Genomic DNA, 139,358 nt, shown 5'->3' with positions numbered 1-139,358 from the left:
TGCTCAGCAAAAAGTAAATAAGGATTAGTTCAATAACAGTTTTACATGTTTGAAATAACTCAAACATAAACAAATTTAATCACTGTGCAGTTAAAAAGATGGTAGGGGCTACTCTAACACTTTACATGGGACTGTCTGGCTAGTCCAAAGTGCTGTTAGGAACACTCACTAGTGAGACAACGCTGCCAGGTGGTTATCATTAGGCTTCTGGGGCCAGTTCTAAGTGCTGTTTTTAACCTTTAAAGTCCTACATGGCACAGCCCCAAGTTATTTCATGCAATACTTTGCTAGAATCTGATGGTAGAGAAGGCAAGGCTTTTCATTCTTGGAAATGTTAATCTCCCCCTGACTGATTTTGAGCTGGGGGGGCAGCTCTAGAGTTCAGGTCCATCACTATAATTATGGATCTGACCCTAACAATTGGGAGAACATACATAGTGGGTGTCATATCAACCGCAACCCTTGGGTAAGGAAGAGAGGCAATTGCCATCTGGAAGACTGTTGTGGTTTTCTGATAATCTGATGTAAAGACTAGGTTCTGAGATTGCTACTGTTGATCATCTTCTTTTTCCTTCTTCCTTTCCCCGTGCTGTTTATTGCCTTTTCCAGAGAGCTAGGTCTTTGTATAATGTACCTGAAATAGAATAATTTGAGCCTAATCATTTGTGCCTTAAATGAGAACTCTGGATTGATTTGTTTTATTGGCTGTCCATAGGATTCTCAGGAATTTTCCAATACCAAAGTTCAAAGCGTCAGTACTCTTTCTATCTTGCTCCTTCAAAGACCATTTGGGTAGACTTTATGGACTTCACTTCTATAGAGTGTCATAGGAAATACCATTCCTGGCACTGTTCTAATCTTTGTAGTCATAGTCACATCACGGCATCTGAATATCTTTTCCAAGGCCTTCATGGCTGCTTTATGAAGGGCCAGTCTGTGGCATATTTCTTGATTGCTTGTTCCCTTATTGATGATGTTTGATCCTAAAAGGCAGAAGCTTTTTCAGTATCTTAGTTGTTAATTTTAAGGCTGATTGTACCTGTTGCCATTAGTTTGTCTATATAGTATTTAATTTTAGTTCCATTTTTTTCAAGCATTCCTTGATTTTTATTACAAGAGTCCCAAAGGTGTTTTTTCATGAGGCAATTACCTCGTAAAAAAGCACCTTTGGAATAACTATGACCTGATTGAGAAACTCCATAGACATTTATTACAAGGGCTTGCAGGCATTTTATGATTTTGACTATCAGAGTAATATCATCAGCATAGCTCAGGTTCCTTCAGTTTTAAAACCATGTTCATTTGGACATGGACATCTCTGTGCACTTGGATCTTAGAGGGCCTTTTGGTTTTCAGAGGAACTTTGAGAGATGAAACAGCAGAAGAGTTTCATAGAGTGGTGTTGTAGAAAGACAAATAGCAAATCCATGACAATCAAACCCACAAAATGCAATTATTGCATTTACAGATTGCCGTCCAGCAGCCTTGTTTAAAGTTCAGATCTCTGACTCCAAGAAGTTTATCTGATCTTCTGGTTCCTCTTAGAGTCAGAAAACCATTTACAGGGTGACTAGAAGGACAATTTGAGGCACTTATCAAATATATTTGCTTGTTGGGGAAGGTCCTTGTGTCAGAATCCTGTGTTCTGCAGTGGATACTGGACCGCTGGATATGTTGACCACCTATTCAGGCTCTGGTGCTTCTGATTCTGAGGTTGAGTTGTTGTTTTTTTAATTCCCATTTATATCCCGCCCTTCTCCGAAGACTCAGGGCGGCTTACAATTTAAAGCACAAATCAATGTGCTTAGCAATAGCCTTCATTCTATGTATATGCCTGCTTATTAGGGCTTTCCCCACCCCCCCAAGCGGCATTGTTACAAAGTCAGCTTAATTGCCCCCAACAATCTGGGTCCTCATTTTACCTACCTCGGAAGGATGGAAGGCTGAGTCAACCTTGAGCCTGGTGGGATGCGAACCTGCACTAATTGCAGGCAGCTGGTGTTAGTTAAGGAGGCATTAGCCCACTGCTCCACCAAGGAGTTTGGTTTGCAGTTTAGTTTTTAGTTTAGTTTTTCTTTTTCCACAATGTCTCTGGGAAGTACTCATGATGGTAGGGGCTAGTCTCTCCATGTTCTCTGGTATGATGGTCTGTTCCAGCTGTTCCTTGAGATTTGCTATGTGTGCAGATATTTGTTTAATCTGAGGTATGATCATGAGCTTTATCATTTTTCATCCACTTTCTTGGGCTATTTTCCATTCAGCTATGCAGTTGATGGGAGGCTTGTATCTGACATGCTGTTGTAGAGCATGCTGTTGTAGACATTCATGCAGGAAGAAAACTTGTTGCTTGGTGGAAGTGTGCCTGCAGGCAATTATTTCTCATTTGCGTGTTTTCTGAAGCATTTCGTGCCCAAATGTGGTACCTACAAAGGAGAATATTTGCAACTCAAGGTTGAAATGAAGGGCCCTTGGGGCTCTCTGAGCTAGGATGTTTTCTTGCAGATGTTTCATTATCCGAACTTGGTAACATCATCAGTGCTACCGTAGTGCTAGTGATAAATTTGTTTGGATTTGCTTTGACTAAATTCCTGTTACACAGGTCCCTTTCAATTGGCTGAGTTAGTCTAGTGTGATTATTTGGGGACAGTTTGAGCCTGTTATTCCTAAGAAAGTGGTTATATGCTTCAATACAAGGTTTGTGCAAATGGTGTGATTTCACCCTTGAATGAAGTGTGAGGCAGTGATTTATCCTTTCAGAAAGTGGTCATTGATGAACCTACCATGTTGGAAAACCTGCGTCCAGTTTTTCATTTCTAGGGAAGTTTATTGTAAAAGTCATTGGGTTGCAGCTTTAGAGACCATGTAGGAAATTGATTATTTGGATGCCTTCTTGTTGGTTATACTATTTATTTATTTATTATTGGGACTTATATGCCGCCCTATCTCCCGAAGGACTCAGGGCGGCTAACAACAATAACATACAATAAATACAGAAGTTAAGATAAAATTAAAATTAAAGGCCTCTGTACAATAAATTAAAATTAAAATAAATTAAAAATTAGAGTTAAAAAATTAAAAACATAATTAAAATCCCTGTCAGTCCAGGTCAGCCAGGTGGAAAAGGAGTGTTTTGAGGCCTATACTAGTGAGAGAACTAGTGGAAAATCTCTGGCAGGACCAGAAAGGGGTAATATATTTATCTGTTCTTCCTTGATCTTTAAATGACCTTCAATACCACAGGGAGAGAGAAAGGTATTTATACAAAGTGAGAACAAATATTAAACAAAGAAAACAAACAACTGAAAAGCCCACTGGAACTCTTGGATGGACTGTACTGAAATTATAGTACAGAAACACTACTCCCAAGCCTGGTCAATCTAACTAGTTAAAAACATAAAAGGTATAAAAAGACTGCTATTACTTTGTTCAGATCAACTTGCAACAATTAACTTCTTGAGAGCACAAGAATTCAACATTTCATTTCACCCTGAAGAATTTGATAGATTTTCAGAACATTTGCCACATCCATTACAAACTTTTATTGGAATTTTGAAGGTAAATAATTTTTGCTTCATATGATTTTTGGTAACCATCCTTTGTTCTAAAGAACCAAATGTTCATGCAAATCTTTAAAACATTAATTCAAATTTTCCAATAAAGGTTTTATCTGCATAAATCCAGACATTCCAAAAGCTGTAAAACACATGAACAAGCTTTTAGTGTGAGAAGGAGCCAGGGTTTTTTTTTCCTTTTTCTTTTAAATAATCTGTACTCTATTCATCATTTTCTTTGGGATTGTGTATTCTATTGACAGCTGGTCTATGACTTTAAAGGAACCAATACCAGCAAATTATCTTGTTTTCTCTGCTTTCTTAGATTAGGACCCATAAGATACCACTGGCTAGTAATTTAGACAAAGAAATTGTCTGCTACCATTAGGAAATAGAACAGTGAAAAGGTATCTTTGGGTTTCATATGTCTTTTTAAAGGGGAGAAGTAATAGAAAACAACTTGTACTCTGACTTTCTATGAAATTATATTGCATTGCTTATATTCATCAGAAGCAGAAATATGCTGCTTTAATAAAAACCAGTATTATCATAATTGTCATAATACATGAAGAGTAGATTGACAATGTATACAGGTCATAGCTAAAGAGACCCATGGTGTTATGGTTACAGTGAGTTCTGGTTTCCCTCAGGCATGAAATCTGGCTGGGTGACTTTGAGTCAGTCCCACTCTCTCGGCTCAACCCACCTCACAAGATGTCTGCTATGGGGAAAATAAGAGGAGGGAGCATTATGTATGCCACCTTGAACTGTAAGAAATAATGGTAGGATATAAATCAAACACATAGATTCAATAATAACTACACTATAGGAATACACGAGTTGTCTCTGAAATATAAATACTTTACAATGATTTAGAAGAAAAGTAAGAAATGAGTCTTAAACTTTTTTATACCATTCTTAACCATGATATTAAGCTAGGTATCAAAGCAGGGTAATCAGCAAATAAGGAAACAACCTTCAGGAACACCAACATAGAAATTATCACAAGAGTGAATAAGTTAAATCAGAAATATTATAATAAATATTAAAATGTCTGGATGAAAATATTTTTGCTGGCGTAGAAATGAAAGTGTGGCCTATTTCTTTTGGGAAGCAAGAAAGCCCTTTAGATGGCTTGTGAAACAAGTGGAGAAAATCTTTGACAATATTTCTAAGGAATAACTAGAAAATAAAAAATGCTTTTAGATGTTTGAAGGCAAGTTGTAGTTGCTTTAAAAATAAAAATCAGATCTGTTTAATTTCTAAAAAAAACCTGACAGCTGAATTTCTTGCCACTTGGTGATTGAAATATAGGAAAACAGTAAGCTCTTAAATAGGCATATTGGATTAAAAAACAAAATTCCCAAATTCCTTTGTCTCTATGTATGTTACAGTTCTACTAATAGCTACTAATATCAGCCTTTTCAAACAGGTTAGCTTGGCCCCTGTCCACAAATAGGTTGCTCTTTACTGATTTAATTGATTATAGCACCTCATGCTACCACTTGAGCCTCTTACAGTCATGATAGATCTAGAAATAGCACCAAGCTTTGAACCTGCTCTGTGAGAGAATATGCAAAATTGCCAGAAGAGGTTTAACATGATACTATTTCCATAGGAAAAAAAATCTACCTATTTCTCAGCAGAGCAGCTCCATTTTGCCAAGGCTCAAATTTATTCGGTCTTCTCAATCAAGTGTTGCTCTTTTTCATCTGATTCTGTCAGAACATTCCACCCAAAAAATTTCATGGCATTTTTTATGAGAATGCAGAAAGCAGAAATAACATGCTGTCACTCCTATTGTGAGCTCATTTCCTCAGAAAACCTTCCAAAGTTACAGCACTGGTCTTTCCAGACAGAATTATGTAAGTATATCTTGATTTAGAAATTTCTAGAGCACATAACTGCTTGGTGAAAGCTGAAATGATCCACGAGAGAGCAATCATAAAGGTACATGCCTGGATTAAATATAGGGGCACATTTGTGTGTTTCAAACTGGTCCCCTGCTGCATCCTAAAAACTGTTTTTTAAGAGTATTTTTGTACAACATACTGAAGAAATGTAAATGCAGACTTTTCCAACTTTGTCATAACATAACTTTTAGTTTTGTTTTCAGATGCCTATCAAAATCCAGCAACTTCTGATACCGTAAGAACTAAGTAAAATAGATAAGAAATTGAAAAACAAATCACTGTACCCTGGTAGATTGCAAACAAAGAATAATAGCCAAAGAGAAGAAATGAAAATAGTGTTAACAACTATACAATAAATGCAGAAAGTATTCCCAGCTTAATGAACTTTTTACAGTAATTCATGTATAAGAATTTTTAAATTTACAAATAAATTGTTAAAAGCAAAATTATGTGATTTCATATACTGAAATGCCTTAGGAATTATTAGATTTTCTGTAGTAAGCAAGATGAAAATGTGCAATTTTTTTTAAAAAGATTTTTTTTTTGTTTATCTGTTTGTTTGTTTGGCTGCCCGTCTTACCACAGGGTAACTCTGGGTGGCTTACAATATTAATACTTCATAAATAAATAACAATTGTAATATGCTATTAAACTAAGTAATTACAACTAAAGGGAGTGCCAGAAAACGTTCTGCATTTACATAAAATACGTAATAAAAGTTAGAATTACAGTGTGTATTTGTCACCAGTTCCTATACTACCAAATTATTCAGTGTATTCAGTAACAAAATGGGAGTAGCCAAAATTCCAAATGCATAAATAGACAGGAAATAGATCATTATCTTGAAAACATTGAAGCAATTTTGCATAGGGACTTAATATACATGCCTGTGTGCATGAGTGCACATACATATTCACACACATGCTAATTTTTCATGCAGACAAAAAATGCTGGGGAATGTGATTATGTAATATATAAATTTGAAAAATAAGTTAAAAATAAAATTAAATTTGAAACACTGTGTATAACTCTGGCCACTGCACTTCCAACTGTTCATTATAAAACCAAAATAGGTGCCCAAGGGGAGAGTTGAGAAACTGACAACCTAATGGGATAAGGCTGAAGTATATAAAATTATGCATTGTGTGGGTAAAGTAAATAGAAAGCTTTGCCCTATTTGCTATACTAGAACTCAATAGTTAAATTATGGAATGTATTACAGTATCATTAAATGTGATGGTTGCCAATATCCCCGCAATTTTGTAGAGCTTCATTGGATAGCAACTGAAGGACTGTTGACTATATGTTCTTTTTTTGAATTTCCATAATCATCTGGAATGTTCAAGTGTACTTACTTAATTTTTGTTGGGCAGATATTTTTAAAAATCATGTAACATATGGAATGCTGTATATGGATTTCCATTCAGGATATCATGTAACATTGTGCTAGAAATGTTAAAAAAGAAAAACATACTGAGTAATAGTCCCACTTTTGAGTACGAACAATGGAGGCAAAGGTGTATATAAGATTGTACATTTTAGGATAAATGTAGTATTTGTAATGCAAGAATACAAGTATTAAGTTAGATTTATTATAAAAATCATGATCTCAGTATACCCTGACCAAATATGTTGCACTAATATTCTCCTGTGTTTACTTATTTTCCACTCAATATGTTATATGTTATGTCTAGCCATATAACAATATTCTTTTCTTTTTTTCTTTTTTTTTCTTTCTTTTTTCTTTTTGCATTTTTTACCACCCTGTGTAACCCTCTTACTCTCCTTAAGAATCCTGGGCATGCAAGGAATGTAAAAATTAGATATTGTGTACTTTTGATTAACTCTCTTGCAGATAACAACTTTTATTCTTTGGCTCAAATGTAGATGAAATAAATGACTGATAGTCTGCTATTCATTCTGATTTAAATCCTGAAACAAAAAGACCACCTGAGGAAGAAGTGAATGATCTCAACAGTGCAAGGTCGACTCAAAACATAGATATCGAGGTCAGCCATAGTTGCATACTCAGAATTCCAAACAGCTATGGGCCAAGAACAACAGACAGATCACATGTTCTTTCAATTATGGACTTTGTGGGGTGTCAATGCTAAAAAAAAGAAATAACATTTTCAGTTCAGAAATGGCATGTGTGCATATAATATGTTTAATTGAGTGATATGTTCCTCTTAATTTACCGTGCACAGAAATTTGGTTTCCTAGTTAAGAATTAACTACAATACAATACCTCCTAATATACATTGGACTTGTCATTCTTGTTGAAGTTATACTACTTGAGAAAATGTATATATTAAAAACTAAATAAATCAGTTTAATTTTGTTTGCCTCATTATGTTGTACAAATAGGAACAACAGTAAAATATAGGCATGTTGGTCTGTAATGATGCATAAGAGAGCACCACTTCTTGTGCATCTTGGTCCTATGTTACATGAAAGATACAGTACTTTCTCAAGGATTTCCCAGAAAGTCATGAGTTGCTGCCTATTATTCAATCCTCTCTGAAAATTGTTATATTACTTTCTCCTAATGTAAGACAGATTCTTTACTTTCAGTTCTGCAAATACTGTTTAGTGATACATTTAGGGTACTCAAAATTACTTCATTCTGTAATTCCTGAATGAAGTGAATTGCATATACCACCATGTGCTCACTGAAGGACTGATGGGATAATACAAAAATAAAAAAAAATGCTCATTGTTTTCTCATGGTAATTATTGTGACTATTTAATGTTTTGGATACAAAAATTCAAAAGGAAATTTCCACAGTATTAGGATTCCAATAGCATATAAATCTTTCACATACTTAGACGTTGCTATAACTAAAGTATTAATAAGATCTTACAAATAATTGTGTACTAACTTGGAAGAAAATAAAAACAGAAATGAAGAAACGGCTTCAAAACATTTCAATGTTTGAGGGTGCGTTGCTGTAGTTAAAATGAACCTTTTTCATGGCTTAACTTTTTATTTCAATACTTCTCAGTGGTAATTTCAGATCAGGCTTTAACACATTGGCAAAGGAAAATAGAAAGCTTCTGTTTCCATGCACAAAAATGGACAATATATGAAAGGATTTTATACAGACTACAGAAACAGGAAACTAGGGCACACCCAATTGGTTAATATATTATCAAGCAGCACAGTCAGGGTATATGATTCCATTTATTATGGAAGAGTCTTTTAAAGAAAGAATTCATGTTTAAACTATGTCAGAATCAGATGGTGTTATTATTATTAATCCGATTCTGGCATAGTTTAAACATGAATCCTTTGTTTAGAAGACTCTTCCATAATAAATGGAATCATATACCCTAACTGTGCTGCTTGATAATATATTAACCAATTGGACAAGTTTATAAATATTTTTTTCACCCAAAATATTTTTTCTAGAATACAACCTATTGAAAATATTTTTACCAGAGCAACAAGTCAAATTGACCTAATACTGATAGTCCTCAACTTAAAATAGTTCATTTGGTGATCATTCAAAGTTACAACATTGAAAAAAAAGTGACTTATGACCGTTTTTCACACTTACGACCATTGCAGCATCCCCATGGTCATGTGATCAAGGTTCAGAAGCTTGGCAACTGACTCAAGATGGTTGCAGTGTCTCAGGATCATGTGATCACCTTTTGCAACCTTGTGACAAAGTCAATGTGGAAGCCAAATCTACTTAACAACTGTGTTACTAACTTAACATCTACAGTGATTTACTTAACAACTGTGGCAAGAAAGATTGTAAAATGGGGCAAAACTCACTTAACAAATGTCTCATTTAGCAACCAAAATTTTGGGCTGAATTGTCATAAATCGAGGACTACCTATAACATATATTAGGATGGTTATTATGGTTTGGCTAAAATAAAATCTTTTTAGGTTTATTACTTTTATAGACTAAAATATTTTTATAGTAATAGGGAACTTTTCAATAAAAATCAGATTGAGCAATAAATTGGTGATAAGTTACCTTGACTCTCTTGGTGTCAACTTAAATATCTTTTGGGCAATAAAAATATTAGAGATTCAGCAACCTGACCCGATATCAATTTCAATAATTTAATACTTCATTATTTAAAACAATCAAAAAGCAATTTCAAAAATTTGTAGGTTATTCCTGAAATCACAAATAGGGGATCCACCATGTGGTTTAAGAGAAGCTTGGATAACTGATCTTGATAAACTCATACAGGAGACAAATTGGCAGAAGTTATGGAAACTGGGTGGATTTACTTCAGCTTCAGTACAAGTACAAGAAATACAGTGGAAAATTACATATTGTTGATATTTGATTCCTATTAGGGAAAATTGTTCTTCCCAGTGTTGGAGAAATTGTAAAAAAAAACCCTTATTTTTTCATTTGTCGTGGTTACATGATAAAGTTACACACTTTTGGCTTAAAATTTTTGGAAAAATAAGTACCATCTCTAATAAAAGAATTGAATACTCCCCAATCTAGGCTTACTGCATTTATTTACAGGACTAAATTGTAAGCTTAAAAATAAGGAACTTATTTATTTTTATTTTAGCTGTCAAAATACTAATTCTACAAGATTGGAAAACTAGATAACACAGCAACTTAGCTGTGGAATAATAAGGCCTCTTCAATTGCTACATTAGAAAAAATTTCAAAGTTAAATTAATGAAACATCAGAGGCAGAACCGCAATTTTATCAAAATTGTGGGTGGATTTATAGTCTATCTCAATGTTAATGGCTATAATCTGTAATTTATAAATATATAATTTTCATATATATGGTACCTGTCTCTATTACTTTTCAATAGATTTCTTTGATACTTTCCATATTTTTTCTGTTTGCTTTCTCTTTGATATATCTTTGATTTATATAAATGTAATTATCTAATTGGTTTGGTTAAAACTAATTTAAAAAATCAAAAATGATTGTGTCTGTTAATGTGAAAAACTATTTATCCTAGATGGTATACTCCGAACAGAAAGGGGGGGAAAGTATGTAAACCTTTATGTATCAGGTTCATCTGCTGCCAATTAATACATAAAAGTCCCTGCCTTGTTAAGAGCAAAATGAGTATAAAGAGAAATTCAGCTAAGTAGCTTAGACCATATTTAAAAGGTACATAGAAAGCAAGTGGAACCACTCATAATGGATGTGTGAGTGTGTTAGCAGTTTGAATGCTCTATGGAATTGAGATGAATTTACCACACTTCATCTTGCAGCAGAACCAAACTCTTCCTGCATATAAACAACACACTTTAATCTCACTATAATTGTACAACTGCAGTGAATTAAATTTGTGTGTGATGAAATAACAAAGTCAAAGGGAGGGAACTCTCTTTTATTAAACTGAAAATAACCGCTTTTTCAATTTGGGGGAGGGGAAGAGGCATTCAGCAGAAATTGGGAAAGGAATGGGGAAGTGGGAATAAGGGCAGCCCTGAGGATCTTGCAAGGGCAAAGAGACAATGCTCCTCAGTTTGCTTTAATAGCAGGGGGATTATTTCATTTTGACATTCATAGATAAATAGACTAGGCAAGATCCTTCTGCAGTAGTTCACTGAAGCAGCCTGTTTAATTGCAAAGAGGTAATTTGATTTCTGAAGTGGGTTTAATCAGATGTATGTGGCAAGCCATTTGCAATTTTGTGAAATAGGCTCTTGACGATCTGCTTCACTGATCATAACAGCAGCAATGAGAAAAGAAGCAGCACCAGCAGCAATATTATCAAATATGGAAAATATCAAGTCAGAATGATAACTGCCAGTCAAATGTCACTGACCTCCCAGAAAACAACAAGAAGGCAAGCACGCACGCACATCCCACACACAGATACACAGACGGATACAAACTGAGGGAAGCTGCCTTCGGTCCATTAGTCCCACTAGCCTCAACTCTCAGCATGTCCATCCCCTTTTTGGGAACTGAAAATTGCCCACTTAAGGTAGCACTCCTGACAGAAGTTGATGTCCAAAAGCAGTGAGATGCCCTGTTGTCAGAATTGCTTTTAGCTGATAAATACTTATATGTCAGCATTCACTCTATACATGTGTGTGGAATTAAGGCCCATGAGTTGTTCTTGCAGAAAAACAGGTTTCCCTTTGACCTTAGTTTTCCCATCAGTCGACACACATGAATAAGTATATGTTCAACAAAACTGCACTGAACTGGAAAACGGTAAGCCAAAATTCTTTAGAAAGATCTGTGCTAAAACTCGCATTTCCACTTTCAGAAGATTGGCCAGTAGTGGTAACAAATCTCGCAGGGACTGAAAAATGGAATGAGTGACACAGGATCAACTTCAACTTTCCTGTTTGAAATATAGTTCAGAACCCTTTCAAAAACTGTCTAAACACATAGTTACAAATTTTGAGACTGAACTAGAAGTGCACATGGGCACGTGCATACACACACAAACACACAGAGAGAATAATATGTTTATATTATATGTTTCATTTTTCTACCTGTTAATGTTTAATATATAATTTACTTTTAGTTCTGGGGTTATTTATATATCCTTGACTGGAATTAACAGAAGCAATACTCCAGGAAAGATATTTCTATCAAATATTAGCTTACCTTGTTTAATTCAAATGAGTGGGAATATGATCTTGTCTAGTTCCAACCTATTTTAATTAGACTTTGGTAAAGAAAGCTAAAGTAGAAAATTCAAGGAAGCTTCAATACAATCTTCCCCATCCAAAATGTACTACAGTTGATGTAGTACACAGGGAAAACATGCCACTACTAAGATTTGAGCAACAGAGGGCAGAATAATAATTTCACCTTGTCAAGGGTATCAATCATCTACATCTTCAAGCATCTTTTTCTATAAACCTCCCTTGTGCTTTTCCTTGCATTTCCTTTCCCATCAAAGCCTTTTAAACTGATTTGCAGCAGCTTCCTGGTTGAGACAGTAAGCATCTCCACCCAGTCCCAATTGCAGGGAAAGGAGAGGCCAGGAGAGGAGGGCAGGACTAATGGGAAGTGGCTGCAAGAAGTCAGATCTTAATCTCTTCATTGTGAATACAGAAAACATACTCAATAGATCTGTTCTTTGATGGTTATTCCCTTGCTACTGTGAACTGACCTTGTGAATGCTGAGGCTGTCAGTCATTTCATTAGCAGCAAAATGTTCCGCAACTCATTTACAATTTCATTAAAGGAACAGCTGATGACCACTTTCAGCAGTGTAATTTTGTTGATCTATCACCCAACATTGTGCTTCAGCTCTAAGTCATAATTCTTATCTGAAGGCTCATCACCAATTTGTCAGGACAAGGGCTCAATTGCTCATATTTCACAGCCATCTTGTTCTGATGCTCCTAAACATGCTCAGCTACAGCACTGGGACCTACACATTGATAAAATCACAGTGGGTAAATAAACTGTTTCATTCAAATACCTATGGGGGAACATCTTCTTGCGCATTAAGATGGGGGTCAGCAATCCTTTCAGGCAATTGGTGTTTGTTTTTTTTAAAGTATCAAAACTGCTCAGTTTATCTGGTGAGCATCTTCACTCTCAGTCTCTTGTGAGGACATCATCATTATCATCATTTTAGTCATTGTCCACTGCAGATGAAGGCAGTTTCCAACAAATATGGTCCTGAGCTTTCTTTTGCCAATTGAGCCTATAATACTTGCTGGTGTCGCTCTATCTTGTTTTAGGTCTCGGGTTTTCATAATAATGACAATCTAGCTAGATATTATTTTTTAAAAAAAGCATTGGGTTAATTGTGAGGTTCTGCCATTATGGAGTATCTTTTGTGATTATAATATGGGTTAAAAGTGTACCACATTACCAACTACTATTCTCTGGAAACAGTCTGCATTGCCTCAGCTATCCATTGCTCGTAAATTTAGCACAGTAAGAAAATCTTTAAGAAAATGGTTACATAAATAGTTGCACAGGGAGAAAGCAGGCACTTCTGACTTAAGAAACTACAGTTACTGTGGGGGATTTCCCCTTGCCTTTTCCTTCCCTCTGAAGAGAGGAAGCAAATCAAGAGCAAGGAAAGCCTTTAGCTGGAAAGAGACTCTTGCTTCTGGCTGGGCTGTTTCTTTCATCTTCTGGCAGCTTCTCTTCCTTCAATAAACAGCGGAAAGCTGCAGCAGGGGAAGGGGGGAAAATAGCCCAGTCAGCAGCAAAACAATGCCATGTCTCCGTTTTTTCTGAAACAAGGACCTTTTATTTCTCCTCTCGGTTTCCTGGAACAGCAGAACAAGGTGGGGGCTTCGGTCCCTACTTGGCCCCTTGACCCTTCCCTGCTCCTGGGATAGATGTGGGAAAGAGACCTTGGGAATTCTAAGGAACGAAGCTTGGCCTTCCTCCCCCCCTCCCCCCCCGCTTCAGCCAAGGGCACAAAAGGTAGCCCACTTCCTCATTCTAAAGCTCAAGAGCATTCTTGAGAAAAGCTGCAAGAAGGTCTTGTTGTAGGCCCTGCACGAGAGTATGATGAGAAAGCAGCACAAAGAAGGACTCCCATAGACTGTTATATTAGAGATTAAGGTTTGTGATAGCTAAGAGAATTAGAGTGCAGTTAGAGTGATCAAGGAAAGTAGGATTTTACACATAGGCAGGAAAAACCAAATACACAGGTATAGAACAGGTGGCTCAATAGCAGTAACTGTAAGACGGATCTAGGAGTTCTAGTGGACAACCCCTTAAGTATGAGCTCACAGTGTGCTGCAGCTGCCAAAAAAGCCGATGCAGCCCTAGGTTCCATCAACAATAATATCGTGATTATGTAAAGTATTAGTACCCCTATATTCTGCATTGGTAGGGCCACATTTGGAATACTGCATCCAGTTCTCTTCAACTGGATACAAAAAAGATGTTTTCCCCATCACCTGCTGCAGCTTTCCAGTGTTTATTGAAGGAAGAGAAGAAAGAGTGCAGAGAAAAGCAACAAAAATTATTAGGGGGCTGGAGGCTAAAACATGATGAATGGTTGCAGAAACTGGATACATAGAGTCTAACAAAGAGAAGGACTAGGGGTGATATTATAGCAGACTTCAAATATTTGAGAAGTTATCACAAAGAAGGGGACAACATATTCTCCAAAGTACATGAGGGCAAGACAAGAAGTAACGGATGGAAACTAATCAAAGAGAGAAGCAACCTAGAAATTAGGAGAAATTTCCTGACACCGAGAACAAGTGGAACAGCTTGTCTTCAGAAGTTGTGGGTGCTCCAACACTTGAGATTTTTAGGAAGAGACTGCACAGCCACTTGTCTGAAATGGTATAGGTCTCCTGCTTAAACAGGGTTGAATGAAGACCTTCAAGGTCTCTTCCAACAGTTATTCTGTATTTTGGGGTCATTTAGGATACTGTGGTTCTTACCCTCTATGTGCAAAAAATCTATGGAAGGAGGATCTACCCTTAATGAAAAATGCACCTAAAGATAAATTAATAAATAAGTGGCAGAAAATAGTTAAAAAGAAAAAAATTCTTTAATCACGGAAGTCAGCACAATAGTGTTGGTACCTATTAATCAGCCTAATTAAAATGCAATGAGAAAATTGAACCTAATAACAATACTTTTCTTTCTAAAGCCACTTGCAAGAATTTTTATCATCTTTTTATTGTCTTCAGTTGCACTTCAATGAGATCAAACTCTTAATCCAAGTCTGTTCAGGGCTTTTCTTAGTAGTTGCCACCACAAGGGTAGGGTAGATGGCCCACATAATCTCTCAACAACAGACATGGCCTAGAAGGGCTGTTGTAATATTTTACTAGGCTGTAATCTTGGCTCTCCATGTTAATCTAGGCAAAAACAAATGAACACCTAATCCCAACTCTAGATAACTACAACAAAGCAATCAAGTTATCCTTCTGCCAGTAACATGTAATAATGAGAATGATAAATGAGCTCAGGTGAAATCCATGTATTATATTGCATTCAGCCATGAAGTTTATTGTGGCAAGTCATTCTCTTTAAATAGTATTCCAGTTATAATCCTTTTTGTTATACAGATTTTTTTTAAAAAAGAAAAATTTAACAAGCAGGTGCAAACTGATACATTTTTAAATTCTTTAGTTTGGGTGTAATTATGTCCCTGAAGTTATAGATATTGCAGTCGTTTTTTTTTCAAGGCACATCAAATAGTCCAACATGACACTGATTTCACGGTTCCTACGCTTTCTACATGTTAGATTAGCAGCACCTCATCTATTGTCCAAACCTTAGGAAGAGAGACCTGCAGACATTCTGGTTCCACCTCTTTTTCAACTGCGGCTTTAGTTGCAGCTTGCAACGAGCATGTGATGGTAGACTTAGTTCAGATCATGCCTATACAACTTCTTTGTGTTCTTGGATCCTGGAGGCCCCTTGGTTTTTGGAACAGCTCATGGAAATGAAGCAATGCAAGAGATGTTTAGAACATTTGTTGGAGGAAGACAAAGAGCGAGTTCAACTGAGCACCAGAAAAAGCCTGCATTAAAGACTACCTTTTGGCGATAAAGGATTGCAAAACATGCTTATTATAAACATGCCTTTATTGCAGATAACTATCCAGAAACCATGTTCTTGGTGACTTGGCCCCCTTCTTGGAGAACTTCGCGGGGCTGTTGGGAGGATTGTGCAAAGTGTTTTATAAAACTAGTTGGATCTGCTGAGTTAGACTCCGGCTGTGCTAGTCCTGTGGAGATGAGCTGGGATGGGTCATCCTGAACTCGCAGCTCCTACTCAAAGCTATAGATATCTTAGAATACTAGTTCCACCCACAGTCTGTTTGATTTTCTATTCAATGAATAAATAATGTCTAACATGGATATATTTCTATTAATACATCCAGTGTATTCTAGATATAATAGGCATCTAGGCTTACAAAAACCAATAGGGCTTTTTTGTTAACTGATTTTACAGCTTTCAGCAAAAGCTCTAAATTTGTAAGTGCGATCAAAAACAAAAGCAACTGAAGAACTCACAAGAATCTGCAAATAAAAAATGAGGCAAATGGATACATGGGGTGGGCGGGAGGGGTGGGGGTGGACACAGGATTCAGTTTATGTGTTTTAAACTATTATTATGAATGATGGGTGCCAGGATGGAGGCAATATAAATTAATATCAGTCTGTGAATTTGGCTCCTAGTCATTTGCCTTTTTCGGATTTGATTCCAAAGCACACAGTGATGCGATCATGGCAGTTGTCTACAATCCTTTAACTTACCCTTGCACTTCTAGGAAAATATGTGATTGTTTTAAAGAGTTGCTACCTCATGCTCCAAAACACTTTTTCATACTACTGAATCATTGCATATCTCTAATGTGTACCCTTGACTTGTATTTCAGAGATCCAAGGGAGTAATCCACAATGAATTTCATAACTCTGGAAAATGTTCTTCGAACCGTAATCATTTTTGTTTCTACTTAAGCTGATTTTTAAAGCTTCAGTCATTCTAACCCAATATGGATATATTGCAGATCAGTGGTTCCTATAGTTAATATATATGTGTTTATATAAAGTCACTATGAAGTTACATCGACAATAAGTAAATCCGTTTATAAACATGAGGAATTAACATTACCTGATTCAGGCTTCTTGATAGCAATGCAGTCGCTAACATATCACTGAACAGGAGGGCACAAAGAGCTGCAAATTTACATGTAACAGTTGCACGTGCTAATGTATACAGCGTTGCACAAATTTAGAAATAATTACTATAATTACCGCAATTACAAATACAATAATCTCCTAATCATGGGGAAAACTACCATAAGATGACCTGTACAACTGTTCTGTCTGTCCTCTGGATGTTAACTGTTCAGGAGCAGCCTCAGTGTCTCCAATCGGTCCTTAGATTTGTTCTTCTTTAATTAGACTATTTCAAACACAGAGCTGTCTGCAGGTGGCCCTTCAAGTGGAAGACTGTCTTTTGTAAAATACTGTATGTTTCCTCTCTTGTTAGTAACTAGTAAATTTATTAAATACAGTAAGCCATTTCCAGTTTCCCAGCAAGATTTAATGCGTGCCTGTGGTGGGATTTTTCCTATCTATTGAAGAGGGAAGGGAGCTGAGTTGGTTTAACATTAATGTACCTGAAGAAAATACCAATGGGACAATATATATTTTAAACAGCGACTCAGCTGCCACTCTTCTCACCCTTTCTAGATTTAGAAGTTTATATTTGCAATCAAATAAAAACAAGTACACAATTATGTAAGTCAAAGCATTAACTCAAAAATCAAATCAGGGCAAAAAAATGGATGTGGGTGTGAAGCAGGGGCAGGGGAATCACATTCACAAGAAGTCAGGGCTCTTGGCCCTTTTGTGTTAATGCAGCAGATGGCATTTTAGCCAGTGGAAGGAGTTTGTCCAGCGGGCTCTATCAGTTGGCTGTTCTTCTTCTGTTAAGAAAAATGAGACTGCCATCTTTTGCACCGTGCCATCCTAATTCTGGCAACCGTATTGTAAAAGGTAAAGGTAAAGGTAAAGGTTCCCCCGCATATGCGTGCTAGTCGTTTCCAACTCTAGGGGCCGGTGCTCATCTCCGTTTCAAAGCCAAAGAGCCAGCGCTTGTCCGAGGACGTCTCCGTGGTCATGTGGCCGGCATGACTAGACGCCAAAGGCGCACGGAATGCTGTTACCTTCCCACCGTAGTGGTCCCTATTTTTCTACTTGCATTTTTACGTGCTTTCGAATTGCTAGGTTGGCAGAAGCTGGGACGAGTAACAGGCGCTCACTCTGTTATGCGGCACTCAGGATTCGACCCGCCAAACTGCCGACCTTCTGATCAACAAGCTCAGCGTCCTAACCCACTGAGCCACCATATTGTACCATCCCTAATTTGCATTAGTTATCCCAGTCAAGTTTCTTGTTGCAGTTCTGACTGAATCTCTTTAATTTATTTCCCCAAAGCTATTTTGATAAATGCATGTCAACCCAGGCAAGAAAATCAGAAATGCCAGCCGTCAGTGAAGGTCTCACTGAGCTCCAGTGTGCCCCTGACACATGACACTATATTACAAGTCTCACACAGAGCCAAGTTAAATAATATTGAGCCAGACCTATTTATAACTCCTGGCTTTCACCAGATCCACATGAGACTCTGGCATAGAAAATACTGCTTTGCATTTGGTTTTAACCTCCGTTTGCACTGCTCTTCTCCTGTCTCATTTCCCTAAGATTCACAAAGCACAAAAACAGAAGAGAGGAAGAAACAGGTAAATATGCCTTTTTAAAAAATAATAATCAAATGATCAGGAGGCAGCTCAGGATTCACGGATGGCTGTGAAGCTGAACATTGAGTTGGGTGACTGTGTAATATTGTTATATAAGTTGGGAGTAGGAGGCTTTAGGCCTTAGGAATACTTAGAGATAAGATTTTGCATCATTTTCAGGAATAAGACTGCTGTTGGCTTGCAGTGTGCCTTTCCATATGGGATTCTTAGCACAAAATTATTTCATTGTACATAAATGCACATTAGCATTGCCTATAGTGTCCAGTTGCCTATAATCTGTGCCTCTATGAGGCTGAAGAAATATTAAACTAAGGAGAACTTGTTCCCTATAGAAAAATGTTTCAAACAAAGTAGCAAGTTGGAAGGTTAGGAAATGGGCATTACTTTCACAAGTTATGCTCTGAGAAAAAAAATCAGTCATGACCATGAAGTTATGACTATAATTGGAACCATAACCCTGCAATGTAAAGATTACAATGTAAATGTGACATAGCATTAATTGCTAAATTGCTGAGAGTATAGATTGTATGAAGATTATTTAATACTGCTAAAACGATTAGAGTAACATACAAAATGGGCACCACAAAGAACCACAAAATGGGTTTCTTTTTTCCCAAGATTAGTTTCAGCTGGTATTGATTGGGGTGGGATGATTATTTCCCGCCCCCTGTTTTGTGAGGTGATATAGGATTATATTCTTTCCCCCCTCCTTTTCAGCGTTTGTATGAATTGGGTAAGGTCATCAGCCAGTTTGGGTTAAGATTGGGGTTAGGGTATCATTGGTACCTTAATAATGCTCTTTATGAGTTCAACCCTGGATCATTTCAAGGTTTTATGTCAGTGCCTAGAGGTTTTGTGGATTTGGATAGAAAAAAACTGTCTTCAATTCAGTCCTCCCATGAATACAGAATAACAGAGTTGGAAGGGACCTTAGAGGTCTTCTGCTCCAACCCACTGCTCAAGCAGGAGACCCTACTATACCATTCTGGGCAAATAGCTGTCCAATCTCTTCTTTAAAACCTCCACTGATGGTGCACCCACAACTTCTGGAGACAAGCCATTCCACTGATGAATTATCCTCACTGACAGGAAATTCTAGGTTGGATCTCTCTTTGATAAACTTCTACCAAGTGGTTGTGAGTGTTTGGGCCATCCAGAACTGGGGATGTTTTGTCTAACCTTGGATGGGGTAGCACTTCCCCATTTAAGAGTGGTGTACAATTTAGAGGTCTTCCTGCACTCATAGCTCTTGCTTGATGAATAAATGGCAACTGTGATCAGGAAGCTTTTGTCCAGCACTATCTGGTATATCAATTGTGCCCCTTCCTCAATTGGGAGGGCTTTCAGAAAGTCATTCATGCTCTAACCATTTCACAGCTCGGCCTTGCAATGCTCTGTACATGGAGCTGCGCTTGAAGATCACCTAGAAGCTTCAACTGGTCCAGAATGTAGCTGTGTGGACAGTGATGGGCATGCTTTGGTATGCCCATGTAACACGTTGCTTTGTGAGTTTTATGGATTGTCAGTTTGCTTCCGGGGTGATTCTAAATGTTGGTTACCTATAAAGCCCTACATGGCATAGGGTCTGATTACAGGTAGTACTTGACTTACAACCACAATTGAGCCCAAGATTTCTCCCCAAATCTGGGTGGCCCCTGCCCTGCTGGTATTTGAAAGGCCTTGCCCAAAACTGAAATCCTTTTTAGATGATGTGGGTTTCTTTTTGCTCATATCTGGCTTCTTTTCTTTTATTCCTTGTTCTTATTTATTATTATATTGTTTTATTCATTTTAATTTTATTCTACTTGTGAACCGCTCAGTGATGGAGGTCCTGTAGTATACAAATCTCCATCTTTGAGAGAGATGGGCAGTTCATAAATGTGAAAAATAAGAATGAATGAATAAATAAATAAATACTGTAACAGTACACATTGTCAGAAATCAACGATAAAAGAATAACATTTAATACAATAATGAGTTGAAGGCAGTGTATTTCAGAAGTCACTGACTAATTTTTCCAGTATTTCATAGTAGTACTGGAAAAAATAGTCAGTGGGTTCTGAAACACACCTTCACCATTGCCAAAACGTACACAGGTAATTCGCAACTTACTACTACAACTGAACCCAAGACAATTAGAGAAGCAAGACAGTTATTAAGTTTTGCCCCATTTTATGACCTTTCTTGCCACAATTTGTAAGAGAAAGTGTAGGAGATGACAAGGCTGAGCCTGAGGAAGGGGTCAACCCACCATCAATCCTTAAGTAACACCAGCTGCCTGCAATTAGTGCAGGTTCACATCCCACCAGGCTCAAGGTTGACTCAGCCTTCCATCCTTCCGAGGTAAGTAAAATGAGGACCCAGATTGTTGGGGGCAATTAAGCTGACTTTGTAATAATGCCGCTTGTGGGGTGCGTGAAAGCCCTAATAAGCAGGCATATACATAGCATGCTACAACTTTCTTTCTCCTATAAGGAGTGGAACTGAAAATCAAACATCATACTGGTTTATTTACCGAAGATAGTGTATTTTCTGATATTTCCCATGAAGGCTTATCAGAAAATGCCAACACCCATCAGGTTTTTTCCCCATTTATGGTATAACATATATCAATTCTCCAAAGAGTGGTAATCATTGCGTTATCAGTTATGTGAAATTGGATATGTGATTCAAGAGCAGTTGTATATTTTTTGAAGCTTTTCCTTATTTTAAGAAAAATTACTTCTGAGAACCATCAACATTTTCAAAAAAAAATCTATTTCAAAATATTGGTAACATTATTTTTAATATGTCAAATACTTGCTAACATAATATCAATCAAGCTAAAGAAGGGCAGTGTAAAGCTTTTATGATTGGCAAACCATTTAGCAGACCTACGTACTTTGTAAACCCAGATTCTTTGAGGTAAAGGTCCCTCGTGGGCAGCTCAACTGGTGATCACATTAATGCACTTTCTAGGCATGCTTTGTCATTGTCTTTTCCAGTTACTGATTTGCTGCATCCTGAGGCCCCATTTTGGACTTGTTGCCATTACAGATTTGAGCTGTAGCATCTACGTAGTGAATTTCTCTGCTTTTAGATGTCTGATTGCCCCTTTCTATTGGCACGTGGTTTTACTGAGCTTTTCACTTGGCTTGTTTGTTTTCACTTCCAAATATTTTGACAGATGATTAGACTGCCAGAATTGTGACCCAACATCTTTATAGGTTCATGAAAAAAAAGATCAACTGAATGGATTAACCTTTTTTTTAATTGGGACAGCAGCACCAGAAAAAGAGCAGTAAAAATCTATACCTGTCCTTTGGACTTTGATCCCTGTCAATAAATTTACTTTGGTGTGTCAGATCTTTGATTTCAATGAAAACCAGATCATCAAGTCTTCAAAAAGACTTAACATTTCACAACTAATCAGCTGTGCTATGATTAAATTAAAAGAGTAAAACCTTAAGGAGTTTAATCATGTTTTAATGCTATGACATTGGAAATCTGTTGTGTTTGGGTTTACTCCCAAGTAAATGTAGAAAGTAATGTGGTAAAAGTAGGGAAAGGTGATCCAAAGCACAGATGAACAGGTAAGGGTCATTCATAATTTATCTATACTGGGAGGCTGGACTTCTCAGAAAGTGATTTAACTGACAAAACTGGTAAACATAATTTACCAGAAAGCAAATAATCACTCAGAAAACTTTCTATTTGTGGGGCCTAAATATATTGCTGCCTAGGATGCTGAGAGCTAGTACTTTCCTATGCAACAGAGAAAGCTCGGCATTATTTTTTAATCAAAAATGTATTTTTGTATTTCTGAGATGATCAGCCAGGGAAAGGTTATGGGTATTTACATAAAAATGCCTCCTTATATCTATCTATCCACCTATAGTCCACACTGTAGCTACATTACAGCCAGTGTTAAAGCAGAACAAGATACTTTTCAATGGCCCAGGTCTTTCTTTTCAAGAAAGAGAGGGTACAAAGATACAGTTTAAATTAGAATGCCTCGTTGCCAAGAAAGAAAGATTTATGCTTTCCAGTGTACTTTATTCATTGAAGAATTACTAGGTTTAATGTAGAGAGAGGGGGAGAGCTGATAAGATAAAATACTGTTATTTTTACTATGATAAGATAACCAAAGTGTCATTATAATTAAGAACAATGATCCCTAGGATTTATAGGTTCCAGATATACATGAGAAAAACTCTATTATTTCTCTCCTCAACCCTTCTTTACAATATTTATCACAGTAACCTAACTAACTACAAAGAACCGAAGGTGAGTTTGTAGTAAGAGATAATGATATTTAGAAGGGAGGGAGTCTGTGTGGCCAATATATAATAGCCGCATCCCATTATGCTTGGTTTCTCTTCCAGTTGATGGTTTCATCCTGGCTGCACTCACCTTAGAGATTTCTAAAAAAATGACTAGAGAGCTCAACAGTGTGTCTCTGACCGGACAATTGGAAACCTTTAATTGAAGATCACAGTTCCCTGATAGGCAGCAAGTAAATTTAATAAAAAGGGTGCTTGATGCAGTATGCATGTCTTCTGCATGCAAAGCATGCCATCTACCATGCAGTAACCATAATGATGCTTCCCTTAAACCCAGAAGGAATACAAATTCAGAATAGCAATACGGTAAATATTTTAGGGTTTGGCCGCTGCAAAACTTTATAATTATTCTAAATAATATTTAAGTACCTTCCTGATTTTAAAGAAAATATAGGATAATAAATATTTTTTCAGTACTGTTCCAGTTTCTCATCTCCATAATTCTATGCCATTCAAGTTATTCTTGATTAACAACCACGTACTCAGCAACTGTTTGAAGTTACAAGGGCTCTGAATGAGCAGGGATTACAACCAGTTCTTGAAGTTCCAGCTATTCCAGCAGCTTGTGGTCATATTTTATATCCCGCCTTTATTATATTATTTTTGATCTGGAGATTTGGCAATCAGCTCATGCTTATGATATTTGCAACATCCCCTGGTCACATGACCGTGATTTATGATCTACCCTGTCAGCTTCTCACAAATAAAGTCAATGGGGAAGCCAGCAGGGAATTTCTCAAGTTCCTCAGATAAGTCTCCCCCACCCATGCACCTTTCCCCAGCTCCTTTGCCTTGCACCTTGCCAGCTACCCACACACTCTTGCACACCCTCTCACAATTTGCTCCATGCCTCTCCAGCCACTTGCATACCTCATGCTCATACCACACCTTTCCAGCCACACAAGCACTCTTGGGCACCCATCCTAAGCCCTGCTACACTCACAAGGCACCTCCCTAGCCACTTGTGCACTCTCTCCCCTATGGCAGCAGCCACCCCAAGCTCAAAGCTTATTTGTGCTCACGTCTTCATGACCACCCATGTGTCCCCTCACTCCTTCTTTCATCCGGTAGCAGCCACTTCTGTGACTGCCAGCCTGCTTGCAAGCCGCCTGAGTTTTGCAACATGTGATTCCCACTGACTTTGAATATTGGAAGCTAGGAGGAAGTTTCAAGAAGGTGCTTGCTTAACAACCCATGGTCCTTGTTTAATGACAACAAGGGGGACTACAAATGCTTCCAGTTCCCCATTGCTGTTGCAACTCAACTTATGTAGGATAGTATTATGTAGGATTAGAAATGCAGAGTGATTTTTTTTTCCTTTCTACAGTGAAGCAAAAAAAAAAGAGAACAGCATCTTTTATAATTATATATTAGTGTGTTCCATAACAATAGCGCTTTTCCAGAGCCATACAACAAGACTGATATAATCTGACAAAGGAAAAATATTGCTGTTTGATGGATGAACTTTTTATGATTAAGGGGAAAGTATTGGTTTTACTCCAAATTCCTCTTCTTTGTTTTCATTTAATCACAGACAGTTCTATGCTCTGTTGTTTCTCTTTCACCACAATGTCAATAAATGCAGAGTGGGATGATCTAAAGCCAACACACGTGTGATTGCACAGGATTCCCTACAGACCAATATGCATCCAGCTGTTAGGAGATGTGTGGGTGGTTCATAATGACATCATAGGATCCCTGGTAATTCTATAAATCGTTCATTAACTACAGCTATCAATGCGCCTGAGGCAAAACCTCCAGAGACCTGAGAAAAAGTTCAAAATTAAATTATGCTGATGTACTTTAAAAAGAGGGATGATGCCCTAAGAAAATAAACTGAGGATGGAAGACAACCCATCTTTTTCCTCCCAACAGCCAAGAGGAAGAAGCAAGCAAGATGTGCAAATGGCAGGAATTAGTCCTGGGAATGAGTAGGAACAAAAGGCAGAATCTAACTGTCATCTTGCAAAAATAAAAAAAACTGTGATGTTGTGGTTTCTTCTAGAAAACTGATGTTGATGTGTGGGAATGTAAACAGCCTGTGTAAATGTGTAAATAAACCTCATATCACAAAACTGCAATGTTGGTAATGACCTACAAAGACCTACATGGCATGGGTCCGGAATACCTTAGGCAGCACCTGCGGCCGGCATCAACTTCCCTCCACCCAGTTCGCTCCCACAGAGAGGGCCTCCTCAGGGTGCCACCGGTCAGAGAATGTTGACTGGTGGCCCCCAGGGGGAGGGCGTTCTCTGTGGGCACGCCGGATTTATGGAACCATCTTCCGGTTGAGCTCCGGATGGCACCCGACCTCCACTCCTTCCGGCGCGATCTAAAGACTTACCTCTTCGAACAAGCTGGCCTGGCCTGATGGGATGGGGTTGGGTTTTATTAATGTGTTTTAACTTATTTTAATGTGTTTTAACTTATTGTAAGAATTGTGGGCATTTTGTTTAATCTCTTTTTATTTTTGTATTTTGTCTTTTAACATATACTGCCCTGTTCACCACCCTGAGTCCTTCGGGAGAAGGGCGGTATACAAATAAAATTAATAATAATAATAATAATAATAATAATAATAATAATAATAATAATAATAATAATAATAATAATAATAATAATAATAATCTCTTATACAGGGAGAAGTACTAGAATCTGTGAATTTCTCATATGGAAATGAACTGCTTGAATATCTTATACAGGTAGTTCTCGACTTAGAACAGATCACTTAGTGACTGTTCAAGGTTATAATGGCACTGAAAAAAAAGTGACATGACCCTTTTCACACTTACGACCGTTGCAGCATCCCCTTGATCACGTGATTTAAACACATCTCAGTACATCGCAGAATCAAAAACAAATTTCTTGGTTAGTGTTCTCGAACCCCAGATGTACTTCTGTCATCATAGTCACTGACTTAAAAGAGCTTGCTTAGTGAGTGTTCTAAGTTACAACATCACTGAAAAGAGTATTTCACACTTATGACTGTTGCAGCATCCCCATGGTCCTGTGGCTTACATTTGGATGCTTGACAACCGGTTCGTGTTTAGGATGGTTGCAGTGTCCCGGGGTCACGTGATCACCTTTTGAAACTTTTCTTTACTCAGGAATTAAAGTGTTGAGTAAATGAGGGTAAGTCTGTTAAATACTGCAATGTATGGCAGTGAAAGTTGGACCATAAGAAAGGCTGAGCGCCAAAGAATTGAGGCCTTTGAACTCTGGTGCTGGAGAAGACTCCTGCGAGCCCCTTGGACTGCAAGGCGATCAAACCGGTCAGTCCTAGAGGAGATCAACCCTGACTGCTCTTTAGAAGGCCAGATCCTGAAGGTGAAACTCAAATCCTTTGGCCACCTAATGAGAAGGAAGGACTCACTGGAGAAGAGCCTAATGCTGAGAAAGGTTGAGGGCAATAGAAGAAGGGGACGACAGAGAATGAGGTGGCTGGATGGAGTCACTGAAGCAGTAGGTGTGAGCTTAAATGGACTCCAGAAGATGGTAGAGGACAGGAAGGCCTGGAGGAATGTTGTCCATAGGGTCGCGATGGGTCGGACACGACTTCGCAGCTAACAACAACAACTGTTAAATAGGCCCATACGGAATTGTAATTATAAACAATTATTTTTGTATTTCTCCACATGGTTTGAGTATTTCCTAACATTTAGGCACAACAGATATACTGGATGCTCTTAGTGCACAATTGCTAGAATTTTGTTAAAGAATATGAAAACATGCTGTGTTAACTACACCAATAATTACTAAATTTAAGCCAGAATTACTGAAGGGAAACAAAATTAACATTGTCAAGATTTAAAAAAGGCAACCAACAGATGCAATGAAAAGAAGCTTGTAGTCTGTACTTTTTTCCTGTGTATTCAGAGTTTAATGCTATTTCTATTATTTACAGAAACCTACTACAGATTTAATAGGCTATTTAAAATTTAGCAATTAGAGAAATTATAGAATTGGAGCAGAACTGCAGGTTAAATACAACTGACACAGCTTCATAATCTATTGTTAATTTTATTAAATATTTCATTAGACGGAGAGAAGGATTTTTATTATGCATTCTGGCACTGTACTATATTCACATGTGAATAAATTATTAATTTATCAAAGAAAATCCAAAACAAATTTAGAAGAAATGTATACAGCTAGTCTGCACAAAGCCAAGTGTCCTTTTCTGTCCTTTGTTTATTACAATTGTGAAGAAATAAGACATCTGGGTTAATGCTAGCACAATTTGGATTATTATAAAGAGAAGCCTAAGAACGTGTATTTTAAAATAAAGCTTCTGCTCACAGACACACATTGCTAATACACAAAGTACATACAGAAACAGAGCATACAATATGCCATCAAGACTTGGAAAGGATTTGAAGGTAGGGCATCAGATGTAAATACTAGGTCAGCCTTTCAGAACCAAACAGCCTCTTGAAGAAAATAGCAATAGCACTTAGACTTATATACCGATTCAGTGTTTTACAGCCCTCTCTAAGTGGTTTACAGAGTCAGCATATTGCCCCCAATAATCTGGGTCCTCCTTTTACTGACCTCGGAAAGATGGAGTCAACCTTGAGCCGGTGAGAATCGAACTGCTGGCAGTTGGCAGAATTAGCCTGCAATACTGCTTTTTAAAACTACTGAAGTTTATACCGAATCTCAGCCACTAATGCAGTCACTCACTCCACAAGGAAGAACAGCCAATAAAACTGAAACTGTGGTGGGAAGGGTATGAAATCTTAGTAGAAAAGGATATGGATAGAAGCAATTCAAGACAGACCCCTCAAAAATGTGGGCAAGACTAAGGAAGCAAGAATTCCCCAGATTTCAGTTCAGGTATTCTTAATGCTAAATTCAGAATTTGGGAAAGGGCAATAGGAATTTCCCACTCTTTTTTATACTAAGTTAACGAAGGCAGAGCTTCTTTACTATAATATGCTTTCCCCAGATTTCTGCCTACCTAGGCTGAATTGCCATTTATAAGATTACTGACTTACCCACTGCTACATTTGCCATTCCTTTCTCAATCTTCCACAACTTCTCCCATTAAGAAACAATCCTTTCACAACCAAAGTATGCTCCAAAGAAAAAAAACACCCTACCACGTAATGATTCTATCACACATCTGTTTCCATGTCCATAGAAGGTGCCAACATGCAGTAAAATGTTGCAAAGAATGTTTTTATTGTATATATGCATATGGTGGGAGTTGGTGTGCTTTTCAAGACCTTTTGTTTGACATTGTACTGAAAGTAAGGATTAGAACTCCTCTGAATTTGGCAATAGTTTCTATCTTTCCTTGCAACAGCTATGTTGTAGCCTCTCAAGAGGAAGGCTTTTGCAAACCACCAAAGACTTGTAGACGAACATCTGGTTAATCTGTTTGGGTGGGTGGGGGATAATGTTTAAAACTTTTAAACTTATTTTTTACAAATGGAAGAGGAAAGGCTACTCATTATTTCAGGAGCTCAATGAATTTAAGCGATTGGGAAGTTTAAAGTGAATGAGGATTGATTTATTCTGCTATTGGGTATCCTGGACTGAGCAAAGGTGGATTGAAAGTGCTGGCTATAAAAAAGAAGTGGATATTATAAGCTTTTGCTTGCAAGATTCAGATTTAAAAGCTCATGTGTTCTTCTGTTCCTTGTGTCAGTGGTCTGCAAGGATGAGAAACACCCTTGAACTTAAAGTGGATTGGAAATTATCTTGTGACTCATCAACCACACCATTCTTACAAAAAAATAGATTAGCCCAAACTTATTGTGCTATTAATAGAAGAAGCATAGAAATAAAAAATGAAATTAAGACACTCATTAGAAGTCAGTGGCTGGCGGATTTCTGGTTTTGCGTCGTGGCGAGATGGGACGCAGGAAGGCAGAGCTCTGCCTTCCATGCCTGATTTCGCCCTGCTAGAGGTCCTGAAAAGAACCTAAATTCACCCCGAAGAGGCGATGAAGAAGAAGTGGTGCCTTGTCGATCACAGAGAGATGGAGGTCTCTCCATTCAATTCAAGGAAAGCCCTCTAAATCAGCAGGGGAAAGACAGCTGGCCATTAGCTGCTGACAACCGAAGAACAAATGCATTAATTAGCACACCATAAATAGCATGTTTGGACTGGGTGAGGATATTGATCCTTTCTTTACTATTTTACAACTGAATTTCCTTGGAAAGGCTCCCAAGAAGCTTAAAAACTCCAGATGTGAATGGAAGCGGTGTTTTAATTTTTTTATGGGGAACAGAAATGTACAATACTGAAATGAAAGTAATACAAAACTACAATTTTGATAAATCTGAGTACTGAGATAAATTGTTAAGACTTTCTCTTTGGAAAAAAATTATTGAGGTGAAATATAAGAAATATAAGAAATCAACCCTTTGTTTTAAGAGTGGAAAATAGACTTTGAATAACATCTAGTGGTGGTTTTGAGTGCAGCACTATAACTAGATCCTTGGCTGCTTGGTGAATTTCAGCTTAAGGGAGAACAGCTGGCAATAAAGAAAAATATTTTGGCATATATACGTTCTTGGACTATAAATACCTACTGAGCCTGGACTTTTAATCTCAAGAGCTAGTGGAGAGAAAGAAAAAATTGACTTTTGAGTATGTCTGGCTGCAGGGAGGTTGAACATTTTGAACACTTGGAACATTGTGGATTACAACCTTGCCTGACTGACAATTTTCAGGATACTTGAGAAAAAAAAATTACTATAAAATAATGCTATTAGGACTGGATTATAAAGGCTATACATAAAGACCAAAAAACAAGAGGAAATTTTGTTCCATTCTTACTGAGACTGGTGATATAGAGGATTTCTAGGAATGATGCCTCAAGAAAAAACAAATACCTTTCAGAAGGAAATACTCTCTATGCTACAGCAAATTCAGCAAAAATTATTGCACACAGAGGACATAAAAAAGAAAGAATAATGAGGCTAAAGCAGGGCTTTTCAACCAGTGGCACAGGTACCACCTGTGGTACATTGGTACCTGGCAGGTGGTACGCGACCATCCTAGAAAAGTGGTAGCGGCAGAGGGGAATGAGCTGAACTGGTGGCAGCACTGCACAAGCCTGAATGAGAGATGGCTGGAGCTGCAGGATCAGCTCTTCTTCGGGGCTGTCAGGGCTCAATGGAAGCACCAGGTTCAGCGACAGACTCCAGCTGGAGCTTGGCGCTGATCCTGGTGCTTCTGCTAAACCCAGAAGAAGCGCCAATCAGCTGGAATGTTGCAGTATCCCCAGGGTCATGTGATTTACATTCAGATGCTTGGCAACTGATTCATATTTATGACAGTCACTGTGTCCCAGGGTCATGTGAAGTGACCAAAACCTGCTGCAACCACCCAGCAGAGGGGGGGAAAATAAAAACCAACCCCCCCACCCTCGCTGCCAATCCTCAACAGAAATCCTCACAATAATGAAAACCTCGGACAGGAGACAGAGCACCGCCGGGCGGGCAGGCAGGCAGGTGTCTTGCTTGGCTCTGCCTTGGGGGGCACTTTTTTCAGTGCCATTGTAACTTCGAACAGCCACTAAGCAAACTGTTGTAAGTCAAGGACTACCTGTACTTCATCACTTTTTTTCCTTTTTTTTTTTGGTCATCAAGTTTTTGACACCTTGCTAGGCGACTGGTGGTACTCGGATGTCGCCATATCCTAAAAGTGGTAAAATTGAAAAGATTGAAAAGCCCTGATATAAAGGACCAAATCACCAAATTGAGGCTACAACTCCCAGAAAATGACTTCAAAGTATGAACAAATAAACTAGAAATCAGAGGGTGAAGCAGAAGAAATAGATCTAGAGATGGAGGATATAGGAGAAGGGAAATATGGACTGCCATACACAAATAAAATACTCCAACTTCCTTTCTTTTCTTTTTCTCTTCCTTTCTTTTCTTTTTCTTTTTTTATATATTTAATAGTAATAGTGTTTGTAGTTATCCTATATGAGCTAGAGAGTGATAGATTTTAGAGTTTGTGGTTGTTAGCATTTGGATGTTTATGATTGTTTTTTTTTGTTTTTATACCCTGTACTTAGCTCTGGGAAGTCGGGGGGGGGGGAGGGGGGAGGGGTAGGGAGGGATGGGTATGGGAGGGGGAGGGGGATTGTTAAAGATAAAATGTATGTTAAAACTTTTCAATAAAAAAAAATACTCCAAGACCTACCTATAACAATGAAAATACAACTCTTTCTCCAAAATACACCTGATGACAAGGAAGAAGATTCTAGAAAATGGAACAAAGAACGGGCAGGGGAAATGTCTAGGGAATGTGGATGGGTGGAGTTTCCCCCCCCCCCCAAAATACTCTACCTAAATTGTCTTTCTCATGCCAAGCAGCTTGCACAAAAATAGAAAGAAAATTCTTCGGCAATTTATTATTATTATTATTATTATTATTATTATTATTATTATTATTATTATTATTATTATTATTATTATTATTTATTGAACTTATATACCGCCCTTCTCCCGTGGGACCTGGCCTGGAAAGCTGCTTGGCAAAGGAAGAAACCGAGTTTTACTTAAAAAACAGAGAACTTGATCTGATATCAACTGGGAGACAAATTCTGTAGCAAGTGGAAGATCTAACAGATTCCTGACAAACCTAGCAGACAACTTTCTCTCCCAAAAAGTACAGAAGGGAACTAGGGGATTAGCCATATTGGATTTAATTCTCACTAACAGAGATGAAATGATAGAAAGTGTCAAAGCCACAGGAACCTTGGGGGGAAGTGATCATGCAATATTGGAATTCAACATTATGGAAGCACAAGCAATAGAATACAGCCAAACTAGAGTCTTGGACTTTAAAAGAGCTAATTTCAATAAACTTAGAGAGACCTTGGGAAGAATTCCATGGATGAGAATCCTAAAGGGGAAAACAACTCAAGAAGCTTGGGAAATTTTAAAAAGTGAGATAATAAAGGCCCAGTCTAGCACAATACCAACAAAGAAGAAAAATAACAGTTTTCAAAAGAAACCAGCATGGCTGCATAAAGAACTCTCTGATAAACTGAAAGATAAAAAGGACAAGTATAAGAATTGGAAAAAGGGGCACATAACTAAGGCAGAATATCAGCAAACAGCCCGTGCCTGCAAAGATGAAGTGAGAGAAGCTAAGGCTCAAAATGAACTAAGGCTTGCAACCAAAGTCAAAAATAACAAAAAAAAACCTTCTTTCAACATATAAGAAACAAGAAAAAAGTTAAGGAAATGATTGGTCCATTAGTGGGAGAAAGTGGCAAGAAGGTGACAAGCAACAGGGAGAAAGCAGAACTAGTTAACTCGTTTTTTGCATCTGTCTTTACACAAAGGGAAAAAACAGTCCAACCTACCCAAACCAGTGCCATAAAAAACAGAATAGAAACGCAAGTTAAGATAGGCAAGAAAATGGTGAGCACCTGTCCAGCCTAGACGAGTTCAAATCACCAGGACCAGATGGATTACACCCCAAGGTTCTCAAGGAACTGGCAGACGTGATCTCAGAACCACTGAACTATATTTTTCAAAGACCCTGGAGCACTGGGGAACTACCAGAGGACTGGAAGAGAGCTGATGTAGTTCCCATATTCAAAAAAGGGGGAAAAATAGATCCAGGAAACTACAGACCTATCAGCCTGACCTCAATACCTCGGAAGATTCTGGAAAAGATAATCAAACAACAAATCAGCGAACACCTTGATGCGAACAAAGTTATCACTAAAAGCCAACATGGGTTTGTCAAAAACAGATCATGCCAGACAAATCTTATTGCATTCTTTGACCAAGTGACAAAACTAGTGGACCAGAGGAATGCTGTAGATATAATTTACTTGGATTTCAGTAAGGCATTTGATAAAGTAGATCACAACATACTACTTGATAAGTAGTGGGTTAGATAGCATCACCACCAGATGGATTCGTAGCTGGCTGACAGGCCATACTCAGCGTACTCAATGGAACTGCATCTACATGGAAGGAAGTGTGTAGTGGGGTGCCCCAGGGCTCTGTTCTGGGCCCAGTGCTCTTCAACATCTTCATCAGTGATTTGGATGAGGGGATAGATGGGGAACTCATCAAATTTGCAGACGACACCAAGCTGGCAGGAATAGCCAATACTCCAGAAGATAGCCTTAAGATACAGGAGGATCTGGACAGACTCGAACACTGGGCACTATCTAACAAAATGAAATTCAATTGTGAAAAAAGTAAGGTTCTACATTTAGGCAGGAAAAATCAAATGCACAGGTATAGTATAGGTGGTACCTTGCTCAATAGTAGCAACTGTGAGAGAGATCTCGGAGTCCTAGTGGACAATCACTTAAATATGAGCCAGCAGTGTGCTGCAGCTGCCAAAAAAGCCAACACAGTGCTAGGCTGCATTAACAGAGGGATAGAATCAAGATTTGCATGAAGTACTAATACCACTTTACAATGCCTTGGTAAGGCCACACTTGGAATACTGCATCCAGTTTTGGTCACCATGATGTAAAAAAGATGTCAAGACTCTAGAAAGAGTACAGAGAAGAGCAACAAAGATGATTGGGGGACTGGAGGCTAAAACATGTAGGGAACAGTTGCTGGAATTGGGTATGTGTAGTTTAACGAAGAGAAGGGTGAGGGGTGACATGATAGCAGTGTTCCAATATCTCAGGGGCTGCCACAAAGAAGAGAGAGTCAAGCTATTCTCCAAAGCACCTGAAAGCAGGACAAGAAGCAACGGATGGAAACTAGTCAAGGAGAGAAGCAACCTAGAACTAAGGAGAAACTTCCTGACAGTTAGAACAATTAATCAGTGGAACAACCTGCCTCCAGAAGTGGTGAATGCTCCAACACTGGAAGTTTTAAAGAAGAGATTGGCCAGCCACTTGTCTGAAATGGTATAGGGTTTCCTGCCTGAGCAGTGGGTTGGACTAGATGACCTCCAAGGTCCCTTCCAACTTATTATTATTATTATTATTATTATTATTATTATTATTATTATTATTATTATTATTATTATTATTATTATTATTATTATTATTATTATCTATCAGAGGGGGCACTATCTGTTTAATATACTTGTTTGGATATGGTTAAAAAAACGGATGACCCTTAGATATAACTATATTTTTATAATGGAAGATATGATTTAAAATTAAAATAGCATTTTTTTTCTTTTTTTGATATGGGAAATTTGAAAATAAGAGGATTGGTATGAATATTTTTTTTACCTGTATAGATGTAATTAACATTGAGAAAATCATAACTGACAAAGATACTTTAAATATTGATGGGAACAAACTTTAATAAGAGCACAAAAAACAGAATATTGACTTAGGAATTGATATTATTGTTACTTCTATAATATTAGTAAAATATGATGAAGATGTCTATATCTAACTTTGTATACATCAATAGTATTAAACATTGTAATTGTTTAATGAGGGGAAAAGGGGAAAAATATGGGGAAGAAAGGAAGATCAAGGAAAAAATACTGGATTGTGCAGTACTGAACAGATTTATATTGAAGAAGTTAATGTTAAATATGTGCACCCAGACAACATGTTCTTTACTAGCTTTAAAGATTGTAATTTTAAAAAATTAATAAAACTTATAAAAAATCAGTGGCTTGCTTCCTTATCAATTTAAATTTAACAGAAAGTTGTTTTATCATTTTTTTCAAATAGAAATTCCTTTCATTTATGCAAGTCATCTACTAATGGACTTGAGATATATTGATAGCACGGGTAAAATAGATAATAATGCAGTAAATAAACATAACAATGACAATAATTCCATAGTGAATCCCCAAATGCTTTCCAGAAAAGTAGGGTTGTTGTTTTTTTCTGCAGAGAAGGCTATTCCATAGGAGAAGCCCCCAGACATGATGCCTGCAGTTATATCCACTCCTATTATACCTCTTAATAATTTGGAACTCTAAGCAGTCTCCGCTGCTGTCTGACCATGAAAAAATGAATGGCTGCTGTAATGTATTGGCCTTAATTGCTGTAATCAGTTGAATGATTGCTTAACGACTGAGTTGTTTGAAACCCAGACTGCTTGTCTCCAGGACTGGGAATTGCCTGGGAATTAATGCTTTAATTCTATTGGTTGCCGCCTAGTGGCACCCACTGAGCAGAACCGGCAAACGGCTTCGTTTTCCAGCCCGGCAGAACCTGCTCCCCAAATGGACTTTGGCTTGGGTCTACTGGTACAGGCCAGCCAAAGGGACTTGGGTCGACCCGAAGCAAGCGGGTCTCAAAGTCCTGGTTTACCCAGCCTGACAGGCGAGCTGGTAGACCGGGAACCTCCAGCAGCTTTGAGACATTCCCAATGGATGCGAAGGCCGCCTAAGTATTTACAGGACTATGTCAAGCATTTGAGATTATGAACTATCTAGGGGGAAGGGGTGTAATGTATTGGCCTTAATTGCTGTATTCAGTTGAGTGATTGCTTAACGGCTGCATTGTTTGAAACCCAGACTGCTTGTCTCCAGGACTGTTAACTGTGTTTTTGTGCGGGAATTAATGCTTTAATTCTATTGGTTGCCGCCTAGTGGCAATCCGTATAAATTGTAGTTTAGCAGCAGTTAGTGCTGCTTCTGTTGTTACTGAATAAACATGTTGCTGTTTCACCACTCTGCCTCATTCAATGTCTCACCGAACCGAAAACTTAACAGCTGCAAATATTGTATCTCTACAAACCAATCTATAATTCAAGAAAATGAAAAGATAACTATCTGGAACTCAAATATTCTTTCTATATTGAAATTGTCTATCTTAATTAAAGGTAATTCACTTTCCAAAGTTAAAGACAGCTATTTCTAATAAACTTAGCATTTCAAAAAAGACAAATGGTAACTAATATTTCCAATGGTATTCCCAGATGGGTATTATTAGAAAGAATATTCACAGACAGATTTGAAAATTGAATGACAGCTATGCAAAATAGATGATTAAAAGTAGAAACATAAACAGAAATATAAGATGATAAATTTCTTTTGAAAATAAAACAATGAAATTTCCTAATAATTCAGTTTCATTTGTTTAAATCAAATAATTCATAAAAACAATGTACTTACAATATTGTAAAAAAAAACCTTGCATATACTAAGCCTACACGTTTCCAGTTATTGCTGGTTAGATGATGTTACAGAATAAGCCTCTTTATAGTCCTAACTTTGTAATACTGTTCATCAATATCAGATATGAGATTTTAATTCTGATATGATATTAGTCATGGATTTCACCCATTTTACCAAATCACAAAAGCAAATGTCCCCCTTTTTTTAGAACTGTACTACTGTTCTGTCCATAGAACTACTGTCTTTGTAAATTAATCTATCCTATAAATAGAATATCACATCAAATCTTAGAGTTGCAGTATTTCAAAACAGTCATCTATACTTTAGTGATATTATTATTAGACTACCTGAATTGCATTCCTCACACAGTGATCCCTGAAGACAGTGCAGAAGCTTCATCTGTTATAAAAATGCAGCAAAGAGGCTGCTACACACTGCATAATCCGGGGATCATATTCTCTTTGTGCTACACTGTTTTAAACTTTTAAATCTCATCTTAGCTTCAAAGCCGATTACCCAAAACGGCCTATCTCAACTTTAACCTCCCCAGGCTTCAAGATCAACAAGAAAGGCCCACTTAAACCTTTTCAAAGGCCTATTTGTTGCCAGCACAAGTGAAGGGCTCCAAGCCGTGGAACAGGCTCCTTTGAGAACGGCTCTTAGCTCTCCCTCTTCCCACTGTCAGGGAAGTAATTAAGACTTTCCTCTTCTGCTAGGCCTTTGATTATATGTTTGTTAAAATCGTAACAACAAGAACCAATCCACTGGAGAGCCAGTTTGGTGTAGTGGTGAAGGTGCTGACCTAGATATCAGGAGCTGGTAAGACTTCTTTTAGGCAGCTGGATGACTTTGGGCCGATTCCTCTCTCTCTCATCCCAACCCACCTCACAGGGTTGTTGTCGTGGGGTAAAAAGAAGGCAGGAGGATTAGCCTTGAGTTATATAAAAATATAGAATTAAAATGTAGTATAATCATCATCTCACCCAGCCATCGAATCATTTTCTTGAGCCTGCCCTTTTTGCTTGCTGATTGGTGATCAGAGAGGGAAAGCTAAGAGGAAATTTGTGGGTCCCTCACTGGCAGGACGACAGCCTCGCTGAAGACATTTCCCCCAAGGATTGTGAGTACAGGAAGCAATGGAGTCATGTATCCATCCTTTTAAGATGGCAGCAATAGCTGTCTCTCAATATATGCCAAAGTTGTAATGAAAAAGCCTTTAACATGGGTGGCGCTCCGCTTTAACAAATAATCTGTGTCTTAAAATTTGTGGCCAGCATGCCTAATGAGACTGGAATTTCAGAACAGATTAACTGGAGGCTAGCTTTATGGTGTGACCTTGTAAAACATCCAGCGTTGTGGCAGAAGAAAGATCTGTCTCTAATGTTTAGACCGGGTCATTGAAGTGAATAGATCACTAAACCACTCCAAGTGATATATGCTCAAGGCAGGGTGCAAGTTGCCAGGAGTATTTTAGGATGAGGCGCAGAAGGAATATTGCAATCTTACTGTTCTTAACACTGTACAAGCCTGCCTTTCTGCAGGAAGTTGAGCTCACATCTTTGCAAGTGTTTGGTCTCCCATGGCAACCTATATGTCCAGGAATAAAATAGTATGTTTTACTTATCCCCAATTCAGCCTTTCTGATAAACTATTAGGATCTAACAAGGAGAGATGGTGTTCTTTCCTGCCCCCACTTTGTGTTCCCTGTGAACTGTTAGAGTCGCATCTCTACCTAGGAAGCTCCGTCAAACCAGGTTGTCTGCTGCTTTTGTTCTTAGCGTTTATCCCACTTGGTTGCAGTATCTGCTTGTTTTTGCATTGTGCTTACCTCGTCCTCACCGCAAAGCTATCGATGCATGATGCAATGAGGGTTTTTGTTTTCCCGCTGGCTTGTTGCAGATGGAGTGCACAGTGAGCTTTCATGCAAAAGGGAAGACTAGAAGTCAGGCTTTCCTGCTCTTAGTTCGGCATCTAAACCCATATGCCATGCTGGCTTCTTCAGATCAGAATATCTATAGTAATTCAAAATGTTATTAACAATGTTATCTCAGTGGGAGTCTTCTATGCATCAAGAGTTGTTTGAGAATCATCATATCCAGGCTTTGATGAGGGGGAATGGAATCTAGTAATGCTCCTCTTTTAATGTTGAAAACATTGTTAACTAGAGGAAATATGTTCTTGTGAAAAGCTTAATGTGGGATTTTAACAGATGGATTCCTCAGATAACAGCATTGGTGTTCATCTATGTGTACAGCATAGAATTGGTGATTGGATTCTCAAAAGATTCTTATTGGACTGTTTAAAGAAAGTTACAACATCATTTAATTACATTGGATTGTATGTAAGAATTTTGGTGGATAAAGATTGCAAAGTTTCTTTTATTAACCTTTTAATATTATTTAAACATTACAATGTATTCAACATTGTATGAATTATTAGCATATATATAAAATGGATATTGTGTATGTCATTGTAGATATTATAGTACCATTAGAAATTAGGCAGAAATATTAAAAATAAACCTGCTGCAGTATCAAAATATTCTTTGGTATTAAGCTTTGTAGTGGAAAATACACTATATTCTTCATAATTATTGTTCAGTTGGAAAATAAAGTCATTCATTCATTCCACAGCTTTTGTAACCCATTCCAAGCCACAAACACTGGGTGGCATATAATAGAATAAAAATGTTAAATTAAAAAACAAAGGAAGACAATACAGTTAATTTAAAAATGGTAGCTATTATATACTGTGTTCGTCGCTTGATTGACAAGACGAGGCAAGTGAGTTCAGCAAGAATCATTCTTTATTTGCTTACAGGAACTGAATTGAGAAACAGGGCTGTGAATGCAGCTATTTATACCTTGGCCTATAGGTGGAGGCCAATATGTTTAAAGCAACCTATTGCCGCCCTAGAAGCAGCCAATGGCAGCACTGGAGACGGGTTGTCTGAGGAGCTGGGAGCCATTAGCCAGCTTCCCTGCTTAAACAACCTTCCAGCAATTAACCCCACGTGATGCTCTTTAGTAAGATAAAAACCCAATACATTACAGTAGCCATTAATGGTAGGCATTAAACATTCATTCTGATTAAAAACATGGTAGGGCACTGTTGTTTGGATGGCTTCCCAAATTGCCAAGAAGGAATGAGGTTCATAAATCTGTGGGAGCACCGAATTTGGTATACAAAGTCCCAAACAACCTAATTCCATGTCTCTGGGGCAGTGTTCCAACCACTGGGTGGATTTTCTGTTATAGTATAACTACATTAGTATATATTTCTGATGCATTTGCTCAAAACATTTACTTCCTGTAGACCACAACTGTTTTTCTTTCTCCTTTCTAGGAATAAAATGATGAAGGAATTTCATTCCGACAGCTCTCAGATGTACAAATAGCTATTTTAAAACTCCAATAAGCACCAGAAAATACTTTAAAATATATTCCACCATGGATTTCAAGGCTGGAGGTAAAAGGAAGCAGCAGCATAGTTTGAATTTACTAGATCAAATAAAATATATGAAAGATTTAACTGAAATGATTGATGTGGTGTTAGTGGCTGAAGAAAAAAAATTCCCTTGCCACAAATTGATCCTGGCTGCTTTTAGCCCCTATTTCAAAGCAATGTTTACTTGTGGGTTGATGGAATGCACACAGAGAGAAGTTGTGCTACATGACATAGCAGCTGAAAGTATATCTGTCCTTCTGCACTACATGTACACTTCTGAATTGCATCTCACAAATTGTAATGTACAAAATGTGGCCATTGCTGCCTTTTTTATGCAGATGGAAGATGTGTTTACTCAATGTCAAACCTACATGATGGATCACATTGAAGCTTCCAACTCTGTAGGGATCTATTATTTTGCAAAGCAAATTGGGGCAGAAGAACTATCTGAACGAGCCAGGAAATATTTGTATCAGCACTTTACTGAGGTGAGCCAGCATGAAGAAATACTAGAGATAGAAGCTCAGCAACTGCTAAGCCTGATCAGATCCGATGATCTGAATGTATCCAGAGAAGAAAGCATCTTGGACTTAGTCCTTAGATGGGTTAACCACAGTCAGAAGTTGCGTGCAGATCATCTCATTGAGCTCCTGAAGCAAGTAAGGCTGGTACTTGTAAGTCCTTCGTTCCTAGTGGAAGCTCGGAAAAGGAACACAGTGCTTCTAAGTAATTCCCAGTGTATAGATATGATTGACGGAGCCTTAGAAACCATGAAAAAATCCAATCAACTTTCCCTCAGCCTTCGGTATGGCATGGAGACCACTACACTTCTCCTTTGCATTGGCAATAACTCAGGGGGAATCCGATCAAGGAAAGGTAATTATGCGGAGGCCAGCTTCTGTTACGCACCTCTAACGGGAAAGACCTACTTCATTTCCTCTCCAAAATATGCAGAAGGCCTTGGCAGTATATACACCGGTGTGGTTACTGAGGTCAACAGTATTGTTGTTGCAGGGGAGGCGAGTGCTGCCAAGATGTCTAGACAAAAGACCAGGAAGATTGAAATATATAGGTTTGTATCTGGGGCGGGGGGGGGGGAGGCACTAAGACAAAAATATTCCTATATCATTTCCGCTCCACAACACTTAAAATTACAAAGAGTCATATAGAAGGAAAGATTCAAGCGGTATGTGTGATTTAAAGTTTTTCCTCTAAGCCTATGATAGAACTTCTAACATCAAAGTGGAATTTCTAACATCAAAGTTAACCAATGAATAATCTTCCTTTGGGTTCTTTTCTAGATCAGTTGTAATGATGGAAGACAATCTTAACTAAATGCAAAAATGTTTTGGACAATTCTAAGTCATCAAAGCTAAAAACCATCGTGAAGGGATTAAGTTCTTGTGGAATATTTTTAAGGGTTGGATGGAATCCTCCACTGTTGTTTTATAAACATTCCATTGGCTTCTAAATTGACTGAATACAGCATATACTATATTGATATCTATATATATTTAAAACAGGTCTGTCAAGCAGAGTTATTTCAAGTTGTGAATGAAATAATTAGGTGTTTGCTCATTTATTAATGACACAATGGCAAGGTCTATAGTGCCCTCTAGGTGCCAGATATAATGCTATAAGCAACTTCTTTCTGGAGTTATTTTGCCCTTATTCAGTCATGGGGACAATAAAAATGTATATCTGTAGTACTTTCATTCTGTGCTGCCTTGTTAATATTGAAGGAAAATGAAAAGTATAGTCCTTGCCATACATTCTGCTAAAATTCAGGAAAACTGCTTTAAATACATTTGGTTAGGATTGAGCTTCTAAGGCTATACATATGCATTGCCAAGTCAGATTTTGCCTTTTAATGAAAAAAATAGCAAGAAAAGGGAATAATCACCTTGAATTGCAAAATGGGCAGCAGATAAATTTAATAATAATAATATTAAAAAATAATAATAGAGGGATTTTCTAGGAGGAAATTTTCTTTCCCGATTTCATCTGATTTCTTAATGATGGGTATACCCCTAGTTATGCCCCAAGGTTCAACACTCTTTTTTTTTTGCAGATTTGTAGCACAACTCAGCTCTTAATGTAGTGACATAAGATCTTGCTGGGTTAACCATATGCTACCCTGACTGTTGCTGCTCTGGTTAACTAGCATATTTATTATCTATATGGAAGAGCATAGGAAGCAAAGAGAATATTTTGAGAATGCTGATTGGGTGATGAATAGCCAGTAGTGAAAGACATTTCCCACTATATTCCTAATATTCAGGCACCTCTCCGACATAATGACTGATCAAGGCTAAAATAATTGGGGCAAGGGGGCAGTTATGTCCCCAACTGTGTGGGTGGGTAGAGAAGGAAACGGGATAATAGTCAGAAAAATTACCTCTATAAAATCATAGACTTGCCAATTTATGCCATTGGACTTTTGTCAAAATTCAAATTCTTTTTTAACCCCATGTTGAGCCTACTTAAGAATAAAAGCTGTACTTGAGGAGAGAAGGTTAGGTACAAATACACAGGTAAACTATTATAATGAAAATTCTAATATGAGGATTCGTTACAGGTATGAGGGTCATGGAAATCGATTTTGGGAAAGCCTGTGCACAGCGCAGTTTCGTGAACTGTATGCTTTAGGCACTATCCATCATGATTTATACATCATAGGAGGTCAAATGAAACTGAAAAACCAATATCAAATTACCAATATTGTGGAGAAGTACTCCATGGAGCAGGAGAACTGGAGAACTTTGGCCCCGCTCCCAGTGCCGCTGGCTTGCCATGCAGTCGTTGCTGTGAAAAACAGGCTGTATGTCATCGGAGGATGGACCCCACAGGTAAGGAACGTTGCTAAGCATTTCAGGACATGGAGTGCTCTCTGAAGCCATTGTCTGTGCTTGTTAAAGCAGCCTTCGCAGTTGGAATGTAACTGCAATCATTGCCATTCAGAAAAATTACAAAAGCTACTGCTGATGGATGTGCTTGCTTTCAGGCAGCTGGGCAATATCTCTTTTCTCTTGCAGTTTTTTTAAAAAAAATCCTTTTGGCTTTTGGGTCTTAGTGCATATGCTGGATCAGTCTGTGCATTCAGTCAATCCAGTTACTGTCTGCTGTAATTGGTAAAGACTCTTCAGCCTCTCTCTAGATGATGTTTGCCGCTGGCTGCCTCTGAGGCTGAAGAATTCTGACTTACTCAAGATCAAGCAGTTATTATTTAGGAGGGAAATAAGATTTTAACTGGACTTTCCAGTTCATTCTCTTGACTAATGCAACACATCAATTCCAACTTTAGAAGATGAAAATTACTTTGGTTTGGAAGTCACTGAGGGGGAAGGAAACTTTGTCTATGTGGCACACATTATACCAGAAATATTATTTGCCGGCACTTGACGTGATCTTATTGATGGACAGAGAAAGATAATCTGCCTTTAAAGGCAGACTTTGAGATTCATTACAGAGAAAGCAGGAGAGCCAAGCTGGTATAGTGGTTAAGGCATTGACTAGAAATCAGGAGACCATGAGTTCTAGTCCCATCTTGGGCCACTCACTTTCTCTCGGACCTAGGAAGGAGGTAATGGGAAACCTGAAAAAGAGAGTGGAGGAACCTGTCCATGCAGTCTCCATGATTTGGACACAATTGAATGGATGAAAAAACCCCACAATGCAAATTAACAATTACTCTGGCTTCTTCTAGAGAGGTGATTTCTAATGCTGTTCACTGATTGCTCTTCTGTGGTAAATTAGAAGTTGGTTTTAAATACATTTTGCACATTATTGAGAATACTGCTATTTTTATATGAGGCTTGCCAGACTGCCAAGCTATCTATTTCTTGTTTGTCATTAATATTGAAATAAATTTTGAATACTTCTGAGTCATTTGTATCTTTTCAGATATATGTTGATATTCCTAACAACATAATCATGAGCATGTGTATATTTTTATTTGTCCAAAATTATCAGAAAACATCAAACACTCTTTCACTGCAGTTATGCAGTGTGAAGTAATAAACATCTGTTCATCTTGCCACAAAAATTGAGTAACTTACTAGCCATCTCCTCTCTGCTCATAATACAAGTATTTTATTAATGCACATTTAGCCACTAATTTTCAAAGGAAAAGCCTTCTGAGAGACTGCTCTGTGAAAAGTGAGGGTTAGGGAAGATTGATTATTAAAAAATTAAATTAATGTCCTTGGTCACAGAAACTCTATAACCATGGTGACATAGCAGGAGAACTATGTTCTTGGGGGACTGCAGTGACGGTTGTGGCAACGCAGCCAAAGAAAACCCTACAACCTTGATACGAAAGCCATTATAAATGTCCACATGCTTGGTATTATGTTATTGTAATGTATTGGAATTTACTTGAATTGTTTCACGTGTCTGTTTGAATGCTGCTTAAGGCTGCTCAATTGGTGTGTCTGTGTAATGGTCATTGACTAGCCAGACTTCTTGACTAAAAGAGGTTCATTGGATGATTTGTGGTTGGAATGGGTTCCTTTTAAACCTATTGGCCACCACCTAGTGGCCGACCATATAAGTAGCTGCGCAGAAACCTCTGTTTCAGTTCTGTTCCTGTTTGCCTCAATAAAGCAATGTTCCTGTTTGCAACCTCTCATCTCGCTTATTGCCAGCAAAGAACTCACTACACAACAGTTATATCCTAGCATTTTCCCACAAATCCAGGGCCTGCTTTTTTTTTCATTGATTGTGACAGGAATAGACTGACTGGCTTGTCCCCAAGCTGACATTGTGGGCCAAGACAGACTGACTGGTCCAAAGTCACCCAGCTCTTTTTCATGTCTAAGATGAGACTAGAACTCACAGTCTCCTGATTTCTAGTCTGGTGCTTTAACCACTAGACCAAATTGGCTCTTATGTCACAGAGCAGTACTGAAGTCTTTCTGAGTGGTAGCAGTGAGGGAGTTAAGGAAGAGCAATTTGCTGGAACACCTGCTGCTCATATTAAAATGTTGTCTTTCAAAAAGGATGAAGGTATAAGTAATAACAGCATCTACAGTATTTTCTTCTGAAAAATACTCAGGCTTCTCTACGGTTTATATTTTCCACAGGGAAAATCTAAAATGTAATTAGTGGATGGTGAAGTGATATTAGATGCCCTCTGAAAAGTGAGTGCAGCTTGTGCTACTTCACTGAACATTGGACAGAAGTATTATTTCTCTGTTGTACTTTTAGAGCTGGAAGTGAGTTGTTTGTATTTTCTACCTTAGATATGAAAATGTGTTGTGCATTTTTTTGAATATGGCACTGCTATACATATGGAAGATCAGCAGGAAGCACTTTATTTAAACTTGTGAAAAAGTACTATGTGATAGAATTGCAGGATAGGGTTGCAATTTGAGACTGGGTATTCTGCTATGAGGGACACGGTGGCTCAGTGGGTTAGGACGCTGAGCTTGTCGATCAGAAGGTCGGCAGTTTGGCGGGTCGAATCCCGAGTGCCGTGTAGCAGAGTGAGCGCCTGTTACTTGTCCCAGCTTCTGCCAACCTAGCAGTTTGAAAGCACGTAAAAATGCAAGTAGAAAAATAGGGACCACTACGGTGGGAAGGTAACAGCGTTCCGTGCGCCTTTGGCGTTTAGTCATGCCGGCCACATGACCACGGAGATGTCCTCGGACAAGCGCTGGCTCTTCGGCTTTGAAACGGAGATGAGCACCGGCCCCTAGAGTTGGAAACGACTAGCACGCATGTGCGGGGGAACCTTTACCTTTACCTTTTTATTCTGCTATGACGCATACTGATGTTTCTAAAGAGTTCAAAAAATCCAAAAGATTCAATTCAAATAATTATATTTTCTTATATTTATTGTGGCATTAGCCTCTGTTATAAGAAAAGAAAAATCATAAAGAAAAGTTAGGTCTATATAAAACTAGTTTAATTCAGGAAAATAAAGCCTGGAGACTGTGGGGTTCTTTAGGTTACATTTAGCTATTTGTGAACCTGACTTGGACTAATTCCATTTAATAAGATTTATTTATGATTAGGTAGGATTGGATTGCAGATGGGGCAATGAATTACAGTACTGACAGCTAAATAACTTTCAGAGAGCTTAAAGGTTTGCTGACATATCAGTACAAAAGTGCTACATTGAGAAATTTTTCTGAGGTCTGCAAATATTTCCTTTTTGAGAAAGGTTAATGTAAGAAGCATAGTTCTGTGTAGTCTTTCTGGAAAAATTTAGAGCTTAAAATGGATTAGAAAGTTGATGTTAGCCACTGTATTAACTTAATAGTATATTGTGAAAACCTGAGACAGAATAGGCAAGTGTCAGCCCTTTCTTTGGGCAGAATGAGTCAGTTGTCTCAGATAGTAGATGCTGAAGAAGGGACAAAATATTAGAGAGAGTGTGTCACACCCAGTCTGTGCTGCACTTTCCAATCTAGGATTTGTCATTTTTGTTATCTGCCTCATGAGGCAAACATATTAATCTAACCGAGTTCATATTCCTTTGTCTATGTTAAGGAAATTGTAGCCAAAAATGGCAGGACTATTTGGAACCACACATCTGCCTAAGGTTATGAAGGAAGGATAAAAACTAGAAACTGAAAAAGAGCAAGGTTGCTACATGGGCAACCGTCCCAGGCTAAATTGCAAGATTACATTGGGGGGGGGGGATTGGAACCATCACATAAGGAATTTGGGAATGGAAAAAACCTGAGCCAAAGTGATGAGCTTTGCAGAAGGATTTGATGGGCTTCTGTATGGAACAGGATGCATCTGGTTGAATGATCAATCTCACAGAGATCTTATCATGTTTTTATGTAGGAATGCACATGTCTTCTTAATACCAATTGCAACTTCTCTCACAAAATAACAGGTGACAACCCATTTAAAATGAACCTTTCAGTCTAATGGATAAAGGTTTTGCCCCACAGAGCCTATTAGGTAAATAATAAAGGAAATGAAAAGCATGAAGGCAATATGTACTATACCAAATATAAATTTCTATATAATTTGCTATAACAGACCTGCAGATATCTGGAGATGTAGTTAATATACACAAATATTGCTCCAGTTCCTATTCTTTATTGTTTTATATATGTCCTTAATAACTTTAAAAATACAAATCCCAGGCATATTTGTGTAATATTTGTATAAAATCCTCGAACTCTGGGATAATAGTAAAACAGCTGTTTATTGTTTAAAAGCAGTAAAACAATAAAATCAACCATTTATAAAACCTAAAAATCGACTGACTTTGCTGTTTTATATATTTAAACACAAATAATTTTGGAAAACACAGGAAAGGTATTTGGGCATTATATTAGTCTTGCCATTGAAATCCCTAACTATACAAAGTACCTAAAACTTTAAAAAAATGCTGCATCAAATTTAGAAATAAGATCTAAAAGATACAATAGAAAATGAAAAGAGAATGAGGGGGTGGAGAAGAAATTGAATAAATCAGTGTGCCAGTCTTAAGGATTACATCATCTCAGTGACATTTTCTGAGCTGGGGATGAGATCCATCCTGCTTTTCAGTATACCATCTTTATGATTTAGACTACAATATGCAGTATATATTTAGGGGACGCGGTGGCTCAGTGGGTTAAGACGCTGAGCTTGTCGATCAGAAGGTCGGCAGTTTGGCGGGTCGGATCCTGAGTGCCGCGTAACAGAGTGAGCACCTGTTACTCGTCCCAGCTTCTGCCAACCTAGCAGTTCGAAAGCACATAAAAATGCAAGTAGAAAAATAGGGACCACTACGGTGGGAAGGTAACAGCGTTCCGTGCGCCTTTGGCGTCTGGTCATGCCGGCCACATGACCACGGAGACATCCTTGGACAAGTGCTGGCTCTTCGGCTTTGAAACAGAAATGAACACCGGCCTAGCACACATGTGCGGGGGAACCTTTACCTTTACCTTTATGCGGTATATTATATTTGTTTGTTTCTCTACATGAAAAACTACATATAAAGTTCACCTGAGCAAATCCTACAAGGAATTTTGTAGGTGTTTAATTCTTACATGATGTGATGGTTTCTATAAAATACCAGTTCCTTAACCTCATAATTCCACAAATTATATTTATTTATTATTTATTTATTTATTTGATTTGTATACCGCCCTTCTCCCTAAGGACTCAGGGCGGTGAACAGTGAACATAAATAACAGAATGCACAAATAGTTATCTTAAAACAATAATTAAAACAGAACCCATCAGACCAGACCGGATTGCTTAAACAGATGTGTTTTTAGGTCAATTTATCTCAATCTTTTACGGAAAAGTTCCTTTGGAGGGGAGAATTTGTCAGAAGAATGATAGTATCAGGCTTACTTACATATGTATAGGCTGAGCAAATAGAAACAAACCCACAAGCAGTGTCACTTTCCCAACAATAACACTCCAAATCCCAAACTTCTTCTTCAGGCACTTTGTACAGGATTTTAATTTCTGCCTTCCACTATTCAGCCTACAAGGGAGAACCTCTGTATATTCTGCAATATTCCATATATTTGTAGTACAGTAACATTTATAAGCATCGACTACCTACCTACCTAAAAGCCTAGTTAGAGTATTTTAATTGTAATTTTAATTAACTTTTACTGTAATTGGGCTATTTTATTTAATTTTTATCTTAACTTTTGTATATTGTATTTTTATTGCATTTTATTGCCCTGAGTCCTTCGGGAGAAGGGCGGTATAGAAATTAAATTAATAATAATAATAACAATAACAATAATAACAATAATAACAATAATAACAATAATAACAATAACAATAATAATAATAATAATAATAATAATAATAATAATAATAATAATAATAATAATAATAATAATAATATTGCAGGCTAATTCTGCCAACTGCCAGGAGTTTGATCCCGACCAGCTCAAGGTTGACTCAGACTTTCATCTTTCTAAGGTCATGAAAGAGGATCCAGATTGTTGGGGGCAATATGCTGACTCTGTAAACCATTTAGAGAGGGCCATAAAATTCTATCATGGTATATAAGTGATATATAAGTCTAAGTGCTATTGATACTTACCAGAGTCACTTAGGTGAGAGATGCAGTACAGAAATTTAATCAATAAATGTTGAATGCATCATGTAAAATCATGTTAGTCTACACATGATTTTACCATAAACATTCAACATTAAATGTGTTAATCTGCACATTAAAAGGCTGCAGCTTTCATGAGGCTGTCTTGTAATAATATTTGTTAATTGGAAAAGGTGCTACTAGACTCCTGATTTTTTGATAAGCTTAGGTTGAAAACTCCCTCCATTCTGAATGAGACATGGTTCCAAAAACATCCTTAAAATGAGAATGAAAATCCTTATTATATTTTTTTCTTTAAAATTTGAATGCCATAAATATTTCATATGGATATGCATCTCCAGATTATTTGTTAATCTGATGCCTTCCATTTAAGAGCTCAAAGTGGCATTCATAATAACCCTTCCTCCCATTTTCCCTGCAATAACAGCCCTATTAGGTAGGTTGGGTTGAAAGAGACTAATTAGTCCCAGCTTGCCTTGCGGACTTCTATGGCTAGAAGTGGACTTGAATCTGGGCCTCCTCCTGAAACATCTTTACCACACTGGCTATTGTGATCACACACTTATTACTGTAATGTGGCAAAAAGCAGCTCACAACCTGTGCGAATCCAATTAAATTCAGTGTCAAAGAATAATTTATTTATTTTTTTAAAGTCTCTTGTGGTGATCCAGAATTAAAAGGAAAGAATGAGGAACTGGTAGTCCACCAGCTAACTTGTTTCCCCGAAAATAAGACTGGGTCTTATATTAATTTTTGCTCCAAAAGGGCTTATTTTCTGGTTAGTGCTTATATTCGGGGAAATACGGTACTAAATGCATCTGTCTGGCTGACAATCTTAACTGGGGCTTATTTTGGGGGTGGGGCTTATATTACAAGCATCCTGAAAAAATCATGCTAGGACTTATTTTCTGGTTGGGTCTTTTTTTTTTATTGAAAAGTTTTAACATACAATTTTCCTTTAAAACCCCCCCTCCCCCTCCCTTCTCCCTCCCCCCTACCTCTCCCCCCACCCCCCTCCCCCCCCGACTTCCCAGAGCTAAATACAAGGTATATAAAAAAAAACAATCATAAACAACCATATACTAACAACTATAAACTCTAAAATCCATCACTCTCTAGCTTATATAGGATAAAACAAACCTTAGTAATATTGAATATATATAAAAAAAACTAAAAGAAAAAAAGAAAAAAAGAAAGAAGACTCATTCAAATGCTACATAAAACTTCTTAACCCTATACTTGTTCTGGATAAACTCAATCCATTTTCTCCATTCCATAATATAGCGTTCTTGCGAGTGATCTTTCAAATAGGCCGAAATCTTCGCCATTTCTGCCAGGTCGGAAACCTTTAAAGTCCACTCTTCTATGGTCGGCAGTTCCTCTTTTTCCAATACTGACCTATCAAAAGTCTTGCTGCCGTAATAAAATTCAACATCAACTTAGTGTCCACAACTATAGCATCTGTAATTATTCCCAACAAAAAAAGTTGCGGACAAAACTTTATCCTCTGTTTAAAAATCTTCTGCATGTTCCACCAGACTTTTATCCAAAAAGCCTTAACCTTTTTACAAGTCCACCATATGTGAAAATATGTTGCGTCTTCATCACCGCACCTCCAACATTTAGGCTGACAATTCGGATACATACTTGCAAGCTTTTTAGGATCTAGATGCCATCTATAAAACATTTTGTAAAAGTTCTCTCTTAGACTTTGAGCTTGTGTGAATTTTACGTTCCTCACCCAAATCTTTTCCCACGTGTCCATTGTGATAACTTCCTGGATGTTTTGGGCCCATTTTATCATACAATCCTTAACAAGTTCTGTTTCCGAATCAATCTCTATCAGCGCAAGATATATCCGTTTAATATGTGCGGGTCCCTGATTTCTAATTTGCTTTATCAAATTTTCATCAGTCATTGTAAAACCATTTTTCTGGTCTTCTTTCCACCTGGCCCGTAACTGAGTATATTGAAACCAGTTTTGAACAACCTTCTCTTCTCGCAAGAGGCTATATGATTTCAAACACCAGACATTTCTTTCCAAGCTTAGGATCTCCTTGTACGTAGTCACATCATGTTTGAAGCCAGCATGTATATTTTCTATTGCGTGTTTTGGAATTGCCCATAGTGGTATCTTGCAATCTAACTTATGTCTATACTTCTTCCAGACTCTCAACAATGCCTGTCTTAAAATATGCACTCTAAACACATTGTCTACCTTCTTATCATACAACAAATATGCATGCCAGCCAAACAACAAGTCATGGCCCTCAAGATTTAATAATCTCTCTTGTGTCAAATTAATCCAATCACTTATTCCCACTAATGCAGCAGCTTCATAATATAATTTAAAATTGGGCATTTTAAGCCCACCTCTCTCATGAGTATCCTGCATAATCTTAAGTTTAACTCGTGGCTTTTTCCCTGCCCACACAAATTTATTGATACCTCGCTGCCATTCCTCCAAATTAGAATCTTTCTTAAGAATCGGTATCATTTGAAATAAAAATAAAAATTTAGGCAGGACATTCATTTTCACTGCTGCAATCCGTCCCAACAAAGACAATTGCAATTTTCCCCAACTCTCCATTTCTTTTTGAATTTTACCCCATAGTTTTTCATAGTTATTTTTATATAACTTTGTATTAGAGGGTGACAAAAACACCCCCAAATATTTGACCCTTTTAGCAATCTCAAATCCAGTTAATCCTTCTAAAAGAGCCTTTTGCGATACTGTCATATTTCTGGCCAAAATTTTGGTTTTCTGTGTATTAACTTTAAATCCAGAAACCTTCCCATATTGTGTTATTATCTCCATCAGGTCCACAACAGAGTTCTCTGGCTGAGTCACTGTAACAACCAGATCATCTGCGAATGCTCTCAATCTATAATCCTGATCTCTAATTTGTATCCCCTTAATTTTTTCCGAATTCCGTATTTTAGTCAATAATATCTCTAATGTTAACACAAATAACAAGGGCGATAACGGACACCCTTGCCTTGTGCCCTTCTCAATATTACATGCTTCTGTCAAACTATTATTAACTATAATTCGGGCAGTTTGTTTTTGATATAATGCCCTAATCGGTTGCACAAAATTTTCCCCAAAATCCATTTTATCTAAAACTTTCAACAAAAATTGCCAATTCAATTGATCAAAAGCTTTTTCAGCATCTAAAAAAATTAGCGCCGCAGAGATCTGGTTGTTCCTTTCCAAAAACTCTAACACATCAACTATATGCCTCACATTATTTTTCATTTGCCTACCACTAATAAATCCTGTTTGGTCCCCATGAATCACCTGTTGCAGAACCCTCATCAGTCTATTAGCCAAAACCTTAGCAAATATCTTGTAATCTGTATTTAAAAGCGATATCGGTCTGTAATTTTTAACTTGAGTAGCATCTTGGTCTTCCTTCGGAATCAAGGAAATAAAAGCTGTTCTCCAAGACGGTGGCACCTTTCCCCCCCTCTGGATTGTCTGGAACAGTTCCTTTAACGGTTTTATCATCTCTAATTGTAAATTTTTGTAATAGGCCGCAGTCAAACCATCCGTACCTGGTGCTTTATCCACCTTCAGTTCCTTAATTGCTGTAAAAATTTCTTCTTCTGTAATCAATTGATTAATCCCCTCTTTTTGTACTTGCGTAAGAACCGGGATGCTAGCATTCTCCAAATATATATCAATGTCTTTTTCATTAATTTTCTCCTTAGCATATAGTTTAGAATAAAAATCCACAAAAGCGTCCTTGATAAGATCCTGTTGAAACACAACCCTTCCTTTATGCTCAATCTTATCTATATTAGAAGCCCTTTGTTTTTTCCTCAATCTATAAGCTAACCATCTACCTGGTTTATTGGCGTTACAAAAAGTATTATGCCTGGCAAACCGCAGATTGGTTGCCACTTGGTCAGCCATTAATTTATCAAATTGTCCTCTTAACAGTTTAATAGCCTCCTTAGTCTTCACATCCTCTGAGTTCAAAATCAAAGCCTTTTCTTTTTCCTTTATTTCATTCTCCAGTTCTTTCCTCCTAGCTTCCACAGCACGTCTATGTTTATTATTCATATATATCAACACCCCTCTCATGTAGGCCTTGCTAGCATCCCAGACCATATCCATAGAGGTACCCTTGTTCATATTAATTTCAAAAAAATCCTTCATCCGCTGTTTGCATTCCTCCACATTTCTCTGATTTCTAAACAAATTCTCATTGACGCGCCACGAGCGCCTATCCCTTTTCTCCTTATCAATCTCTAACCAAACTGGACTATGATCAGAGATAGTTCTTGCGCAAATCTTCACCTTTTTAGTCCTCAAAAAAAAATCCTTAGTCAACAAAATAAAATCAATCCTCGAAAAAGATTGATGTCTATCAGAATAAAAAGTGTAATCCTTTTCCTGCAAGTGTCTCTCATGCCAAATATCTCGCAATTCCAAGTCATCCTTCATTTCAAAAAAAGATTTAGGCAGTCTAGCATGACTTGGAATGCGCTTAAAAGCTCCAGCCTTGTCCATCTGTACATCCAAAACACCATTCCAATCCCCCATAAAAATAAAAGATTTATAATCCAACTGGGTAAGCTTTGTGTGAAGCAAAGTAAAAAAGTCAGCTTGTTGTTGATTAGGTGCATATAGTCCAACTAAAAGCGTCTTTTTACCTTCTAACAGCAGCTCTATCATAACGTATCTTCCAAGCTTATCTGCTTCAATTAAGTCTGCTGTTAAGGCACTTTTAACATAAACAACCACTCCATTTTTCTTATTCATTGCAGAAGCGACAAATTGCGTACCCAACCTTGAATTCGATAAATACTTTTGATCCAAAACTCTAATATGCGTTTCTTGCAAACATATAACATCTATCTTGAATTGTTTTAAATATTGAAAAACTTTCTTCCTTTTCTGTGGTGAATTTAGTCCATTAACGTTCCAAGTTAAAAATTTAGTTGCCATGCATATCCGGTGGCTCCGCGGCGACGGAGACAGCCTTCCCGGGCTGCCCGCGGCTCAGCTGAGTGTTTTTTCGCCCGAAACAGCGCCGATCAGCTGTTCGGGTGAATTTGAAGCCCCCTCCTTGGGAGAAGAGGAGGGGGTGAGGCCCCAGGTAGGGGTTGAGTTCTCCGGGGCCGCCTGAGCTTGGAGCTTGGGCGGCTGAAGGATTGAACTCCCCCGAAGCCTGGGTTGCTCCCAGCTGGCCAGCGTCTCTGCTCCGGATTTCTTGGAGCAGAGCCAGGCGTCTGCGACCACCCCTGCCTGAAGAAAGGACTATGGATTAAAAGGAGCAGGCAGAGCGGTACAAGAGGAAAAGGTGAAGAGGATTATTTTATTTTACTCTCGAGCTTGATGGACTTTTTAAACTTTAAGTGAAAGTGCGTCACAATTGAAAGTTAAAGATGGCGACTAAACCTCCCCCTAAAACTCTTCGGAGTGGTGGATCTTCTCCGGTGCAACAATCATCGTTACAGGCGTTGCATCCTCCTGATGTATTGACACCGAAGGATTTACGAGATGCTCTGGATAAACATGCCCAGGTACTTTTGGAATCAATTAACCAATCAATGGGTGATAAATTTGCGCAGATGGAGGAGAAATTGGAGAAACTGGAGGAGAGAATAGAAGAGAGGATGGAACAGAAGTGCAGCGTGATGAAGGTAGACATTTTGTCCAAAGTGCATAAAGTGGCGGAATGTGTGGAAGATTTGGATGAAAAAGTGGATGATTTGATTCAAAAGAATGCCATATTAGAAGCAAAAGTACGGGAGAATGAAGATTTAAGAGATAAAATGGAAAGGGAATTAAGTCTTGCTCAATATCACCAGATGCAGTTTGCTGTTAGAATTAGAGGCTTAAAAGAGAATACTAAGGAAGATTTAAAGCAGCTGGTTTCTGAGGCTCTTGAAGTGGTACTGAATCAGCCAGCATCTGAAATAAGAGAAGGTATGGATAAAGTGTTTCGTGTGAACTCATGGATTGCTAGACAGAGAAAGTTGCCTAGAGATGTGGTGGTTTACTTTGCTAAAAGAGAAATTAGAGATGAAGTTATACAAGCTGCCTATGATGCTAAAGTTGTGATTGCTGATCAAGAAGTCTTGGTTTTAAAAGAAATTCCTCCAAAGATTTTAAGGAGAAGGAAGGACTTTACATTTCTTGTGCAAGAGCTCAAGCAACGAGATATAAGGTTCAGATGGGAGATTCCAGAGGGGCTGATGGTGATGCATGAAGGTAAAAGGTATCGGCTGATTACTGTGAAGCAAGCGCGTGACTTCTACAATAACGTTTTAAAAGCAACCCCATTAACACTTCTGGAAGCTGCAGGGGGATCTGGAGAAGGAGAACATCAGGAGGTTGAAATAGAGGAGAACGGTGCTGGAGGAGATCAAGCTATAACTTCTTTGGATGATCCTAGAGAGCAAAGGGTAACGCGTGCTGCTTTAAAACGAGCAAAGAAAATAAAAGAACAAGACCAGCAAAAGTTTTTGGAACTTTCACAACGTACTTACAGCCAAGCAGTGGGAGGAGCACGGCCTAAAGAAGATAGTCCTGTCAAAGCAGTGCTCCAAGAGCTTTGGTTGGGTCTTATTTTCAGGGAAACAGAGTTATTTTTGAACTACAGTCCCCATCAACTCCTACTTTTGGCAATGCTGAATAGAATTGAGTGGCTGCCCAGAATGCACCCTGTTTAAAGGTCACACAGTACCTATCCTCTGTTGCTTAACTTACCATAGCTGACTGCAAAGAATGACCACCTTGTATAGTAATCATAGCAGTAACTCTGTAGGGAAACATTTCAGGATATGCTAGAGACTTAAAATGGAGACTTTCTAGTAGGCTTTGTTCATCTGTTTTAGTTTTCTGGAGACTCATGATTTTGCACAACATATGGCTCCATGAATACAACTCCACTTGCCCATCCAATCTTGTTAATGTTTTTACTGAAGAATCCAGACAAGTTAATTTTCTATATGTATGTAGTTTATGAATTATATTTCCACTGGCATCATCCTGGCAAAGAATCTATTTATTTCAAAGAAGGCGGCAGAACCAGAGGTTTGAAGGCTGCCAAGAATGAGAAGGGGGGAAAAAACACAGATGGTTGCAAAGGGATCAAATTCTCATTGTCTCTGTTCTTCCTCTGCTGATTAAAGGTAATTGTTCACATGAAGCTGCAGATATATGCATACATAATTGCTGGTCATAGCTAGTTAGCTAATTTGTGAGAGTAAGAGATTTGTGGTAAGAGATTGCCGGCGGACAACACCCAGGGATAGCGCCTTCTCAGTGGGTGCACCTGCCCTTTGGAACCAGCTGCCAGTGGAGCTTAGGACTGCCCCCGACCTCCGTTCATTCCGCCAGGACCTGAAGACCTGGCTCTTTGAGCTCTCTGGCCCAGGCTGAGAATTTTAATTTTAATTTTAACTGGGGTTTTATTTGTTCAGGGACGGATATAATTTTTTTAACTGTTTTTAACTTTTGTATTTTTTTGTTTTAATCACCCTGTAAACCGCCCTGAGTCCTTCGGGAAAGGGCGGTATATAAATATAATAAAATAAATAAAATAAATAAATTCAACGGTCCTTGGAAGGTCATGTTTCTTTTCTTGAAAGTATTCTTTTTTCTTAGCTTTTGTTGGTCTTACCACACTACAGCCTGTTTGGGATGCAAATTTTGTTTGGGAACAAAATTTGTCAAACTGATCATCTCTGTTACTGGTGGTCCTAGACTTACAACCATTTGTTTAGTGACTGTTTTAAATTACAGTAGCACTAAAAATAGTGACTTACAGTTCTTGCACAGCATTCCTAGGGTCACATGATCAGAATTAGGGCACATGGCAAACTGGCTGTATTTATGACAATTGTGGTGTCCTGAGATCAGAATAACAGAGTTGGAAGGGACCTTGGAGGACTTCTAGTCCAACCACTGCTCAAGCAGGAGACCCTATACCATTTCAGACAAATGGCTCTTTTTAAAAGCCTTCAGTGTTGGAACACCTACAGCTTCTGGAGGCGAGTTGTTTCATTGATTAATTGTTCTAACTGTCAGGAAATTTCTCCTTAATTCTACTGTAGGTTGGTTCTCTCCTTGATTAGTTTCCATCCATTACTTCTTGTCCTGCCTTCAGGTGCTTTGAAGAATAGCTTGACTCCCTCATCTTTGTGGCAACCCCTGAGATATTGGAATACTACTGTCATGTCACCCCTAGTCCTTCTCTTCATTAAACTAGACATCCAATTCCAGCAGCTGTTCTTTATATGCTTTAGCCTCCAGTGCTTTAATCATCTTTGTTGCTCTTCTCTGCACTCTTTCTAGAGTCTCAACATCTTCTTTTCATCGTGGCAACTAAAACTGGATGCAGTACCCCAGGTGTGGTCTTACCAAGGCATTGTAAAGTGGTACTAACACTTCACGTGATCTTGATTCCATCCCTCTGTTAATGCAGCCTATGACTGTGTTGGCTTTTTGGGTTCATATTTAAGTGACTGTCCACTAGGACTCCAAGATCGCTCTCACAATTACTACTATTGAGCCAGGTACCACCTATACTATACCTGTGCATTTGTGGTTGCCACAAATGCCAGGTACCACCTTCCAGCTTCTGACAAGCAAAATCAAAGGGGGAAGCTGGATTCATTTAGCAAGAACGTGATTCACTTTACAACTTCAGTGATTTACCTAACAACCATTGCAAAAAAAAAGGGTGGAAAATTGCAACTCACTTAACAACTGCCTGGTTTAGCAACAGAAATTCTTTTTTTAAAACAATTTTTATTAGTTTTTCAATTTACAACCTATATATCTAGAAAGCATCATGGTACCTGGGTAGTCATCAATTGAATAACAGAGTTTTCAATACATAATTTGGGTTACATTATCATAGCATCCTTCTCTATTTCCCTCAACATTCAACACAACATATTTAAAATAACAGATTTATAAGAATAGCACGGTCAGTTAAAAAAGATTTTGTCTGTCCAATTTCAATGAAGTATATCTATGTCCTGTTATTAAATTTTATCTAATTTAAACGTTAATTGTAGTATCCAAGTTTAACCTTTGACATCCCAAATAGTATTCAGAACCCAAAATTCCCTTATTTTATTACACCAAAGATTGTATCATCTAACATACACCCAATAGTTAAATAGCTAATTTCTCCCTTATAAACACTGTTTGTTTCATATCCTGATATATCACAAGTTACCAATCAGAAAGCCTATATTTATCAATCTACTTCTACTTATACATAACCAAAATTTTAACATCAAAGGTAGGATCCATAAGTCAATTTTCCATTATGTCAATATATAAATTTATAATATTTGGAATAAGCCTAATAAGTACTTAAACACATTTTAATTCTATCTCATGAATATTTTCTATTTCAGATCCTAATAAGTCACTAATTACTAACAAAATGACCTATAAATAAAATAAATGCAATAAAATAAATAATAGTTCTCTAGGAATTCATTTTTTAAATCTAACTCTAGGTTTCTTTTTTTGCCAGTTGGGTTTCTAGACCAAGGGCTTTAAATTGCCAAGTAGGTCTTCCTTTGCTCGCATGCATATTATTTGCACCAGAGGAGGCCATCCAACCATCAGCGATGTACAAAGGTTGAAACATTTATAGTCATTATATTGTTGCCATGTTAATTCCACTCTCTTTATTTGCTCTGACATCTCTGTCTGCAATTCTGTCTGGATTCTTCTTTCATCTGGGTTGATCTGTTTTAAGGAGAAAATCTTATCCAGTATTATAGTTAGTAGTAGTCCAGGCTTTCCATAGGTTGTCTTAGTTGGTCCTTAGTGTCCTCTGTGTTGACATCACTATCTTGCCTGTAGTGTATTTCTGAAGTTATAGGCTCTTTAGAAAGGGTCAAAAGTTGAGTATTAGGTTTTTCCCTAGTTTGTTGTTGATCTTTAGGATTGTCTGTCATAGTAGTAGTTCCTTGTACTTTAATAATTGTAGGTTCTTTGAATAAAGTCAGGTTTTGGATAATAGTTTTTCAGTACTTTGTTGTTGTTGCTTATATTCCTCTGTCTCAACAGTAGTATCTTCCAAGTTTGTTATATTCTGAAATGTAAATTCTTTAGTTGCAGTCTGGGTTTCAGTTTGTAAATTAAAGTTGGCATGTAAATTATTTAATCTGGAGATAGACATCTCAGTGACTCTATAGATTGTTTCAAATATAAGATTATAGTCAAGCGAGGTTTGTGGCTGATCGTTCTCCATTTTGTAGTAATTATAAATACTCTTTAGTGGAAGCTATTTTTCAAACAAAAATCAGTAAGTGTCCACCTCCACAAGTCTAAACCAAATTCAAATTCATTTTCAGGTTGTTATCTTAATACCAAGGTCAGTCCAAAATGTAAGCAAGCTTGTTTGCCAATGGTATTCACTTGCTGTAACAGACTTGGCCATTAGATGTCCTCAGAGTACTTCAAATCCTTTTCCAATGGAGACTTTTTATTTATTTCTTTTTTCCTTTTTTGTCTCCTTTTTTAGATTGATAGGTAGAATAGTCCATTTCTATTAATATAGGAACTTTGAGCCAAAGGTACAAAGGCAGTAAGTCCAATTAATCAGTATCATGTAGTTCAAGGCTTTTTCTTTTCTCTCCCAATGTAGACAAGGCCGCTATTAAGGAGGGTGGGGAAAAAAATCCCTTCCCTCTCTCCTCGCAAGGGGAAGCAAATTCGGACAGCTTTGACAGGAAGAGTAGACAATTAGGAAAACAAGAAAGCAATTCTCACCCAGTTTTCAAGTGCTTTCAAGTGCTTTGTTATGATTTTGGCTTCAGCAGGAGACAGCTAAACGATGGGCCATGGGTTAGGGTTAGGGTTAGGGTTAGGGGCCAACCTCACCTCTGGGGGCAAAATATTCCATAGGGTGGGGACAACAACAAAGAAGGCTCTTTTCCTAGACCCTGCCAATCAAAATTCTTTAACCAACAAGGTGTATAACGCACTCTCCCTGCCTCACTGGGTGAGATGGGTTGATATAATTGGAATAAACTGATTCCATTCCATGAATGGCTTTAAAGGTGATAACCAACACCTTTGACTGAATCCAGAAGCAAACTGTCACCCAATGTAGGGTGCACACAGCAGAGGTGTTATATGCACAACCCTAGGAGTGCTCTAGACTGCTCATATGGCTGCATTCTGCACCATGTGCAACTACCAAGATACACAGGCAGCCCCATGTAAGCCTTGTGTGCCAAAAGCCAACAATTCACTGTTGAAGAAGAAGAAGCCATTTTGGAATTTATTTTTCAAACTGACAGTAAATTGTGCCTTTCATTTTTTAATCATTTTTAAGGGCTATTAATTTCTATTAAGCTAAAACAGGGTCTTTTTAGCCACAGCCTGTTACTCCTTTTTGAAGATCTGCTCTATTTGGGGGATTTCTTCAGTGTTAAACAACAAGGAAGAAGGATGCTAAGACAAGCTAAAATAAGGAAGCGTGGAGTATCTTTTTTTTAAAATGTTGACTGAGAAATATAAGGGCAGAAAGTTATGGTTTTAGTTTATTATTTTTAGTCATTTGGTCTGCTTTGCTGTGAGTGGCTAAAACTTTCTAATTTTCATGTTTCCTCATTGGCCAGCAATTCTTAACTGATTTACCAAAAAGATACTCTGACTAAAGAGAGAGTTAAGAAGAGAAGCTTATAATTACTTAACAAACATTCCAGAGAAGGAAAAGACTTTATTCTATGAAGACAAGTTGAAAGGAGTGATGTAAACTTAATGAGTCAATTGGAATTAGGATGCATTTTTATCAGTTCGATATTTGTAATGGAAAGAAAATCTTAATCTAAACTTTGAAAATGTATTTTTTCTTTATATGTAATACTTAAGTAATTCCCAAAGTTTATAAAATATTATTGAAAGTGTATTTGAGAGTATCTGTGTTAAGAGAAAGTTAAAGAAAAAGATGTTTAGTTTAAAGAAAAGTTTAGAGTTTTAAAAAGGATGTATAGAAGAAGAAAAATTTATTCTGTGAGGGTAATTTGGAAGGAGTGATTTAAATTTAATAATGAACTTTAAAGTATGCATGTTAAGAGGAAATTTTAAAAAAAGTATTAGAAAGTGTTGTTCAGAAATGTTTTTAAAGAAAAATTTAGTGTTTTAAAATTGATTATTAAGTGCAAATAATAAATATTTCCACAGCAAGGAAGATAAAGCAGAAATGGTTATATTGATTGTTTTATTCAAAGAGGAGAATATATTTAATTATGTTTTTTATTTGGATATCACTTCTGGATTTTGTGCTTGTAATGAAAAAAATGAAGTTTTGACTTTGGTTTTGCTGATTAGATAGATTTGTTATTATAGAAATGGCTAGTTATATATTAATGTGTAAAAGTTAAGAGTTGAGGCTAAAATGTTGTTATCTTGTACTGTGCTAAAAAGAGTCAGAAGTCAACGCTTTTTTTTTCTTTCCTTGAACATTGACATTCCCTAAATTCTGCTGAAGATGTTACCTAGTCTGATAATGAAATGTTCAGAAACCAACCTAATCTCTGTTTTAGCTCCATACACAACTGCAATGACCATCCCTAAACTTTTATTAAAGATGAGTTCAAAATCCACTCAAAAACAAAAGAAGTGCAGACTTTAGGGTTTTTTTGTTGTTGTTGTTAGTTGCGAAGTCGTGTCCGATCCATCACGACCCCATGGACAACGTTCCTCCAGGCCTTCCTGTCCTCTACCATCTTCTGGAGTCCATTTAAGCTCACGCCTACTGCTTCAGTGACTCCATCCAGCCACCTCATTCTCATTCTTTAGTTTTTACTGTTATGTAATCTTATTTCGCCTAAAGCATTAGTAGATAAATCTTCAAACTCCCTCTGGGATGTTGTGCCCTAATCAAATAAGAAGCTAAATCAAAATTTGATCTCAAGGGGGAAATAAGTGGTTTTTTACTTTCTTCTTGAGACTTCACGGCATCCTTGTAGAAAAGAACTATGTGCTGTCACAGACGAGTCTATAGATGGTTTATTATTACCCAGATCCTCAGCTTCCTTGTTGCACAATATATATGTGTTGTTATTCCTGTGTCTTCTTCAGTGTACTTCTCAGCCACATGTCATAGGTTGCACTAGTCGGTATGAATCACTTTGCAGCTATAAGTGATGTGTTTGTATTATTTATCTGCTCCACTGTCCTCCATGATTAATAGCATGCAGGCGTGTATAGAAGGCTCCAAATGTTGTATTATTATATGGCTGTCATATTTCACACAGATGGATCTTCCCAATGATGAGCCTGATCGATTAAGCAACCGAACGTTGCAGTATAACCCAAGCCAAGACAAATGGGCGGAGTGTGCGCCGATGAAGTATTCGAAATACCGCTTCAGCACAGCTGTAGTCAACCATGAGATTTATGTCCTGGGTAAGAGCAAACAGATTTTTAAGAGATAGAGGGGCCACTTTTTATTTTCTCCTAGCAATTTGATTCTACGAAATGAAAGATTTCATTCTCTCACCACTCTCTTTCTTGTAAGTTAGAGAAAGAAAATAGGATAAAATAACCGGCAAAGAACAATTATCTCCGTTTTATGCACTTACTCTATTAAATTTTGCCTTGATTCATTTCCTGCATCACTTTGGAAACTGCATTCTTCCTTACCTATCAGAGGACATAATTTGGTTCTGTTATTTTTTTATTTGAACAGAACAACAGTGTATTTATTTATTTATTTATTTATTTATTTATTTATTTATTTATTTATTTAATTTCTATACCGCCCTTCTCCCGAAGGACTCAGGGCGGTGTACAGGGCAATAAATACAATAAAAATACAATATACAAAAATTAAGATAAACATTAAATAAAAAGCCCAATTACAATAAAAATTAATTAAAATTACTATTAAAATACCCCAAACCCATCAGACCAGGCCGGCTTGTTCAAATAAGTAAGTTTTCAGGTCACGGCGGAAGGAGCGAAGGTCAGGAGCCATCCGGAGCTCAACCGGTAAATGATTCCAAAGGTCTGGCGTGCCCACAGAGAATGCTCTCCCCCTGGGGGTCGCCAGCTGACACTCTCTGACCGACGGCACCCTGAGGAGGCCCTCTCTGTGGGAGCGCACTGGACGAAGGGAAGTTGATGCCGGCAGCAGGTGCTCCCGTAAGTAATCCGGACCCATGCCATTTAGGACTTTATAGGTCATTACCAGCACCTTGAATCTCACCCGGAGGGCAACTGGAAGCCAATGCAGCTCGCGGAGTAGAGGTGTTACATGGGAGTATCGGGAGACCCCCAACACAACTCGCACGGCTGCATTCTGCAGTCAGTGCAGTCTCTGTTTTTGATTAGTAAGCTGATTGGAAATTTCTGGGAATTGCAGAACTACCTGGAGGGTGAAGGTGCCATGTTGGAAATAGTCTGCAATAGTACATTACAAATCACTCTGGAGATAAAATTGTTATGACTAAATGGGATGTCACCATAGGTATGTCATTCCAGGCCAATTTGCACACATAAAAATACTAGGTAAAATATTGATCTAAATCTCAGGCTCCACAGGAATCCAGTACAAAGTGTAAATATAGAAACATAGAAGAAATGTATTTTGCAACATCCCAGCGTGAATCCATGCCTTTGATATTGATGTCCCAAATTGAACACAAGTGTATGAGTTGGATAGTTTATATTATAACAACATAACATGTTTTGTCATTTTTCCCCAGTCTCTATGGCAGGAAAATACTGCAGAAATTTATTCTTATCTTCATATGTTGGCAGAATGGCCACAAGAAAATTAATTAACTTTATTAATGTATGCGGAATCATTAAATTATCTCTCTGCTCTCTGTGGCATTTTCAGCATCTTAGTTTCAATGCTTCAGACTTTCCAATTCAGTATGATTACTCTAATGGTCTCATGAGAATGAAGCTGAGGCTACTCGAGTACATGAAAACATTATTATCTAGGACCTATGTTGTATATTTGCTCAGCTTTTCTATTTTGATCATTGTCCCTCCTGAATCTTTCTGAAGCTAGCAAACAACTTCCCTCATACAAAAGTTCCTACAGTTTGTCCTCCTTAAAGGTACAGGAGAAGCCTTCAGAAATAATCTCTGCATATAAAAAAGCAACAGAGGATAAACTGGGGAGGGGAAATCAATGAAATACTGTAATTGACAGTGTAATGTATTGGGCTTTGTCTTGCTAAGGAATATCACGTGGGTTTAATTGCTGGAAGGTTGCTCAAGCAGGGAAGCTGGCTAACGGTTCCCAGCTTCTCAGACAACCTGTCTCCAGCGCTGCCGTTGGCTGCCCCTAGGGCGGCAATAGGTTGCTTTAAACCTATTGGCCAGGGTATAAATTGCTGGGCTCACAGCCCTGTTTCTCAGTTCAGTTCCTGCAACCAAATAAACAATGATCTTTGCTGAACTCACTTGCCTCGTCTCGTCAATCAAGCAACAAACCCAGTATCTAACAGACAGCTCTGCTCAATGAATTATTATTTAATCCATTGATCAGTCATGAACTCAGAATGACAGTAAAGGCCTATGCCAGAACTTTCAATTGGACAGATATATGGAATCTGACATAAATTAACTACTGTATTTGAGGTATTTTTCTATTTGCTTGGATTCCAGTAAGAAAACATTTTTTTTATATTTGGAAAAACATTCAAGAGGTGTTGTGGTGAAGGGTAAAAAAGGGGGGTAGGACCTAGGGTAGTTACAGCCACCAGGCTTACATTTTTTTACAAACACATCCATAATACATACCATGGACACTCCTGGGGTGTTCTAGCAAAAGGGAAAAAGAATGGGTTTTCTATCATTTTCTATGATTTGAAGTTGAGGGACATAGACTAAAGGAATTTAACTATGGAGGGTAAACACCGGCTATTGGTGGCTTTTTAATTCTAAACTAAATTATCAAGAGAGCTAGGAGACAGTTTATGACCCAAAAAGAGAAATGCAGGGAATTGGAAGAGAATCTGTTTTCAAAGCCCTTATTTTTCATGTTGATGTATGTGTTTGTGTACATACAAGTGAAGATTTATTAAATGTGTTCAACCTAGGACCTAGGAAGAGATATTTCAGCCTATTTCTGACAAGAGAAGAATAGTAGGTTTCCAAGCCAAAAAACCTAGAATTTCTATCTTGAAGAAAGGCCTGGGATAACAACAATGACTGCAGAATAAAGTCTGCCTAACCTAATCTAACATACAAGAGTAAGACCTCTGAAGAGAAAGTAAAATATATTTAATGAATAACTTCAATAGGCCCTGCACAGTTGAAAGCTAGTTGGAAGAACTCCAACAGAGGCCTTGTAGCGCCATTTTGGTCCTCATTAAAGCAGCTTAACTTTTTTCAGGCTTTTTGCAAAAATGCCTTTTGGGGGGGGGGAATGAGCCATTTGTAGAATTTTAAAGCAGGAACACCTTTTTCCCCAAACTCACACAGAAGTCTGAAAGAAATCATGTTGCTTTAAGGAAGAACATAGAGGTGTCGCATTCACAGCACCTCTAATGCAATTCTTTCTGACCATTTTCAAAGGGTGCATAGCCCTAATTTACACTATCCTTGCTTCACTTCAAGTTCTATATACACTCTTCCTCTTATCTTTTCACTCTGCTTTACTTTTGGACCCATCTCCCTCTACGAAGAAATGATAGTGTATTCAGTACCCTTACCTGCCAGTATCTTCAGTCTATTTTTGTCTCTATTTAAGACATAAGCATAGGGGAAGCCCTCAAATAATGTCCCATAGAACTGAGAATAAACCATTGTTCATTGCCCAGAAAACACTTCAAGAGAAAACATAGACAAGATTTAGACAGTGCAAAGTCGCGTGGTTGAACGGAGAGGCGGACACTTGAGCTGGGTAGTATTTCTTTATTGAGGCAGAAATGAAGCTGGAGCAAAGGGGTTACCTGGCGTCTCCTTATACCTGCCCAGGTGAATGGTGACCAATAGATTTAAACCTGGGCTTCCCGCCAGTGCAGGTGGCCAATGGATTTAAACCCTGACTTCCCGCCAGAGCTGACCATGCCCTGGGGCTGTCAACGACTCACTCTACTCAGGCTTTCCCGCCAAAGCGGTTATAGCCTGGAGCTGTCCAGCCCCCTGCTGTGCTGACATTTCCGTGTATGCTTTAAGAGCATACACTACAGACAACAAGGTTTCTCTAGTGTTTTACAAACTTGGCAAGTTGGAGATGTGTGGATTTCAACTCCCAGAATTCCCAGGCAGCATGGAAAACACTGATCTAGGTGCATTTGACTTCATTTCCCCCCCATTTTCTATCACGAGACATGTTAACTGAGACAGTTGTAAGTTGAAGATCAAAACATCTCTCGGCTTCAAGGCATCTCTCTTTGTGATGTTTTATGTGGAAGAGAAGGGGGCAGGCATCTGCAGGGGATCTGAACTTAATTTCCCTCCATGTATCTTGTATAATAGCATCAGGACGGATTTATTTATTAGCTTTACATCCCACCTTTCATTCACAAACTAAGATGGCATTCATAGCATTATATTTCAGCTATGGCCCTCAACAACCCTAGAAAGAGGTTGGGCAGAGAAAAGTGAGGTCACTCCATGTGTTTCCATGGCCGAGGGTAACAGGAACTGGGGCCTCCTCTTTCCCTATACTTAATTGCTATACTATACTATATAAGATGCTATTTTCAGTTATGTTGTAAGGAACAGGGCTATAGTCATAAAGTGTAAACAAAGGTGGGTTGGTTACAGAACCAAAAGTCTTGGGAGAAGAATGATGTCCTTCCACTGTATGTATTAGTTTCACTCTGGGCCAGATCTTAGGACATATTGGTAGGGGGGAAATGGTGGGTCAGCTGTAAGTTGCATATCTACCATATCATGTAGTTTAGACTTTGTGCAATTGCAAAGAAAGAGGATGGGAAGAAAAGTGGAATTAGTTGTTTTTCCCAATAATTGCCCACTCTTTTTTTCTTCCCAAGAGGCACCACATCATGATTTGATGCCCTAGTTAAAACTTCTTGAGACATCCTTGCTACTTAAATGATAAATAATCTTTTGAAGAACAGGAACATTTCCTGAGGATCTAAATTCTTTATTCTACTCACAGTATTTGACTGATCTTAGCTGTTTCTCTCCATATTTTCCCAGGAACATAACTATATTTGTTCAGAAGCCCAAGAAAGAGTGGTATTGTGTTCCTAATGACAGAGCCAATTGAATTCATCTACTTTTGGAAGAAAACCAGAAGGGGAAGGCACCATTTGAGGTCATGCATTTTAATCTCTTGCATTAAAAAGAAAAGGCAAAAAACCTTCACAGCTGAATTTCTGGAAATTCATTACTAACAACTGGCAAATTAGAAGAGGCTTTGCCAAGGGCACCAGCTCAAACTCTTCCAGAAGAATAGTACTCTGTGAAATATAAGTCATCAGCAAGGGAAATAGCCTGACTAAGAAGGGTGTTCCTGCAACATTGTTTGTCTGTTATGTAATCCCTGATTTTTATAAATAAGAACATACAGGCAGCATTAAAGGAGAAATCCTATTATAAAAGATTTGGAATATCAAAGAATCTCTATTTATCTTCCTCACTCTGGAATTCCATCTCATTAAAATCTTGTTTTCCTCACAGCTCTGGCTGAGAGCTTTTTACAAAGTTTTAAGCAGTTAAGTGAGGTTCAATTAAATTCTGAAAATCGCCTTCATAAAATACTTATTGAAAGGGTACCAACAGAGTTCTCTGAAAAGAAACATTAGAATAGGAAAGACACAGAAAGAGACTTTTTAAAGGCACAGCATTTTAGCCTGAAGAGTTATTTTGAATTAATTATACAATTTCTAAAATAAACTATTTCTAGATTTTTCAGGGTTCTTAATGAATGAAAAGCAATGTAATGTACCTTCAAATAGAAGGTACATTACATCATGTTGTAGCTTAGTCTTCTGTCCCCTGTATCCTCATATGTTTTAGAACTCTAACTCCTAGCATTCCTAATTACCACAACTTAGTTAAGAACTCTAAGAACTGATGTGGACCACATCTTTAAAAACTACTTGTGTTATATTAGGCAAATTATTAGGCATATAATTGTGATTATGATGTGATATATCACTAACATTTAAAAAAAAAGAAAGATGGAAGAAAAAGACAGAATAAGTAAACTACTGAAAATTTGATCAAATTATTTGAAAAGTTTCTTCCTTGATCCTTCCTCCCTTTTCATTGGCCATTTCCCTTGTACAAAATATACATAATTTTTGATATTTTTGTTCCAAATACTGATGTTGTAGTCCAAAAGAACTTATGTATCTTTGAAAAAACAGTATTCTTCTAAAGTTGTGTTAACCATATTTATGATAGCAATAGTAGTATAAACTCATGTGTTTTAACATTCTAACTCCTGAATTTTATTGCAAACTGTAAAGTGATTGCAAACACCTCTTACCAAATATGTTTTGCTGGACATGACATTGGAAGTTCTTAACATGACACGACATTGTAGTTCTTAACAATCATTCATTTAAGAACAGTTTAAAGTTAGATTCTAATACAGATGCAGGTAGAAATCAGCAACTATCAAAATATAAATAACCAATTTCACACAATTCCAATCTCTGCCAGTTTCCATATGACAATACTATAAAACATGACCCGGTGATATTATTCAATTAATATAAAATAGCAATAATCCACTTTCATGGGGCATTAAATAACACTTTTAGACTATTTTTAAAGGTTTGTTAACAGATGCTAACTGAAGGTCAAATATATCTGTTTCCACAAAACTTGCATCTTTGTTGGAGGTTGCCTCCCACATGTCCTTCACTGAAAAGGGAAGATGTGAAGATCCAAAATCCTGCTTTACAATCCCAGTATTTTAATAGCAATAACCTTTCCATTTTTATGCATTTTACAAACACAGCTGTGTTAAATTTTAAAAGCCATTAAATTCATTACTTACATGCAAAAACATTTTTGATTGCAGAGCTGCTGAACTGTGTTGTGGAAAGCTTTGAGGAATGAAGTCATGCAAATGTTTCTTTGCTGGCTTGCTACAGTTGCTCTTACAGAATTACAGAATCCAGAGTTGGAAGGGACCATAGAGGTCTTCTAGTGCAACCCCCTGCTCAAGCCAGACACCTTATACCCTTCCAGACAAATGGCTGTCCAACCTCTTTTTAAAAATGCTCAGTAATGGAGTACTCATAACTTTTGAATATAGCTCTGAAGCTATCAGCTCACCAAACTGGTACCTGTGGCTTGAAGTTCTTCATAAAACAAATAAGCAAGTCTTTTCTATAGCTTTTTGGAAGATAAATGTGCTACTCTCGATATTAAAGAATACTATCATTAAAATAAACATCATATTACCCATAATTTGATTTCATAATTATGTAATTGTCACTCATCTCATTTTAATAATTTTGCAAACTCTTAGAATTCATTGCATTATTAGAGTTTGGAGAAAGCTATTAAAAATCAGAAAACATTGCATTGAAGAGGCAGCTCCAGCACAAATCAACACAATTAAAAAGCAAAGATGCATAAGAAAACAGTTACTTTGCCTATTATATAAGCTTCTCAGGAGGATGGTTAGAATATGGATATATAAATGGGAATAATAATAATAATAATAATAATAATAATAATAATAATAATAATAATAATAATAATAATAATATAAAGTTGGAAGGGACCTTGGAGGTCATCTAGTCCAACCCCCTGCTCAGGCAGGAAACCCTATTCCATTTCAGGCAAATGGCTGTCCAGTCTCTTCTTAAAAACCTCCAGTTTTGGAGCATTCACCACCTCTGGAGGCAAGTTGTTCCACTGGTTAATTGTTCTAACTGTCAGGAAGTTTCTCCTTAGTTCTAGGTTGCTTCTCTCCTTGACTAGTTTCCATCCGTTGCTTCTTGTCCTGCTTTCAGGTGCTTTGGAGAATAGCTTGACTCCCTCTTCTTTGTGGTAGCCCCTGAGATATTGGAACACTGCTATCATGTCACCCCTCACCCTTCTCTTCATTAAACTACACATACCCAATTCCAGCAACCGTTCCCTATATGTTTTAGCCTCCAGACCTCTAATCATCTTTGTTGCTCTTCTCTGTACCCTTTCTAGAGTCTCGACATCTTTTTTACATCGTGGTGACCAAAACTGGATGCAGTATTCCAGGTGTGGCCTTACCAAAGCATTGTAAAGTGGTATTAGTACTTCACTTGATCTTGATTCTATCCCTCTGTTAATGCAGCCTAGCACTGTGTTGGCTTTTTTGGCAGCTGCAGCACACTGCTGGCTCATATTGAAGTGATTGTCTACTAAGACTCCGAGATCCCTCTCACAGTTACTACTATTGAGCAAGGTACCACCTATACTATACCTATGCATTTGATTTTTCCTGCCTAAATGTAGAACCTTACTTTTTTCACCATTGAATTTCATTTTGTTAGATAGTGCCCAGTGTTCAAGTCTGTCCAGATCCTTCTGTATCTTAAGCCTATCTTCTGGAGTATTGGCTATTCCTGCCAGCTTGGTGTCATCTGCAAATTTGATGAGTTCCCCATCTATCCCCTCATCCAAATCATTAATGAAGATATTGAAGAGCACTGGGCCCAGAACAGAGCCCTGGGGCACCCCACTACACACTTCCTTCCATGTAGATGCAGTTCCATTGAGGACCACACGCTGAGTACGGCCTGTCAGCCAGCTACGAATCCATCTGGTGGTAATGCTATCTAACCCACATTTTTCTATCTTATCAAGTAGTAGGTTGTGATCTACTTTATCAAATGCCTTACTGAAGTCCAAGTAAATTATATCTACAGCGTTCCTCTGGTCCACTAATTTTGTGACTTGGTCAAAGAATGCAATAAGATTTGTCTGGCATGATCTGTTTTTGACAAACCCATGTTGACTTTTAGTGATGACTTTGTTTGCATCAAGGTGTTCGCTGATTTGTTGTTTGATTATCTTTTCCAGAATCTTCCCAGGTATTGAGGTCAGGCTGATAGGTCTGTAGTTTCCTGGATCTATTTTTTTCCCTTTTTTGAAGATGGGAACTACATCAGCTCTCTTCCAGTCCTCTGGTAGTTCCCCAGTGCTCCAAGATCTTTGAAAAATATAGTTCAGTGGTTCTGAGATCACGTCTGCCAGTTCCTTGAGAACCTTGGGGTGTAATCCATCTGGTCCTGGTGATTTGAACTCGTCTAGGCTGGACAGGTGCTCACTTACCATTTTCTTGCCTATCTTAACTTGCGTTTCTATTCTGTTTTTTATGGCACTGGTTTGGGTAGGTTGGACTGTTTTTTCCCTTTGTGTAAAGACAGATGCAAAAAACGAATTAAATCGTTCTGCTTTCTCCCTATTGCTTGTCACCTTCTTGCCACTTTCCCCCACTAATGGACCAATCATTTCCTTAACTTTTTTCTTGTTTTTTATATGTTGAAAGAAGCTTTTTTTTGTTATTTTTGACTTTGGTCGCAAGCCTTAGTTCATTTTGAGCCTTAGCTTTCCTCACTTCATCTTTGCAGGCACGGGCTATTTGCTGATATTCTGACTTAGTTATGTGCCCCTCTTTCCAATTCTTATACTTGTCCTTTTTATCTTTCAATTTATCAGAGAGTTTTTTATGCAGCCATGCTGGTTTCTTTTGAGAGCTGTTATTTTTCTTCTTTGTTGGTATTGTACTAGACTGGGCCTTTATTATCTCACTTTTCAAAATTTCCCAAGCTTCTTGAGTTGTTTTCCCCTTTAGGATTCTCATCCATGGAATTCTTCCCATGGTCTCTCTAAATTTATTGAAATTAGCTCTTTTAAAGTCCAAGACTCTAGTTTGGCTGTGTTCTATTGCTTGTGCCTCCAGAATGTTGAATTCCAATATTGCATGATCACTTCCCCCCAAGGTTCCTGTGGCTTCAACACCTTCTATCATTTCATCTCTGTTAGTGAGAATTAAATCCAATATGGCTAATCCCCTAGTTCCCTTCTCTACTTTTTGGGAGAGAAAGTTGTCTGCTAGGTTTGATAGGAATCTGTTTGATCTTCCACTTGGTGCAGAGTTTAGACCACCATATGCTGTTGAACTTAATTAAAGAATTCCTATTTTTAATTGTAAATGTACAACAGTTCTTACTGAGAAAAAATAAGATAGTACTATACACAGTTCTTTGTTTTATTGATTCTGAAAAGTGAGTCTGCATTTTCTCTGAATTTACAGTGTGCACACTATTTATTTGCTAGGCCTCTTTCGGCTTGTAATATTTACAGACAATGATGAATAAGCTTCTGCTTTGTTTTCACCCAAAATGTGTGATCGGTTAAACAGAAACACATTTGACGACCTGTTGATTATCTGGCCTTGCTGAAGCCAACTGAGAAGATGTCTGTCAATTAACATTTAAAGCTGACCACTGATCATTATCAGCTCCCACCTTCGTAGCCACTATTATGTTTCGGGATCGGTGAGGCATTGACGAGGAAAATGGTGAAAACAGCAACACGTTTATTAGGTTAACACAGAAGTGGCGTGAACTGCCACTAAGCTTCTATTTATACGGACCACTGCTAGGCGGCAGCCAATGGGATTAAAGCAGTCTTTCCCACTCAAAACACAAGTAACAACTCTGGATACAAGCAGTCTGGAGTTTAAACAGACACAGTAGTTAACTAACAATAACAGTTTCCAAGTATTTTACACCAGTACATTACACTTTGTGTAATCTTTTTCTAGTAATATAGATGCAAGAGCTTCTGGGTAATATACAGCATGATTTAAAGATTACAAATTGTCTGCATAATTCATAGAGAAAAAAGTGGCAGATTTCTACAATCTGATACCAAACGTGTTGTGAAATTAGACTTAATATTCTAGGCCCAGGGATACTTTTGACTTTTTTAAAAGTGTTATGAAAATTATCCCACCTCATATAAACATGGCACCTCATGAAAGTACATGCATTATTCAAATTGCCTCATAAGCCTGAAAACAATGCAGATGATTTAAGAGTTCCATTAACTTAGTATGTATAACCCTAATAGGCATGATGGCCTATGAGAAAATTATCCACAGCATTCCTCTGATCCACTAATTTTGTCACTTAGTCAAAGAATGCAATAAGATTTGTCTGGCATGATCTGTTTTTGACAAACCCATGTTGGCTTTTAGTAATGACTTTGTTTGCCTCTAGGTGTTTGCTGATTCGTTGTTTGATTATCTTTTCCAGAATCTTCCCAGGTATTGAGGTCAGGCTGATAGGTCTGTAATTTTCTGGATCCATTTTTTTTCCCTTTTTTTAAAGATGGGAACTACATTAGCTCTTTTCCAGTCCTCTGGTATTTGCCCAGTGCTCCAGGATCTTTGAAAAATATAGTTCAGTGGTTCTGAGATCACATCTGCCAGTTCCTTGAGAACCTTGGGGTGTAATCCATCTGGTCCTGGTGATTTGAACTCGTCTAGGCTGGACAGGTGCTCACTTACCAATTTCTTGCCTATCTTAACTTGTGTTTCTATTCTGTTTTTATGGCACTATTTTTGATAGGTTGGTCTGGTTTTTCCCCCTTGTGTAAAGACAGATGCAAAAAATGAGTTAAATAGTTCTGCTTTTTCCCTGATGCTTGTCACCTTCTTGCCACTTTCCCCCCACTAATAGACCAATCATTTCCTTATCTTTTTTCTTGTTTTTTTACATGTTGAAAGAAGCTTTTTTTGTTATTTTTGACTTTGGTCACAAGCCTTAGTTCATTTTAAGCCTTAGCTTTTCTCACTTCATCTTTGCAGGCTTGGGCTATTTGCTGATATTCTGACTTAATTATGTGCCCCTCTTTCCACTGGATCACTAAAGCTTTGGAAGGGAAAAGCTTTATAGCTAATTCTGTTCTGGGGAAATTTGTAGGTACCTATGAGAATCTGGATGACCTATGAGACATTCTACTCTAAACAAGGCACAACGTGAGTTTAACTAAGATACCCCTGGAATGCTAAACCAATCAATGTCAAGACACACAAGCTAAGGTTTCTCAGTTCATTTATAATTGGTAGAGTTTCCTTTTGTCAAGAGAATTATAATGAGGATGCCAATTAGCATTCACTGAACTGCTGAAACAATTCAGAAATATTGTTATGTCAGATTTAGTATGGAGTTGTCAAATGGCATAATTTTCATTATCTCAGGTCATGCACAGAGAATCCAGAAACATACATTCCAAAGCATGGTTAAATTGCTTGTATTAGTAGGGGAAAGGCTGTAGGTCAATAGTACGGCTATGCATATAAATGCTTAGCATAGAACTGTGTACCCATTTATAAAGGTCACTTTCTTCTCTCTCTCTCTCTCTCTCTCTCTCTCTCTCTCTCTCTCTCTCTCTCTCTCTCTCTCTCTCTCTCTCTCTCTCTCTCTCTCTCTCTCTCTCACACACACACACACACACACACACACACAAGATCTATACAGTATGTACTATATGTATGAATATACAGTATGTATGTATTTATAAATGAGGGAAATGTTTTTTAAAAAAAACAGGGCAAGCCAAAAACGGTGGACACAAAGAAGAATTTTTACAACACATAGATAGCCATCTGCCCATGGTCTAAAAATCTGATTTAAATAATTAGGTGGGTAGATTTGGTCTTAGCTTTATCATACTTTGGTGTTCTGAGAGCCATAAGGGCCAGCTAGAGAAAATAAAATATAAAGATCATTTAATAAAATAAATTAAAAATTTAATAGCACTATACTTTATTTAGGTCCTATAATGTAATAGTTCTCATGAATAGTTCTCTAGTTCTCTTACAAATAGGTCCTATACTGTAATAGTTCTCATTTGTAAAAAATGGAAAGGGCTAGGCATCACCCTTCAATCTTGGAATTAAAACTTGTTTAAACTTTCCCACTAAATGGACAGGACTTGCACATGTATTGAAAGTATAACTCCTAAAATTCTCAGCAACCTGAGCTGCACTCTGAACATGTCTGGAATGAGCAAGTTAGGAAAGGCGGTGAGGCACAAACCATGGCATAAACATATCTATTCCTCCTTCAAATTGCATGGCTTAAAACTGGAGTCTCCAGAACAGAATTTTAAACATCAAAGTACCTGGAGAACTTCTAGAGTTCACCAGATTACGGGACCGACTCATGAAGGAGGCCACACCCTTGACCTTGTTTTCTTGTCTGGACGGTGGTTAGATGATCTTGGTGGGGGCTTTCCAATTATTATGCCCCTGTCATGGACCGATCATCATCTCCTGCGGCTGGTCTTCCGTTTTGCCACCCCCCGCCGTGGGTGCTTGGAACCACTTAAATGGTACCGCCCCAGACGCTTAATGGATCCCCAGAGGTTCCAGGCGGCGCTGGGGTCCCCACCTGCCTCCCTCGCTCACAGCTCGGCCGAGGCCTTAGTGGAAGCCTGGGAAAGGACGGCCACTGAGGCCCTTGACCGAGTTGTACCCTTGCGGCCCCTGACCCGGTGCAGATCCCGTCGGGCTCCATGGTTTTCTGCGGAGCTCCGGGAGATGAAGCGTCGGAGACGGGGCCTAGAGAGCGGTTGGAGGTCCAGCCGATCCGAACCCGACCGATTGCGACTAAGAGCCTTTATTAGGTCTTATCTCGCTGCAATTAGGGAGGCGAGGTCCAACCACTTCGCCACCCTTATTGCGTCCGCAGATAATCGCCCGGCTGCCCTGTTTAGGGTGACTCGCTCCCTCCTAAATCAGGAGGTGAGGGAGGATCCCTTGCAGGGACGTGCCGAGGAGTTTAACCAACATCTGTCGGACAAAATCGCTCGGATTCGGACCGGTTTGGACTCTGACTGGGCAGAGTCTGACGATCAGGACACGGGTGGTCTTGTCGATATCATCTGGGAGGAGTTTGATTCTGTGACTCCGGAGGAAGTGGACAGGATCATGGGGAGGCTGAGCACCACCACATGTTTACTGGACCCGTGCCCTTCCTGGCTGGTTTATGCAGCCAGGGAGAGGACACGCAGCTGGTTCCAGGCAGTTATATCGGCTTCTTTGAGTGAGGGTATCTTCCCCACCGTCTTGAAGGAGGCGGTGGTGAGGCCTCTCCTCAAGAAGCCTGCTCTGGACCCGGCTGTATTGAACAACTTTCGTCCTGTCTCCAACCTTCGCTTTCTTGCGAAGGTTGTTGAGAGTGTGGTGGCGCATCAGCTCCCTCTGGTCCTGGATGAAGCGGATTATCTAGACCCGTACCAATCGGGTTTCAGGCCCGGGCACAGCACGGAGACGGCATTGGTCGCGCTGGTGAATGATCTCTGGAGGGCTCGGGACAGGGGGCATTCCTCTGTCCTAGTCCTATTAGACCTCTCGGCGGCTTTCGATACCATCGACCATGGTATCTTGCTGCGGCGTCTCAGGGGATTGGGAGTGGGAGGCACAGTTTTACAGTGGTTCTCCTCCTATCTCTTGGGACGTTCGCAGTCGGTGTTGGCAGGGGGGCAGAGGTCGACCGCGAGGTCTCTCATTTGTGGAGTTCCTCAGGGGTCGGTCCTCTCGCCTCTCCTGTTCAACATCTACATGAAGCCGCTGGGTGAGATCATTCGTGGCTTTGGAGTTGGGTATCATCAGTACGCTGATGATACCCAACTTTTCTTTTCGACCCCAAACCACCCCAGTGATGCCCTCAACGTGATGTCCCGTTGCCTGGAGGCGGTTCGGGTCTGGATGGGGAGGAACAGACTCCAGCTCAACCCCGACAAGACTGAGTGGCTTTGCATATCTTCATCCCGGGTTTATTCGGACATTCCACCTCTAGCTATGGGGGGTGAATTATTACCCCCCGTAGATAGGGCTCGCAACTTGGGGGTCCTCCTAGATTCACGGCTCGCCTTGGAAGATCATATAGGAGCCGTGACTAGGGGGGCCTTCGCACAGGTTCGCCTGGTGCGTCAGTTGCGGCCCTATCTTAGCCGGGATGATCTATGCACGGTCACTCATGCGCTCGTGTCCTCTCGTCTGGACTACTGCAACGCTCTCTACATGGGGCTGCCCTTGAGGACCACTCGGAAGCTCCAACTGGTACAGAATGCAGCCGCGAGAGTGGTGTTGGGAGTCTCCCGATACTCCCACGTTACGCCTCTGCTCCGTGAGCTGCATTGGTTGCCAGTTGTCTTCCGGGTGAGATTCAAGGTACTGGTAACGGTATTCAAAGCACTCCATGGCATGGGGCCGGAGTACCTCAGGGAACATCTGCTGCCGGCATCAAGCTCCCTGCGCCCTGTGCGTTCCCACAGAGAGGGCCTCCTCAGGGTGCCACCGATCAGAGAATGTCGATTGGTGGCCCCCAGGGGGAGATCCTTCTCTGTGGGCGCTCCGGAGCTGTGGAATCAGCTACCGGTAGAGCTCCGGACGGCGCCCGATCTTCGCTCCTTTCGTCGCGATCTCAAGACATTTTTGTTTGTACAAGCCGGCCTAGCCTGAGGGGGGGGTGTTGGGGTTGTTTTATCTTTCGCTTTTTAATTTTTCTGGGGGTTTTTAGCGTTGTATTTATATTGTTTTTAACTAGGGCAATTGTTTAATCTTTTTTAATGTTTGTATTTGCTATTTTATTCTGCCCTGTGAACCGCCCTGAGTCCTCAGGGAGAAGGGCGGTATATAAATGTTATTAAATTAAATTAAATTAAAAAAAATTTTTACCTGTTATACCATTACTTGTCTTTAAAAAAACCCTATAAGTTAAATAAAAAAATTAACTTATTTTAATACAAAAACCCCAAACCCTTTAAAAACAAATAGCTATGGGACCCAAAATTAGTGGAGGAATACACAAAGTTTTCCTTAGATGTCTGTCCAAGTGCCCAGAAATAACTGGGGTGTTTGGGTGATTTGGGGGTAGTGGTGGCTTAAAATGGGTAGGCAGGAACTACTTTAATATTTTACCAATGATTTTTCCATAACTCTCCATATCTAACACAGCTGCCATTTTGGGATAGTAGTTATGATAATCTAACCACAAGAATTAAAACATCATCCAACTGCACAGTATTTGTAACTTTTAAATTCCTGTACTGTACATACTTAACCAAAAATAAATACCATTGTAATCTGTGAGTGTCAGTTCTGGGGAATTATTTGAAAGATCAGAGCTTGAGACTGGCCCAAAGTAACAGAACCAGTTAAAGGTTTTGCTGCTGATTGTTGTTACAGTACATAAATTTCTCCTTATTTTATTATGCAAACATTTTCAAAGTATTTATCTGAAATTTCATTTCTTGTGCACTTCTCGGTCACCAAGTAGCAGAGTTAGTTTACACATGGCTTCCATCAAAATGAGAATTCCACAGATGGAGAAATATTATAGTCTATGTCCAAATAATGTTTCATCAAGCATTTAGTTACCAGACCAGACACTCAGACAGATAATTCCCATTTCACATAAATGCACTTTTGTGCAAACATTCCACTAAAGACATGTTATTATTTCTTTCCATCCTAACCCAAAACTGTGTGTCTTTTGATATGGGAGATGAATTCTGTGCCCCAACAGCAAATATGAAAAAAGTGTTTGGTAAGCTGATTTAAACTATTACTGCTGAGGATTTTCCTATACATGCACCTGTTTTTCAAGGATATAAATTTTTAATCTCAAAAAAGTTTCTTTCCAAGTTCTGCTCTTTCCAACAGAAGAAGCCTTTAGTTAGGTCATCCATTAAAATGAATGTGAGTAGGCCAGAAATTCCCAAGCTGAGGTGCCCATATGCCAGAGGTGGCAAGATGGAATTTAGGAGTGTGACAAAGAGTGGCTTGTGTCTCTTAGTCACAGTTACTGTGTTTGTAGGCATTGCCAACATTAATTACATTTGCTAGTGCTGGGGAGGGGGACATAGAAGTTTGAGAACTACAGCTCTAGGCATTGAAATGTTGGCCTTGTAAAAAAAAAAGCGGGGGGGGGGGAGTTATGTGCAACTTTTCCTGAGAGAAATGCCAATGTCTTTGTATTCATCCTTGGATGTTATTTTAAAGTACATAATCCTATGAAATTCTTCCATAGTATTGAGGAAATCATATATGACCCCACCAAGTACATAGCTTTCCCCTCCAAGTTCATTTACTGATGTTAGGAGAGTTTACTACTGTATAACCATTAAGGTTCTTTCCCCTTGTGCTCCTGGGCGGCAGTTCTCAACTATCATGTGAGCAGTTTGGATGAATGTTTTAAGTACATCCCAATTTTTTTTTATTTCTGCTGTTTTCTAAAGATATTTTTTGCTTTAGCTGCAGTTGACATGTAGGAAGTTTCTTTATGACAGTGAGTAAGCTCTTTTGTTGTTTTGCTTAGTTAACAATATTGAAATACGAGTTTTCTGTGTGTGTGTGTGTGTACGCATGGGCGCACATGCAAACAGGGTATCAAATGTGCTTTTATTTTTTTTCTAGCGCATAAGACTCATATCCTCCAATTCTGTTCTGCAGATATCATATTTTACAAGATTAAACCACCGTATTTTGTATCTGGGAAAATGAAGTAGATAGCATTTTCCTTGCTGTCATATGACAATGAGGAGGAATGTGATGCTGTAGCAGATAAATGTATCCTTCAGAATCTGCACTTCCCAGAAATTAGATATTCAAAGAGATTTCTCAATTTCTTCCGTTTTATTTTCCATCATTTTGTTATTCTAGTTTATTTACTTATTCATCTTGGATTCTTTGGTGTACAAATTTAGCATGTTTTTCTAAGGGGGATTTTTTTACAGTATGCAAGATTATTTCTTCCTTATAGAATGTTGGATTGATTTTTTTGCAAAACTGAAAAACGTTGAAGTAGTGACCTTGGAGAGAAAAGAATAAAGAATAAGACCCATTCTGATGAGCCATTTTTATTCTCTTTGAACTCTCTCTTTCTCGCTCCCTCTGCAGGTGGAATTGGCTGCCTTGATCGTGACAGAGGACAAGCACGGCAATGTCTAGATGTCGTGGAGATCTATAACCCTGATGGGAATTATTGGCGAGAAGGACCACCTATGCCTTACCCTCTTCTTTCCCTAAGAACCAACTCTACCTGTGCTGGTGCTGTGGAAGGGAAACTCTATGTCTGTGGAGGATTTCGTGGAACAGGTCTGGAGAAATCCAAAGAGAATGTTGTTATGTTTGCAATGTGCTTCAAGAATCATCCTAAATATCACTATCCCAACTTACATTGCATCCCATCCCAATTTGAATTTGTCTGTCTGTCTGTCTGATTCCAGCACTGTAAAAAGTCTGAGGAAGTCCTGGTTCATGGGTGCTCTTGCATGAGCAAATGACAAAACATGCATCACAATGTTGCAATACAAACTCTGCATTTTTGTATTTGTTTCAGGATGCTGCACACAAGTGAATAAGGGGTAAATATCAGTTCTACATTATAATCTGTATACCAATTGCCAGGCACAAGCCACAAGATCCACATGCATTGTTATTCAAGCTAACTACTTTATTGTAGTCTTCATATAATACAGGAATCTTCCCAGACTGCTTGCTTTTTCTTGGAAACAGATAGATAAGACTCCATGGAGGGGGGACTCAATTCTGAATCTCTTGCAGCTGCACAACAATTCAAGGCTAATTCCTTGCTTGAGTCCTCCTCCTTGCCTGGCTGTGTATTTCACAACATCAATTTTTTGTCACTATATTACAAATAACAGTTTTCTTTGCATATATGTATAAACAACTGTAGAACTGGATGTAAATTTTGTCATGAAATAGCACAGCATTCATGTTTTCAAAAATAGGACAATGTTATGTCAGGGAATTGTGCAGCCAGTGTCCAAATAGAGTCAGAGATGCTGACACAAACTTGTAGTTTTATATAAATAATTATATTTTACATTTATATTTACAACAAACAAGATAGGCAGGCACATCACTACATCATGAGTTAAATTGTCAGGTAAATCATAGCACAGAATACAGAGCACACAGAAGAAAAAGGCAGGAAAAAAGGGAAACTTCCCCTTCTCACCCAGCAACCAATCATAATGTAGATTGCCTCATACAGGAGTCCACACTCTTCAACCAATCAACTACAACTGTGTTTTCTGGCCCATTATACACTTTACTATTACAGCTATTAAATTTAATATCTTAACACGTTAACAATCACTTAAGGGCAAAGTAATGCTATTTCTGTAAATGTTAGTCCATAGTCCTCCACAGAAAGCTTTTCCCATCAAACACCAAACAATATGGAACAATCAGCCTACCGTTTTGCATTTTCAGAGTCACAGCAACAACAATAGAACCAATTATTGTCCTTCCCTTTCCTAAAGCAGCAGCATATTTGTTTTTGATGCTTTCTTTTTAAAAAAAAATCAAGCTGTTTCAGGTATTCAGTGTCAACATTTTAGTTCTAGATGTTTGGGATATGGATCATGTTATTGATAACATGTTCATTTATAATAATTGATGTAAGAAAAAGACAGTCAAGAAGAGGTCAAGATGGTAGCCAATCAAAGCTTAGTCCCTGAAGTGCATGGAGAAAAAGGAGAGGGACTTTGATCATGTGGCTGCCATTTCAAATTTTTTGACACACCCTTACTGGAAATCGCTGGAAGGTAAATAGTCTTGCATTAACAAGCTTCAGGTTAAGTTAGATGATTTGGTCACAAACACTTTAAACTTTACATACATATTTTCTGTAGCAGTGATTCCTGCTGCCCTATATATCATCTGAATTTCACATCATTTAGACATTTATTGTGCAGTCCTGGATTCTGGTTAATGTTGTGCCCAAACTGCCTACTTTGACAAGCGAGTGTTTTTGCCTTCCCACCAAACTTCCCCACTGTTCCTGAGAAATTACCCAGTGTCCCACTAGCTATCCAAAGGAATGTAACAAAAATTAGTGCTCCAGCTAGTACTCTGTTCTTACTGTTCTTGTTGCTGCATTTGTTTTTTTAGCGAGGCGGGGTGGGGGGAGGATCATAGTGCATTAGAGGAAGAATTCTGCCTTAAAACCCCAGTGAGCAAGATGAAAAATGGGAGTAAGGCACATTATTGCCTTCCTTCACTACAGGGGATGATCTAAGGAGCTGAGAGACAGACAAAGTAAGAGTTTGCCTGTGGAAAACCATCTGCCTCACAGCCCCAAAGCAAGAATCACAATATTGTCTTTGCAGCATTGACTGTAGACCAAAACTTAGTTGCTGAGGACATCCATGAGGGTGAGAGCATCGTGGTGATTTAGGGATGTAGCAGATTGGCATAACTCAAATGTGTGCAAACTTGAAAGGTTTTTTTTTTCCCCCTCTGGAAAGGAGGATATTTTAAAATAGGAAAATAAACTGTCCTAATATACTACTGAAATGTTATTGAAGGAATTCTTATTCCTTATTGATTTCTCCATTCTGCGGCCAACTTTCACTTCTGCATCCATCCTTTCACTTCTGTAATATTTTCTTTGAAGGGCATCCTTCACAAGAACATTTCTTCAATCTGTAAATTATATGTTGTTCTTGGAAACTTATAAACACATAGCTCTCATAAATGTCCATAGGATTTCAAAATCTAAAATCAGTGGATTGCAGGGGGAAAATTCAGTGCTATTACAATTTCCTATTCCTTTTCTTGGCTTATTCATGTATGTTCTAAATGATTACTAGAAGTCTTATTAGTAAACAACATTGCACTATTGCATTATTACTATTACTAGTTTCCAACCCCAGGAAGATAGTGAAGGTGATTCTAAAATAGAAAAATTACTTACTTCGTTTATATGCTGCACATTCCGAAAGGTTAGTCAGCAGAAACATATTGACTTTTTTCTTTTTTGTTTTCTCCATCAGCGTTTGATTTTATTTAAATCTGTGATACCAGCATAAAGTATTCCAATCTGTACTGTACTGTACACAGTGCAGAAATAAATTGACTAGTATCTGAATTAGTGCTGGATGCCTCTGAGGACCACAATAATTAACATGAACATACAAGAATCGTGAGGTGTTTGCACTGCAGAATCACCAAAACAGGGCCAAAGTCCTTGACGGTTGTTTTTCAGTTTATTTAGTTAGAGTTTTAAAAAAACAGCCTACAATTCAAAGTCACAACTTTTTTACTTTACTTTTTACTTTTATTAAATTTGTATACCGCCCTTCTCCCGAAGTACTCAGGGCGGTTAACAGGCTGATGAGATTAAAATCAAATTCAGAAAAGAACTTAATTAAAATAACATACTGTAACATATATTAATACAGTAGACTTGACTCAACAGTCAACTATTGCAGGGCAGACTAAATAAAAACATTTTGACTGCCAGGAATGATAGCAGAGAGGGAAACAGTTTGAGTCCCCTTGGCTGGTAGTTCCAAATTGCGAAAGGATGTTTCAAAAAGTCACCAGATCTTTTTTCAGATGTTTCCTCAAATATTCCTTCAATGCTGATAAGACCAAGAGAAGGACCTCTCCAAACAATTATTTGTTGTTGTTGTTAGCTGCGAAGTCGTGTCCGACTCATCGCGACCCTATGGACAACATTCCTCCAGGCCTTCCTGTCTTCTACCATCTTCTGGAGTTCATTTAAGCTCACGCCTACTGCTTCAGTGACTCCATCCAGCCACCTCATCCTCTGTCGTCCCCTTCTTCTATTGCCCTCGATCTTTCCCAGCATTAGGCTCTTCTCCAGTGAGTCCTTCCTTCTCATTAGGTGGCCAAAGTATTTGAGTTTTAGCTTCAGGATCTGGCCTTCTAAAGAGCAGTCAGGATTGATCTCCTCTAGGACTGACCGGTTTGATCGCCTTGCAGTCCAAGGGACTCGCAGGAGTCTTCTCCAGCACCACAGTTCAAAGGCCTCAATTCTTTGGCGCTCAGCCTTTCTTATGGTCCAACTTTCACTGCCATACATTGCAACTGGGAAGACCATAGCCTTGACTATACGCACTTTTGTTGACAGGGTGATGTCTCTGCTTTTTAGTGTGCTGTCTAGATTTGCCATGGCTTTCCTTCCCAGGAGCAAGCGTCTTTTAATTTCTTGGCTACAGTCCCCATCTGCAGTGATCTTGGAGCCCAGGAAAACAAAATCTGTCACTACCTCCATTTCTTCCCCATCTATTTGCCATGAATTGAGAGGGCCAGATGCCATGATCTTGGTTTTCTTAATATTAAGTTTCAACCCAAGTTTTGCACTCTCCTTCTTCACCCGCAACAACAGGCTCTTTAGTTCTTCTTCACTTTCTGCCATTAGAGTGGTATCATCTGCGTATCTTAGGTTGTTGATATTTCTTCCAGCAATCTTAATTCCAACTTTTGATTCATCTAGCCCTGCCTTTCTCATGATGTGCTCTGCATATAAGTTAAATAGGCAGGGCGACAGTATACAGCCTTGCCGGACTCCTTTCCCAATTTTGAACCAATCAGTGGTTCCGTGTCCAGTTCTCACTGTTGCTTCTTGACCCGCATATAAGTTTCTCAAGAGACAAATAAGATGGTCTGGTACTCCCATCTCTTTAAGAACTTGCCACAGTTTGTTATGATCCACACAATCAAAGGCTTTAGCATAGTCAATGAAGCAGAAGTAGATGTTTTTTTGGAACTCCCTAGCTTTCTCCATGATCCAGCGTATGTTAGCAATTTGATCTCTAGTTCCTGGAAAAGTTGGCTTCTCAAATAAGTGGATCCCAAACAGTATGAGGATATATATAGAACCAGGATTCTGAATTATGTATTTTAACAGACGAGTCGTCACTGGAGTGATTTTGACAGAGATCATGTGATTTCTATAATTACTACTGATTGCTAAACTGATTTGGCTGCAAACATTCTGGGTCAGCTGAAATGTCTAAATTTTCTAAAATCAGTTTACTGAGAACATGTTAAAGCATTCCAAGCATGTGTCAGTATGATCAAAATGGTTATTTCATTACAAGGTATAAGTAGCATACCAGCAAGGCAAAAGCATTCCTGCTCCCTGCTGAGATATGCTCACGTCTGGATTCAGAAGAGCCCTAACTGGCAAGTTGAGAGGTAGTGTAACCCATTCAGCACAGACCGAATTCATTTCCTACTCTGCCTTTGGGCTATTCAGAAATACATTAATTTCTTTGCCTGTGTACCTGCTTTAGAGGAAGATTGTACTGGCCTGCGCACATGGAGAGCCCTGCATGAAAATATAATCCATTATTTGAGACAGAATCATAGAGTTGGTGGATATATTGAGTAACATCTAGCCCACTCTTCCCAAGCAGCACAGGATCCAGTAAACATCCCCAATAGCTGTCAATTCAGCCTGTGATTAAAGACTTCTAAGACAGGAGAATTCACTGTTTCATGTGCTAGTCCATTCCACATGGCTTGCACAATCAGGAAGATTTCTAATCTGAAGTTGCTTCCTTGTAATTTTAACAATTGGTTCTGGTCCAGCTCCCTGGCGATGTGGAATAAGTTCATTTATTTTTCTGGGACAATCCTTCAGATATTTGTTGACTGCTTATTATATCTCCCTTCATTCTTTTTCCTGTAGGCTAAACATACCCTAATCCTTTAACTGTCCCTCACAGGGCTTGGTTCCCAAATTGCTTACAATCTTGGTAGCACTGATCTGAATTTGTTCCAATTTGCTACTGTTGTATTATAACTCTGGTGCACAGATCTGGACCCAGTACTCCAAATGGAGTCTGCCTGGGACAGAGTATTGTGAAACAATTATGTCCCATAATCTGGATTCAACGCATCTATTAATGTGCCCCAAGGAAGCATTTGACTTTTTAGCAGCTGCACCACACTACTAGGACATGTGGCTGACAAGTATATTCAGATCCTTACTGCTAAGCCAGATCTCCCCCATCCTACAAAAATACATTACATTTTCCTACCTGAATACAGAACTGAATATTTTTTCCTCTCTATTTAAATCTGTCTTAATCATTTTAGCCTCCTGCTCAAGCCTCCCTATACTGTATCCTTTTGAATCTTCTGTTATCTAAAATTTTATTCAGCCCCTTAGCTTTATGTTATCTGAAGACTTTTCTAAATATTCCCTTAACTCTATCTTCCAATCATTGATACAAAAATGTTGAATAGATCAAGGAGCAAGAAAAAGCTTTCTGTAACTCTACTCAGTATTTGCCTCCAAGCTAAAGTAAATCCGTTAACGAGCACTCTTTACATGTACTTTTTCAGCCAGCTGTAAGTCTGACATACTTTACCATTTTATTAAGGAAAATACCATGAAAACTCTGTCATAATTTTTCTGAAGTTCAGGTATGCTATCTTTACAGCATTCCCCTGACCTGCTAAGCTAAATACTATTACAAAAGAAGGAGATAAGCTTAGCGTGGCATGGTTTGTTTGTGACAAATCCACACTGGAGCCTGTCAGTTGTTGCATCCAAATGCTCACAAACACACTGCTTGATAACCTGTTCAAGGACATTGCCCAGTATAAATGTTAAGCTGACAGATCTAAAGTTTTCCCAGTCTCCCTCCTTGCCCTTTTTGAACATTTGCTCTCCTTAGTCTTCTGGAACATCATTGATTTTCTAGCCTGTATCACATATCTTCTTAGTCAATCCAGAAGATACTGAAAGAAGAGGATTGCCACTCCACAGTAAATCAGTGGCAAGAAGTTTCAGGTTTCAGGTTTATTAAATTTATATGCCGCCCTTCTCCCTTCTCCCTTCTCTCAGGGTGGCTCACAACAATAAAAAGTTAAAGATATAAATACAAAAATACAAAAATTAAAAGAGGATTAAACAATATAAGAAATAAGAACAATTTAAACCAATAAAAAACCAAATTTAAAAACTATGATCAGTCCAGGCCCGCTTATTGGAATAACCAGGTCTTTAGGTCACGGTGGAAGGACCGAAAGCCAGGGGCCATCCACAGCTCCGGGGGCAGTTCGTTCTCTGGAAGAATCTGTTCTTGCAGTCCAAAGTATCAGGGAAGCTACAAAATGATTATAGGTACAGGTTTGGGACATCTCCTACAATATACAATCATGATGCCTAAGGATAAACAACAATCTCACTCCCAAACACAAACATGCATATCAACATCAACAACAGCAGAGCTCATCTAAACTCCTAGCCCAAATGCCTGGGGAAAATTGTTATTTTGTTGTTGTTCTTGTTGAGTCTTCGGAGAAGGGCAGGATATAAATGGAATTAAAATAAAATAAAAAATAAAAAATAAATTCCACTTACTATTAGCTTTCAGTCCTGCTCTTTGACCTGCACACTTAACCTACTTGTAGACCATTAAGCGATTCCACTATTTCAATTTTTGTCTTCTGCCAAACTGATAAGAGGCAGAGAATTAAAGGAGTGACAATTGCTGGCAGAACAGTCTAGTGTTATTGAACAATTCCAATGACCACTACTTTAGGTTTATTGGCAAGAACTAGTACCGGTCTGTGGCAGTCTGCACAAACAAGCAAAGCCCCATCTGCGAGATGCATCCAGCACAGAAAACCACACAGCCTCTGGTCCATGGAAAAATCTCTCTCCACAGAACCGGTCCATGGTGCCCAAAAGGTTGCAGACCTCTGATCTAAAAGATTTGTCTAAAATCTTTAGCATTCTTTAAATGCTCTTTAGAAGAATGGCAGCAGACAAACCTGACACCAGAAGGGACAGGCATGCCCAAGTCAGCCTGAAATGGATAAGACATGCTTTGGTGATTCTTCCCCGCCCCCTTTGTCCCTTCTCCAATCAAATTACCCCCCCCCCTCTCTCTCTCTGCTTTAATGACAGAAAAGCATTATCAATTTTATACCTGTTGCAGCTACTGCTGAAGCTTTGCTGAAGAGGGGGAGCACTGCATTTAACTCTGGGGAAAATAAGAACTACTTAAGTCTCTTTCATGGACTGGAGGAGAGATAAGCCAATGTCATGGAAACATAGCAGGGGGAAAAATATGGTCACATTTGTGCAAATCAGGAAAGATTGTGGGTGAAATAAAATCCTCCAGTAATTTTGCAATAAAAATAGCAATTAGTTCTTCCATTATAAACTAGCCGCTGGGCGAGATCATTCATGGTTTCGGGGTGGGGTATCATCAGTATGCTGGTGATACCCAACTTTTTTTCTCCACCCCGAACCCCGAGTGATGCCCTCACCGTGGTGTCCCGTTGCCTGGAGGCGGTCTGGGTCTGGATGGGGAGAAACAGGCTTCGTCTCAATCCTGCCAAGACTGAGTGGCTGTGCATACCGGCATCTCGGGTTAACCAGTCTATTCCATCCTTAACGATGGGGGGTGAGGTGTTACCCCCCCCCCCGTTGATAGGGCTCGCAACTTGGGCGTCCTCCTGGATTCATGGCTCAGTTTTGAAGATCACATAGGAGCCGTGACCAGGGGGGCTTTTGCCCAGGTTCGCCTGGTGCACCAGTTGCGACCCTACCTGGACCGAGATGCCCTACGCACAGTCACTCATGCGCTCGTGACCTCCTGGTTAGACTACTGCAACGCTCTCTACATGGGGCTGCCCTTGAGGACCACTCGGAGGCTTCAGCTGGTGCAGAATGCAGCCGCGCGAGTTGTGATGGGGGTTTCCCGATACTCCCATGTAACACCTCTACTCCGTGAGCTGCATTGGCTTCCGGTTGCCCTCCAGGTGAGATTCAAGGTGCTGGTGATGACCTATAAAGCCCTAAATGGCTTGGGTCCGGGATATTTGAGGGAACACCTGCTGCCAGCATCAAGTTCCCTTCGTCCTGTGCGCTCCCACAGGGAGGGCCTTCTCAGGGTGCCACCGGTAAAAGACTGCCGGTGGATAACACCCAGGGGGAGGGCCTTCTCTGTGGGTGCGCCTGCCCTTTGGAACCAGCTGCCCGTGGAGCTTAGGACTGCCCCCGACCTTTGCTCATTTCGCCGGGACCTGAAGACCTGGCTCTTTGAGCTTTCCGGCCCAGGCTGAGAGTTTTAATTGGGGTTTTTATATTCTACTTCAGGGACTGAATTTAATCATTTTTAATTGTTTTTTAATTTTTGTATTGATGTTTTAAATACCTTGTAAACCGCCCTGAGTCCTACGGGAAAAGGGCGGTATATAAAGCTAATAAAATCTAAATCTAAATCTATCCCACCTTTTTGCTTTGAGGCTAGGCTAGGGAGTTATAGATATTACAGTTCTGTGATTCTAGTTCTTTCAGTCACTCCTTAGATAAAGTAGATTTTAGTTCAGGTTTAGTTCCTGATAAAGTACATTTATTCATTCTTACTGTGTCCCACAATCTTTGCAGCAACGCTGACAAATCCTAGTTGACATCTGATTGACTACCTCTGCCTGTGCTGAATCTGGCAACAGAAGAACAGACATACTAACCTGGCAATAACAACAAACAATATCAGTATTGTTTCCAGTTATTGGGCTTCTGTAATTGTCTTGTTGCTGTGGTGATTGGTGGCAATTTAGTCCATAGATGTCATGCAGGAATAAATGTTACCCAGCAGCATTACAACAATACAACTATAATAGCCCATTAGATCCAAAAAGGGCAATGCAGAAACAATGTATATATTATACCCCAGAGGCAGCTCTCCCATCAAAGACAGAAGGTAAGGAAAGAAAGCCATAAAAACACAGCCTAAACTTATACAATTGTTTTCATTGCCAGACTCAGAAAAACAAACTAACAATGGTTACAGATTAAATCTAATTTCCATCAGGATTCCATCAGAGTCATTGTCCTTTTAAAATCAGATTGTCACGACGTCCTCAGTGATGAAACACGAACACAACGAAGGTACGGGTGACAAGGTTTATTTCTCCAACACACCAAACAAACCATGGAAAAAGTCAGCGTTGACGGCATCCTGCCTCAACTCTCCTTTTATCGTGCAGCACCGCCCTAACCCCACCCTGCCAGAGCAAACCGGCATCCGCCCATTTCCCCATAAAAGCCCCACCCACCACCGTGCACGCCCACCACCCATCGCGCGTGTTGCCATGTCCTGCCGGGCCGTCCTCCAGGTGAGTCCCGTCCTTCCCCTGCTCCATGTCCCCCTGGCCCTCCTGTTCCTGCGGTTGTGCTTTCCCCCCCTGGTCCAGCCGTACGCCCGGCTGACAAGAGAGGCAGCGCAGGCATGGCCACCATCCAGTCTGCGCTAGTCCTCTTGGCTGCTTCTCTCTCGCTCTCCGCTTGCCCTGGCTCCGGCTGCATATGAGCACTTGCGGGGCGCTCCATTGTTCGTGTGGCCTCCAGCTAGTGCTGTGTCCAGGGCCCAGATGCAGGCGCATCCCGCAGCTCCGGAGCCGGCTGCCCGGGTGTCGGGGGTCCGTACTGTGCAGGTGCACCCGGTAGCTGGCTGGGCAGCGCTTGGCCCCGCCCCTGCCGGTTGGCCGCGGATGCACCCATCAGCTGTTTGGCAGCGGGTCTGCATGGCGCAGGCGCGCCCGGTAGCTGGCTGGAGGGCGCCCGCCCCCGCCGATCGGCCGTGGACACGCCCATCAGCTGTTTGGCGGCGGGCTCGTCCTGCACAGGCACGCCCAGTAACTGGCTGGAGGGCGCCCGGCCCCACCCCCACCGGTTGGCTGCGGGCGCGCCCATCAGCTGTTGGGCGGCGGGTCCGCACGGCGCAGGTGTGCTCGTGAGCCGGCCGGTGAGCGCCCGGCTCCGCCCCCACCAGGTAGCCGCAGACGCGCCCATCAGCTGTTTGGCGGCGAGCTGCGGCAGCTCCGGAAGGCTGGCGGGCCCGTGTTGCTGCTGAGGGGGGCGGAGTCAGCGAGGACGGTGACAACGGCAAGGATGGCGAGGCCCAGACGGATGGCAAGCCGGCGGGGCTTGACAGTCGGCTTCCCCTACCACAGGCCCACCTGAAAAGGAAGGACAACAAGATGGATGTCTGTGGACCCCGGCCACTGAGTCCCCGGCTCCACCCCCCGGCTTGTTTGGATGTGCATGATGGAAGGCCGTGACCAGGCGGGCTGCCCGGACATCCCCTCTATCCACCCAGGAAGCCTCTGACAGTGGGTACCCCTTCCACAGCATGAGATACTGCAGCCGTCCCCTCTGTACCCGTGAATCGAGGACTGCCTGTATTTTGTACTGGTCCCCGTGGACAGGCCCCGGTGCGTTTGCACCCACCCTCCCTGTCAATCCCCTGGCGGGTCTCAGCAGGCTGCTGTGGAAGACCGGGTGGACCTTCCCTAGGAACTTCGGCAACCGTAGTTGTACTGTCATGGGGTTGATCACTCGGACCACTTGGAAAGGGCCAAGGAACTTGGGGCCTAACGTCTTGCTCGGCACCCGCAACTGTAGGTACTTAGTCGACAGGTATACCCACTCCCCAGCCTTGGGGGTCTCATAAGGTTCCCGCTTCCTGTCTGCCTGCTCCTTTGCCCTTGCTTGGGCCTTTGCCATCGCCTCCTTGGCGACCTTCCAAACACCCTCTAGTTGGCGCATCCACTCCCTGGGCCCGGTGGGCGCTACCAGTCCTTGACCGCACTCAGGGACAGGGACAAAGGTCATACCCCGCCACCACCCGATACGGTGTCAAGCCCGTGCTGCTGTGCACAGCATTGTTGTGGGTGACCTCAGCAAACACAAGGAGGTCTACCCAGTCTGTTTGTTGGTATGACACGTAACTTCTGAGAAGCCTTTCCACTGTGGCATTGCCCCTCTCAGCGTCTCCATTGGTGCTCGGGTGATAGCCAGAGCTCAGGCCCTGGGTGGACCCGATGTGTCGCAGAAACTCCCGCCAGAACCGTGCCGTAAATTGGACCCCACGATCCGAGATTATCCGTCGGGATACTCCGTGTAGCCGATAGACATGTGTAAGAAACATCCATGCCAACCGTTTGGCAGACGGTAGTCCTTTACAGGGGATGAAGTGAGCCTGTCTGGAGAAGAGGTCAACAACCATCCAGATCACCGTGTGGCCCCTGCTTTTCGGCAACCCGATGACAAAGTCCATGGCAACGTCTTGCCATGGCCATTCGGGGTCCGATACCGTTTGTAACAGTCCTAATGGCTTCTCAACACGGGGTTTTGCTGTGGCACACACGTGACAGCTTCGGACATGTTGTTCCACGTCTGTCTTCATGCACGGCCACCAAAATTGGCGCCGTGCCAAGTGTAGGGTTTTGAGGAAGCCGAAATGGCCGGCCTGTTTGGCGTCGTGACACCGGTGCAGAACAGTGGAGCAAAGAGCACGGGGCACATACAGCCTATCCCTGTGCCAGGCCAAGCCATCGCGCATGGGGAGAAGGCCGGGGTGCTCCTTCAGCCAGGTGTCCGTAGCCAGAGCATCACTCATGGCACGGGACAGACCGTCCCCCACCCTGAAGACCGCCTGGTTCGCGGCCGCAGATCCACCTGGCGGGATGAGCTCTTGCACCACTGCTTCCCATTTGGTGTTGTACTGCGGAAGCCGTGAGAGCGTGTCGGCAAGAAAGTTCCGTCCCCCCGGCAGAGAGCCCACCTGACGTGCTTAGGCGCCAGCCTTCTTGGTGACTGTAGTACCTCTACATTTTTATGGTCTGTCCAGACCTCGAAGGGGTGGGCAGCCCCCTCCAATAGATGATGCCACGTCTCCAGGGCGAACGCCTCTTTTTCCCAAATCGGCATCCGCCCATACAATTGTTTTTATTGCCAGACTCAGAAAAACAAACTAACAATGGTTACAGATTAAATCTAATTTCCATCAGGATTCCATCAGAGTCATTGTCCTTTTAAAATCAGATTGTCACGACGTCCTCAGCGATGAAACACGAACACAACGAAGGTACGGGTGACAAGGTTTATTTCTCCAACACACCAAACAAACCATGGAAAAAGTCGGTTGGCTGTGGGTGCGCCCGTCAGCTGTTGGGCGGCGGGTCCGCACGGTGCAGGCGCGCCTGTGAGCCGGCCGGTGAGCGCCCATCTCCGCCCCTGCCAGGTAGCTGCGGACGTGCCCGTCAGCTGTTCGGCAACGAGCTGCGGCGGCTCTGGAAGGCCGGCGGGCCTGTGTTGCTGCTGAGGGGGGCGGAGTTGGCAAGGACGACGGCGACAACAGCGAGGATGGCGAGGCCCGGACGGATGGCAAGCCGGCGGGGCTTGACACAGATACTTGCTTCTAGCTCAGCTCTCAATCTAAGATCAACAAAGAATTTAATATACCAACAAACTTCTTTACCCTATTACTCCATCCTTTATAGGTAGAAGGGCTCTCAAAATTTACTGAAAAACATCCTTCAGCTATATTAACAGACAGAGGAAATGAATATTTTTAGAACATTAATGAAAACTAGGAAGCTTCAGCATATTATCCAATGGAGATACAGTTGGAAATCTGCATTAGCAGGAAATATTTTCTGGTTTGCCTATAAGCTTTATTTATCCATGGATATGCAAAGTATTTTTCAAACTGAAGTAAATATTAATAAAATGTCAAAAAGCATGAACAAAGAAAATATCCAACATCAAAAGAGCATGACTTTTACAGAAGAATGATACATGTACAATAAATGAATATACTGAGAGCCAGAAATCAAATATCGGAAAGATGTATTGAAGCATATTATTGCCATTTTAAGATTTCTTGCAGAGACATAAAAAGGTAAAGGTAAAGGTTCCCCCGCACGTGCGTGCTAGTCGTTTCTGACTCTAGGGGCCGGTGCTCATCTCCGTTTCAAAGCCAAAGAGCCAGCGCTTGTCCAAGGACGTTTCCGTGGTCATGTGGCTGGCATGACTAGACGCCAAAGGCGCACGGAACGCTGTTACCTTCCCACTGTAGTGGTCCCTATTTTTCTACTTGCATTTTTTACGTGCTTTCGAACTGCTAGTAAAAGCCCCAGCAAGCATTCTCTGGTGATTACTAGATCATCTCCATTGGAACTTAACTTGGAACACTGGACTGAATTGCCCAGTTTAATCTTTTTCCTGAGTAGCACCTGGAAGAATACGGAAATAAAGGAAAGGGCCTTTTTTCAAATCATTTTTCACAGTTCTATAGTGAACCAATTAAACACATGGGAAATGAAGTTGGTATGAAAATCACTTAGGACCTTAAAGAAGCAAAGCATTTTTTTTTTTGGTGTTCACTTTGCACCACGTTTTTTTCCCCACGTTTTTTTGCTACTGCCCCAATGGAGGTTTTGTCTTTTTGTTTTGTTTTGCTTTCTGCCATTTGAGTGGCATGTGAGAAAGGGTGATGTGAAATTGTCATCAGAATTTTCCAGAATTATAAACTTGACATCAAGAGTTGCAGAGATTTCAATTTAGATCGATTTTACTATTCCCTTTAGCCAGCAAATAATTACAAGAATTCTCTGTAGGCAATTTCAGAGTTGCAAGTTCACATTAAAAGAATGAACAACAGAACTGCTTTTTTTTGCTGGCTATTCTTTGAACCTGTTTGGACAAAATAATGTGAACAATAGCAATTAAATTGTGCCAGGTACTTTAAATTTTATATATTTGACCTAATTTTCTATTCACCATCTACCCATATTATTGCAAAAGAATACTGGACGCTGGTTCAAAAATCCCAAAGATCATTTTTAAAACCTTTAAAAACAAGATGGCCCTGTAGAGAAAATGCCATACAAGCAACATAAAAGACTAAATTAAAATGAAGACTAATTCTAAAGAGAAAAAGTCGGTAAAAAGCAAACATTTTTCTGATGAAAGAAAATCAAGTATATACAAATAGTGAAAGCAAGAAGGGTGGATTACTTGGGGTGATTCTCTTCTTCCTTTCCTGAATTTGATCACCTTCTTCCTTCTCCTTTTCTCCCATTCACCCTTAATTGCTACAGCTTGGCAGGTGGAGGAACTTCAAATTAGCTGGAATACTTAAGTTCAGGCTGGAACTACAGAAACAAATTTCACATTAAAATAGAGAATAACTTTTCTGTTTTTACTGAAGCTGAGAATTTATTTTGCAGTCTGCTAAGACTGAACTAGTCTCTCAAAGTTTGAATTCTCTGGAGAGAGATCTGATGAGCTTGCAAGAGCTTATTTATGCTTCACAAAATATTCATATTTTCTTCCCTCCAAATTAAAATCTTGCATTGGCTTCTTAGCTAAGACTGAACACTATATTTTGAAGAAAATTTCAAAAGGAACTGTTATGCAAATGATATTGTTGCTTCCTGTCTTAATCCAGTTTTGCCCATTTCAACTTCTAAAAGAGTTTTCTCCAATCTAATCCTAATAAAAACATAAATTACATTTTACAATACTGCAGTGGGGAAAGTCTTTTATTATTTGTTCTTGAAGTAGAATGACAATTTCTTTAGTAAGAAATGTTATCTGATGGTCTCATGTCAGAATTCCTTCTGAAGTAAATTTCAGAAAGGAAGACATGACTTCTTAAATAACTCCTCAAAGCAAAACTGAGGCAATATAGTTACTGAGATCTGACAGCCAGCTGACACTGAGCATGGAGCTATTCCTGGAACTCAAGTGACTACAATCATGAAGTTTTGTCCTTAATTTACTTCTCAATATTGCTTCCTTCAAGCTAATCATAGTGAGCATCAAGAGAGCTCATTATAAAGAGCTAACCTTCTTTTGCCAATACTTTTGCGGATACTAGGCAAGTCTTTCCCCATCAGAGCAATCAGACTGCAGTTTGCCTCTTAAGTGTGCTGATTCTGCTAATGTTGGGCTAATGATAACATTAATGCAAGACAAAATTCTCCCCATCTCCTTATTCATCTTACTTCCCACTTACAGCCCGGTATCACAAGTACTGATCTTCTCCAGTTGAAAGTAATTTTGTCCACCCATGAAAGTTTCAGCAATCCTGTTTTGCATTTGCATCATTTGTCTGAAATGGTTTCCTGCCTGAGTAGGGGGTTGGACTAGAAGACCTCAAAGGTCCCTTCCAACAACAACAACAACAACAACAACAACTACTACTACTACTACTACTACTGTCATCATCATCATCATCATCATCATCATCATCTTTGTGTCACTTCATTGTGCAATATGCTTCCTTATTACTCTGAGAAGCAGCTTTCTTAAAATGAGCTTCCAGAACTATAAGTAAGTAAGCGTCACCTGTGGTTTTCCGACAGGCTGGGTTACTAATTTTTTGCCACGAATCTACTGATTACAAGGCAAATGTTTTTGATTGTCATGCCGACCACATGACCACGGAGACGTCCTCGGACAAGCGCTGGCTCTTCGGCTTTGAAACGGAGATGAGCACCGGCCCCTAGAGTCGGAAATGACTAGCACACATGTGCGGGGGAACCTTTACCATTTATACAGGATTATAGATGCCTTTTCCTATCAAATTAAACCCTAAAGAGACCTTGTTGAGAATGGTGGCTTACTTCAGACTATACATTTAGCATTTATCTCTTTAGGACAGGGGTGTCAAACTCGCAACATCATGTGATGTGTTGCAACATATCACAACTTTTTTTCCATTGCCAGCAATGGGGTGGGCGCAGTTTTGCCATGACGCATCCGGCCCACGGGCTGGCAGTTTGACACCCCTGCTTTAGGAAATAAAAAAGTATTAGCTTTAGATGTGGAATCAGCATAACTAGTGGAATAGCCAGCATTGCTGATGACAATAATTTTTCAAAGTGATAAAACAAAAAAGGACTGAAGATCTCTAGACGATCCTCTGCACATTAGGGGAGTGAACATCAAATGGTGAATATCACTGAATATGAACAAGTGTAAAGTGATTCATACTGGTGCCAAACTTGTAATTACTCATATAAACTAATGGAATCAGAGCTAGCTCTGCATGATGAGAAAAGAAATCCTGGGGTAATGATAAATAGTTCAATGAAGGTGTTGACACAACATATCTACCTGTAAAAAAAGGCCAATAGCTTGTTAGGAATAATAAGGAATGGTAATGAGAAGAGAGATGCCAATATTATAATGATCTTATATAAACCAAAGGTGTGGCTGCATCTAGAATATTGTGTGTAGTTCTGGCCACTGCATCTCAAAAGGAATATGGTGGAGCAGGAGAGTGTTTAGTGGAGGGCAATTAAGATGGAAAAAAAATGCTAGAGCAGTTTCCGTCTGAGGAGAGGTTGCAACATTTGGGCATTTTAGTTTAGAAAGGAGACACATGACAAAGAATATTATTGCAGTATACAAAGTTATGCATGATGTGGAGAAAGTGAAATAACAAATTTTCCCTAGCAAAATACTAGAACCAGGATTCACCCAATGAAATTGAATCCTGGAATAATCAGGAAAGACAAAAGGATTCCCCCCCCCCACAAAACATAATAAAACTTTGGAATTCACTGTCATGAGATGCCAGCTAGATTGGCTTTTTAAAAAAGGGGTTGGACCAATTTATGAAAGGCATCAGTGTCAAAGGCTAGTGGCCTTCATGCCAGTGCAACTGCCTCTAAAGGCCATCTGCTGCAAGACTAGTAGGCTTCCATGTGCAATTGGCTGACCACCATGAGAACAAACTGCTAAACTAGTGGGACAGGGGTCTAATCTAGCAGGCCACTGCCCATATTCACATGCTCATATATTCCTATATAGATAAAAGTAATGCTCACCTTGGGATTTTAAATTGTTGGTAATTCTCATAACTGGAAGACTAATACTAAGTTGTTGAGTCTTAATTGTTCAACTGTAAATATACTGTATATGAATAATCAGAAACCATTACATCAAAATCACACTTATTATGAAAAGGAGACAGAGTAGCAAGGTAAAGTGTTGGACTAAGACCATGGAGGCCCAAGTCCATCCTCAGCCTGGGTTTTTACTTAACTTGATTCAGGATTACCATCGTGAGAGAAAATTAGAGAAAAATTGCTTGGTCAGTTCATGAGCAAGAAGAAAAGGCCACATTGGGTTTGAAGAGAGATGCTTCATACGTACTCTTGTGGGGTTATGACGCCTCTCTTTTGGAAAATTGGCATGGCGAAGGGTGTCTGTGGAGCAAAATCAAGATGCATCCCCAACAATGTGAGCAAAGCAACTAAGCAACACATATAAAAAGCCATTGTGGCTGCCATCTTGACTTTATTGATCATTCTATGCAGATACATCTAGAACAGCCCTACATACAACACTTGGCTACCAGGAGGAAGAATGATCAATCTAATAGAAATAAAGAAATACATAGAGCAAAATTACCTAAAACTAGGTAAAAGCATTAGCAACTCAGGAAAGACAGAAGGCATCAAGAAATATCAATTCTGACAAAGATAAAATGTGCTGGAAAAAGTATTTTCATTAAATAATTCTGGGCTTCGATAGAGAGCATTAGCACTTGAAGCAAAACTTCTCCCAGGCAACTGTTATTCATTGAGAAAGAAGGCAAAAAAGAAATGCTGTCCAAGACTTCCTAAGGCCAAGTTCACTGAGTTTCAGAGTCAAAGCTGACACCTTGAATTTGGCAAACTTAAAGCAAACTAAAAAAAAAAAAACTCCACTAATTTAACAGCATTAGTTGAATGGAATGCCCGTGGCAAACCCCTCACAAAAGATGTACTGTTAGATTCTGGATCTTGAATCACATTGCATATATACTGCCTTCTGTATGTGAAATCCAGATGTTCTCTTCTTGTAGCACTCTTGAGGTATGCTCAGGAGTGTATTGTGGAGGATTATTAAAAGTATGAGATGGAGAGGCGGGAGAAAGGGAAAGAAGCATCAGCAGATGGTCCTCAGATTGAGTAGCATCCACCTTAATAGTGCCTCCTGTTGATGCTCTTGGAAGGATGAGGATGGCAGATGATTTATGGAGCTCATCTGTAGCATAGGTCCCATTTCTAAGCCAAAGTTCCTTTTTTTCCCTTCCACTTTTTGTAAAATGAAACTATCAGCTGGAGAGGAAATGAATTAATTGGGCTTCTAATTCTTAGAAGAGTTAGAATTCTAGAAGATGTTGGCATGGCTGAAATCTCCTAGTGTTACTATAGTGAAGAAGTGGAAATATGTTTATCTGACATAGGAAGGCCTCGTCCATATCTTATGCTTCTTCTGACAGTCCATAATAAACTCTTATACTAATATAAGTTCCCTTCCCTGCCCTTTATTCTTACCCAAACACTCTCAATAAGAATTTTCATACTCTGATTCCTGAATTTCTGTACATTTTTTTCCTTTATGTACAGCTTAACATAGGTACAGCTTACAGATAAGAGGCATGGTGACGCAGATAAGAGCCGCGGTGGCATAGTGGTTAGAATGCAGTACTGCAGGCTAATTCACTGCTCACTCCAGGAGTTTGATTCTGAATGGCTCAAGGTTGACTCAGCCTTCCATCCTTCCAAGGTCGGTAAAATGAGGGCCCAGATTGTTGGGGGCAATAGGCTGACTCTGGAAACTGCTTAGAGACGGCTGTAAAACTCTGTGAAGCGGTATATAAGTCTGAGTGCTATTGCTATTAACACCCTTTCCCTTTCTGTTAAGTCTGTTTCCTTAAAAATAAATCATAGCTTTCCAAAGCTATCATCCCACCAAGTTTCAGCAATCCACAGGGTATCATATTTCTCCTCCCACGTTAGGACTTCAAATGCTCTCTGTTTGTTCTGGTAGCCCAGGGGTGTCAAACTCAATTTCATTGAGGGCCGCATCAGCATTGCGGTTGCCCTCAGGGGGCTGGGAGGGTGTGGCCTGGGTGGGCGTGGCCTACTGGGTGGGCGTGGCTAGAGTGCGTATGGCCTACTGGGTGGGAATGGCCAGCTCTACATCATTCACATCAAGGGTGCCTATGGGGGCCTGGGCAGGAGTGGGACAGATCTGAGGGTCTCTGACAGAAGGAGGGTCTCTGGGCCAGGGCCAAGGCAGTGGGGGCCATTCCCTCACTGTTCCCAGGATGGCTTCGCAGGCCACATGAAACCACTTCGCGGGCCACATCCGGCCCCTGGGCCTTGTGTTTGACATGTCTGTGGTAGCCTGTGCATTGGGGTACAAGCGGCAGTCAGAGGGTGGCAGCAGAGCGTTCACTCTTTCTGAGCAGTATACAAGAGGAATACATGAATACATACATCTGGTCCAAATTTATGGTTTCTTCTCAGCCTTCACTAACAAAGTTTTGTTAGTAGTGGGACTCCAGGGCAGCCTTGCTTACAACCCTTACGCCAAGGAAAAAGAGGAGCAAAGAGAAGGGGAGATAAGACAAAATAATAAATCTCAACGGTGGGGGTATTTGAATGGTCATGTAGAAACAGAATCTTTCAGTGATTTAAGAACTAGAGCTAATCATTTTCAGTTATAAATTCCCATATAATTTCCCATTCTCTTCTCATAGACAATCTTTATGGCACAATTATTTCCATGGCATACTTAAACATCATTATATGTCAAGTGTTTCTGACAACCTGAGCTTTTCTTTTTTTTGGAATTTGGTTTCTTTTCACATGATAGGAATCTGAAAGTGGCCACTCAGCATTTGAAATACAGCTCAGATATAAAACCTTAAAGAAGAATTCAAGTGTTTTCATCACTAGGCTACTTATTTCCTGTTCAGTTTAAATGAAAACGGTATGACAATTACATAATATGCAGGTGTTTGACTAGAATTATAAGAAAACCTTGAAGCTTGTTTTTTTTAAAAAAAATCAAAATTATCTTTATTGAAAATTGCATCTTGCCATTAAAAAAAATGGAGTAAGAAGAAGCAATCAGTATATTGAACTGCAAGGATAATGGTTAACTCTACCATATATAAAATGCAATTTTAAAACAAATAGAAAAACAGATTAAATATTTATTTTATACCCTAAAGCAATCTGTCAGTCTCTGCACGCAAAGGGCAATATTGTGTCAGGGAAACTACAGAAGTCACACAACATTAACAGCAAACCCCAGCCCATTTATGGCTGAATGGCAAAATAGGTAGAGGTTTATGAACATCTTGCGATATTTAAAAGAGCGTCTTATGGAGAGCTCATTAGTCGTGCTGGATAGAATAGGCTGCATAAATGGAAGAGCTTTATAATAATGACAGATACCAAAATGCCAGAGAGTTTTCTTCCCTGGGGCTAATACAGTTTCAGGGGAGATTATTTTCGCTAGAGTTGTGGCAAGACAAGTAACAATATAATTTTTTAAAGAGGAAGCAACTTGCTTTGTGCCATTGTCTCAATTGTAGCTAGTCTTCCAATTTAAAAGGACCATTAGCTTTCTAGGGGTGCTTTGGAGAAGATTTCCCTAAATGATCCATTTGGTCTCTGCTGCTGCTGCTTCCCATGCCTCTCTCTTTGGCCCAACAATCCAGAAAGAAAAGGAAGGATCCTGCTCTCATTTTGGCCACTCCAGAATAGTAAGAGAAATGAGTTCGTCCATTTCATCTTTGCAACCACCCCATGATGTGGTTGTGAGAGACAGACCCGAAGTCATTCAGCAAAATCATTTGGGGAAGCCCTGAAATCTTCTCCAAAGCTGGTGGGTCTGCTTCTGAATTGGAAGATTAGCTACGATTGATTTAATAAGGATTGAGCCTGGCTCTCCCTGATCTTAACTGGTACTGAATCAGTTGCTTTTATATTACAATTGTATGGTTCTTAAGGAGACTGCACTAATTGTAAAAGAGGTAGTAGGCTGGCTACGGTCTCCCAGATAGTTTTGGACTACAATACCTAACAGTTCCAACAGTTGCCACATTGGCCAGGTCTTCCACTCTAACAACTTTAAACTTTAAACTAAGGAAAAAGCTCATCCACCCAAGGATAAAATACTCAGACACAAACTGTGAAATGTGATATATGCAGTACAATACAGGGAGACATGTTCAAATCTGTACATTGGAGAAATAAAACAATGACTTCACAAACAAATGGCAAAACATAGGAGAACAAATTCCATCAGGATTCAGCAGTCCATCTGCATTTGAAAAAATGGTCACTCTTTTGAAGACAGCCAAGTCCACATTTTGGACAGATAGAACCAGTGGTTTGAAAGAGGGGTAAAAGAGGCCATCTATGTTAAAATTGAACAGTCCTCCCTCAAGATACCAGAGGGATAAGATACCACTTATCTCCATGATTTAAAACTTGAAATGAAACTGACAAGAAATTATCAATTTTGTTTACATAAAAACAGATTTATGATACTAAGTATTGTCAAAACTATATCAAAGAGTTTGAGGCTTAGGATTGTCAAAACTATGTCGAGACTGATAATGAAAGTGTGCATCAATCAGCAGCCTCATTCTTGAATTTGGACAAAACACAAAGGCAACGCTATAACTCAGACATGTCAAACACAAGGCCCGGGGGGGGGCAGATCCGGACCGCGAAGTGGTTTCATGCGGCCCATGAAGCCATGAGGGAAAGGCCCCCACTGCCTTGGCCCTGGCCCAGAGACCCTCCTTCTGCCAGAGACCCTCAGATCTGTCCCACTCTTGCCCAGGCCCTCATAGGCACCCTTGATGCGAACGATATAGAGCTGGCCATGCCCACCCAGTAGGCCATACACACTCTAGCCACGCCCACCCAGTAGGCCACACCCACCCAGACCATACCCACCCGGCCCCCTGAGGGCAACCGTAATGCTGATGCAGCCCTCAGTGAAATTGAGTTTGACACCCGTGCTATAACTGGTTCAGTAAGATGTGAAAATGCTTTGAGTTATAGTTTTGTTCCTCCTCTCTCTACTGGCTTTCAAGATTCAGTAAGGGTATTTATAGATCCCACAGTGTGTGTAGAAAAAAAATGGAAAAATTATCCATTTCTCCCATTTCTCCATCTTTACAAAAGAAGAAGAAAAAGGGATTCTGAACCAAAATTCTGTCTTGTTTGATGGTTTGGTTACTGCACAGTTTTACAGCCTTTGTTAAAAGCCGCTCATTGTGAAGTCTTGGCTTTGATTTCACAGGCTTGCTTGAATGGAACTGCTTCTTCTAAATTCAATACTTGTTCCAAACAAGGAAACTTACAAGAGAGGAATTAAACTGCTGTTTGCTTTAAAGCATTTCCTAAAGCCTGGAGGCTGTTTTCTTATTTGCCCTAAAAACATGTATAGCCTCTATTGTTGTCATTGCTGTTATTTCTGGACAGAATTTTGAAAAGAATTTGAATGGACATGTTTAACACTTCATAAATTCTAAAATTACATTTGAAGTGAATTTAAAGCAAGCCATAGGGACGCGGTGGCTCAGTGGGTTAGGACGCTGAGCTTGTCGATCAGAAGGTCGGCAGTTTGGCGGGTCGAATCCCGAGTGCCGCGTAACAGAGTGAGCGCCTGTTACTCGTCCCAGCTTCTGCCCACCTAGCAGTTCGAAAGCATGTAAAAATGCAAGTAGAAAAATAGGGACCACTACGGTGGGAAGGTAACAGCGTTCCGTGCGCCTTTGGCGTCTAGTCATGCCGGCCACATGACCACGGAGATGTCCTCGGACAAACGCTGGCTCTTCGGCTATGAAACGGAGATGAGCACCGGCCCCTAGAGTCGGAAACGACTAGCACGCATGTGCGGGGGAACCTTTACCTTTACCTAAAGCAAGCCAATATAACCCCATGTATGAAAGAGCCTTTAACAATAAAATAAAAATTGTAAGATGATCAGAATATTTAAATGCCATCATCATGAAGCCAAATGACTTTTTTTTTACTCTGCACCAAGTCTAATATTAATTCTCACTGATTCAGTTTTGTATGGTTTGCCACTTTCTACAGAAGTTATTAATCTTAGCTGCAATCACACTTTTTTCATGTTCCCATTTCTTGCAGTTCTGCAATTTAATTACAGTTAATTACAGCTGAACAATGTACTATGTGAAAACAGTTGAAAAGATACAAGAATATAACCAACAAGACAAGACAACCACATTCAGAGGGAACCTTTCTTCAGAAATATGAACTAGATTCTTCTTGTGGTGTAGTTAAGGAACTCAAGAATTTTACATATAGTAAATATAGCATCATATTTGTTTCATTAGGGACGCGGTGGCTCAGTGGGTTAGGACGCTGAGCTTGTCGATCAGATGGTTGGCTGTTTGGCGGGTCGAATCCCGAGTGCCGCATAACAGAGTGAGCGCCTGTTACTCGTCACAGCTTCTGCCAACCTAGCAGTTCGAAAGCATGTAAAAATGCAAGTAGAAAAATAGGGACCACTACGGTGGGAAGGTAACAGCGTTCTGTGCGCCTTTGGCATCTAATCATGCCGGCCACATGACCACGGAGACGTCCTCGGACAAGCGCTGGCTCTTCGGCTTTGAAACAGAGATGAGCACCAGCCCCTAGAGTTGGAAACGACTAGCATGCATGTGCGGGGGAACCTTTACCTTGTTTCATTACTGTACATATGAGTAATGTTAGATGACTTAACTTGAAAGAATATTTATGAGTATAAAAGTAAAGATTTGTTGTTACAGAACTGCAACTTTGTTTCAACTTGTCTTTTCCATATTAATCCTTTCTATTGATTCTATTGATCTTTTGTCACTTAGCTTTCCAAATGCTCTAAGTTACTAGGTCATTCAAATTAATTGCGTTCTGTGTTGTCCTCCTCTGTTTTTATAACATTCTGGGCATATTGGGAAGTGTTATGCATAAAAACAAAGATGCAAAGATTCGCTTTAAAAGTCTAAAAGTCTTTTAATTAAATTTCTTCTTTGCAGGTTATGTGACTTTGGGTTGCTTTAATATGACTAACAGAAGAATGCTTGGCACTCCTAAAGCTCTTCCCACCCTCCACTTAGCCATCATTTCTAGGCAAATGTCATCCATCAGAGAAAGTTCTAGGGTAGGACCAGGGAGATCCATGTTCAAGTCACCCCTTAGCTGTTGAGGTTCACTCGGACAGTTGGTGTCTCTTAGTACAACTGTATCAAAGAATTGTCAGGACCATAAGTGTGATGAAAGTGTGACTGTTATGTAGGCCACTATAAGTTCCTGGAGGAATGGGAGGATATAAATCTAACAAACATAATACATAAATAAAAGAAATCATGTTTTAATAACACAAAGTTTCCCCCATGACCTGATTATGTTGCCCTTGTCTCATCTCCTGTCCGTGAGTAAAGCGCTGCTATGCCTTCATGAGCTGTAAGTAGTATTTTCTCACTTGTTCTGATACCATCCCAAGTTTAAGTAATTTTCCACCCATAACCTCAGAGGTGAAGTCAGGTAACTATCAGCGGATGTGATCAGAGTATACATATTTTGGAAGTGTTGGGGAAATTGGACATGGCCCTCCACACAATCACTAGCCAGCCTCCCCTGTATCCATTTCCTTCCCAGCATTTGTCCTCTCTGAGCACTTTGTTTCTTGAAGTGCTTTCATATCTGTCATCTGGTTTTTTTACTGCATCTTTTCAACAACATACAGGGAGGAAAATAGACTTCCCAGTGGGAAGACATTATCCCTTTGTGCTAATCCACTTTTACAATATTTTTGAAAAAGTTATCTTTACCATAAGATGCAGCCCTCCTGCTTTTCCTCATAGCAGTGGGCAGAAAATAATGAGAAATATTGAATTAGGCTGTTGTTTATTACTTGCAGATTTAAGTAAACGTGGTTGCCCAGAAGCTGGTCAGAGTTCAGTTGTTGGGTCTATAGGACTGATTTAGTTACACAAATATGTCAGGGCCCATCTCTCTCTTCTCTGAGAGAGGCTATTGCTTTCTGGATATTTCCCCATGGATATCTTTATTTTACATTATTTTAACTTGTGCCATATCCAAGCTGGGAGTGAGAAGAAGGGAAAATAAAGCAGTTTAATAAAACTATCCCATTCCTATTGTGATGTCCAAATTGGTGGAGGTTTTTCACGCTGGTTGGTGATCTGCTGAAGGGGAAGTGCAGCAAAACTAAATGGAAACCTAGGGGTAGTTAAGGAATGCATCCTCAGCCATGAAAACCTCCTGTGTAATTTTGGACCAACGGTTCTTTCTCAGCCCAATCTGTCTGACAAAGTTGTGATCCTGGGCAAAATGTGAGCAAGGAATGCTATTACATTGATTGAGCTCCTGGTGAAAAGGCAGGATGTAAATCTAGCAAAGAAACACATGTAGGCTAATACAAGTACTGTGCTCCCAGATCAAGACAACACCCCTATTTGCCAGTGACTCAAAACAGATGCACTACAGGAAGGATAGGGATTGGCCATCAGATGACAAATATTATGAGCACCTTATTTTGTGTTGCCAGATGGGGGGACAGTGGAGGGGAATGGCCCATGGAATCAACACAAAATAGAATTTCTCAACAAACTACATAGTTGTATATTTTGGAATATCAAGCCAGCAGTCATGCCCGCCTTCGATGATGCCTTCTTCCAAAGAAAAATACTCCAGAAGAGGCATGGCACTAGGTTTCAACCATAGCCATCTCTCTCTTTTTTATCTAAGTACAGTACCAAATTATTTTTGAAATGTTGTTTACAGGCAGAACCTAGTTTCTGGACTCCTTTGCTCGCTTTGTATCTGAACTCATCTGATTTATACGCCTACCTTATTCTTTTTTTATTTCAGCTCGGCATGAAGTGATCACCAAAGAGATCCTAGAGTTGGACACTTGGGAAAATCATTGGAATGTTGTTGCAGTCAATGCCCTCATGCACGACAGCTACGATGTCTGCCTTGTTGCTCAGCTGAACCCAAGAGATCTCATCCCTCCTCCTTCTGATTTAATGGAACAATAGGTGTGCAATTTTAATGGAAAATAAATAAGCCACCTGAATGGACCAGAGGTATATTAATATGTGGCAATTTCAATGGATGGTTAGAAAAGAGAATTCCACATCATGAGTTTTTGAAAGATGATATACAGCTTGGCTTCAACATAGCAAATTCCTACTGAAGTAATTCAAAGAATATGCAATGTTTTTATTTTCCACAACTTTTTATAATACTGCATTCTCTGTGCCAAACTGTTATTTTCTTCTTTTCAAGACTCCAAACTCAACTTACCTTGCAAAATAGGAATTATTAAAAAAAATGTTGCTTATGGCATCAAAATTAAGACAGAGCAATAGCAAGTATTTAAAAATAAAAGAATTTAAATAGTTGATTCTGTACTGACACGAATACTATGGAAGCTATTTTTTTTAATAGAAGGAAAAAGGGAAAGCAAAACATAGCCTTAATCTCATTAAACTGGCTTGAAAAGTGATATAGCTGATCATGTATTGTTAGCAGATAAGAATCTTTTTTCCCCTCTTCTGTTTTGTAGTCTTTTGCAGATTCAAATTAATCCAGATGTGAAATTTAATTTAGATCACATATAGAAGGACTATTAGCATGTACTTTCCAGTTGTCCCTTGATGCTCTGGTCTGATTATCTCAAATCCCCAAAGCTTGGTTTTATTTGGGAATCTGAGAATATACTTTAACAGGTTAAATGAAGCATTATAAAGGTCTACAGTCATCTGCACTGATTCATCTAACTCAGTATTGTTTACTGAGTAATGTAAAGTAAAGTAATGGCTGCAACAGTCCACTCCTTAACAAAATAATCTTTTCTAAACCCACCTGGAGATGCCACAAAGTGCATTTCTCTACTACGTGTGCTTCACTGAGCTGCTAAATATGTTCAAACTGACAGAATTTCACCTTCCTTTAAAAATTGTTGTTTTTCTTCCAGATTTTAATAACTTTCCCCCCCAAAATTGATCTATTACTCCTCTCTTGGCCCACAATATCTCCTTTCTGTTGATACCAGTCTATTATGGAGGAATGCCTTTGCTGCTATTTCTTTCATCTATTGGAAAATTTGAATATTTGTGCCCAGGCAGAAAACAGAGAAAATGAGGATTTGTTATGGTAGATGTAGAATCAACATGGGCCATGGAAAAAAAGGAAAGTGGTGATGCAATCAGAGGAAAAGAAGTAATGAAAAAAGCATATAAATGAAAGGGCCTAAAATGAATAGTACAAATCTTTTGGAAATCCAAAAGGTGTTTTTTTTAATACACTTTGGATGACTTTGATCAAGTGACAAAATTAGTGGATCAGAGGAATGCTGTGGATATAATTTACTTGGACTTCAGTAAGGCATGTGATAAAGTAGATCACAAACTACTACTTGATAAGATAGAAAAATGTGGGTTAGACAGCATCACCACCAGATGGATTTGTACCTGGCTGACCGGCCGTACTCAGCGTGCGGTCCTCAATGGAACTGCATCTACATGGAGGGAAGTGTGTAGTGGGGTGCCCCAGAGCTCTGTTCTGGGCCCAGTGCTCTTCAACATCTTCATCAACGATTTGGACGAGGGGATAGATGGGGAACTCATCAAATTTGCAGATGACACCAAGCTGGCAGGAATAGCCAACACTCCAGAAGACAGGGTTAAGATACAGGAGGATCTGTATAGACTTGAACACTGGGCGCTATCTAACAAAATAAAATTCAGTGGTGAAAAAAGTAAGGTTCTACATTTAGGTAAGAAAAACCAAATGTACAGGTATAGTATAGGGGGTACCTTGCTTAATAGTAGTAACTGTGAGAGGGATCTTGGAGTCCTAGTGGACAATCACTTAAATACAAGCCAGCAGTGTGCTGCAGCTGATTAGAGATGATGATGATTAGAGGTCTGGAGGCTAAAACATATAAGGAACGGCTGCTGGAATTGGATATGTCTAGTTTAATGAAGAGAAGGATTAGGGGTGACATGATAGCAGTGTTCCAATATCTCAGGGGTTGCCACAAAGAAGAGGGAGTCAAGCTATTCTCCAAAGCGCCCGAAGGCAGGACAAGAAGCAATGGATGGAAACTAATCAAGCAGACAAGCAACCTAGTACTAAGGAGAAACCTCCAGACAGTTAGAACAATTAACCAGTGGAACAACCTGCCTCCAGAAGCTGTGAATGCTCCAACACTGGAAGTTTTTAAGAAGAGACTGGACAGCCATTTGTCTGAAATGGTATAGGGTTTCCTTCCTGAGCAGGGGGTTGGATTAGATGACCTCCAAGGTCCCTTCCAACTTTACTATTATGATTATGACTTATGTAAGCTGTACTGAAATATCAAAGTTTCATTAAATATTAAATAGGCCAGTTTGGTCTATAAGTTAAGGCACTGGGGTAGAAATCAAGAGACCGGGAATTCTAGGCACAAAATCTAGCTGGGTTACCTGAGGCCAGTCACTCATTTTTAGCCCAACTCACTTTATAGGGTTGTTGTGGGGAAAATAGGAGGAGGAAAGACTATTGGGTATGTATTTCACCTTAGGTTGTTTATAAAAAATAATAAGGGGATAAAAAATAAATCTAGAAAGAAAATAATAAAGACTGTGCAAGAAGCAATAGAATTTGCTTGAAACAAATTCTAAGATTGAATCACCTTGCACATTTACACATACTGTAGATCTTTAGCTGGCTGCTTTTTCCTTCACACTTTCTAGACAGAATATATTTGGCATCATATACAATAAGCTGTATTTGTATGTATAATTTTTGTACTGTTCATACCAGAAAGTCTACCATTTAGTCTGTATTACAGAAAATGTTACTTCAAACCAGTGCTTTTTTTGTAAAAGAAAAAGGTGCCGGAACTCACACATGTCATACAACCCGCCTTGCCTACCCTACAAGGTTCCATCCAAAAAAGGTGCCGGAACTCCGTTCTGAGCGTTCTATGACAAAAAAAGCCCTGCTTCAAACAATAGCATAGAATCCTTGTTCTTGTGTCCTGAAAAGGCTCCCAGCATTGAGAATTATGAAATGTATACACTTCTTTAGTTCTATTGAAATAACCAGGTTATCAACAGCATTTGAGAATTTTCTCCCCCAATGCCTCCTTCAATAAATATCCTAAGTTTGATATCAGTAACTTCTTATTGATTTAACCAACCAAAGCCACAGTATTCTTAGCATCCTTTTCAGACTTTCAATGTATTTTAAATCAAATTTGTCCCATATGCAAGATGAATTTCACCAAATAAATAGATTAAAAAGGGAAATTATTTTTTTATTTTTCCAAGAAGCATTCATTAAGCCCATGTATTGCTATTGGTGGTGCTTTTCAGTTCTAAATAAAAACTGTTTACATAAATTTTAAGTCACTGGGAAATATGGAACAGTTCTCTGGTGTCTTTTGTGCAGACTTGCAAAGAAATGTAACGTTAACACACACATACACACACGTTGCTTGCTACATTATTTTCCCCACCCAGATTGTTCCCCCCCCCCCGCATGCCTTTTTGCACAGTTCCCCATTCACTACCCTCCCAAATCATGGAGAAAGAGGGAGTGTCTACCATTAGCAGAGAGGTTTGTTTCCATGGTACCCTGGTAATAGCAATCTTCTTTCCAAATTTAACTATAGGCTCTAATGAGCGATCAAGACAGCAGTTCACCTCAGCCATTTATGTGACCAAGTCACGCCCACCAGTAGGGAACAAAGGAGATGGAGAACTGATCTGCTAGGTCTGCTTTGGACAGGGAGAAGCCAAGAAGATTGAGATGGGGGCTCCGAGGATGATGTTTTTTTCTCCAGAAAATTTCATCTATTTGTTTCCTTCACAAGTCATCTCTATGTTTGAAAATAATCAGATATTTAGAAGCAACACATATTTCCAATACTGTCTTCTCAAAGAAAAGCAGGCTTTGGGAAGCTTGAAATATATAAAAATATATTTGGTGCAGAAAAAAACTACAGTTCTTGTATTCTACAGTAATGCAACTAGTCATATTGTAGAAGTCTCTTCCTCCTCCTCCTCCTCCTCCTCCTCCTCCTCCTCCTCCTCTTCTCTTTTTACCACTACGTGTGTCGAGGGAGATACAAAGTTCTGATTCTTGTCTTTTGGCAGCCTCAACCATTGTTAATTGATGTTGTAGTATGTCTTTGATGTTGTCTCTCCATCTTCTTCTGGGTCTGTCTCATGTTCTTTGACTTTCTTTTCGTATATGTGTTGTATGGTATGGAATCCCACAATATCCAGAAGAGCAAACCCATACTGTAGAAATACAACTACATAATTTTGGTACAGTTTGTCAGAACAGTAGTATTAGAGAAATTAATTAAACTGTATCCAAGTATTATGAGGTGAGAGAGAAAGGAGAAGCTGGGCATTGGCACTTAGTTCTCATTACTATTATTTTTGGCTATAAACTTATCTATAACTGCCAGGAATCCTGATCTAATGGGGCAGAGGATTGTTTTATTCTTAATAATGGATGGAAGCTCTAGAAATTTGTTCTGGAATGCATACTTTTTAAAATGATGGATGAAATTTAATATCAGTGTTGACCCCTGCCCAACTCTGGTATAGGGTGTGTCCCTATTCTGCTGTTTTTCAGAAGATATGAAAGAAATCTAGTTTGCATCCCATTGACAAAATCTATCCCATTCATGGAAGGGATTAAACTAGTTCCTTAACAATTGCTAGAAACATTTCTTAAAAATAAATGTGAAAGAAAGTTTACAAGATTGTACATCTCTGCAAACAGAAGATACTTCAGTACAGAACATTTTCTTGTAAAATTGTTAAGATGTATATGGAATTAAGCTAAATAGCCCAAGCCCAGAGCCAATACTTCAAAATCCAATTGAGTTCAATATTTGCTTACACTAATGGGTAGAATTTTGTCAAATTTAAGCTTTACCCTTCTAACCTATTAGATCTATCCTGGTTGCCCTTTCTAGGATGTGGCTACCCTAAACTTCTTCTCTCCATCCAGCTTGGGACAACACAGTCTCTTACTCTACAGGCGTCTCTCTGGGGAAGCTCTGTGTTGCCAAAACTTTCCACCACTGCTCCTCCATTGCCCCTTCCATCACAATGCTTTCTCATGAATTTTTGCAACCTGAGCATGATTTCCATGAGTCCATAATTAAGATGGCCTAGTATATATTTCTTGATTTTTCTTATGTATTCTAGCTCTCTCTCCACCTCCAAGTTGTCATCACTTGAATAACTGCCAGGCACACTTGTGGAATCTGGCTTTCTATTATGAAATGATGCATATGATCTTCTGTTTTTCCTGAAACAATTTGCCATCTCCAGAGAGCGAAAGGGACAAGTGTTACCATAACTGAGGATTTCCATGTTATGTATGCTCTAATTCTTGAGTTACGGCACTGAAGAAGATTGAGCGGTTTACAAAAACTTCCACCTCAACAAGTCAATAGAGGAACAGTTTCTGTTTGGCAAATGGGGGGCTCTGCCACAGAACTGCCTGTTTCATGATCTCAGTTCACCTTTCTCTGCAATCACATTCTATTTTTCATACAGTTTTTGTGTAAAACAAAAAGTGAAACAGTAACCCAGTTCTCGGAAAACCATACAAACAACAGAATATTAAACTCTGAAAAATATAGGGAAGTTTAAAAGAATTCTTTTCTTGAAAAAGAAAACCTATTTATTAGGGGACAAAATTTTCAAAGTTCTCAAATGCAGTATTTCATATCTCTGGCTCGGATCACGTACATTGGCCTGGCTTGCCTCATTTGTGGAGTGCCGTGGAGATCATTTCCAAGAATCTACTGCACACAAAAACACCTTCCAATTAACCTTCACCCCAGAGGAATTGGTGCCAGTGATTATTTCCCCACTAGCAATTTACAGCACCTTCTACAGCCATTCAACTATTTTTGTGCCCAAAATAGTAGTAACGAGGTTAGATTGTCTATCATTTGATCAGCAGTTGGTGATGTTATGGAGTTGCTTTAAGTTACAAGTGGAGAAAGATAGTGAAAACTATCTTGTGCACAGGATGGAGATAGATTTTATCACAACTATGTCTATTTTTTTCAGAAACACATAAAACATTCTCAAACATGGGAAAAATTAAAGCAGAGCCCTTGGGAAAACCACAGGGATATGGACCTTTACTTCTGAAACTATCCCAAGTTATTAAGGGACAGAATTCTGAAAATCTTGGAGAGAATCATAGAAGTTGGCTCTGATACAGTATTCATTATTTTTCAAGTACACCATTTATTTTCAATGTCTTTTCCTGTTTGAACTGGCAATTTAATCAGCATTTTTGAATTAAACTAGGACTTACAGAAATTAGTGTGAAAAACCTATATTTCATTGATAAGAGTGCCAATTAATTTAATCTTAATTCATGTCATTACATGCAAACATGCATGTTATTGTAACCTACATTTGCCTAATAACCAAAAATTTTTAAAATAATGAAACCAATATTTTGTTTCAAAAGAATGAAGCAAGCTAAAACAAAATAAAACAAAGCTTTAGACTCCAAAATTCCTTGAGATGGCACACACTATGATTAGCCTGTCATACTGGCTGGGTATTATGGGAATTGGTCCAACGCATCTGGGGACATAAGATTTAAAAAGTCTGGGTAGGCCAGTTACATTGAAATGGAAAAATTACATGCATCTACTGGTTCTGTTACTTGCCAATGTGATTTGTTTGTTTGCTCTGGCCTTAACATATGACTCTGCATTGCACAAACCATTCAGACTGCAAATAGGCTGATCATCTTTTTATATGATTTTATAAAAAGACATAATCCACGTCTTTACACAGAGGAGTATGACTTAAGGTTTCTCATCAAATGTCTGAGAATCTACTTACGAACAAATCTCCTTCAAATTGTTGGCTACATCTATTACAATTCCTGATCAGTTTTGTAGACCGGGAAGAAATGAAATTGAGAAGAGTTGTCTTAAGGCATTTCCTAACTAGTTTTTTATTAAGATTTATATGCTGTTCCAAGGTAAGAGGCCTCTGAATGATTTATATTCCCCTCTATAGCAGCAATAAGATTTAAAAACAGTAACCTATAAAACAACCTAACCACAACCCTAGCACTGAGGAACCAGACATCACACAAAGAACAAGACAAGAGGATTTGCGTCTCAAGCGTTCCAAAACACCAGCAGGATGTGGCCAATTTAATGTCAGGGGAAATATTGTTCAAAAGAATACTGTCTTAAAAGGCTCATGGCTGTGATCTCTGAAGCTAATATTTTCTTGAGAGAAAGTCCAGAGAGAGCCACCCTTTCAGATCTTACCAAATCTTACCCAATCTTACCTTTCTGCATATCACAAATAAGTGTTAAGAGCCTATATCATTTAGGTTATGTTTCTGTGGAGGATATTTCAGTTATTGTTTCTTGATTCAAGGTCATAGGGGGACATTCTGAATAGGAAGAAAAATAAATTCCTCCAGGTTACCTGAGGAACAATCTCATCCCAATGAGATTAGCCTGTCCCACTTGTTCTGGCAGAAGGGATATGGTCTGGATCCCATTGGCCAAGAAATTGCAGCTGGTGGCATCCAGGAGAACAGCCTTTGCTGCCAGGGTTCCTGCATTTGGACAATCATCACCCATGAAGTGAGATACATCCCCACCTTCTTGGTCTTCTGAAAGAACCTGAAAACTTGCTTTGATATCCCCAAGAGGGACATCATATTTTGGAGGTATCTAGTAGATTACTAGAAGACCCCATCTCTACCAGTTTACACATTACTGCTTTTTCACTGTTTTAATATTAATTTTAATGTTTTAACTTTTAATGTCTGATATTCTAATGTTTTAACTCTGTAATTGTTTTATCCTATTATTTATGGTATTGTAAACCACCCAGATTTGCTTGGTAGAGAGAGGGATGACATACAAATTTAATAAATAAGTAGCATGTCTTTCACTGCAGGTGTAATGTAAGTATGTAAAAAGAGAGAAAAACTAAAGTTCCATGTACTGGCGTGAGGTTCACACATAATGTAAACCAGGATTTTTACATTATGATTTATTGAAAAATATACAGTGGCTTGCTTCATACACAATGGAGAGCCATAAGAAATGAGTTTGCACACTATGGTATAATAGGCCTTGCTCACACTAGAACAAGATACTGTTAAAACCCCAGTGGGCCAGAACCCCGAAAGAGATTTCTTTTCTCTTGCATCTCCAAAGCCTCCCAGCAGGTTTGAAGTAGGTGTGTGATTGGCAGGAATAGCCAATACTCCAGAAGATAGGCTTAAAATACAGGAGGATCTGGACAGACTCGAACACTGGGCGCTATCTAACAAAATGAAATTCAATTGTGAAAAAAGTAAGGTTCTACATTTAGGCAGGAAAAATCAAATGCACAGGTATAGTATAGGTGCTACCTTGCTCAATAGTAGTAACTGTAAGAGGGATCTCGGAGTCCTACTGGACAATCACTTCAATATGAGCCAGCAGTGTGCTGCAGCTGCCAAAAAAGCCAACACAGTGCTAGGCTGCATTAACAGAGGGATAGAATCAAGATCACGTGAAGTACTAATACCACTTTACAACGCCTTGGTAAGGGCACACTTGGAATACTGCATCCAGTTTTGGTCACCACGATGTAAAAAAGATGTTGAGACTCTAGAAAGAGTGCAGAGAAGAGCAACAAAGATGATTGGGGGACTGGAGGCTAAAACATATCAGGAACGGTTGCTGGAATTGGGTATGTGTAGTTTAATGAAGAGAAGGGCGAGGGGTGACATGATAGCAGTGTTCCAATATCTCAGGGGCTGCCACAAAAAAGAGGGAGTCAAGCTATTCTCCAAAGCACCTGAAGGCAAGACAAGAAGCAACGGATGGAAACTAGTCAAGGAGAAGAGCAACCTAGAACTAAGGAGAAACTTCCTGACAGTTAGAACAATTAATCGGTGGAACAACCTGCCTCCAGAAGTGGTGAATGCTCCAACACTGTTTGTTTTTAAGAGACTGGACAGCCATTTGTATGAAATGATATAGGGTTTCCTGCCTGAGCAGGGGGTTGGACTAGATGACCTCCAAGGTCCCTTCCAACTTATTGTTGTTGTTGTTTTTAATGTTTTTCAAATTGATGCCATTCATTTACCATTGTACTCAGCTGGGGCCAAATGGCTAACATTTTATCATCATTCTAAACCTGGAAATAGAGGAAGTGTTTATAACATTTCCTGGCAAATATATCTATTGTGTCTTTTGGTATATCTCCTTTATTTTCATTGGTTTATGTTTTTTAACTGGTTTCCACTTCATGGTCTGAGACTCTATGAATACATAGCTTCTAAGTTACAAAAATAATGTTTGTCTACTATGGTACATAATGCTGACCCAATAAATACTGAAACCTTTCATTCAGAAGAGCTTTTTCTTCTTCTTCTATATTATATTTTTATGTTTAGATTCAGGCAGACCTCTCTAAACTGTCCTGTGCATCTCTCATAACAGAGGTACTGACTTCTAAATCCTGTCATCCCCACATAACATAACTGCATTAGGAAGAAGTGTTCATGGATATAAAAATATATTTAATTCCTTATTAGAAATTATTGCTTGGTTGGCTTGCACACAGATCTATGTAAGATAGGATCTGGGATGAGGGTCGCTGTTATCTATACAACTGCACTGCACGAAGCCTTGAGGAAGTCTAGTGAGGGCTAAAGACAATCCTTATATTTTGTAGTGAGATGGGTGGCAAACAAATTTAATAGATAGATAGATAGATAGATAGATAGATAGATAGATAGATAGATAGATAGATAGATAGATAGATAGATAGATAGATAGATAGATAGATAGATAGATTTCAACTGAAGTTCCTTCCCAATGTGGTCTACTGCAGCATCCACCTAAAGAAGGCATCTATTAGCATGCCTATGATACTCTTCATCAGACATTAAGTTCCCTTCGTCCAGTGCGCTCACACAGGGAGGGTCTTCTCAGGGTGCCGCTGGTAAAAGATTGCCGGCGGATAACACCCAGGGAGAGGGCCTTCTCTGTGGGTGCGCCTGCCCTCTGGAACCAGCTGCCCGTGGAGCTTAGGACTGCCCCTGACCTGGCTCTTTGAGCTCTCCGGCCCAGGCTGAGAATTTTTAACTGGGGTTTTTATTTTTAGGGATAATTTAATCTTTTTAATTGTTTTTTAACTTTTGTATTTTGCATTGGTTTGATTTTAAAATACCCTGTAAACCGCCCTGAGTCCTTCGGGAAAGGGCGGTATATAAATCTAATAAAATAAATAAATAAATAAATAAATAAATAAATAAATAAATAAATAAATAAATAATTGTAATTATAATGTACTTCTCCTCCATTTAGAAAAAAATAATGAATATAAGTTTGCTAGTTCTGTTTTGAAAAAAATGTTATTTATTTGTCACATTTCTAAAACCACCATAATGCTTCTAGGCAGCATAGAATATTAAAAACTATTAAAAACTACATATTCAGTAAGAAAAAAGATGACGCCCTTTGATGATTATGTCCAGTTTGGGGACCTGAACTTTAAGAAAAAATATAGGCCAATTAACATGGCTCTGATGAGGACAGAAAGGTAGGGAAATGATTCCTATAAAGAAATACTGAAGGTCTTGGCAGCGAGACTTTTAGTAGCACAATATTGGAAGAAGGAAGAACTGCCGACTATAGAAGAGTGGACTTTGAAAGTTTCTAACTTGGCGGAAATGGCAAAGATTTCAGCATATTTGAAAGATCAATCGCAACAGAGATACATTGTGGAATGGAGAAGATGGATTGAATATATTCAGAATAAATATGGGACTAAAAAGTATCATTTAGCATTTGAATAAGTAGCAGATTTTTTATGACGTATAATTAGTTAATAGTTATTTTATTAATATTTTGATTATGGAGAGTTAAAGTGTGATAGAATTTAATGTTTTATTATTGTTGTTAGCATATTTTAGATTATGCTTGTTTGTATTATTATACCCTGTATTCAGCTCTGGGAAGTCGGGGAGGGGGGAGGGTAGGGTAGGGGGGGTTGGGGAGGGGGGAGGCGGAGGAGGGGGGGGTTGTATTTAAAATTGTATTGTAAAACTTTTCAATTAAAAAAAAATGAAATACTGAAGGAGCTATAATGCTTTGTTTGGAGAAGACTGGGACTCAATAGTGCTCTTATGAGATTTGGGTTGCCGTTACACTGAAAATTTGTCCTATTACTATATTATAGACTACAGGATGACACTTAATGGTTTAAGCAAGAGGACATAGATTTCAGTTGATCCTTGAAAGAAAGCTACTTGACAGTTATAATAATTTGATAATGCAGCCTATCACTGACATTATTAAGTGATGATACTCCCTTGCTCTCATTTTTCAAGCAGATGCTGGACAATCGACAGTTGACCCAACTTGCCTGTGGCATTCCAGTATCCAGCAGGTTTTGCTCTACATACATGTCAAGGTCCCTTGACTTTTAAGATTCAATAACAATTTATAGGTTGCAGGAACCAATTCTTTGTAATAGACAGAAACCAGAAAGTGGTTTGTAGAAACGTAGCAGGCACAGATGGTCAATACCTGAGCTAAACGTAAACTACATGCTACACCGGCTTTGATTAAGAAAACAGATGGTGAAAGTCTCCTGGAATTTCCCTGAGAAATACATACTTGTAGACTTCCTAATCTACCCACTGCTGGGACTCAGACATTATGCAAAGAGCACTCTGAGGCGGTGTGAGCTTTCAAAACATCTACTGCTTCTTGTTCATTGAAAGCACCACAGGGGAATTTTTCCATCCTCTCTTTGCCCCAGCTGAAATAGAAGTTTTGGTTGCTAAATGTGGGCTCTGCAGCCTGAAGAACATTTCAGGGGCTTACAAGCTTACCCACAAAGACAGTATGATAAAAAAAACTTTTAATAAAAACAAAGGCGGATAGCTTCATCTCTTTTCTGCAGCTTACAGGAATAAATAGAAAGAGGGAATTACCCAGCAAGGCTTATTTGATCTTAATTAGGAAATCCTCTTTCTTGTTTAGTTTCCTCTCTTGAAAAGGAATTGGGAACATATGTGAGCCTAACTTACGTGAAGAAAAAGAAGAGGAGGAGGAAGGAAGGAAGGAAGCTAGCAGGTTGGCTGGTTCATTCCTAATCAGCAGGTAGGGAACGCAACGCCCCCTGCACCTCCTGTTGATTAGACCCTCATTGCTGCTTTTGGGGGGGGACAGGGGCAGGAAGAGAGAAGCCAGAGCTGATAAACTCCTTCTGTGTTCATTCTTAAACAGCATAAGCCTGCATCTTAAGCCTACCTCTCTTTATCTACTTATAGCATTTCTATCCTTCACTTCTTTCGCCAACCCCCTTCACTCAGTATCTCCTGGGCACATCCTGTTCAGGTCCACCAGACATTGTTTTTCCAGTTCTTGCTTTTGAAGCTGATCTGGCTTCCTGGTCCTTCCCCGGGCTGCCTTTCCTCCGACTAATAATATTCACCTTTTCTTGGGTTCATGCTTCCACGTAGCTCCCATGCATTTTAATATCTTCTTTCTGCTTCTCCTCATCTGCTGTGCTTCTCTTTTTCTCAGCATAGCCATTCCTGGGGCTTCCTTTTCTTGCCTCCCAAATGTTGATTCCCTTTTTATCCTCCAGCCCCTTGACAAGTGTCATTGGATTGCACAGGATACAAATGCAGTGAATAAATAAGCAAGTGAGCACACAAACAAACCAACAAACACATATGCCTTCCGAAACCACTTTTTCATTTTTTTCCCCACACAGCATTTGTGCCTACGAGTTAAACTTTGTGAAAAAGAGGGTGCTCTGTGTTATGTACTGGGCTTGTGGTGATACACCACGTGCGTTGCTGGAGCAGCTAACGGCTCTCCAGTAACCCAGACTAGCTGTCTCCTGTCCTGCAATTGGCTAGCCCCAGGCGGCAAGAGTGGGTTCAAACCTATTGGCTGCCGCCTAGGGGCTAGACTATATATTGTGGCTGGTTGCAGCCAAGTTTCAGTACAGTTCTAGCAAGAATAAAGTATGTGTTATCCTGTACTCAGCCTCGTGTCTTCCTTCCTGCACCAAAGAGCCCACTACTTAACATTCTACATACATACATACATACATGTATATGTATATGTATATCCCACACACATTGATCCTCATACTTTAACATTAGAATTCTGATTTTTAAACCTGAAAATGGGACTTCTCAAGTAGCTGATTTTAAAATTCACAGTACCTTTCTCTGTATGTACTCCCACAAAATAAGGGTAGATATTTAGATAGCTGGGATATTTGTAAATTCAAGGCTGCTGGATGTCTGTGAATATTCAAGGCATAATAGTGGCACAAAGCTGCATCAGTATAACTATAGATGCTAACAGAGTTTAATAGTTTGAGAGTATTAAACAGGCACAGATGCAGTTCAGCCGTAGAGAAAGACATGGGCCTTCCACCACTACAGAGCTGAAGTACTTTCCATTCATTCTTGAGTCAGAAGAAAACTACAGTATGCCAACAGGCAATTTGTTGCCCCCCTTGTTGATCTCTCTCCTGCCTCAGTTGTCTCTGTGTGAAGTCCCTGCCTTCATCTGATTTTCCTTCAAAATAATGATCGACAAAGGCCAACTGATGACCTTCTGGGTGCCCTTGGATGAAGTCAGAATGACTAAAGATAGTTTTCAATTACAACCATTCATTTAGCAACCATTCAAAGTTCCAGTGACACTGGGAAAAGTGACTTAAAACCATTGGACCATTCCGCATAATCATGTGATCAAAATTTGGGCACTTGGCAACTGGTATGTACTTACAACAGTGGCAGTCACCATCTGTGACCTTTCTCAGCTGACTTCTAACAAGATCAATGGGGAAGCTGGAGTTGCTTAATGACCATGTGATTCACTTAATAACTTCAGCAATTTACTTAACAACCATGCCAAAAAAAAGTGGTTTTGCTTAACAATGGAAATTCTTGTCCCAATTGCGGTTATAAGTCAAGGAATATGTGGTACCTGAACATACCGGTAAGTACAACTAAGGACAAAGTATGGCCATCTTTCACTCAGAAGCTAGGAACAAGATGAAGGTGATGTCCTATGAACACAGCAAACAGGGGGGAAAAAGAGATGCTATCCTCAAGCACTTGTGCTATGTTTTGGTCCATGTGTAGGGGGAAGACTGGTTGTATTACATTAAACCAAAACCTCTATAGCTCAGTGTCGTCATCTCCCCTCTGTAGGAAAAGGAAAGATAAAAAAAGAAACCATGACTTATCATTTAAGATTCTTTGAGAAGAAAAACAAATTAGAAACTAAGCGTATTAGTAAATAGCATGACGATTATTTATTATAACACTGTCTTCTCCCAGGTAAATGGCCCAAGTGGTAATACCCTCTTCTTACTAAATGGACGAGAACAAAACTGCCAGTAAAATAAATGGAGCAGTTCCTACATAAAACAATGACTGTGCTACTTAACTTTAATGTTCAGGGACTATATGGCCCACTTGAACCATAAATCAGACACATGCCTAAAATATGGCTGACTGCTTTGCCTTTCTGTATCTTTTGTAAATACAGTCATAAGATTAAAAAGTATCTTTGCAATAAGAAAAAAAGGGCAAATGAATGGAGAAGCCAGCTAATTCCAAAGGGGATTGATTGATTAATATAATGCATACTGTATATAAAACAAACATTACATCAGCTTTAAGATCTAAGACATCCTTGTAAGCAGAGGATCAAAGGATGGTGAGACCCCTTTCATTAAGAGAGTGTCAGATACGAGACCTGTTTCATTAAGAGAGTTCCTTTCAAATTTATTTCCATCACTTTATGGTTCTGTCTAATATAGGTTGATATTAGGCAGGCAGAATAGATTTTCAATTAATTTAGAAAATTTATATGACAGCCCAACTCACTCATGATGATTCTAGATGGCTTATAGAAGTAAACATCAAATACAAAACCCAAGAAACCCTCAAAACACACACACACACACACACACACACACACACACACACACAGACCCTACTCCAGGGCAACAACAATCAAATAAATGACTTGATGGGCTCCATATCACCTGGTCTGCTAGCAAAACTAGGTGTTTGGGGTCTTTCAAAAGATTATCAAAGTGGGGGCCAATATTATATCTGTGGAGATGATGTTCCAAAGGGGAGGAGCCACTGTGGGGAAGGTCCTTCTTCTTGTTCCCAATAGATGCAGAACATACCTTGCCTCCCCACTCTGGTGGGTGAGATAGATATAACTGAGAAAAAGATGGTCCTTCAAATAACCGGGTCCCAGGCCACCTAGGGCTATAAAGGTGAACAAGCAGAATTTTGAATTGGGCCTGGAAGCAAATTGGCAACCAATGCAGTTCCCATAAGAGATGTGACCCATTTGCAAATCTAGACTTGCACAAACCATATTGGCTGCCACATTTTGAACCAGTTCAAGCTTCCAAATACTTTTCAAGGGCAGGCCCATGTAGAGCACATTGCAGCACTCAAAACCTTTCCCAATCATGTGTCCTACAGACTGATTTCATAGTCTCCCATCATCTCCTGAAAACATGATCAAAGCACAACTGGAAACAAAGGTCCATCTGTTGGAGGTCATTCATTTTGCTTGCTACTGACCTAGAAATGAAAAAGGTAAAAATAATTGGTTCAGCTTAATTCTGGCTTTGACCACGTATCAGCAGAATCAACCCAATCGATTCTGGACATTTGACCTGGGGGAAATATTCATTGCAGGTTTGTTGGTTCAATGCAAACTTGATGGCAGCAAATTAAAATTCCGATGCCATTGAATATTTTGTTTGGTCAGGACTGGGTCATTGCAGATCAAAGAGTTATATGGGGATCCTTTGGGGAAAGAAAAAGTAGTTTTCATTTCACTGGGTGTGTGTGTGTGGGGGGCTTTTAAGCCTGGAGACCTGAGCCTTTTCCTCATTCTACATAGTCACTCTGAGAGCTTCAGCAGTCAAGGAAGCTATTCCTTATTCCTGATTTGTGTAAAATTCAGTGGGTAAAATCAATATAAACCTAAAAGCTGGATCTAAAATGAAGCACAAAGTTAGTTCTTATCATATACCTCTATCATCTGAATGCTATCCAATATAAGCAATAAAAACCACAATCCTTGTAGAAGAAAAATATAATGCTTGATAAGTGATTTTAAATGCTGCCTGTGGAACCATAATTAGTTGTCAGAGAAGGATGAATGGAAATCCATGCTGGGATTTTTGGTATTTCTCCCCTCTCCTTGTAAGGATAGCCAAAGGCAACTTGTGGGGAAGGAATTCAGCTGGGGAGCTCTTCCCCCTAGTTGCCTCTACTTCAGTCAAAACTACAGCCAACAGCAGTGGCTTTAAATCTGTGAAATGAATTGCAAAACAGAATTCCATCTTTCTCATTTGCAAATGTTCTGAAATATGTACAAGTACATGAATATATTCTTGTGGCTAAGCAAAAACTCCTCAATTCCTGGCGGTTAATTCCTTCAGAAACAAAAAGGATTTCGAGCATTTGTTCAAGTCAGATGATCCGTTCCACAATTTGGATTCTAAATCTTCACAGACAGTCTGATAAATAGGTAGGATGAACTATTGCAGATTTTTTTTTCATTGCTAGAACAATGTAATTTTCAGACCCTAGAGAGAAATTTCTGAACTAGAGACTGGAGCCAATTCCACTTGAAATTTAAATAGAATTTTCCACTAGCTGTTTGAAGATAGGAGGACATCCAAGAAAAAGAATTTGCTGTACAACTTAAATACATGAGGTCCTTCCCACATAGGACTATGTATATAATTGATAGATAATAGATAGATAATAGATGATGATTACATGCTATCAAGTCATTATTGACTCTTAGTGATCACATGTGACTTTGTTACTCTAGTCTACAAGGAAACACCCAGCCTACAGTACAGTACAGCCAAGATTGACACAAACTGTTTTTTCAGTCTTGATGTAGTGACTAAGCAACAACTTACCAAGTGCATTAAATCATCATCCATGATTTACAGCCACAGTAGCTGACTTTATCCTACATACTAAGCCAAAGCAAAGCAGAACTACAAATTGTTACATACAGTAAGCCATGACAGAGTACCATGGGGATCCTCAGAGAGGGCAAGCAATGGCTATTCAACTGACATAATTTTGTCATTATTTGAGAGTCAGATTGCTCTAATGCTTGAGGCACCAAGATAGAAACCAGGAGACTATGAAATTCTACTCTTCCTTTAGGGATGAAAGCCAGCTGGGTGACTTTGGGCCAATCATTCTCTCTCAGCCCAACCTACCTCAGAGCATTGCTGTTGTGGCAAAAATAGGAAGGAGTATTAGATATGTTTGTAAACTTGAGTGATTTATAAGAACAATAAGGAAGGAAGAAAATAAATAAATAAATAAATAAATAAATAAATAAATAAATAAATAAATAAATAAATAAATAAATAAAGTAATGTCATTGTGATACTGGATGTGGCATCAGCATGCTGTAATTTGTACCAATGTCCTATGCTTAATACTAGTTCATTTGCTTAAGGCATATGAGGCAGAAGGGTCTCCACTGAATGGGATAAAGGATAATATCTTGATTGAAAAACTATTGTTAGAGGTGGGGAAGATATAAACAGCCTTTCCTTGGTAACATATTTGTTTGTTTGTTTGTTTCCTATTTTTATTATTTTTACAAATAACTCAAGGTGTCAAACATACCTAATGTTCCTTTTTCTCACAGCAATTCTATGAGATGGGTTGGGCTGAGTGTGACTGGCCCAAAGTCACCCAGCCAGCTTCCAAGCCCAAGACAAAACTAGAACTTCCAGTCTCCTGGTGTCTGGCCTGATGCCATAACTACTAGACCAATCTGTCTCTCTTATAGCTACTTTTTGGCTGCCACAAAAGTATATAGAAAGCACTTTCCCTCCTGTGGTCGTAAGAATCTCTCTCATTAGACCAGGTAGCCTTACTTTATTGTGGTAAGACAACTTCTTGTTAACTCATGACTCCTATTCTTACCCTATGAATCTGGTAGCTGATTAATAGAATAGATGGGAAGATGAATATTTTGAGAGTCCTGACTGGTGGATCAAATAGCCAGTTCCATAACTCTATATCTTACAGTGATGCAGGAATCTGCTCTTCACAATTAAGGCTGGGCTTGAATGCAATTTCCCCAAAAGGTGCAGAAAATGGATTCTGCTTGTTGCAAGATAAAGGATCATTACAGTTTAAGGAGGAAGAATCTGATTGATAAGTGGGTTTGAGGGCAGTTTTTAATCAAAGATGTTAATAGGGGGGGGAGTCAAACACCATATTTCTTCTTCACACAACTGTATTTATACTAGTGGCAATAATGTCATATTGATCCTCCAGAATTCAGGAAGATGGAGGGGAAACGTAGTAGCTCTATAAACATTATTCTGAATTTTTTGCATCAATTCCTTGAAGTATATTTTAATCATAATCATAAACTGGGAGTGCCTAATTCATTCTAAATGACACTAGATTTTTGTTTTTATTTTTTTAAAAAGTGACTGGAAGGTTATTTTATCCAGTTGTGGCAAAGAAGTTTTTGAAAAATAAAAGGACATGGCTATATACATCTTATGACAGGGGTGGCAAACTGTTGGCCCGTGGGGTGGATGCATCATGATGAAACTGCGCCCATCCCAGCTCCGGCAATGGGGAAAAAGTTGTGATACATCACAACATGTCACATGACATGTCCTATGAGATTAAATTTGCTGGTCTATAATATGATCACCAGATGCTTTAGTTTAAATGGGAGCAGGAGGGGAGGAGAGTCTTATGTTACTTATAATCAACCCAGTGACAATACAGCTAGCTGACTTAAACCTAACGAAACAGGAGAAGGAACATTAATCGCATTCTGAAAGATTACCTACCATACTATGACTTCTTTGGTTTACTACCAGTAGTTTTAACTGAATTATTTCACTTTTAATATGTAATTCATCTTCTTCCCCTTGGAAACATTACCCCAAACACTGAAAAGTTGCAAAACATCTCTATTTAGAAAAATAAAGGGATGCTTATGTGTTCAAATAACATGAAGCAAATATTAGCAAACAATCCCCTTGGGATAACTAATCTATTCCAGTCAGTGGCAATTTTATACCTTCTCATTCACAATAACATTCTCTCCCATTTTTGCATGAAAGAAAAATCCTGCAGAAAATTCATGTTTAAGCATGCTCACTTAAATACAGCTTAATTAGGACAGCTCAGTTCTATAGCAACAGAGAACGGACTGAAATTAGGCCTTACATATGATCATATGATACCATGATCTTCTTTGACTCTCAGTGCATGTCCAATCCCAATTGAAGAAAAAGCCTTCATATCTGAATACAGGTAGTCCTTGACTTAGGACTATAATTGAGCCCAAATTTTCTGTTGCTAAGTGAGATAATTACTAAGTGAGTTTTGCCCAATTTTATGATCAAAGCTGTGCACAATCTGAGGAGAAACTTCATTCTGATCCATTCATTAGTCCAGGAGATATAAATGGGGTTATAACAAAATCTAGTACATGTATTGTGCCTTGTACATTTTGGTACAGGTATCACTTTCCAAGTGGTTGGGAGACAGAAAGGCACTTGCAATATATCATCATTTGTTGAATAAGCTGTAATGGCTAGAATCACACTTGGTACAAAAGTAAAATTCTTGGCTTACAAAATCTGCATTGACTGGGTTTTTTATAACAGGCAAACCCTAAATGAAACAAATCATATTATATAAAGCTTAGCACAATGTCTACCTAGTCTTGATGTATCTAATGAATTCTATCAGTTATTTTTGGAATTTCTGCATTTAGTGGAGAAACTGATACTTCTTTTTCCTTGACTTCAGAGCACACCAATGGTCACTGCAGTCGGTAAAATTATACATACTGAAGACCCAATGTGTCATAGGTCCTACAAACTGTACTGTAGCTCTCCATTTCCAAAATCAAGTCCTTGTTACTGGCAAGTAATTTGACTTTTAGCACCAGCCTTTTGATATATGCTAAGCATTCATAATTATCAGAAAAAACAGATGGTAATTAGTTAACCAACTATTCCATTTGACTTTCTTTAAATCTATGCCTACATTTAAGCCTAAACCTAAATCAATACAAAGAGACATTTCGACCATATTGGCACATTGTGGAAATAAGATTTCCTGCTATATCAAATGCCTTTTAAGAACCCAACTGAGACGGAAAGAAATCCAATATTATTTTTCGTGTATTGCAAGAGAGTCCCAGGAAAGTATTTTACAAGGAAGTTGAAATAGCCAGAGTGAAATATGATAACAGTGAAGTTAAACCTATTCACAGGGGATGAAATGTAATAAATCAACCTATTTCAACTTTTATTTCCCACAAGAATTCTTGGTTATATCCCAGTATTCAAAGGCAATAGTGATAAAAAACTAATTGGTGTCTTTATTATTCAGACACAGGAAGGTGGTTTATCAACCAGATAATTTCTGATTTGCTGGATAGCTTCATTAGGTCACCAGAGAATCCTTTTGTTTGACTGGGCAAATCAAGAAACAATTTCATGAGAAAATGAATTCAGTGATAGCGGTCAAAGATAAGATCAAAGATGGGGGGGGGGAAAGAGGGGGGAGAGGTTGAACACACAAGGAGGCCCTGCCTGGAGTTAACTGATATCTGAATAGGCAAAGGAAGGTAGAGACAACTGGAAAAGAAAACAAGCGGAAAGAAAGGAGGAGACATAAAATCTGTATGTGAAATTATTTTTTCCAGCCATAGAAAGGCTGGTTTTTCAATCACAATATTTTTCCAACACAGCTTTATTTTCAATAACATATGCTATCAATATAGAAGTGATGATGACATGCTTTTCAAATTTCATCATATAAACATATGAGTCATGGGATCTAAAGACTCCAGGTAGTCTTTGCTTGCCAACTGCTTTTTGAGGACCATTCAAAGTCACACCACCACTGAAAAGGAGATTTATGGTTCTTGAAATAATAATAATAATAATAATAATAATAATAATAATAATAATAATAATAATAATAACAACAACAACAACAACAACAACAACAACAATAAAGTTGGAAGGGACCTTAGAGGTCTTCTAATCCAACCCCCTGCTAAGGCAGGAAACCCTATACCATTTCAGACAAATGGTTGTCCAGTCTCTTCTTAAAAACTCGCAATGTTGAAGCTTTCACAATTTCTGGAGGCAGGTTGTTCCACTGATTAATTTCTCCTTAGTTCTAGATTGCTTCTCTCTTTGGTTAGTTTCCACCCATTGTTTCTTGTCTTGCCTTTAGGAGCTTTGGAGAATAGTTGTTGCAGAGTTGCCATGGTCATGTGATTACGATCTGGGCACTTGGCCACCAGTGTACATTCATGACAGTTGCAATGCCCCACAGTCAGATGATCACCATTCACAACCATCTCTGCAATCTGCTTCTGATAAGCAAAGTATATGAAAAATCTGGTAGGAAGTCACAAATTTCACTAATGTGACCTCCCGCTTAACGATCATGGAGATTTGCTTAATGACTACAATGTCAGCCAGAACTGACATTGTAAGTTAGGTGTGGTCACATGATTTTTCACTTTATGACTGGGTCACTTAGCAATGAAGTTGACAGTCCCAATAACAGTCAATAAGTGAGGACTATATCTCTATAGTAATCACAGATTTGAAGAGTCTGGATAATAGCAATTGCTGGACTCAGGAAATAAATAACATAAATCTAAGTTATCAAGTGTGTCAATTGACAAGTGGGGGGAAGCAGAAAATTTACAAGGTCACAATACATCAAAGTTTCAATTACTGTTGTGAAAACAGTCATACATACATACCTACATACATACATACCTACATAAATACAGTAAACAAGTCAGACATATGTGATTTTTAGGAAAAAGGCCTAAAGATCAGCCTAATAGACAGCAATCATTCATAAGTAAAAGATTTCTAAGTGAGGTTTTAAATTACTTGCCCTCCTGGTTGACAACACAGGAATCTGCATTGGGGAGGCGGGTGGCAGTGGTGAATTTTGAAAACATTTGGTGGACATAGTCATAAAGTGGTTGCCATGGGGATATTGCCTATTCAGAAAATGGCAGGTATTGTGGGTAAGCTATCACAAAGCATCCATTTACCAGAGGACTAATTAGCCCACCAGGATGTTCTGTATCTTCTCAGTGGGACTCTTCTGAGGCCCAAAGTCATTAAAACAAACAACTGTGATGCTTTGCAATGCACCAGCTTGCTATTTATTTCTTAAAAATTAAAGAAAGGGTGGGGCAAGGAGTCTTAGGCAAACCAAACAAAGTTTCTGAAGGTTCGTTGTTGTCTGTGAATATTTCACCTCTAAAGCCTTTCAAGAAGCATGTTTATAAAAAAAATTCCTTAAAAAGACTACAGTTGCAATTGTACAATTGCAATGTATAGTATTTTCAGAAGTAAATCTGATCAAATCTGAAATTGATGTTTAGTTCATCATATGGGTATGAAGAATGAATACAACTGCAACCTTTCAGAATAATGTCCAGATCAGAATCAGGAAATCTATGTTTCTCCAAATATTATTGGAATACAATTCTGATAAATTAACGATGAGGGATGCTGCTCCCATCTCTGGAGGATCGCAGATTCCATTTCTTTTTGCCTGGATTAGGCCTACAAGATCTCGGCTGCAAAATCTCTATGGCCTCTAGATCAGGGGTCCCCAACCCCTGGTCCGTGGACCAGTACCTGGCTGCAGCAAGCCAGCAACCGGGCCACACAAACAAGGAAAGCCCCATCCACAGGATGCAGGCAGCACACAAAACTACACCCCTTCAGGTCCGTGGAAAAACCTCTCTCCACAGAACTGGTCCCTGGTGCCCAAAAGGTTGGGGACCTCTGCTCTAGATGACAGGAAGGATTTCATTTTCTGTATTTCTTTGCTGCCATGGAGCAATCTCATATGGATTTTGGTAAGCAAGATGTTATAACCCTAACTAATTTTTTTCTGAAAAACACACTTGTTAAATGTGCCCAGTATAGACTGGCTTCTCAGTCTTTTAACGTGTTCTAGTGATTGACAGAATTTGCCCACTACTGTAAACCCTAATGTGGTTTGGCTTACTTTATTATCTAAACTTAGCCACTATAATTTTAAAATAGTGGCTTTTTTAAAAATAATGGCTGAGTGTGTTATGCAGACTCAACTCCAACCTTTTGTTTAAGCATACTTTATTGACTAAATCATTCGCTCATCATGTTAAACCTTTCATTTTTTTAGTAATTATTAATGCTTTTATCCAGGAACCAGTTATAATGATAGTTGACATATTTCTTTTAAATGCTTGCACTCAATGCTTGGGTTTTTTAAGAATGATTTTCAAACTGCTGTCAGTTTGCGCTGATTTTCAATCTGAGGTTTAAAACTACAGATAGATACATAAAGATGTGTATATCACAATGGGGAGAGGCACAAATTATAATTTGAACAAAGCAAATAACAGGGATTTGGAAAATATTTATTTTTCCTTCTTCTCTGTCTTTACATTGAATTTTCTGTGATTCTGAGGTTTCCCTCCCAACACAGTTGTGTGTACTCAATTTAAAAAATCAACTTCCTATATGAAGTTTGCTTCTTGCAAATTCAGGCTTATATGTATGGATCAGTGGATATCATCATTTGGATATCACCATTAATTAGAGGAATGCCTGAATATGCTAAATATGTGTGCATACTGCTAAGATTTAGTAAGATGAATTCATAAGTTAAACAGCTCTCCCACCTGGTGGCTAAATTAAATATTACTACTAAGAGTTTTATACTAAGTAGTTTACTCCTATGCTTAACTAATAATCTTATTTTTAATTGAAGCAATAGATACAATGATCAAAGTAATAATAAATAATAACAAAATTCTGAACTGACATGATCTCCTTAGAACCAGGATAGAAAGAATATTGGTGTTTTTGAATTCTGATGTTGGAAAAGACTTCCAAGAATATCATGGGTAGCCAAGAAAACAAACAAATGAATTATTGAATAAATTAAAACAGAGTTCTCACTCGAGGGCCTCAGATGACCAGGCTCAAATTAACATATTTTGGACAGATTAAGGAAGACCTAGCTCTTTTGAGGCCGCTATAATGCTAGAATAGAGAACCAGAAAGAGAAAAAGAGGACAACCGTTATCAAGTGGATCGATTTAATTCCAACATTATTGGAAAGGCCAAACTGGGGACAGATGTTCTTGGGAAAAATTATCTATATCAGGGCTCCCCAACCCCGGTCCATGGCCCAATATTGGTACACAACCCCTTGGGAACCGGACCGCGCAAGTGGCAGGAGAGCCAACGAGCCTGCAAAGCTCCATTTATGCAAGTGGCAGGTGCACACATGAAACCATTCCCTCTACCTACTCACTCCCACCGCTGCTGCTACTGCTCCACAGAGCCAGAAAGGTTGGGGATGACTGATCTATATGATAGCTACGAGCTGACACAGACTTCATGCATGCAATATTTAAAGTTTTTTATCAGTGTACTTACGATACATAGTAAAATATATAGTTACATATATATATTACTATGTAAAATATATATATATTACATAGTAAAATATATAGTTCCACATCTATAATTAAAGCTTCAGTATTCTATGCATCTTACCAGCAAAAGGAAAAAAAAATAGCTTTATTAATGTCTTACATCCAATAAAATAATATAGCTAAGATACAAAAGCTAGATATGTTGTAGGAAAAGTGAAAAGTGCTTTTGCCATATGGTGCTTCTTAAACAAGAGGTTTTCTGTGATAGCCATTGTTAGGAGCAGGAAAATTGCTGTCCTGTGTGTATCACTTAGTTTACACATTGTCCTGAGTGTAATTTGGCTGAGTGGAATGTGTGAACCAGCCTTTGGGATTTGTAAGCTATGACTTACAACCTAACAAAATGTGTGAACCCAGATATTGTAACTTATTCAACAACTTTTAGTTAAATAAATCACAACTTAGCACGATGTGTGAAAAAGTCTGTGTGTCTCAGTGGGCGTGAAGCTACATAAGCTTCAATTTATTTTAAATAGACTGTTTAACTGTTTTTGTTCAGTTAATCTGAATAAAGCAGTTACTTTATTTTTTTACCAGTTTTGCAATTATGAGTCCTATCTGTAGTTTTATTCACTATTAACTCCTACTCCCAATATTTTAATTACATTAGAGCTCATACAGAGGCATGGCTTCCCCGAGATTTGTTCATCTGTAACTCCTTTAACAGTTTAGTTTGCGTTCTTTCTGAATCTGACAACCTAGTTCAGGGTTACTTCACTCCGATCCTCTTCTCTGTTTATTTCTGATCATCATCACTGTCCTATTGATGTGTTTTAGATCAGATTTCTCCAATCTTTCCGACTTTGTGGACTGGCGGGGGGGGGGAAAGGGGATGGTTCTGCTTGAGTAGTTGGCAAGCGTGCATGCATCTCCATTTCCTGAAGGGGTGTGCACGCATACCTGCTGCTCACACAAATGGAATGTGCACACACGTGCTCACCTGCTGCTTGCTCAAGAGAGGATGCACATGTGCACATGCTCGCCAGCCATTTCCATATCCCAGTTGCAATCCCCCCACAGCCCACTAGTGGGTCGCAGTCCACAGGTTGGGGATCCATTTTAGATAAAGCACAGCTCCAATATCTGGACAGATTTGGCTATGCCGGTTGGCATGAGGCCCTGAAGGTGAAGTTGTTGGTGGGAGGCGACTGGTGTAATAACAGAGAAGGCACTACCACCTCTCTGCTCCAAACCTGTGGAATCTGTTTTAATCTTTAATCTTTTGTAATTTTAATCTGGTTTTTATATGTATAATTATGTTTATATGTGTGTTTTATTAAGTTGTAAGCCACCCAGGAGTTACTTCGAACTGCAAAATGGGCAACATATACATTTAATGATTAAACAAATAAAATAAAACTTGTGTCAGATGAGCTCTGTACAGATTATTTGATACCGGAGTTTCTGACACACTGGCAATGTTGATATATCCCTAAGCCATTAATGAGGAAATGCCAGCCCTTATCATTTCAGAACTGGTAATATATTGCTGAGAGCCAGTTTGGAGCAGTGGTTAAGGCATTAGGTGGGAAACCTAGAAACCATGAACTCTAGGCCCCACTTTAGGCACAAAGGTAGCTGGATAACCTTGGGCGAATGACTTTCTGTCAGCCTTAGGAAGAAAGAAACCACTTGAGGGAGGGAGGGAGACACACAGAGAGAAGCCCAAGTACAGAAGAAAGGGGATTCTGGTACAACCATCTGTTGGACTGCACAGTTTGAAGAAAGGAGCTGTACTCTTTGAGGCAGACCTAAAGAAGAACCTAGAAGTCCTTTTTCAGTTCAGGTCTCAAAGATTGATTTCATATATTTGCCCATACTGTTTGCAGGAAGCAGAAATGTGTATAGATATGGTAGTCTTTCAGATTCAAATGACACTGTTGGGTAGTTCATCTGTGGATATGCAGTCTCAGTCTGGAAGTACAGTGTTTGGTACAATGGGGACACTGTAAGTCCACTGTTGTGATAACTGTGGGTGGCATTCTGTGACACCACTCATGATTTTCCATCAGTTTTTGATGGTGCCTGTCTTCAAAGCTGATGTCATAACACAGGGCTCACCAGCAGATTCTTTCAGCAGTTGCAGTTTCTAGTCCCTTTGACCGGATTTCACAGTGTCGTAGTGTTCCTTTCACAGTGTCTATAACTCTCAACATCTCTTCCCAGATTCCAGTACATTATAGACCAACTGGAGGGGCATGCGATAGTCATCTGTTCTGATGACATGTCCCACCCATCTCATGTCAGCTGTGATAATTAGGGACTCAGTCCAAGACTTCCAGATTGCAGGCATAGCCTTGCCAACAAATGCTGAAGATGGAGCAAAGAGTGAGTGCACATGAAAGTGAAATTTCTCCAGCTGTTTAATGTGCTTTCAGTACAGAACGTAGGGTTCATATTCATAGGAGAGAAGGGATAATCAGGGATGTAATCCAAGTCCCAGCTGTGTAGAGTTTCAGCTTTGTGGAGATATGGATGTTGATTGAGCTCTCTAGTACACAGCCGTCCCAGTGCCTGGGTGGCCTTGCTGATTCTGGAGTCAATTTCTTTGTCCAAAGACCCATGAGTTAAGATGATGCATCCCAAGTATTTGAAGCTGTTTACATTTGTCAGTTGGGTGTTGTTAACAGAGATTTTTGGTTCTATGGACCTGGGTATCTGGCAGAGGTTGGTAAAGTACTTCAGTCTTGTTCAGGCTGAAGGTGATGCCATAGAGCATAGTATCATTGGAGAATTTGTTCAGGGTCAATTGTCCTTGTGTCTTTGTGCACAAGGAGTGCACCGTTATTAGCAAAAAGAATTTCTTGAATGACCATATGGGGGCACTGTATCCATGTGTTCAAACAGTGAAGGTCAAAGAGAGACCCATTCAGTCAGTACCTGATGTACACTCCCTTCCTTCGGATATTGGACAGCACATGATAACATATTCTATATGTTCTTAAGAAACAACAAATATTGCTTGTTATCTTCAGTAAGCCATGACCTGATGAGGCTTTCACTTCAACTGTTCATTTTTTGTTATTGTAGCACAATAGTATTATTTATATATTATTTATGAAATTTATATGCTGCTCATCTTGTGGTTCAAGGAAACTCTGATAGGGTTATTATTGAAATCGAAGAGTGCTATTTTCTATGTTCATTGACTTTTTCATCCTCCAGTTCTCTTAATTGTTAAAACTATTCTACACATCCTTGACTCTGAAAACTGGTTGTTCCTTTTAGGGATCATCTCCAACACCACTGCATCTATTAATGGAGGAAAAGTATACAATGAAATCCCTCTTCATACACAAGATTTATCAATTTACCAAGTCCTCTGCTTCTGAGCCTCTCAGAAGTATCAAGCTGGCTCCCACTGAAGAATGGGAGATGAAAACATCAGGCAATTGCTATGAATCCTATCTCAGCTAGGGCTGCAAGATGTCAAATGGACAAGGAAGGGAAAGGCAACTCATGATTGAAACTTCTCTGTAGATGCCCTAGTTCTTGAGAGACTCCACCTTTTCATTTTTAACAAAGCCCTAAAAGCCCAGTTGTTGAATACATTTAAATACTGACCGTGTCATTACATCTTTAATACTTCTGGTGTCAATTTGGTTATTTTGATTTTGTCTTTTAATTGTAAACTGTCATAAAATCTAATAAGTAATAATCAGGTGGCAATGCATAGCTGCTGTGATTATTCCCATCTCTTTAGCACTGCATTTGCTCTATATGTCTTTCAAATATTGTTGCTTGAATTGTCCCTCTATTCCTCTCTTCTGCTTTCTACACACAGAGTAAATAGTGATCCTTGCACATGGCAAGGTTTTTGTTGACAAAGGCTAGCATTCAGCTTCAACACAAACACTTAACCTTTACAGGATCACAGCCGGGAGGTATGGAGCTCCCCAGGTTGCTCCTTTACATACAGTACAACGTTTTGGATGGGAAAAGGGTAAAACACAAGCAATACACGTAGTCCTCAGCTTATAACCATAATTGGGACTGGAGGTGCATCACTATGCAAGACAATTGTTAAATGAATCACGCCTGATTTTATCATCTTTTTTGCTGTGATCACTAAGCAAATCACTAACAGTTGTTAATTGAATCACACAGTTGCTAAGTGAATGCAGCTTTCTCAGTTGATCTTGTTGGAATCTGGCTGAGAAAATCACAAATAGTGATCATGTGATTTAGAACCATCATAAATCCATGCCAATTGCCAAGTGTGATGACTCCTCTGGATGTTTCCCCAGTTACCTCTTCAGATATCTGTTGGGAGAGGATGAACCAGTTCCTGGCACGTCTGGAGGGTAGTTGGTCAATGGCTCCCAAGCAGCTATCTGAGAGTGATTTGGCTGTGCAGAGAAAAGGCAGGAGCAGCGAAGGTCAGCCAGATTACTCATGAGGAGAAAGCCTTTCCCTTCTTGATGGGCTGCACCGGAAACTGGCTATTTAACGCAGCAAACAGATGGAGGTAATGTTGGGAACAGTATGTTCATTTTCTAATTGTGTTTTCTTGTTCTGATTCCTGCCTCGCTTTGGATTGACATGTCTTGGATCTTGCCTTGTGAACTCTTGACTTTTCTTGTCTTGTGAACCCTCTTGTGTTCTGGATTTAATTTTACCTGGAGGATTTATTTTGATTGGGAAACTTTCAAGTGTCTTGTGGACTCATTGGCCATTGCTCTGTGGACTAACATTGATCTGCTTGTGGCTGGACTTAATTGGGACAGTTCTGGGGTTTGGCTGAAGGGAATTGCTGGGGAATATTAATAAACCCATTAAACCATAGGTGTGTGTGTGTGTGTGTGTGTGTGAGTAGGACAGCACAAGTGCCTAAATTTTGATCAAGTGACTGGGGATGCAACAACGGATATAAGTGCAAGGACTGATTGTAAGTTACTTTTTTCAGCACTGAAATGGTCACTAAATGAAAGGTGGTAAGTCAAGGACTACTTGACTATTTGCTGTAACAGTTAAAACACAAAAGAGGATTACCTAGAGTTTTTCAAGGGCGTTTCTGCATTCTTGCACAATTGTAATTATCTTAGGAAGAATCAGTGCTTTTATTTTCCACAAATACAGAACCGATCTGATGTCCTACTCAGGACATCACCCTATGACCAGCATTAGTATTTTTTTAATTTTAATTCCATTTATATCCCGCCCTTCTCCGAAGACTCAGGGCGGCTTACAAGCTTAGCAGTAGCCTTCATTCTATGTATATGCCTGCTTATTAGGGCTTTCACACACACCCCAAGCGGCATTATTACAAAGTCAGCTTAATTGCCCCCAACAATCTGGGTCCTCATTTTATCTACCTCGGAAGGATGGAAGGCTGAGTCAACCTTGAGCCTGGTGGGATGCGAACCTGCACTAATTGCAGGCAGCTGGTGTTACTTAAGGAGGCATTAGCCCACTGCTCCACCAAGGCTATCTGCTCTCAGCTTTTGATCCTCAGAATTCATATGTACCAAGTTAATTTAACCATGTCTACAAACTGGATTCATACAGTGCACTAAGCCAACAAAACATTATAGTTTGGCAAAATATGAACATATGATAGCTTATCCAATAAATATGGTTGAAACAAAGTATGCTTTCTGAAGGATCTGATGAAAGAATATACATACAGATGAGACCCTGGGGATCAGAAGAAGGATCATATGTGGAGATAGGACCCAGGTGTGGATGTGATGAACAGGAGAGTGAGAAAGATTTAGATTTAGATTTTATTATTAGATTTATATACCGCCCTTTCCCGAAGGACTCAGGGCGGTTTACAGGGCATTTTAAAATCACATCAATATAAAATACAAAGTTAAAAGAGAATTAAAAGATTAAATTATCCCTGAAAATAAAACCCCAGTTAAAATTCTCAGCCTGGGTCAGAGAGCTCAAAGAGCCAAGTCTTCAGGTCCCGGCGGAATGATGAATTCTGAGAGAAACATTTACTCTTAAGCAACAACTTTTATTTCTTTCTTCTTACTAGGGGATTTACAATACAAGCTTGCTAACAGTTGACATACTTGACAGCATTGTGAGGGTGGCTGCAGTGGGAAGAAGGGGGCTGCAAAAGCAATGAAGCGAGACAGACTCACCTGTCAGAAACCACTTAGCCAGGATGTTGGGTACATGAATAGCTTACTTACAAGAATGCCCAAAACCACATAACTGGAACAGAAAACTAGAAACTTTGCAAGATACCCAAGACCTGAGGTGGGCAACAGGTGATGTAACATTTAGCTATTTTACATAGCAAGCGAGGAGGCTTTAGGGCAGAGGTCACCAACCTTTCTCGGTTGATGGACCAGAGCAAAGGGAGGAGGAAGCATTTTACACATATGCATGCACATGTGCACAGGGCCGCGAGAACGTGTGCCATAAATGGGGTGGGGCTAGCGCCTGCATGATACTCACCCTGCCCTGTTCTTGTGTAATGCAGCGCCTCATTTCTGCACCCTGTGCTGTGGCGGCAGCCATATTTGCACCTTGCAGCATGGTGGCGGCCCGTTTTTGTGCCTTGCAGAGCGGTGACCTCTTTTGTGCCCCGTGGCACAGCAGTGCCACATTTTTGCGCCCTGTGGTGTGGCGATGGCCCATTTTCACGCCCTGCGACACAGCATCAGCACCCATTTTTGCACCCATGGTGTGGTGGCTTCCATTTTTACGTGGTGTGGTGGTGGCCTGTTTTTGGCCCCCACAGCAGGGCAGCATCGCATTTTTGCAGCGCGGTAGCATCCATTTTTGTGCTGTGCAGCATGGCGGCAGCCCGTTTTTCTGCTCTGTGGCGTGGCGGCAGCCCATTTCTCCACCCCATGGTGCGGTGTCCTGTTTTCACACCCCGCTGTCACTGCACTAGCACAAGTGACGGAGTGCACGTGCATACGCACGTGCACTAGCCAGCCTGTCCTGTGGCCTGGTGGCCAGGCCACCGCCCACAGATTGGGGACCCCTGCTTAGTGAGCTGCAATCCAGGTAACCAAAATTATATGTTTATTTATTTATTTATTTATTTATTAATGGGATTTATATCCCGCCCTATCTCCCGAAGGACTCAGGGCGGCTAACAACAATAACATATAGTAAGTACAGAAATTAAGATAAAAATAAAATTAAAATCATCTGTGCAATAAATTAAAATTAAAAATTAAAAATAAATTAAAAATTGTAAATATAATTAAAATGCCTGTCAGTCCAGGTCAGCCAGGTGGAAAAGGAGTGTTTTGAGGCCGCGGCGAAAGGACTGGAGATTTTGGGCCATCCGAAGCTCAGGGGGGAGCTGATTCCATAGGACTGGCGCTCCCACAGAGAAGGCCCTCCCCATGGGGGTCGCCAGCCGACATTGTCTAGCCGATGGTACCCTGAGGAGGCCTTCTCTGTGTGAGCGTACTGGGCGATGGGAATTCGTTCCCGGTAGCAGATGGTCCTGCAAGTATCCCGGGCCTAAGCCATGTAGGGCTTTAAAGGTAAGTACCAGCACCTTAAATCTCACCCGGAGGGCAACCGGTAACCAATGCAGCTCATGGAGCAGAAGTGTTATATGGGAGTATCGGGGAGCTCCCATCACTACCCGTGCAGCCGCATTCTGCACCAGCTGAAGCCTCCGGGTGGTTTTCAAGGGCAGCCCCATGTAGAGAGCATTGCAGTAGTCTATACGGGAGGTAACGAGTGCGTGGGTGACTGTACGTAGGGCATCTCAGTCCAGAAAGGGGCGCAATTGGTATATTAGGCGAATCTGGGCAAATGCCCCCCTAGCTACGACTTCAATATGATCTTCAAAACTGAGTCGTGAATCTAGGAGGACGCCCAGATTGCGTGCTCTATCAATGGGAGGTAACATCTCTCCTCCTATAATCAAAGATGGAACCTCTTGGACTAAACGAGATGGCGGTATGTAAAGCCACTCAGTCTTGGCCGGGTTGAGTCGAAGCCTGTTCTTTCCCATCCAAATCTGTACCGCTTCCAGGCAACGGGACATCACATCGAGGGCATCACTGGGTTGGTTCGGGGTGGAGATGAAAAGCTGGGTATCATCAGCATATTGATGATACTTCACCCCGAAGCCACGGATGATCTCTCCCAGCGGCTTCATATAGATGTTGAACAGGAGGGGCGAGAGCACCGATCCCTGAGGCACTCCACAACTAAGGGGCCTAGGGCTTGACCTCTGCCCCCCTGCTAACACCGTCTGCGAACGGCCCGAGAGGTAGGAGAACCACCGCAGAATGGTGCCTCCCACTCCCAACCCCTCAAGACGACGCAGTAAGATACCGTGGTCGATGGTATCAAAAGCCGCTGAGAGATCTAATAGGACTAGGACAGAGGAATAACCTCTATCTCGGGCCCGCCAGAGATCATTCACCAGTGCGACCAATGCCGTCTCCGTGCTATACCCGGGTCTGAAACCCGATTGGTACGGATCCAGATACTCAGCTTCCTCCAGGACCAAAGGGAGCTGTCGTGCCATCACGCTCTCAACGACCTTCGCAAAAAAGTGAAGGTTGGAGACAGGACGGAAGTTGTTTAAAATAGCTGGATCCAATGCAGGTTTCTTAAGGAGGGGCCTTATCACCGCCTCTTTCAAGGCGGCAGGGAAGTACCCTTCACTCAGTGAGGCATTGATAACTGCTAGGAGCCAGCCTCGTGTAACCTCCCGAGATGCATAGACCAGCCAGGAGGGACACGGGTCCAACAAACATGTGGCGGCACTTAGTTTCCCCATGATCTTGTCCACTTCATCCGGAGTCACAGGATCAAACTCTTCCCAAATGTTCTCGGCCAAATTCATCGTTTTCCTCTCGTCA

At 39.4% G+C, this 139,358-nt stretch overlaps 1 protein-coding gene across 1 annotated transcript; it reads left to right on the top strand.

Moving 5' to 3' along the window:
* The first annotated feature begins 18,517 nt into the window (after positions 1 to 18,517).
* KBTBD12 (kelch repeat and BTB domain containing 12) lies at positions 18,518 to 106,193 on the top strand. Its single transcript, XM_081317728.1, has 6 exons — positions 18,518 to 18,632; positions 39,363 to 40,536; positions 42,043 to 42,313; positions 61,756 to 61,906; positions 79,359 to 79,556; positions 105,768 to 106,193. Exons 2-6 carry the CDS (start codon positions 39,467 to 39,469, stop codon positions 105,935 to 105,937), a joined length of 1,860 nt encoding a protein of 619 aa, XP_081173854.1. The 5' UTR covers positions 18,518 to 18,632; positions 39,363 to 39,466; the 3' UTR covers positions 105,938 to 106,193.
* The last annotated feature ends 33,165 nt before the right edge of the window (positions 106,194 to 139,358 follow it).

This window comes from Vipera berus (genome assembly GCF_964194415.1).
Source record: "Vipera berus genome assembly, chromosome: 2".
Taxonomy (NCBI): Eukaryota; Metazoa; Chordata; class Lepidosauria; order Squamata; family Viperidae; genus Vipera; species Vipera berus.
This window is presented reverse-complemented; position numbering and strand designations above follow the sequence as displayed.

Bases quoted from the DNA above. Each gene is read 5' to 3' on its own strand.
- KBTBD12 (XM_081317728.1), top strand. From the start codon at position 39,467: ATGGATTTCAAGGCTGGAGGTAAAAGGAAGCAGCAGCATAGTTTGAAT. The intron at 42,314-61,755 runs GTAAGGAACGTT...TATTTCACACAG, and splicing joins TCGGAGGATGGACCCCACAG to ATGGATCTTCCCAATGATGA. The intron at 61,907-79,358 runs GTAAGAGCAAAC...CTCCCTCTGCAG, and splicing joins CCATGAGATTTATGTCCTGG to GTGGAATTGGCTGCCTTGAT.